We start from the raw sequence: 132,331 nt of genomic DNA, 5'->3' as shown, positions 1-132,331 counted from the left end.
ACAGCAGAATGATGATTTATGGTCCGTGAAGCCTCCGGACAAAACGCCAAACACAGCTGATGAAAATGTGACATGTGGGAGTTCCGGCTCCAGCCCCCCACAATGCTGGACTTCACATTCTGCTTATTTCCCAAGATGGCCGCTCGGTTTATCGACAAAAGTGGAGCTAAAGCTTCTTAGCATGGCGATGTCACATTTACAGATGGACGGATAATGCGAGAGGGACAACAGAGATAACAATCAGGACATTTGAGCTGTTCTCCTAACCACTGCTGCCCACCACCACACCAGTCCTACACCAGTCCTCCCATTACATCACTTTCATGGTCTCTTTATGGCTCCTGGAGGCCACGGTGTTCAGTTTCAAAGCCTGTTAGCGGCTAAACGCCCCTCTGCAGGCCCACCTTCGAGACACAGATCAAAGTTAACCCAGGAAAAGAAGAGTCAAGAGGAAGAGGAAAGTCTGCATTACTCCTCTGTCTAAGCATCGCTTAAATGAGGCAGCTAGAGGAACAGGAAGTTGAAAAAAATATGGTCATAGTCTTTGTTACATCAGCCATTAGTCTCTAAAGCTCCCTGATGGTGGCTGCCATGATAGGAAAACCATCTCTACCTGACTTTAGACCAATCCAGGCAAAGAGGCGGAGCTTAGATGGAGCTTTTTCCTCTTGACAAACAGCAAACAAAAACATGTGAACCTTTTTCTCTCTGGCTTCTTCTCATGTGCCGCTCAAACAGGAAGTCAGAGAGTCCTGACTGGTTAACGTGCTGAAAATGGAAATCAAGCTGTGACACAGGCATCACTCAGCCGCCATAAACCAACGCTGAAATGGCCAGTATGGCCGGCCCTCCACTCTACCTCTGCCTGTTTCTAGGTTGATCTAAAGCTGATTAGAGGCGGTACGTTAATACGTGGCTGCCACCGATAGAGGGTAAACATGTGACCTTACAGACGGCGCCAGTCTCTGCTGGTCCAGCTGGACTACAGTACATCAATCAGTTAGTGATGGACAGAGTCTAAACTCAATTCTACTTCCTGTTACCTTAAAGACATGTCAAAGTTTTCAAACCCTGAGGTGGGCCTCCTCTGGGGGGTGCCACAGGACTTCGGGGCGAAGAACCATAAACCAGTAAAGGTGATTGGCTTTGCTAACTTCTGCTGTGCACGGGGAAGACTGGACAGATTTCTAGTTACTATAGAGAATAGAGACCACTACAGTTAGGACTGTCCTGATGATGCTCGGTGTTTAATTAGCAATCATGTACACGCTGATGACAGAGTAAGGCTGAGTAAACCCTGGGGTCATTCTGAGACAAAGCACTAAATCCAGGGACCAATCCAGGGTGATTTTTCAACAGGAAGTAAAAGGAATATCTGTCACTGAAGCTAACTGAGATATTTAGCACTGCTAACACTGGGATCCATGAGAGTGAGTCCGCAGTGGAGCTGTGGGAAGTTCAATTCTTCAGCTCTGATAAAATCTTTGTGACTTGTTGAAATGTAATGAAACTAAATATCTAGTTCCCTATCTCTCTCTAGAAAAATCCTGCTGTCTCTATCATGCAGCTGCTGCCTGCTGTGCTCTCTGCGCTCTGAAGCGAGTCCTCTTGTTGTTACTTCACGTTACGTCACACACCCGTGCTTGTGCTCCTTCATTTGCATCCGTGCTGTGCCTAGGCCCACCTCGTCCCTCTGTGAAGCGCCCAAGCACAGGACGCCACACTGGTCAAACATACCAGACTTTAGGCTGAAATGGGTCCAGGCACGGATGGCCTGCTGTGAGTGCCCCAAGACAGGTTTTTAGCACCGCCAGCGATCAAAACTGAGAACCGGGTAAGACTGAAGGTGGAGGATGACCTGCTGCTATGCAATCCTGCATCGACTGATGCAAACTCATGGATCCCACTAAATTAGAGTGTAGAGCAGTGATTCCAAACCTTTTTACCTCCGCCAAGGAGGTCATGTGATCGGATGGGTTTGTTCCTTGGTTAGTTTGTTGGCAACATAACTCAAAAAGTCATGGACGGATTTTCATGAAATTTATATGAAATGTCTGAAATGGCACAAGGAAGAACTGATTAAATTTTGGGAGTGATCCGGATCACCGTCTGGATCCAGGAATTTTTTAAGGATTCTGTACTATTGGGAGACAGGGCTGATGGTGGAGGTCTGCGCCCTCCGAGTGCTTTTCTACTTTCCCAATGGACTCTCTATTTGACCTAAGAAAAGCTAAGCCCCCCAGGACCCGCTTGGAAAAAGTACAAATAGATTTATATTGTTTTCATCGGCATAATCCAAAGATAACAGATCTACAGACACTTGAAAAAAAGATATATGTATAAACTTTTATTACAATGATGTGATAGAAAAACTCTAGAAAGTAAAGTTCTGAATTTAAAAGAAAACCTCAAAATTTTTTTTGTTTAACAGTTCATTAATATACAAGAAAAAAAAACAGAAATTTTAGACTTAAAAAGTCATAAATTTACGTCAACCAAAATTTTACATTTATTAGATTAAAAATTCAAATATCCAACCGCTGTCTGAGTTTGGTTTCTTGTAAGTTTTTTACTTTAAAATGTTGTGAATTTATGATTTTACAACCCTGAATTTTTTTTTATTATTTTATGTCACTATGTGATACTGTTTAGACTCTGATATTTCAATATTTTTACATGAATTAACAGCTTTTTAAACTCTGAAATTCTGAGTTTGTTTTCTGATAAACACAGACTTTATAATCTTGTATAAAATTGTATTTTTTAACCCAAAAGTTTGACTTTTTGTCCAAAATTAAATGAATCCTCTCACTTTTTCATCTTTCAGGGTGGTCTTGACACTGTTGTACATTATGTTTTTATCATGATTAGAAATATATATTAACATCTAATTTTGACAACCTCTAGACATGGATGTGAAAACCAAATGTGTAGGGCTAAAGAGTGTTTCAGCCTGAGCCTCAGACATCATCCAGGTCTTTATGATCCTAAATCACACAGAGAGCTACGCTGGTCCCATCCATTAAGATACAGAGTTCCTATCTTTAATATGAAACACTGGGAATGGTTTAAAGGCAGGAGAAGGAAACAGTTATGAGGAAACTTCTAAGATGTGCAAAAAAGCTTTAAAACTTCAAACCATGCAAAACTGTTGAGTCTCAATAAAGTCTTAAAAGTGTAGACTCTCCAGAGTGCATGGTGTCTGAGTTTCTCCATGTTTGCGTCTATAAAGGTCTTTAAAAGTTTAGTTTTTGGCTACTGAATTGTGCAGAAACCCTAAAAGCATAACTCAAATTTTCCCAGTGAAAATGAGAAATGTTTAAGAGTCATGCATCCCGTCAGAGACACAAAGACCCCGTCCCTCCACAGCAAGGTAGAGGTCCCGGCCTGAGGACATCCCTCTCCAGTTACACCTCCTCCTCCTCCGTGGTTCTTTGTGATCTCCGGATCTTTCTGAGTGACTGTGGTAACTCCTCTGAGTCACTCCGTACGCCGCTGCAAAACAAAGCCTGGACCTCTCCTCACCTGTGGGAGGAAGCGTCATGTGGGCTGTGATTAGCGGTCAGACGGGGGAAATGCAGCGAGCGGAGAGGAGCGTGGGTGGCGTGTTTAGTGGTGCAAGAATCGGATAATCCCACAAACAAGGAGGAAGCTTCTAGAGTGTGGTGACACAAGAAGAGAGGGAGTGTTTCACTACTTCATTACCGGCTCTGCAGGGCAGTGACACCCAGGCCCCCCCCTCCTCTACCCCCCCGGCTGTGACGGAGCTGACGGAGGATCATTTGGAGGTCAGAGGACACAAAGATGGAGGTCAGGGTGATCAATCGATCGACTGGTTCTGCGTCCCCTCAGGGCTCGGAGGATGTGGCTGTTGGTTCAAACTTGACGGAGAGAAAAACAAATATGAGCCATGTGTGCCCAGCTCTGAGTTTACTGATCACTGACTGTGACTGATCGTTACATTTCCGTCCTGGATGTGCTGGTCGATGGTTCTGTTGTCATGAAAGAGTAAACTACTAATGTAAAGATCAATGCAGCAGCACTGAAGCATGAACTATACAGCTATTTAGTGTAAACTCAACACGCTGCGTTTTACAGTGCAGGAGAGGTTGACTCATACTTCTCGCTCCATAATGATTCACAGATTTCTGACTTGCATGATTAATGCCTCTGCTCCATGCTTTTGGCAAATTTTCACCACAGACTCAGAGCTTAGAGCTGTTTTTAGTTCTCACACCGTTTTAGCTGCTGTGTGTGTGTAAGAGCTGTGTGTGTGACCTTTGGCAGAACTTTAGGAACTAAAGGATGGGCAGAACTTTTCCTTTTGCTGTTATTAAACATGTCCATGTCTGACTGTACGTCTGTCAGGCTGCACACCTCTCCAAGTCCGTCAAAGATGACGTCTCTCAGCTCAAAGGCCAGATAAACCTGCTTTTAACTCTGAGTGTGTCTCACGGCTTCTGCTGTTAGCATGCTTTACTGTCAGAGTGGCACACAGCACTGATCCCCACAGAGCAGCAGCGCACTGACAACAATTAAACTGCCTCTGTTTGCTTCTTCTCCTTCTGTTTAAAGGAACCCTGCGTGATAGGACATGTTCTCCTCATTGGACTGACGTCTGTAGCTTTTATATCTATACTCAGTAAAAACAGACCCTGCATGTCTGCGTTTTGGTGAAACTCACCAGGAGGCCAACCCTCACACTCTCTATCAAACCTTTACCGTATGAAGCTGAGTGCGCTGTTTGTGTAGAGAAGTTCCCAACCTGGGGTCTGTGCACTCCTAAGGGGGGGCACCAAAGATTTTGGGGGGGGGCGGGACCTTGTCTGCTATGATGTTCTCAAAATAAGATGAAAATAAATACTTTTTTTTCGTCCTGGCTGTGGAACAGTGGACCAGCTCTACAGTCTCAGTAGGGTCCTGGAGGGTCTATGGGAGTTTGCCCAACCAGTCTACATGTGTTTTGTGGATCTGGAGAAGGCATTCGACCGTGTCCCGCGAGGAATCCTGTGGAGGGTGCTCTGGGAGTATGGGGTACCAGACCCCCTGATAAGGGCTGTTCAGTCCCTGTACGACTGGTGTCAGAGCTTGGTCCGCATTGCTGGAAGTAAGTCGGACTCGTTTCCGGTGTGGGTTGGACTCGGCTGCCCTTTATCAATGGTTCTGTTCATAACTTTCATGGACAGAATTTCTAGGTACAGCCAGGCGTTGAGGGCATCCGGTTTGGTGGCCTCAGGATCAGGTCTCTGATTTTTGCGGATGACGTGGTTCTGTTGGCTTCATCAGGCCGTGACCTCCAGCTCTCACTGGAACGGTTTGCGACCGAGTATGAAGGAGCTGGGATGAGAATCATCACCTCCAAATCTGAGGCCATGGACGAAGTGGCCGGGGAGAGGGAAGTCTGGACTCCCTGCTTAGGCTGCTGCCCCCGCGACCCGATTTTGGATAAGCAGAAGAAGCAGGATGGATGGATAAATACATATTTTAAAAATTATGGTGAGAAACATTGTGTTCAACAGTGTATTAAGGCCACCCTGAAAAATAAAAAAATAAGAGGATTCATTCAATTTTGGGCAAAAAAAGAAACATTTTGGATTAAAAAATAGATTTTTTTGAGATATTTAGTCGATGTGTGAAAGAAGACGAACTCAGATCTTCAAAGTTCTATAAGTCGTAAATTTACCTTAAAAAATCTAAAACATCAGAGTCTAAAAAGTTATAAATTTTGACATAAATATAAAAAATTTCAGGCTTTTAAAATCATAAATACACAACATTTTAAAGCAAAATTTTTTACAAGAAACCAAACTGAAACAGCAGTTGGATATTCACCTTTTAACTTTCTAATTTCAAGAATGTAAAGTTTTGGCTGGCGAACATTTATGACTTTTACAGTTCAAAATTTCTGTTTTTTCTTGTATATTAATGAACCTTTAAACTTAAGGATTTTGAGTTTTTATTGAAAATTAACAGTCAGTTTTTTTCTAGTGTTCTCCTATAACATTGTTGTAATAATGGATAGTTTATACATGTATTTATTTTTTTTAAGAACAAGTGTCTGTACACCCATTATGTTTGGATTTTGTCAAGAAAACAATAAAAATGTACGTGTATTTTTTTCCAAGTGGGTCCTGGGGGGCTTTTCCTAGGGGGTCCCCTAGGAAAAGAACAATGATGAGGAGATGAAGGAAAGTTGTTGTACTCTTTTATAGATTTTATAAATCACTAACAGCCAATATAATTTAGCTTGACAAAAACATTGCAAAAAATCCTCTTTAAGGTCAAAGTGAAAACAGATTTATATGTAAATATTCCCCCTTTAATGTGACCGTTAACAGAGGTCCAGACCGTTGGTGCTAGTAGTCTCACGGTTAGTGAAATGGGGATCAGCTGAGTGATTGTAGTATAAAGACACCTGTGTCGGGAAGGTCTAGTCACTGGTTAATCAGTATTCCTGGCTACCATTACACCATGAACACAAAAGAACACTCAGAGAAAAGTCATGTCACATGTGTAAATCTGCCTAGATCAGACCGTCCTCACAAACTGAGTGGGCGTGCAAGAAGGAGACTAGTGAGAGAGGACACCAAGACACCTATGACTACTCTGAAGGAGCTCCAAGCTTCAGCAGCTGAGATGGAGAGACTCTGCAGACAACAACTGTTGGCCGGGTTCTTCACCAGTCAGAGCTTTATGGGAGAGTGGCAAAGAGAAAGACACTGTTGAAGAAAACTCAGATTCAATCTGGACTAGAGTTCACCAGAAGGACTGTGGGAGACTCCATGGTCAAGAGGAAGAAAGGTCTTTGGTCTGATGAGACCAGAATGGAGCTTTGAGACCATCAGACAAGACGCCAAACACTGACATCACCACAAACACACCATCCCCACTGTGGAGCACGGGGGTGGAATCATCATGCCATGGGGATGCTTCTCAGCAGCATCGCGCTGTGGGGATGCTTCTCAGCAGCATCATGCTGTGGGGATGCTTCTCAGCAGCATTGCGCTGTGGGGATGCTTCTCAGCAGCATCATGCTGTGGGGATGCTTCTCAGCAGCATCATGCTGTGGGGATGCTTCTCAGCAGCATTGCGCTGTGGGGATGCTTCTCAGCAGCATCATGCCATGGGGATGCTTCTCAGCAGCATTGCGCTGTGGGGATGCTTCTCAGCAGCATCATGCTGTGGGGATGCTTCTCAGCAGCATCATGCTGTGGGGATGCTTCTCAGCAGCATCATGATGTGGGGATGCCTCTCAGCAGCATCATGATGTGGGGATGCTTCTCAGCAGCATCATGATGTGGGGATGCTTCTAAACAGCATCATCCTGTGAAAATGCTTCTCAGCAGCATCATGCTGTGGGGATGCTTCTAAACAGCATCATCCTGTGAAAATGCTTCTCAGCAGCATCATGCTGTGGGGATGCTTCTCAGCAGCATCATGCTGTGGGGATGCTTCTCAGACAGTCTCCTTCAGTCTGACAGAGAACTAAGGCTTAGAGTAGATTTATTTTCCAGTCAGACGATGAGCTGAAGCATCCAGAGAAAGCTACACAGAAATGGTTTAAAGACGACAAGGAGAATGTTCTGGAGTGGCCAAGTCAAAGCTCAGACCTCAGTCTAATAGAGGATTAGTGTCTGGACTTGAAAAGGACCATTCACACCTGATCCCTGATCAACCTGACAGAGCTTGAGCAGATTATCAAGGAAGAATGGAGTAAAATTCCAGAGTCCAGGTGTTTGATCCTGACTGAGACCTATCCACACAGACTCAGAGCTGAGACTGCAGACTCTACTAAATACTGAATAGAAGGAGGAATATTTATGAAGCCACTTATTTTAAATTACAGATTTTTATTAAATTGGCATTACTTTGTAGAAATTTGTTTTCACTTTGACATTAAAGAGGGATCTTTTTCTTTTTGTTTGTCAAAAAGCAAAATTATATTGACCATGATTTACAAAAACAGTGAAAGGGTCAAACTTGAAGGTGGTGAATACTTCTTTACTGTACTTGGATCAATACCTCATACCAGCTTTTTACCCAGACACTCAAACGTCTTTTGTAGACGTTTCAGACATTTAACCTTTGTAGTTTCCCAGCTGCAGATTTCAGATCTTCCTCTGAGAGTTTGTCTTTGTGGCCATGTTTACTAAATGTTCTAAGTTGTAAATTTGTCCCGTACTGCTCCCTGCTGTCACTAATCGCTGCCTCAGACATCCTGTAGGGAATCACTGAATATTTTGTAATGCTAAACAGCAGAAAAGACTTTATTCATATGATTTATTATGCAGACATCATAAAGGTCCACAGAGAAAGCCTGCGTCTGCAGCATAAATATCATGTTGATTATGGATTTGTTTGAGTCCTGTCTTTGGATGTTTGAAGGTTTTAAATATTAAAAAATGAGGCTAATGATGTGAAGATGTTCTGGTCCAGCCTTTAATCTCTCTCTATTCATCTAATCCTTTTTTCTCTTCAAAGCCTCCTGAGGATCTGAATATCACAGCGTTTGAACCATGACTGGATGAAGAATAAATATCTCCATCCATTAATCACAGGCCAAAGAAATCTGTTTTTTAAAAATGATTTATTATGAATATTTTTCTTACATTTAGTATTTAAAAAGGGTGAATACCAAACAAGCTGGAGCAGTATCAAACTGCAGATTTGATTCTGATACTTGGTCACTACTGAGTTAAGACAAATGATGGGTTTGTTCCCTAAACTGAGGCTGTGTCTGAAACCATGTAGAACATGCGGGTGCATACTCAGAGATAGATGGTGTGTTCTCTATACTGGGTAATTCTGAGCTCTGCTGTTGGATAGTCCGAGAGCCACGGTGCATTTCAGAGCGATTATAAAACCAGTGTGCTCTGGTTCCATACTTTTAAATTTAGTCTACATCTGTGTTACTCAACCCTGCTCAACCAAAGAGCCAAACTGTTGAAAAATACCTTTGCGAGAGCCAAAATCTAAGTGGTGAAAAGTGGCAAAAACTGCTTGAAATAGCGACAAAAATAAGTTAAAGGTGGCAACAATGGGTGAAAAGGTGCAAAAAGTGGAAAAATGGTCAGAAAGTGGCAATAATTGGTGAGAAGTGACATAAAAAATGAGTTACAGGTGGAAAAAAAATGGTCCAAAAGTGGTGAGAATGCAGCAAAAATGAGTGAAAAGTGACTAAAAAGCAGCCAGGAGTGACAAAAATGGCCAAAAAAAATCAGAAACAAGTGGTATGTAAAAAGGTAAATTTTGAAAAAGGGCAAAAGGGGGGAAAAAAAAGCAAAAACAAGAGGCAAAAATTTGTAAAAAAAAAAGGACACAAATGGTATTTAACGGCAAAAGGTAGCTTATTTGGATAAAAAGTGGAAAAAATGGTAAGAAAGGACACTAATGGGATAAAAGTGGCAAAAATGGGAAAAGGGTCAAAAAGAAGTTGCAAAAATTGGCAAAAATTTAGTATTTAATGGCAAAAGGTAGCTTTAATAGGCAAAAAGTGGCAAAAAAATGTGAAAAAGGGCAAAAATATGCTAAAGTGGAAATAATGGGAAATAAGTGTCAAATAGAAGTTGCAAAATGGCCCAAAAAAAAAGGAAAAAATGGGATATTTAATGAAAAAATGTAGCTTAAATGGGTGAAAAGTGGCGAAAATGGTTAAAATGGCAAAGAAGTTTCCCCTTTTTTTAAGGTTTTCTGGAGGAATAATATTTAAAATGAAGACATGAAAGAGCCACAAATAATCACTAAAGAGCCACATGAGGCTCCAGAGCCACGCTTTGAGTATCACTTTTGAGAATCACTTACTTCAAATTTAGATTTTACTACAAACTAAATGTGATGTCAGGTTTAGTACTAGCAGTAGAAGATGTACGGGTTCAGACACAGCCTCATGAGCGGGAAGGAAAATTTATACAGAGACGGTGAATCCCAGAACACAACAAACCAAAAAACCCCCCAAAAAAACAGAAATATGAAAAAGGACAGTAGAAAAATGAGTTATTCCATCATTTTAGATGATTTAAATCTACATCTACACAGTGAGCACACTCACACAGAAAATAATCAAGAATAGAGAACTACATAAACATCATAAATGACTTTTAGGACCATGAAGACAAAAATAAACAGGCGTCAGCTCTCTGGATCATAAATACAGTCAGTAGTAACGTTTCCTCTTTACACGTGCACTGCACATTAGAAACTATTCCTTAACAACAAAGACTGTAAACAAAGATGGACGACATCATCACTCCGCTAAAGTGAAGCCAAACATGTGGAGCTCCCCCCACTGGCTGGCTGTAGTATAGATCATGGCAGAACGTTAGCTTTTTCTGGAGCATGCTGGGCTTTCTCCAACGGCTGTGAGATAATGATGGCATCTATTCAAACTTTGGTCATAAGCTCCGCCTCCTCCATGTTCACAGATAGATATGATTGGAGCTATAAAGTCACAACGCACGCCAGTGAATTATTCCTCTAACATGGTTTGGAAATACTTGATAACAACTCTTTGGAATGAGTCAACAGAGGGAACAGAGGAAAGTTAGTACTTCAACCCCTTAACACCTGTTGTCACATATTTGATACATACTTTTATGATACCTCTATCTAATCAATATGCTCAATAAATTACTCAAAATAAAACTTCTGAATACAATCTGATAAATGATAAAAATGCCCTCAAGTGGGTTATCAGTTACCAAAAACACCTAATGAATAAATCAGATACTAAAATATAATTGTTAAATTTTATGGAAATTTGGATTTTTTTAAATTTCAGTAGAAAGTTAAATGAACATTTTAGTTCCAAAAAGTTAGAATTTTCTGGCTATTATATGTGTTTTCAGGCGTTAAGGGGTTGAAGCTCTAAATGGAGCTATACTGTTATTATGATCAACATACTTGTTTTCATACTTTAGGAGCTTGAGCCGAGCCTTTGTGGTACAACAGAAGGAAACAACCAGCTAGTCCTCGATGAGGAGTGTTTTCACATCACTTTTGTACAAAGGAAGAGGAGATGTCGTTCATTCTTATATACAGTCAATAGTTAAAACCCTCAGACGTCCCTTTTTCCAAAGAACTTCTTAAAGACAGACTTGTTTCGTGGACGTGGCAGGCTGGTGTAGCTCCTCAGAGTCTGACAGTCGTCCTGCTGCCATCCAGCTGAGGCCAGCAGGGGGCGCTCTGTGTTTCTGCTTCTGTCTGAGGATTTGTCTCCTACGACCAGGGTCACACAGTAGTTGGAGCCTCTGTCGGGGCCGCGGCCTCCGGGAGCGTGCCACATGGGTTTGATCTTCTGAAAAGTAGCTGAAAGAGGAGACGGCAGAGATCGTCAGGACATTAAAATCAGCTGTTTATGATCCGCAGACTGATGACATCATCCAGGTTTATAACTCTGAGCTCACCTGAGGTGAAGGAGTGGGAGCGGCGCTTGTTGCTCAGCCAGTCCTGATCGCTGCAGACCGGGGAGCGAGGAGAGACGGAGGTGTTTTCTCTGGATGATCCAGACAGACGATGAGTCATTGCCTGCTTTAGGCAGCCTTCATCATCATCATCGCCGTCTACAGAGGGATAAGCAGCCATTAAAGCACAAATTTAACCATGTACACTTTCAACTGCTACAGGACCTTAATGAAAAATAATTTTCTTAAACCACGGCTGAGAATGTAAACTCTTCGAAGGAGAAACAAAGATCCCAGCATTAAAAACGTAAATATGGATCACCTGGCTCCTCTCTTTCTGATTCAGGAAATGAATCACAAATGTGTGTTTGTAAGCTCTGATGAAGACTACAACGGTTTAACCCAGCTCAAGCCTGAGAACGGCCTCCCCAGCTGGGATTACTGATGGTAGAGCAGGGTGTTGGATCAGTAGCATTGGTGCTAGCGTCCTGGCTATCAGCCTCATTCTGGAGCTGAATGGTGTGTTTAGCTGTTTTTGGTGGAATTATTTATTCATGCTACTCTTTAACCTGTTTTACCACATTGTTCCAATTATTATTGCCTCTTCTGTTTTTCAGCAGTTTTTTTGCCACTTTTGTTTCACCTCTTTGGATTTTTTTTGCCAATATTTGTAATTTTTGCCCATTTTGCAGCATCTTTTTGCAACAGTTTGCCTGTGGTTTCATTTATCTAGTGTATTAGGCCTTAGCCTTTAATATACGTATGTGAACATTTTCTTACCTTTGCTATAATTTTATTTATTTTTTTACCTTTACATAATTTGTACATAGTAGGGCGTATTTATTGTTCTCTATAATGATCACTAGTGAGTTTCTTGTACTTTGTCTTGCCAGCTGTGGTCTCGTCAGGGGTCAGGTGTCTGCACTTGTTTTTGGGACTTTTATGTTTGTTTTGTGTCAATTTTATGGAAACAGATGGAAATTAGTGACTCACTAATGGCTGTTTTCATTTACTTTGTATGAGTGTTCAATGTCATTGCACACTGTCCCTTGATAAATAAATAACCTAAACTATTATAGCCACCTTTGACCATTTTTGCCCCTTTTCACCAATCTCCACTTTTTTTTGCTGCTTTCTGCCCATCTTTCCAATTTTTAATGTTTAATTTCGCCATTTATTTCCCATTTCTGCGTGTTTTTCAACCATATTTCCCATTTTTTCTCCCTTTTTACCCCCTTCCCCCATTTTTTGGTATTTCATGCCTATTTTTCTACTTGTAACCCATTTTTGCTATTTTTTTACTTCTTTTTGCACATTAATGCTACTTTCTTACTATAATAATTAATTATTGCCATTTTGGGTCTCTTGTCATAATCATTCTACTCTTTTCACAAATGTCTCAGTTTCTTCTACTATGGCCCTTTCTAAAAGCCTGACCTTACTTTCCTGATCATTCAGTTCAGTGTGGCTGTCCTCATTGTTAACGTCACTGATAAAAAGGTTATTCTGTTTTAAGAAAAGGGGTTTACATTATAAAAATTCTATTACAACATTAATAAATTAAATTTGTGTTGATTTGATTATAGTGGTTATTATTCAGGTTAAAAATGAAATATTAATAATCTTCACTTTACAATGGACCATCATTTTTCTGACCTCCATGGCCCCCAGTTTGGTGGGGCCACAGAAAGCTCTCCCTTTTACCCCCCTAATTGGCAGTCATGAGCATATCTATGAACTTTGTTTGGGTCAAATGTATTCACTCAGGTTAATTTCACATTAACTGATTAAAAATAGCAAAGGTTACTACCACTGCTGTTGGGCTGGCCACATATGAAATGACTTTGTCCTCATTTGTCTCCCCCAGCTACCTGGACAGTGAAGCCCATTTCAAGGCTTGTCATAGTTAAAATTTGTTCTGTTACATTTCCCCCAAAGAAAACACAAATTTTATAACCAAGGTCGCAAATGGGGAAACTAACAAAAACTGCATGAACAAAACTAAATGGGTCTCCACACTGCCACCCACTAAATCTATCAAACTGATAGATGAACTGAAAATCTGACCCACAAACAAAAATAGGGGGGAGTCATTGCAGAAAGGAGAAGGTGAATCAACAATATTTGGGATTTTCTCCCTCACACACGCACACAAAGGCACTCAAAACAAAGTTTCTTTTTGGATCATACACAGACAGCGCCAACTGATGATGTTGACCCTAACACACCAGTAACCCACCAGAACTGAGCAGCAGCCTGCTCCCTATATAGCCTCCCAGCCCTGCTGATCACCAACAGCTCTCAGCTGGGACCAGCCACCTCAGGTGCACCAAGCTTCCCTAAACGAGCAGGGTGAATTTCCACTGGGTTTTTGTGGGGAAAAAAAGTCATCCAGTTTCTTAAAAATCTAAGAATTCATAACAGTTCAAATAAAGTTGAGTAAAAAAATAGATTTCAGAATTCTAATAACCCACAGATACATGACTTATCTCTGCTAATCCTATGACCAGGGAAACTCACCAACTTGAACAAATCTATGCACTCATAACATCTCCCCCCTAAAATACAAGATAAAAAAAAAAAATACAAAATAAACTCCCACTCTGATATAAAAACCATAAATACATGCTTGAACGGGCCACAAAACCAGATAATCCAAAATAGCACGCTCTCATTACAGAGCTCTTACTGAAATTTTCTATTTTTTCATTAGTCATTATTTTATTCTGTCCTCTTGTACTGAATTTTACAAAAAAAAAAAAAAAAAATCATTCAATGAGAATGATTCAATATTCACAAATACATCTAGCATTGCATGTAATCACTGAATAAAAAAATTTACAGTTTCAAACATTTCTAGACTTCTAAAATAAACCATTGTTAAACTGGTATTAAATCTCTCCTGACTGAACTAACAGCAGGTGTGGTCTCACGGTCTGGATCAATCTTCTAGTGCACATGTTCACAGGATAATAATGGTGAAAATGTCCCTTAGAATACGTCTACCACCAAATCTGAAAAGCCTCTGAGATTTAAAAATTGTCTGGTGTGGTCAGAAAATACATAAACGTATTAATACAGTAAACCGTAACCATAGTGTCCAACAGTATGTTGATGATTTATCAGCAGGGGTCCATGTGTTGTGTTGTATTTTGAAGTTAACCAAATACTTTCCATGTTTTTCTGGCTTTTTGGATTGATCTGCTCTGAGGATCGATCTGCTGTTGTACGTGGAAACCTGAGGTAATGTTTAAGGGCTCAATTATTAATGTCACCATCTACAACATCTACTAATAATACAGTTATCATGATTCCTCTTTAATGTTTCCTAATTCATTTATGTAAAGTTACATGGTTTCCTACAGACAGTTTTATGGTGTAATGCCGTGGTTCTCAGTTGGTGAGTCAGGAGGCAAAAGTAAAGCCAGTTTAAATTATTCCTGGATGTGAAAAAGTCAATGTTGTGCTTTTATTTTGAAGACAATGCCTCCATCTCTTTGTGTCATCTCATCTGGTCTATCCAGTCCAAACTGTACCAGTTTTTGGTTGTTTTTTTGACCGCCAGGGTCAGCCCTACACATGGGTCTGTACGTGACGGACTGACTGTACTTTCAGAGCCGTACAGAGTTCCATCAGTGGAGGAGTAGTGACATCTGACGGCGGTTCATGGAGCATACAGGGCTCTAGAATTTCTGCGTTCACAAAATTGCTTACAGAATTGTGGAACCGTAAAAAATGGAATCTAACAGGGCTCTAAAGGATTTGATCAGCTGGCTGAGCTCTTTCATTTGGAGCGAGCGTAGACCAACAATCAAATTGGCTGTTTTGTAACTGCCAAGTTCAATGGGCGGTTTGGATTTGCCAACATTAAAATCTACCAGTTGTGTGCTCACTTGAAGTTTATATCTGAATGGATAAAGAACAAGTCTTCTCCTTTCTGGCTGGATATTGAATCATCCTTATCGAAATGTAAACTGCCAAACATGCTATTCTTTAAGAGTTTTAAGAATATTACAGATAACTGTTCTAATCCAATAATACTTAATGCTTTAAAGGCATGGAGGTTAGTGCGACATCTGGAGGGAAGGTCTAAATCAACACCAGTGTTTACTCCTATGATTAATAATCCAGACTTTTAGCCAGCCATACTGGATTCTGGTTTTCAGCATTGGTGTGACAAAAATTTAAGTATACTAGGGCAGTGGTTCTCAAACTTTTCAGCCCAGGGACCCCCAAAATAAAGGTGCCAGAGACCAGGGACCCCCCCGTACCTGAAGATGGTTGAACACAGCCATGCAAAATCAAGAATAATGTGCAGACGGCCGTCCATGAGGGGGATAAAGGGGAGAGCTTTCTGGGGTCAAGCCATAAAGTCAGCAAAATTATGGTCTATTGTTATCAAATTTGTGATAACCACATTTCATTTGTTTACTTACATAATAGCCAGTGTTATCAAAGCAAAAATTGTGTTTTTTAATTCATTTGTGCCATAGTATATAGTCATCTTAAAAATGTAAATCCCTTTTTTTAAAAATCAGAAATAAATGGCAAAAAAATGGTGGCAAAGGTGGTGAAATGGGATTTCAAAAGTAGCAGAAATCGGTTAAAAGTTGCAAAAATTAAAAAAAAAGTGTGGTAGAAAGTGGTGAAAAGGGTTATAGAGGCAAAAACTGGCATAAAAAGTAGTAAAAATGGTTACGGTGTCAATTTTGGCTTAAAAGTGGCAGGAATGGGGGGAAAAGGTGGTGAAATTAAAAAATGGGAAAACTGGTTAAAAATTGGCAAAAGGGCATGACAAATGCGGTTAAACTAGCAAAATGGGCATAAAATTAAGTGACAAGGGGTTAAACTTGACAATAATCGGTCAACAAAAGCAACATAAGGTGGCAAAAGTAATGGAAAGGGTTTACAAGTGATGAAAATGTCTTAAAGTGGAAAAAATGTGCAGAAAAGGCATTAAAATTTCATTAAGAAGTAGCAGAAATAGGAGTAATGTGGCACAAAATGTATTTAAAGGGGCAAAAATTGGCAAGAACAAGTGATGAAAACAGGTTTAAATTCAGCAAATTTGGTGTAAAGTGGCAAAAAAGAAGAAGCAAAATGGGCTGTAGTTGTGCAAAAAATATTCTTAGTTTCTTAAAGGCATCTGGCGACCCCTTCCCAGTGTCAGGGGTCCCGACCCCAACGTTGAGAACCACTGTACTAGGGGACTTATTTCAGAATAATGGTCTGATTTCATTTGAACAATTAATAAATGCACTTCAACTCTCAAAACAGGATTTTTTTCCGTTTCTTACAGCTAAGGTATTATATTACTCAGAGTACTATGCTTATAGAACACCCTGAAGTATCTGTAATTGAGAAAACTTTACTACAGCATCCAGAGAAAGTGTCTTTGAGCTCTCTCTACAAGGTAATGTGTGATATTTCACCTGCTAACACACAGAAGGTCAAGGGTGTATGGGAGAGCGAATTATCAGTGGCCATTGATGATGAGGCGTGGGAAAGTATTTGGAAATATGCCAGAAAGATTTCAACATGCTCACAAACAAAATCAATCCAGTTCAGAATTATACATCGAACTCTCATATCTCCCACTCCTTTAATCCATCACTTTCTCCTCTGTGTTTTAAACGGCAAACAGAAACTGGCACTCTAACTCACTGTTTATGGTCATGTGGTATTGTGCAGAAGCACTGGCCAGAAATACTTTTTTAAATGGGGAAAATATTTCATAAAAACTTTGAGATGGATGCCATGTCTCTGATTTTGGGTCATCCAAGTCAGATAATCAGCACTGACGCAAATAAAAGACTTTATAGCATTCTCACTTTTGCTGCAAGAAAAAATATATTGTTAGAATGGATTAGTGATGAGAGCCCTTCTGTTAAAGGATGGAGTAGACTTGTGTTTGAACTGGTTCCCCTTGAATATCTTACAAGCATGTTACATGCAAAGAAAAATCAGTTTCACAAAGTCTGGCAGCCTTATTAGAATTATGTTGGACCTGATCTCTCTGCCATTGTTGTAAAGGGAGTGTCTTGAGCCTGGATTGTGACCTGTTATGGATAATTTCCTGTATCTTTGTGTATAACTGGAACCACCTGAGCTGTTTGTTTGGTTTTGTTTTGATTTGTTGGTTATGGTGTGTATTTGTTGACTTATTGGGTCAGTTCCAATATGTGTGATATTTTATTTACTGTATAAACTAAGAAAATTAAATAAACATAATGGGAAAAATGGAGTCTAACAACCGCAGAATATCACAGATATAAATTTAATTGACAAAAAACATTTTTCCTGAGAAAGACGATCATATATTTGGGGAGAATATTCGCGGGGGGGGGGGGTCATTGATGCGTGGCACAACCCACGCCATTTCACAAACACTCCCACCTCCTTCTAAACAATAAAAGCCTGTCAAAGAGTCCACCTGAAACACCAGCTAAAAAGGCATGTATCTCAGCACAGGGCTGTACCCGCAGTGTAATGTTGCACGTGCTTCAGGACAGTCGGTCCACGCTACAAGTTTATTTACCTCATCGCACCAGAGAGACAGAACGAGGCTGAGGCGTGTCTGTGCCAGGTACACCGCTGTGGCTTCACACTTAGCTAGCACCTGCCCTTTAAGGCTTCAGACTGGAGTGTTTTTATGAAGGCCTGTAGGCTATAGGATGTTAATATTAGTATCAGTCATAATCCCCCTCCTTGCTTGCTTATGCCCCTGTTTTTATCACTAATTAAGCACTGACCTCCACCGTCAGTGCACAGTTGGTGAAATGACAGCTCGTTCAGCCTCTACTGTAACTTCTGCTGAAAATTTCACTCATAAAAGCAGATTTCCCTTCATTGATACTGTAGGTATTGTTTGAGCCAATATGTGTCTGCATTTAAAGGTCACATATTTGACCCTTTTAAGACGAGTTTATATCGGTCTCAGAGGTCCCCAAAACATGTCTGTGAGGTTTGTTTCTTAAAAAACACATTACAGTATTGGATTTCTGCATGTCTAAAAAACACCTCTGTTTCAGTCCTGCTCAGAACCAGCTGTTTCTGTGTCTGTGGCTTTAAATGTTACTGAGCTGTCTGACTCCGCCCCTAGAAGGAAATGGATGTGGCTCCCCTGATCCACCTCTCAGCTGGCAACTGAGGGTACGTTCGAAAAGTCCATTTTGCCTAGGAAGGTTCCTAACTGAGTGAAACGACCCGGAAGTATTTAAGTGTCGGCCATGATAAGGACTGTTGGAATTCTCCAAATGGTAAGGAAAGGAGCTTCATTATTTCCTTTATTATCTCCTTTAGCCTAGGAAACACTGGATCATCCTTTACCGAAGGAGAGATGAAAAGACGACCCACAATGCTTTGTGTAAACTTCATTTAAAGTGACGCACCTGTTGACCGCTCATCAAAACAAGTGAATAACTTGAATAACTAGAATAACTTTACTAACCCTGATTTAAACCGTAAAATTCAGTCAAACGTATAATACACGTGATAAACGGAAGGCAGTAGGGATGAACAGAGAAATATTACAGACATGAAAACTTTGTCATTCAACTTATGATCACGATTTCATTTCTTCTCATTTCCATTTTATCTAAATAGTTAATCGATCAGTCAGTATTTTAAACTGTATTTGTCTTGCTATTTTGAAATATTAAAGTAAACGTTTTAAGTTTGTAAATCACAACCAACTAAAGTGATGAAGTCGGCATGTTGCTATATTGTGATTATTATATTTATCATCATAATTACGCAGGGAAGACGCAGTTTATAGAGCTTTTCACAGAACGAGCTGAAAGGAAGATGAAACCAGAGTAGACTCTGTAATAAATTTAACAGAGACAAGAGAATTAAAGAAAAAAATGATTAGGTAGGGAATAAAGCAAAAGTATTTAATATCGTTATGAAACAAAAGGACTTGAACATTATTCATCTCGTTGTATTGACTTAGTAGAAAGTTCAGATTAAGAGAAAGCTTTCTGCTGTTCACAGTTCCTCTTCCTGAAGAGACTTTAGGATATAAAAATCTTAATGAGCTCACATCTCTGACATTTTAGCGTTCACAGCAACTTTCTTCCAAGCGGGGAGGGCCAACCGACCCTGGGGGCGGGGCTAACTCCCCACATGACTTCATGAGTGGAAAATCTCAGAACAGCTTTTTTCAGCACACATTTTCTTAAAGGTGGAGAAAGTGGGGGGGGGGGGGGGGGGGGGTGGAATGGCCAGGGGAACATATTTTGGTAGAAAAGCCTGAAAAAGTGATTTTTGCATAATATGTCCCCTTTAACATGCAGGTCCAAGATGAGACAGACAAAGCTGTGGTCAACCTTGTACTAGGTTTGAGCCTAGTCTTGTGAGTTAAAAACATTGGACTATGATTGAAAAATGTCAGAAATCTGGGCCAAGATTTGTCAGTAAGGAGGTGGTGGGTCCTGACTCTAGAAAAAGTTTTATCTGATATATTTTAATCTTATGGTAAGCACATTTACAGATTATTTTTTTATTAGAATGTTTATTTAATAAAGAATGTAAAAAAAGAGCATAAAAAGTGAAAACTCCATTGTTGTGATGGATGTATGCAGTGCAGCTTTGTGGCCCATCTTTTCATAATGTACTACAATAACACCACAGCTCCCCCTAGTGGTTCATAGTCCACTCACAGCAGCCATTCATGTTTTTCTTCAGTGGTTGGAGCACTTATAAAGCACGTTGAAACACTACAAAGCTAAATAAAACCCTGAATTCAATTTGTAACTCGACAGCTCCCTCGGGGTAAAACAGAAGCTGCACTGATGAAGTCATGGAGGAGAAAATGAATAAAACTCTTGTTGGATCAATAACCACCAAAGAGGAGTGGATCCTCTAACCACAGTCTCAGAGGAGCGATACGGGAACCATCAGAGGAGGGCGGGGCTGTTAGTGTGAATGTGGAGCAGATAAACATTGAAATTTAAGTATAGTTTCTGTCTACTCAGCAGAATTCTCACCGCAGCAGTCACTCTGTGAGGACGTCCACGGCTCCCCCACACTCCTCACTCCACTCTGCTGAATGTGACTGAACTCTCGGGTTAGGACAATGATCTCTTTGGTTTGGGCGGCGCCCGGCGGTTTACGCCTTGGGAACGTGGAGGTGACGTCATGCTGGGAGGGGCAGTAGCATTTGGCAAGACCGTGACAGGTGGAGCAAGGGGGCGGCTTTCTGAAAGACAGGAGGGAAACAAAATATCACTACTACTCATTTATTCACTAATAAGAGTGGAGAGTTTGATTTTACAAACGAAGAACGCTAAACCATCAGATCTTACGAGGAAACAGAGAAGTCCTGCTCCACTGTGATGCTTGATAATGAAGAGATGGACTCAGTCTGACCTTTAGAGAAAATACAAACATTTTAGGAAGCACATCAGGATCATTCTGGATCTGCTTAAACATTTATAACTTTAGTTTGACTCAGTAAAAGGAGTTTAGTGCAAATATCTGATTCTGACTTCTACACTGGTCAGTAACTTAACATTGGGCTGAAATATGTGATAGAAAGATCAGGAACAATGCTTGAGTTGCTGATCTGATCATCTGGTTTATAGTGGGGTTTCTGCAGCTGAGAGAAGCACTGTATACGTGCTGTTTTTCTGTTATAAAGGATTATTAATTGCCAGCCATGTTTCGAGTCCTTTCAGTTAAAAATTGTAAATTCAATGTTTAAACAACGTAAGGGTGCATTTCTGCCACCTACGGAGTTGTAGAGGGATTTAAAATATTTAACACCGCCAATTTATTGGAAATAAAGATCTGAAATTATATACTTTAATTCAACGTTTTTCCCAGGTACTAAAATAAAACCCTCTAGCACATAGTTTAAAGTTCTTTGTAGTTCTTTGCCATGAAGTATGACCATGTGACATGCGGCTGGTGAAGCTACCCGGGCTGCTCGCTCTCATTGGTTGTTGTGGGTGTTACTTCAGAGGCATCACGATCTACAATCATAAAAATCAAACACAACTGAAATTTCTGATTTGAGGTCTGGGAGGCTTTGTCGGCAGTAAAATAATTGTGTTGATGCCACACTCTTGAGGATTATTCAGACAAATAATCATTTGTAATGAGCCTGAACTTGGTAAACACCCCTAGGGTTGTTGGGGTGGTAAATCTGGCCTCAATTTGGGTTTAAAATTTTGTAGTGAGTGGCCAACTTAAGCCGACAAAATAGTCAGTATACAGGAAAAACGATTCCTCCATGAAAACATTCTAACACAGCAAGTGTAGCTCATTTAGATCCATTAATCTGGCTACATTGCTATCGTAGCTATGTAGCTAAACCTAAGTTCACAAATCAGCTATGTAAACTATGCAGGTATGCTCTCTATGTACCTATGTTAGCTTTAGCTAGAGCTAACAAAGCTAAACTGAACCACTGTTCATGTAGCTACTTCTAATACAGGTTTATACATCATTTAATCCAGGATTACACCTCTGACTTTTTTCAGTTTTATTTACGTAATGTTGCTTTGCCTACTGTTGTCAATGTTGTTCATGAATGTAACTGCCAGACTTTGTTTATGTATGAAAAAAAAACAAAAAAATCTAAATCAACAGCATCTCAGATGAACGGTCTGCAGCCAGACTGGTTTGACATTGTCCCAGATATACTTTGCAAAAGCTACAATCCAAAATAGTGGGGGTGGTGATTTATAACACTAATGTAGTAAGGTAGAACAAACTGAAACAAAGAGTTGGTGGATTATTGAATGTCTTTAATAGTGAGCAGATATTTTATATTCCACCTGGCCTAAATACTTGCTAAAATATTAGTACGTACCTGTGTTTGCTTGTATCCTCATCATCCATTTCTTCATCATGAAACGAGAGGAGGCGTTCAGCAGATATTCAGATCCATCACGGAGCCTGAGGATGAGAAACGTCAACAGTTAAAACCTCCAAAATAACATGCATCAGAGCTTTAAATCTGCAAACACATCCATGTGGTTCAGTCTTACTGCAGCCGCAGACAGTTGGGTTTTTTGGTGTATTCAGGTGCAGGTGTGCACTCAGCTCCCAGTAGGTTCAGTGGCAGACCACAGGCAGAACTCTGCAGAAAATCATCATAATGATCTGAACTCAATCCATTTGAATAATAAAATAATGAATAATGTCTGTTTCTCTTCGATGCTCACCCTCAGGGTGTCCTTCCTGTCCTGGTAGAAACATAAGGTGTGTCTGTGCAGGACGGCGTGGTACGAGTTCCAGCCTCTGGAGGCCGCCTGACAAAATAAGATAAGAGATGATGCTGCTGACTTTGGGTTTTACATCTGCTGACTTAAACGGTGAACGGAGGCGTTCTTACTTTCTTTCCTCCAAACTGAAGCTTGTGTTTCCTCTCCAGCGTTCCCTCCATCGACTGCAGCTCAGCCTTTCCACTCTGAGGGGGTTAAATTAAAGTTAAAAAGGGAAAAAAATACTCCTTCTCATGAACCATGTTTCTAACTAGCTGCTGAAATTCTTACCAAGGCAAGACAGCGCCCTCTGGTGGACACAGCTTCACCCTGCGCCTCTGAGACGCCCTGGCTCTGAGAGAATTTCCTTTGCTGACAGACGCCATCCTCTCCCATGTGAACGGACAGCAGACTCATCGACTGGTCCTGATCAGAGAGACAATATCAGAGAGTATTAGCTGCTCAAAAACACAGTTTTCCTCTACAGCTTCAAATCTCTGCCAAACATTTGGTTAAAGTCGCTGCCCTTTTTCCCTTTATAAAGATAACAGCAGCTTTAGATTAATCAGGGCTGCACTGGTACCAACTAAAAACATCATTAGAGCTCAGACCCTCTCACTAAACTTTACTGATGCTATACTAGCATGATGCTAGCCTCTTATTATTAAACAGGTGAAGCTGGAGCCTCATCTGCAGCATCCTGACATTTTGACAGAAATAAAAGCAGCAAAAGTGTAGTTGATAGAGAACTATGAGCTGTTAGGTTATAAAAAGGAACTTCTGATGCAAACTAAACAAACTTTTCAGATATTTTTAACAAATTTTATGCAGTTATTAGTCTTTGATATCATGGAGATCCCAAATGTAAGTTCCATAAAACTGCGGTACAAAAAGCATGTTTAATTAACATATTTTCTTTTAATTTTTAAAGTTGGCTGCGTCTTATAAACAGATATGACAAATATACCAACATGAAGTGAAATAAAATAAAACAAAAGTTATTATGGAGTGGTGACACAGACGCTCTCTTTGAATATTTATTTTGTTCTATTTTGGTGACTGAAATATAAATAAAATGTTCACAGACTAACGTTTCCATGACAGAGACTACACTAAGACTAAGAAATAATAGAGCTCTGATGTTTAGGGATGAGCATTGATCAGATATTATTGATAAAGAAGCCATTATTGATTATCAGTTTAATTCTTTATCTTAGGTTTTCACTGTTGAAAACTAAAATTTTATTGAATCTGTTTCTCTCTGAACACTGAACAAGCTGTCTGCCAGCTTCTGTGAGAGCCATTGACAAGCACACTTCAACTACTGGCTATAATAAACAGTTTAGAGAGCTAAAAATGTGAAATATCAAGTGTTTGGGAGGAGAACAGGCTAAAATATACTAAATATTCTCTTTTTTTTGGGAATGTCTGAGTTAAAACAAACTGCTCTCTGGATCTACAATCTCTGAACTTGAATTAGAATAAAATACTGCTGCTCATTTACTTTAACAGATAAAACCTTTAAATAAATATAAAATTAGTCTCTCAATCTCTGGATTTAGAAAAACACATCGGACTTCTTGTGCATAAAGATGCATGCCTTGCATACACGTCCCTGTTCCACAGACGTTGCACGTCTGCATGTTCGCTGTATTTTTGAGAGATGAAGCCACGCTTTCAACCACTCTAGCCTGTTTTCTTGACTGTCCGCCATGTTTACTTCCTCCACTTTTCTGTTCTTGCTCGATCACTGACTGCCTTTCACAAGATCGTGTTTTTAAGGCATGTGGAAGTACGTCATGGATGAGTGAATCGTTAAGATTAAATGTAAAGGATGTCGATTGGCTGAACCAACTGGAAACGACTCTTGATTCCCATCCCTATTGATGAGTAAGTTTAGTTTCATTGAGGAAATTTAAACAAGACTAAAATGTTAGGACTGGACAGTTAAACATCCAAAATCCATGATATTTTTCCACTGCGTGAATACTTGGTTAACACAAGTAGGGATTGGGTAGAGGTTTTCAGTAATTCTTCCATATATCAAAAATCAGTTAAAAATACTGATAGGGCATTATAATGAGTGTTTCACTTGGAAAAAAAATTACAATCTGGATAATAAAATTAGTTCCAATAAAATAAATGTTTTTGCATAAGTAAACCATAAAATGTAAGGATAGCTGTGTGTTCCTAACGTATCGGCTTAAATGAGTTTGGAAACCCATCTGACATCCCTAGCTTAATCCTTCTTTTTATTTTTTTACTTTGGGAGATTTTAAAAAATATACTGTGGCTTATACACCAGAGAAACGTATATTTGGTATTTTACAGTTCTTAGCTATGTAGTTGGGCTGAAAAAAAGCGGTATTGTTTATCCTCAGAGATAATTAGCTCTTACTTCTTTATCGAGAATTCTGATCTGTGATACTAGGGGTGTTAAAGTTTCAGTTCACTCAAATTACAAAAAACACCATTTTACTCACTCAGCTGCCCTCGTTAGACCAGAAAAAAGCCACAATCTCACAGCCATATCCAAATAAGTCTCTTTAAAACACGTTTCAGCATCTTCAGTTGTTGTTTAGTTGTAGTCATAATGTTTGACTGAATTTTCCCACACCAAAGCCTAAGGCCCCGTCCACAGGGAGGTGAAAACAAATTATTTCATTTTGAAAAAGTTTTCTGTAAACACAGGATCGTTTCAGGAAACTTCTGCATAAGCATGAGCCACTGAAAACAACTGAAAACGCTGCTATGGAAATGCACCAAAAGACAGAAGAAGATCACAGAAAACTGCCCTAAACTTTCTCCTGGTTCTTCTGGTTGTTCTCCACTGTGGATCTAAGAACATCTGGTGTCTGCTGTTCTCTGTGGTGGATGTAAGAAAGCACACTATGTAAGATCCACTGGTCTAATATTCATTCAGAAGTTTACAGTGTTAAAAGTCAGATGAAACCGTCTGCGTCTGTGATTTCCAACATTTTTAAAACCACTTTGAACTCATCTCCTGTGCAGCCTTTCAGCGTTCACATGAAGAAGGGGAAAGTGGAGTCTGTAGCTTGTATGCCACCCTGCTGACAGACGTCTGTGGTGTTCAACTATCAGTTCCATTTTCCATGGTAACAACGGCTGAAGCCAAGCTTGAACTGGTCCTTATGTTGATCACTGGAATTTGACAAACAACTCTCCCTCTAGGGTAATAAACAGAAACCACTGATTGGACTACAGAGGTCATTCTAAAGACAAACCAAGCCCAAGTCCAGCAGTGTGGAAGAGACCTGATTCAGGTCAATGGGACAACTTTGAAAATGAACAGTGAGGGAATTTTTAAATAAAGGACAATGTTCCTGTATCTGAATAAGCTGCTCCCCCTGAACAGTAAAGGACAGACAGCTGCTAACACGGTGTGTTCTTTACAGCACGTATCAGAGAAATTTTGCATTTTCATGTGGATAAAGATGTTTTTGAAACGTGGATGGACAAGGAAACCCCCTCTTTCTAAAAATATCTGCATGTGGACCAGCATAACTTTTGTCAGCTAGTTTTAGTCGAAGACTTAATTTTTAAAGCCTGAAACCTCAAATAATAGCCTGAAAATTCTAAAGAAAAAAAAGGAAAATTGCCATAAAAAGTCACTTTTCCGTATCAAATTTAATGCATTAAACATTTCTGGCTGATAATCCACAGGAAGGTATATTTTTAAATAATGTAACAGGTTGTATACAAAAGCTTTTAAGGAAGTTATTGATCATGTCGACCATCCAGAGATCTCAAAACGCTGTGTATCAAATCTAATGCAATCAGATTTAAAGGGTTAAGGATACAATGTTATAAGTTTTATTCACATTTAGGTAACCTCCCTTCATGGTTTATGTCTTGTATTAGTTGATAAAAACTTTAAAAAATTAAATCCCAGTTTTAGTCGATTGCATTTTAGTCCAAACTTTTATTCTTCTTGCCTACATCTGGTAAAATTCATGCTTGTGTGCTCGATGCACTCTGCACTCTGATCTCTGCTTCCTGCAGATATTGTAAAAAAGATCTTGATTTCAGTGGGTTACTGATTACTGTTACTGGTTAAATAAAGGTTAAATAAAAAAAATTAAATTTGTTGTTACAATGGATTTACGCAGAGGGGAGAAACATCATGGATTTTGAAAGTCAGATGAAAAATTAAATCCTAGATATAGATCTGTTTTAGCTAGTCTGAGTCTAGTCTTCCTCATGGAAAAATGTGGTTAATGACCATTTTTTGGTTCAAGTTTTAGTGGACAAAATTACCAACAGTGTGGATTAGGCATCAGTGTGAATTTTCTGACCTATTTCTACCTCTGCTGGTTGGTTTCATTTTATTGCTTTTGGCATCACATAGAGAAATTAATTTAAGATATTTTTGGTGAACTGATTCAGTCTCACTTTTTCAAACGCTGACCTCACCTTCACACAGCCCGTGTGCTCATCTGCCTCCTCCCCCACCTTCGCCTCCTCCTCCTCTTCCTCCTCGTCCTCTCTGTATTGATAAATGTATCTCTGATTGTCCCCGACGTCAGGCAGCTTCACTGGATCCGACGCCGTCTCATTTACTGTCACTAAGTTCTTATTGGCTGGTTCTCTGTTTGAAAACGCCGCCCAGGATCTTCTGTCTCCTGGGGCCAGCGGGGGTAGCTGACCTTTAGGCTCTTTGTCGTATCCCAGCAGGCTCTGAATGTGGGGGGGCAGTCTGAACTCGGCCACCAGGAGGTTTGGTGCTGAGGCTGTGGCCAGGTTCCTGTAGAGCACCGCGGGGGCTTTAGGAGAAGGAGAGCGTGAGGGGGGGTCTGAGGGTTGGAGTGAGGGTTCAGACTCGTCATGGCTTGGCTGGTACATGATGTCTGAGCAGATGCTCTGTCTGTAGTTACTCCTCTGGTTCCAGATGTCCTCTAGCTCCTCCTCCTCTTCTTCAAACTGCTGGCGGTCTAGATGGACGGGGTCTGTTTCTGGCTCTGGAGGTGTCACAGCGTCCTCAGGTTTCTTAGTGTGCTCTACCGCCCCCACCTCTAACGACAGAAGCTTCCCCACCACTCCTCGAGGCTGCTCCTGGCACGGCACGTCGCTGCAGAGCTTGATGCCGCTTGATGTGGAAATCCCAGAGTCGACAGAGTCCTGACGAACGCTCACGCTCACTGTTGACTTCAGATTGACGATCATGTGAGACGCCTGGCTCTGACACTGAAGTCTGGGACTGTCTTCATGCAAACTGTGGGGTCTTGAACATTTATGGTACATGTGCCCATTCAGGTCTTTAATGAGTGTGTGCACACTCAGACAGCCGTGTCTGTGTTCAGCTGGAGGCTGATTCACATAAATGGGGAGATGAGTAGAGTGAATCATCTCATCTCTTCCAGGTGAGGACATTTTTTCCCACTCCTGCGCTGCATCCTCATGCAGACTGTATTCAGACTTTATGAGGTGGTTACACGGCACAGTCTGATCCTCATCTTCTTCCACAGGTGGAGTTTGGAGGTTCGTGTCCACATCAGGAAGATCTTTTACCACAATAGCTGTCGACGGGGCTTCAGAGGAGCTAAGGTCTGCTGAGCTGCGTGTGACGGCAGGAGCAGCTCGAGTCTGTTTAAAGGAGCTCAGGTTTGAGTGTCTCTGTGAGAGCGGGTCTGGATCAGTCCCTGTGGTTGTTTTAGACTCTGGTGGAGCGATGGTGATGATGTCCTGGATGCTGGGGATGAGCGTCATGTCTTTAGGCAGGTCGAAGCTCAGCACAGAGCCCAGAGAGAGGAATCTGCAGTGACTTCTGACAGGGTTAGCAGACAACAGAGAGTTTGTCCCTTCTGAAACAGCGTAGGGGGTGATGCTATACTCTCCTGAACACTCAGTCTCAATGTCCTTCAGCAGAGGATTCTTCATGTAAGCTGTGGCCTCTGCTCCGCTCCTGCACTTTGGTGCACTCTTCTTCCTCCTAGCCTCCTTCAGAGGCCATGTGTGAGTGTCATATGTGATGGTTTCACAATCATACTGATGCCTCCCTTCTGTTTGCTCCTCCACGCCCATGATTTTCTGGATGGTGTGCCTGCGAGCGTCCCTCTTCCTCTTCCTCTTCTTGCCCATCCTCTTCAGGCTGCTGAAGATGGAGCTGCTGCTGCTCCCGATCACAGGATGGAAGGTCACGTTAGCCGTCTGAGGTGCAGCCGCTGAGGAAAGCGGTGAGGAGGAGGTCGATGATGATGATGGCGAGAGAGTAGGGGAGGCTGAGGCTGCAGAGCGGCTCTTTTGGCGGGGCAGGGTGATACTCTCATACACAGGGGCCACAGCCAAGTTGTTATCCTTCACATGCAGGTAGGTACTTACCTGCAAAAAGAAAACATGTTAGGCATTTGTGTGCACATGATTCAGTCTGTTAAAGCTTCATCATTAGACACCACAAAGACTCATGCATGCTGCAGGCTAAAAACAGAAAGTTAAACATTTATATGACACTCATGTCACTTTTGTTCTGTCTTGGTTCCTACAAAAGAAGATTATACGTGCCCTGTCATGGACTGGAAGTAGAGCTCCCACTGCCCCTCTCTTTCGCAGATATGGTCTACCGAGGCTCAGTGTTGTGCCTGAACAAGTTCAAATGAGTGGGTTCCATGACTGCGCTCATGTGTTTGGTGAACGATGAACTCCACTGTTGTGTTCAAATGCGTTAAAATGACTGCATCCAATGAACTCCTTCGTTTCCTTGTTGAACAGTAAGCTGTGCCGTTTAATTATCAATTCATGAACTAAAAACGTGAGCAAAGCGACCGCTCATATTCCGAAGGGTACCGAGAATTGCAGAGGTCTTTGTTTTACAAAGACTTAAGTGTGATTTCCGGTAGCTGAAGTTATTTACAGCAGCCGAGTCAGATTTACGGCATTCACCCTGCGCCAGATATGGCTAATGTGGCTAACAGAGTAGCTTGTGACATCGGCAGTAGATCATCCAGTGCGACAGAAGGCAGAAATTATGGACATTTAAAAGACATCTACGCACAAACCACGAGAGATCCTGACGGAAAAGACCTTACATTCTTTTGCAAATTATGCCCGCTGGCTATGAAGAAACAAGTCAGAACCACTAAATGTTAATGATGTGCAATTTCTTGTGCTTTTTACTTCAAAATTGGCATTTTAAGGGAGCAAAGCTAGGGCTTCAAAGTTTTGCACCTTTTGTTTCCAAAATACAAAGGGAAGTATATATTTTTTAGAATGCTGTAAATTAATTATATATTCTTAAAATCTTGAGAGATGGCAGCTTAAGATTATCATGAGTAATTTAAAAATGTCATGTATCTTTAGTTATACTAAAGACTACCACTTAGTTTCAAGCGTTGTGGGTTTTTTTGTTAGGAAAAGACAAAGTTGAACTTCATGGTAATAATTTACCTTATGTAATGCGCACTTGAACGTTGAGCATAGAATTTCAGAGAGGTTCTGCTAAAGCTTCAGACTGCATTTTTTCAATTCAAAAAATATAAACAGAAAGTTTGATATTTCTAAGGCATTATGTCTGGTGATTGTTTTATCATTTAAGTATTCAAGATACTTCTTTACCTTTTGGCAATTAAAGTAAGCAATGCAGAGCCAAACTTAGTGAGATATTTACTGAGGATCATATGTTTGTTTTCACTGAAGCTGTTAAACTATGCAGTCTTTTCATATGTTACATTTTATAGTAAATATTTTATAATAAATATTTACAATAAATATTCAGTTTTTTTTAATCTATTCTGAGTTGGCCTGCTTTATGATTGTACATTAAGTTGCTAGTGTTTTAGGGTTTTTTATCTTTAAGTGTAACATGTAGGGCTGCAGTAATCGATTCTTTTTGTGATCGAGTAATCTATCAATTCTTCTATTGATTAATCAAGTAGATACAGAGTAGATAGGCTAGTAGATACAGACTACTGTATAAGACTATCATATTGCAGCCAGAAAACAAAAGAAAATGGTAAATGAACGAGTTCAATTTCAGTCGTGAACTGAACTTTGAACTAGTTCATTTTAATTGTGAACTTGCACATCGAGGGGGTGGGGTTCTTCAGAGGACTGTCAGAGGTTGGGCATAGGGCTGGTCAATTCATCGGAAATAAGATTAAATCGCAATATAGCCTGCTGCAATTTTCAAATCGCAGAAGGTGCAATATTCTTTAACTAGAAATTTGTGTCACAATATCAGTTTTAAACATTTTTGCAGCAGAGATGTTATGCATCACATATCATGCAATCATTCCTTTTTATAAATAGTCTACAAAAATCAAATTTCTTCATTCTTGTACATGTTTTTATACTAAATATGAAAATGACATTAAAATTATTACTTCTTTCAGAACAACAATTCAAATGCAATTTGCAAGATGAGTCAAAATCATCACAATTATATATTTTTTTAAAATTGTTCAGCCCTAGTTAGATCTGATATTGTGTTGGTTGTAATATAGAATGATTTATTGCTTGTGTTTGTTGGGAAATACATAAGATGAGAAGCATGTCAAATTGCAATATTGGGGGAAAAAACCCCAATCAGATTATTTCTAAGTCATTCATCCCTGGTTGAGTGTAATGTTTGAATGCCCCTCAAATCCAGCACCTGTTTAAGTCCACCTGTCCTGTAAAAATACGTACATGAGCTGAGACGTGGCGTTGGATTTGAGCGTATCCTCCACTGCAGACAGCAGTATTTCTTTTAAAGCAACAACAACTTTTGATATGATCAAACATGAGAGATTTGTTAGTTAAAATCTCGCTGTATCAAAAACTAGCAAAGTATTGAAAATGTTGACAACCTTACAGGAGTCCTACAGTCCTTAACAAGCACATGAGTTATTTGTGTTATAAATGACATGAGAGACAAACTGATTTATGTCAGCTGCTATTCAAACATCACAGACTTAGAAGTATACAAACCTGCAGCAGCATCACAGATGTAAAAACAACACAAAGACAAAAATGTTAGCATGAAAGGACAAAGGAACAAGGACATGATGCATTTACACGCCTGCAGATCTTAACCAGAATCACATGTGGGTGTACATGCCGTCATGTGCAGCTGTAATGGTTTGACCTTCCAACTCTGTGACTAATCTCTTGTTTCTGTGGAAGCCCCAGACTATAAATCACCGTGTGCAGTCTGGGGCCTTCCTACAAAGTTCAGCCCCGGTTCTTTGTCCAATGACTGAGCCTGTGCTGGTGTAAAACACTCACTCCTGCTGGGAGCCGTGTTGGAGCACGAGTTTCACAGGAAGTAAAGATGAGGTCACCTCTTGTACACGGCCGTGGCACCGCCTCAGAGGGCTGAACCAGCAGGTTTACATCGGGCTCGTGGTGAAAAAACAGGAGGAGAGAGAGCATCTGTCAACATTCACAGCAGGAGGACAAGTGTGAGCGTTTCCTACTCATCACCCTCATTCAGCCTCTGTCATCAGAGCTTCCAGGCACTAATCCAGACTCTCTGAACACGAGGAGGTCCAAAGAAAAGTTTCATCAGAGGAAAGTTGGACTGTAAACGCTCTGATTAATTGTCTGAGTGTCTGCTGAGAATATATCCATTCATCTGAGTTTACACAAGAAAAGCTTCAAGGGAGAACGACTGCTGACAGATTGTTGCACAGAGTCCTTCAGTATATTTCAGAGGTCCACCTTTGTTTGCATTGCCTCTAGCTTACTCAGATAATCCTTGTTTAAAAGGGTTACGTAACGCCTGTCAATATCAAAAATGTGAGAGTAATTCAAAATGTATTTATGTTAAAAACACAGTTTTAGTGCTGCTTGTTGCACAGTTTCAGGAGCAGGACCACATCGTTAAATCTAACATAACACTCTGATTTCACTCTGGGATTCTCTCTCCCTCCATCCCTCCCCTCTCTCTCTTTTTTTAGATCTTATCTGTAGAGCCCTGAGAGAGTTCATCATGCCTGGGCATTACGACACACCCCAAAAAGCAGTGGTTCTCAATCCTGGGGTCAGGACCCCATTGGGGGTCGTGAGACACTGAGAGGGGTTCTCCAGATGCTTAAAAAACAAACCCATAATATTTTTAATACTACAAATTTGCCACTTGACATCAATTTAGCCAAATTTTCACCTGTTTTAATCATTTTTCCCCCACCAATTTTAACCCATTTTTGCCAATTGAAACCCATTTTTGTCAATTTTAAACCCTTTCCACCATTTTTTTTCTGCCTGTTTTTGCCACTTTTAAACCAAATGTTGCAACTTCTCACCACTTTATCCTGCCATTTCAGAAGCATTTCTGCCCACCTTTTGCCACTTTTTAACCTCTTTCACCACTTTTCCTGCCATTTTTGTTCCTTTGTGCCACTCTACAACCAATTTTGACATGTATCACCCTTTTTTTTGCCTCATTCTAACCCCTTTTCACCACTTTATTAGACCATTTTGCAACATTTCTGCCAGTATTAATCCATTTTTATATTTTTATTTACTAACAATGGCTGGCAAGTGGATTTCAGATCAAACAGATCAAATGTTAAGTCATTCTAGGTAAAAATGTTTCAATATCTGTCGTTTTTGGGAATGGACTTCACATCTGCAGATATTTAAAGCCCAAAGATACCCTTAAAAACACAACATCTTCTTTTCCTACTCACATTTTCTGAATTTAATGATCTTCTGGGGGCCGGATAGGAAGCTTTGGGGGGCCTGACATAACCCTCGGGCCGCCAGCTGATGATCACTGGTCTAAGTGCTCAAATGATAGCACTCTAGCATGGCTGCTCTTTAACTCTTCTAACCTGCTTATAGACAGGTCACTGGCTCTCTGGAAGCTGCAGTCTTACTGTTCCTCTCCACAGGAGTTAGTAGAGCATGCTGCCCCCAGAAAAACAACCTTACACAGCATGCAGTCCCAGCACACTTTGAGACGCAGCATGCAGCGCCACTTCACAACGCGCAATTTACCTCGTTTGCACTCTGCCGATAAATCTTTTTCTTTCGCTTTAAACTACCAAAAGTATTTTCCAAAAGCCCCTGGCAGCGCCTCCAAAAGTTTTTACAGGCAGAAGGTTGAGGCACAGCAGGCTGAGGAAGAAAAAGGAGGATGTGAAGGTGAAGAGGGGGAGGAATGAACAGCAGGAGATCACATGCAGTGTCTCTACAGAGAATGGATGATGCTGGACTGGAATTTAGAGGCCTGTTAAACCAGCTCTGCATATGTTCTGTTCACACTAAAGCTGTGTCATTGTTTAGTTACTGCTGAGAGGAGAGGTTCATAACATTCAAACTAACCAAAATATAGTTGCAGAAATAACATTTTTACTTGGGTCATGTAAACATACTGTATGCAGAGCTGGTGCGGCCCAGCAGGAGTAAACAGCAGTAATCACTGGTGTCCTAAAAATTGTGATTCCTAACTTTGTAAGAGTGTTTTCTCACCCTGTGCATGGGCTCACAGCTCTCCTCCACTACCTCCACAGTCCCAGCAGGTGGCTCCAGCACCTGAACCTGGCTCTCCCCTGGGTTAGCAAAGCTGAGGATGAGGTTCACTGTTCCCCCTAGAGCAGGACTGCTGTGGTCCTTGAGGACCATGATAGAGGGTTTGGGAGACTCTGAGGAGGGGGCCTCGCTGACTGGTGGGCTGATGCTTTTCATGACTTCATACCCGTCGTCTAACTGCTTCTCCTCTGAAAGCTCAGCCTGCAAGGAGGAAGGCTGACTGTCTCCTGCTGCATCTACTCTGTCTTCATCAGAGATGGGGACTGGGGGCTGATGGGAATTGTAGTCGTCTAAAACAGGAGCCAGAGTCTGTGAATGGAGCTATAGTGAGGAAAAATAATTACTCACACATGAAGATAAGACCTTCCAAGAGAGTTATTCATCCTACGTTTAATGCCTTTCTGTTACAATGTTACAATGTTCTGTTCATTTACCTCTGTTACTGTGGCCTCAGAATAAATGTTATCCTGTGAAGACTCCTGTTTGCTCTTCTTATATAGCCACTGCTGTTTCTGAGCTCTCCAGTGAACCAAAATCCATCCAAGCATGCTCCTGAGCTCCTCCATGCGCTCTTTCACCTGCAAGGCATCACTCAGGGTTTATAAAACCAGGTTAAAATTGAACTTACGCTTTAATAAAAGCCTTGTTATCCTCACCATCTGTGTGAGGTGGTGATCTTTGTCTAAAATGCTCCTCCCCCTGGTCGCCAGCTCATCAAATTCCTCAAACTTCTGCTCGATCTGCAGATCCAGCTCTGCAGCCAGCGGCTTTCGACCATCTTTCCCAGGATGCAGAGCAGCATCAGAGAAAATGCACGACCTGGTGTCCTCCGTCCATGAGCTGTACAGAGGAGGGCGGGGGGGATGACAGAGACAAGGAACAGAGCTGTGAGGGAAGCCATACATGCACAAACACCATGAAAGTAAGCAGACTCCCTGATAGCACAGACATTCATCGCCCTGTCACACTCAGCCCAGGAAACTCCAGCTGACCTCCTCAGCGCATCTTAAATTATACATTTCACCAGGGACCTGTGCTTAACATCCAGAACATCCTGTTCTTCCCTTTAGAAGACATCGTAATGAGCAGATGTTCTCATTAAGGATTACAAAAGAAAATCAGGCCAACGAGGGGGTCACAACATCCTCACGCCCCGCTTTAATGGATAAAAGGTCAATACAGGGAGGTGTCGCTATAATCTGCAGGGAGAATCTGTACTAATACACAGTTACCCATCTTTAAGGTTTATAGAAATACAAATAAAACTCCTCATTTCCTCTGCAATATACTACATATTTTTCCTGAGGTAAGAGATGGTCATAAGTTTCAAAGATAAAGTCCTTGTTTTTGTTTGCAATTAGTCAGTAAAGCTGGGTTTTTTTTTTGCCTCTCACATAAAGAAGTTACACCTGTTTGCTTTTCTGTTGTATTCTATTGCACTATATAGCACTGTTAAAAAGGACCAGTGAAATCCATATTTTATATTTGACCTGAATAATAACAACTCTTATCAAAGAAACAAATATCTTGATTTATTCATCTGTGTAGTAAATAGCCTTCTTTAAATGAAATGAATGCATGAATGTAACTTATGTTAAAATTGCTAAAGTTGGTTAATAATGGCAAAAATTATGGAAAGGGTGATCAAATTGGATTTTTAAAGAACATAAATGCATTAAAAGTGGCAAAAATTGGATAAAAATGGCAGAAATGGGCACAAAAAGTGGTAAAAGGGGAATAAAAGTGGCTGAAATGGCTTTTAAGTGCAAAAAATTGGTGGAAATGAAGTGGACTGGGATGAAAATTGATATGAACTGGGAAAGATGGGTTAATTGTGGTTAAAATGGGCAAAAAGGGGTAAAAAAAAGTGGTTGATATTCTTAGTTTTTTATTGCATCTGGAGACCCCCTCTCAGTGTCTCGCAAGCCCAAGGTTGAGAACCACTGCTTTATAGAACCAGAGCCACAAGGAAGGCCAAAACAGCAGCAGCCTTTGTTGTGAATACAGGCTGCTGCCGTCAGGTTGCAGGTACATGGAACAAGAAGATATAAAAGTTCATTTATTTGGTTTTTACAGGCCTTATTAATAACTCGATCTAATCTGTCCCTGTAACATGTAGAAGCCTACATCTGCATGTTTGGTTACCTGTGTATGTAGTAGAGCTGTATGTAGTGTATCCTGTGTATTCAGTGAACTGCTTTGTTTTTTAAATTCATTCTCTGCTGGCTGTAAAGAAAATTGCCCCCAGGGAATGATACAGTTTACTTAACCCTAACCTTCACTGACATACTGGCACGTAAACATCACTAAAGCTAAGTGAAGACTTGTCTAAATTTGGTGATCAAAACAGTGTCCCTGCGGTGTGTTTAAGGGTCCAGCGCAGTGATACTCAACACATGGCTCTTTTGAGATTATTTGTGGCTCTTTTATGTCTTAACTTGAAATATTATTACCCCAGAAAACCTTATATAAAGGAAACTTTGACCTCAGAAATTATCCATTGCGAATCACATTAATCAGTTTGTTTCCCACACTTATACAGCTGGCTTAAATTGTCAACTTTTAAATATTTCTGTATATTTTCATTGCCCTTATCCGCAATTTTATGCCATTTTTAGTCCATTTTACTGCTTTTAGCCCACTTTTATCACTGCTTTTTGCCACCTTTTGCCCAGTTTTTGACTGTTTTATCCTGCTTTTTACTATTTGCATTTTTTTTGCCCATTGCTGCCACTTTTCACCCATTTAACCTCCCTTTTGCCATTCAATGTCACTGTTTCCCAAAATTTTGCCACTCGTTGCTTCCTTTTGCCCATTTTAGTAACTTTCCACTCATTTTTTGACATGTTTTTACCACTTTTGCCACCTGTAACTAATTTTTCATCACTTCTCACCCGTTTTTGCCACTCTCTGCTATCATATGCCACTTTTTCTCCCCATTTTTGCTACTTTTTACCTAATTTTTGCCATTTTATTCCTTTTTTGCTCATTTTTTTGCCAACCTTATTTCATTTTATCTACACTTTAACCCTTTTTGCTGCGTTTCACCACTTAAACTGTGGCGTTTGCAAAGGTACTTCTTAACAATTTGACTCTTTGGTTGAGATGGGCTGAGTAACACTGGTCCAAAGTCAGAGAAAACCTACAGTTTGAATATCTCTGTTTTTCTGTGGTGGTCATACTGATTTAAAAATGCATGTTTTTAAAGACATGGAGAATAAAATGTCCAGGGCTGCAGCCCCACAGAGCTCAATGGTAGCTGCTACTGTCTCAAGCTTTTACTGCCTTCCAGGTCTCCATGTTGGTCATGTAACTGAGAGTTGTGAATAAACTTTGCTGAGAAACACTCTGACAGGTAAAGAGCAATGCCAACAAAATAAAATAAAATAAAGGTGCTACTGGACAAAGTTTTCCTTTGGAGAGATAATTTGCAGCAAGAAAAAGTGAAGTTGCAATGCCTGAAATCTAAACACTCAGCAGAAAGTTTAAAGTTAGAATTACACCATGTCCGGTGTCACTGATGGTGATGACTTTACTTTGCAGACCCCTGGTGACCCCTCCTATCTGCTTACATCATAGCGAGGTAGCTCCTGAAGAAGTCCTGGAGCTGTATGAACTCCTGCAGACGTGACTTGTTCTCGGTCACACTCCTCCCCAGCTCCGTCCAGCCCTGCAGCATTGCCCGGATCTTTACCCCGAGCACTTGCACTCTCTCTGGGCACAGCTCCTCCAGGCGAGAGGCCTGCTCCTCCACCTCCTTCACCTCCTCCCTGATGACTTCATAGTCGACCTGTGGAGAATCACAATCAAATCCATCATCTCCCATCATGCACTGTACGTCTCAGACAGCCTGTACCAATTGTATCTCAGAATGACCTCATCTCATGGCTTTATGAATATCATTCAGTGGGGCTCATATGGGCTACACATGGGCTGAAGCAACGGAGCAACCTTCACCACATTTTTACTTCTTTGATGAGCAGTAATTAATAGCGTTGAATGCTGTCTGGGAAAAATACTTGGTAATGTTTCTCAGCTACAGTAAGCTTTAAGTACACGGAGCTGGATGCCTGTCTGCTGACGACACCCTGATTTTAGTTTGGGAGATTAGCTCATTTCTGCTCTTCAGTCATATCAAGTCCAGACAGCTGCTAAACACACCGCAGCCAGAAACTGACTCACACACAACTTTAACATCAACCAAAGTCACACCTCCAACCGTGACCCCCCGGACACTAACACACCCCAGCAGATACTCTGGAAACACACAGACTGAGCAGAGGAATGACTCACAGGCATAAATAAATATCCTGTGTGAATAATAAACCTTTGCACGCTCTATGTGTGTATCGCTGGGATTGTTTACGGTGCTGTTTATACAATAAATCAGAGCTGAGTGGGCTGGCTCTTTTTAGATGTGAGAAAATCTGGCACAACAGGAAACAGGCGGTGGAACAATGTGTTAGTGGGCAGAGGGGGGCTTCCCCTTTTTAATTATACCGAGCTACAGGTCTGCGATCCAGGGTCAAAGGAAAGAATTAAGTAACAACCTCCAAAACAAAGCAATAAAACCAATACAGAAATGCTAATGCTGCAGGTACTTGTGCACACACAACACAATATGATACTCTTAATCATCCACAAGAGGGAATTTACCTTGAATGCTGTGCTATACAATTTTCTTCTGCCTCAACGAAAGAATCAATGAGTGGAAACAAACATGATCTACATGTAAACGGAAAAGCATGGCAAACCAAAGAAACACAACGTCATATACTGAACTTTTAGGCGCTGGTAAGTTCAGCTGGTAGAGAAGGCGTCCATGTTTGAGGCAACAGTCCTAAACACACTAGACATGGGACTGAGTCCTGAACCTGGCATTGCTGGGTCCACGTCTGCCCCTACTCTAACACCATCTTTCCTGTCGCTCTTTGACTATCCTTTTCTGTCTAATGATGGCAAAAAAGCTCCCAAAAATAATCATGCATGAATCTGCATAAAACACAACACAGTAAGAGAAAAGATATAACAAAACATAAGAACACCATGGAGCTTTACAGTCTGCTGGAGCTTTAGAGATCCTTTCATCTATCTAGCCAACAAATAATCTGTCTCAGTGTCCAGCAAGTCTGAGTTCCAGTTTTTACAACCCGCCACACTACTTTATCTATATGTTAGTAGAAAATTAGCAGCAATCTTTAAACCTGACCCCCCCCCCCCAACCCATGCTAAATCCACACTCTTTAAACAGTACTGGTGGCTAAAGCCTGTTTCAGACTGGACGTGTGAGATGCCACCTTGGCTGCAACACAGCTGGATTTCCAGTTTGTTTGCATGTCAACAAGTCAGGACTTTCAGACTGCCTGCGTGTGCGTGGCTTAGGCATGGAGAATTTAGAGAATGGAGGTATTGCCTTTTTTTGTTCGCACACTGTGTGCTGTTATATGCCAGAGAAAGTACAGAAATATGGACAAAATGAACCCTTTAGAACAGACGTAAGGCTCTTTCAGTGTCTACATGAATACTGAATGTAGCACATAAATGAACTTTAATACTTCACTCCACCCTCCTGTCCAAATATGGTCACTCCTGCATCTAGAAAATCAACATGGTAGTGGCCAAAAATGCCAAACTTGACTTTAAAAAAGCAGATGACAAACAAAGGTGGAGACAACAAGAGAGGGACCTGGATGCAGCCGAGGACCACTTCATACCGGAAGACGGATGACATGTCTCGTCTTCTAATACCGGAAGTCACTCAAATTGAACTTTTTCTTTGCTGTTTTCTTCGTATATGAATGTTCTACATGTATACATGTGTATCTGTATCAGAGTATGTAAGCGGAGCGGAACGGGAGTGAGCGGGGAGCGCGAGTGGAAGGATTTTGATCAGAGCGCGGAGCGGTTTTTTCAAAAAAGCTGGACTGGCATCTTATCTTGCGCTCCATCCCGCTCCAATTTTGCTCTGGTACCGCTCACACCATGCGTTTGAAGCATGTCTCACCCAGAATGCATCTGCAAGAATTTGTATCCGTGAAGCATCCCGTGTTGGTTTCACTGCTCCTGCAGAGAGACAGCGACATCCAGCACGTCAGACTGGGCTTTCCGCCGGAATAATCCGAGAGACTTGAGATGCCTGCACAGTGTTGATATACTAATATTAACACCATCGTCATTTTTTAAAAACTGAGAAGATGGTAATGCGCCTCCGTGTTTTCGTTGAGTGAGCGGTGAGTGATTGAGTGGAGCAGGTAGAAACTTGAGTGAGCGGTGGAGTGATAATGAGCAGAGCGGCGTGAATCCCCTCTGAGCGGACGAGCGGACGCAAGGAACAGCTCTGTGAGCGAGGAGCGGGAAATCTCATTGCTCCACTCCGCTCACATGCTCTGATCTGTATATATGTACACAGTGCTTAACAAATTTATTAGACCACCTGTCACATCTGTCTCAAAGACCATCCAGCATCATGAAGTGCTTTAATGTGGACTCTTTCATTTTCAGTCAGCTCTCCACGTTTTACCATTTTGAACAGGAATGAGGAATTTCAAACTGAATTCACCTTTTTATACCCAATCTTGAGCCAGCTCACTGGGCTTCTCTGAGAAGTCAGAAATGAATCAAGCATAACATTCAACCACTAATAATCATTTTTCTGTTCAGGAATGTCAGTAAATAACTATAATTTGACATATTAATCAAGAAATAATAATGTGCTTTACTATTTTTACAGTTTTTTGTAAATCAGTAAATTTGAAAATTCATGGATAATAATAATAATTCTATTTTAGCATTAAAAATATCATTTGGGTTAAAGAGCTTCTACATATTGGTGTATTAACCATTGCAGAAACATAAAAATGATTTTGGTAATTACCAATGCTGTTAATTTAGGGCAGCTGTGGCATAAACCTGACTTTGGTTAGGGTTAGGGTGGTCTAATACATTTGTTAAGCACTGTATATGAAACTATATTGTATATAAAATTATTTTATTTTAAATCATGTAGTACATCTTCTCATTTAACTGAGAAAATACAAGAAACCAGATTCTGCTTTTATATTTCACTATCAATTCTTATTTTAATATGGATCATGATTATAAATGGTTCATTAAAATCAATTTAATCCCGTGGTTTGAGCTTTTTATTCCAAAAACTTGCATATTCCTTGTCCGCTTGTATTGCATTACCTAACAGACCTTCCTCTGGCAACATGACGGCGACGGTGACGTCTGGCCGGCCAGCCAATATTCCGTTGCATATTATGTCTCTGCTCAGTGATATGTGAATTGGGATCATAAATCGATATTTTGTTTCCTTGTATTTCCTTCTGTGGCTGACTTGCCTCTATTAATATGGTAGCGACGCACACAGAAAACAACGAAAAAGACCTTCAGTTCAAGTCACTTCCGGTATTAGAAGACGAGATATGGCGGTGGTAGGCCGACTCCCGGTGTGAAGTTGAGGTCCTCAGCTGCATCCAGGTGCTCTTGAACAACAAGGTTCCATTACCCGCCCCCTCTCTACTGAATATAGTACTGTGTTGCACCAATAAACCATGTGTTAGCACCGGGATCATTTGATGCCCCTCATCTCTCACCTCCAGGCGGTCCTGTTTGGCCTGCAGAGCTTCGAGGCCGCAGCGCTCTGGCTCACACTGCACAGCCATGTCTGTCTCCCTCTCCAGGACATCCAGACTCAGCTCTTTGCAGCAGGACAGACTCTCCTCCACTCGAACAGCCAGGCTGGCATGCTGGAGAGGCACAAAGTCATCATGAGCCCACGCAGGCTGTCATTAAGTCATTATGCTTCACTGTGTATTATTTGTTTTCCAATGAGAGCCACATTGCAAATTAGTGTTTAGAATGGTGTCATGGAGTCCCCGGCGGGCGAGTGTGCATGTGCTTTTTTGACATGTGTGCAGGAATAAAACGAATTAGCGCAAAAACACTCATGCGAGGAGGAGTGTGGCTCATTTGGGGCTTATTAAAGTACATAACCACAGACAAAAGCAAACCAGATGTGATTCTATTGGTTTGTGCAGCTGTTTGTGCCAAAAGCAGGGAGACTTAAAAACCATTCAGCATCATCCAGCATGGCAAACAAACATTAAAAACAGCAAAACGTAATAAACTACAACTAGAGATCACATTAGAGTTCATTTTCAACTGCGTCTCCTCTCCTGACCTTGCTCAGCAGCTCCTGGATGGCCTGATCATGGCTCTGAGAGCGGCCTCTCTCCCTCACAGTGTCGTTCAGCATCTCTACGGCCTCTCTGAGTTCCTCCACAGGGTCTCCCATGCTTTCTATCAGGGGCTCGCCACCACCACTGCTCTGGAGACCCAGCAATGAAGGAGTAGAGGAGATCTCACGATGGAGAACCTGTTAGACAGGTGCATTTTTAAATATTGACATTTTTAATGTGCTTTAAATGATACTATGCCTGCAGAAAAGTAGTTTTTATACAGGTGATATTATGGTTTTAAAAATGTTTGGTAATTCCAAACTATTATTTGTGTAAATGATGCTCTTTTCTCACCTTTCCAAGGCTGTACGTACTCCCGCTGAGCTCCTGACTCTCCTCCAGCTCCACACGCTCCAGGAACTCGGTCAGCATCCGGGTGTCCTGCAGCTCTGAGCTCTGCTGGGTCAGGGCACTTTGGACACGATGGTATCTTTAAAACAAACCAACGGGTGTGTTTCAGGGACCAGTTACACCTTCACAGTAATCCACATACGTATAAACACGTCTGCATCCCTCAGCAGAACCACATTAGAGACCACATGCAGCTTGTCATAGTGCTAATGTAATCATTCATCATGTGTCATATAAACACGGCCTGTACTGCAGGGCACGGAGGTGCTCACTCCGTGCAGAGTTTATATTTGGGATGGAAGAATTTCAAAGGGTATTTTCTGCAGAAGAAATGAGCCTTAAGTTGCTTATATGTTGTATTAAATAATGACATCAGCACAGGTGTTGAACAGCTGCTGAGAGTGAGCTTCTACCTGAGTGTCCATCTTTGCCCCAGCTAATCCTCCCAACCATGGAAACACCCTAACGGAGGGCTTTCCTTTGTTTTTTACTGGTCTTTTTCAGAATGAGAGTCTATTTTTACACACCAGCGTTAATTCTGGCATCTATTTTTGAAATAATTTTAGTCTTTAGATGAAAAGTTCACTAGTTTTAGATGTTTTTACCTTTCAAAGATTTAGCAGATGGAAACTTGAGAACATTTTAGTCTACTTTATTCTCTTTAAACCTACTTAAATGACTACCTGACACACCAGACTGTTTCACATACCCATGGCATCATAGGATATACATCACATTTCTGTGGGCAAGGGTTTGGGAAGGACAGAAGTTTTCAGAAACAAAACTCAGAGGGACGAATGTTGTTTTTCATACTCACTACAGACCAATTGGAGCAGCAAAGCATGACGTAGTGGGCTTCAGTGTAAAATGGGGCAAAAAGAAGAGACAAAAGTATACTAAAAGCAGTATAAATGGATTAAAGTGACAAAAATTGCAAATAAGGGTTGACTTGCCTAACCTGCTACCACCGGGACCTGGCCCCGGATCAGTGGAAGAAGATGGAGGGGTTATTATCAATCTATGTTTAGCTTGTTAAAGTTTTTTCTTCTTCATGGCAAAAGTTGGTAATGAAAATTTTTCATCTGTTACACACAGGAGTATCAAGTGATCCAGCTGGAGCCATCAGGTGACGTCTGTGGAGAGCTAGCTAAAAAAGGGCGTCATATTGAAAAGACGGACTTGCAAAGGACTTTCAAAACTGCAGAATGGAAGTTGTTTAAATAAAGTTTTGCACTGAATGTGAACATGGAGGGATTTTTGCCAATTTGGAGAGCTAAAAATAAAATTTATGGTTGTGTATTTTGTGGTTTGTTAAAATAAATTTGCTAAACTTTGGTAAAAATGTAGGACTTAATGAATAAACTCTTCCGTGATGGGCAGCAGACACGACAGATCCTGTGACCTCTTGGAAACACTGACATGTTTTATTTCCTGACCACAGCGATGAGTGAAACCTCCGGGGTCTAAATGTCGAGATCATAACATGAGCTCCTCCGATGACTGACGTCCTGGGAATGCCCGGACCTCTCCCTCTGCTCCTCTTATAGACTCACTTTGTCTCCACCTCCTCCATGCGAGCTGGCAGGCCTCTGGTGTGTGGGTGACTGTGCCCCTGGAGACGGTCCACCTCTTGCCTCAGAGCGCTGAGCTCCAGGCTGCGTGCTGCCACCTCCTTCTCCAGCAGACAGCTTTCTCTCTCTGCCACGCTCATGGTTTCGGGGTCCCCGGCCAGAGCCGACTCCTTCATGGAGAGCTCCACAGACTCCAGCCAGGCCTCCAGGCTGCCCAGGGCCTGCAGCACTTTTACAACCTACAAAATGTATTTAAAAAACAGGATTAATCACAGTTATCATGTTATTTCTGTGGCATTTCCCTTTATTTATCATAATCCTACATTTTATATTCTATTTTCAATGCATTTTTTCTCTCTTTAATGTTTCTAACTTTATAAATGTTCTGTTTTTTACTATGTAAAGCACTCTGGATTGCTTTGCGTTTGAATTTTGCTCTTTAAATAAACCTGTCTTATTCAGGGACTAATTATGTTGAGGGTTTGCATGTAATGAAGTGAACCGTAAAAACAAACAGAGTTTATGTTTTATACAAAGGAAACAGCAATAGGTTTACCTTATGGAAGTAGACCATGCTGTGACTTACATTTTTGGTAATAAAAGACTCACGCTTTCCAACTCAGTCATCAATTGGGGTGGATTTGCTGCTTCTTTCCATCCCATAATTGAATTATATGGCCGCACAGTTTATATGCCTTGGATAAGCCTTATAAATAACATATAAATACCATACTGCCCGCTAATTAAGGTGGTAAAGATGAACATGCTCTAAACCCTGAGTGCATGAGTCTCTCACAATGGGAGAACTGATCCAGAATCATCCGTCATAACCATAAATTTCTCCGGTAACTCGTGAGCTAACTCCCTTCCCTCAGTATGACTCAGGATCGCCTGTTGTGAGGAGTTTTATGAACCTTACCCTGAAACCGAGCTCCTCTGAGGCCCTAAGAAACACGGCGTTCCTCTGGTGCCTCCTCCTAAGCTCCTCCCACAGGACCTCCAGCTGTCCCAAGAACTCCTCAATCCTGGTGCCGCCTGGGTGCTGAGCTCGGACCAGTTCCCGGCCCTCCTGAGGAAGTAGCATTAAACTGATTAGATAAACTGACTTTTTTTAAACAGAGTTGCTCAAACACCTTGATTACGTTTGGAAAAGTGAGCAGTGATGACATGGAGTAAGGTAAAACCCTCCCTCTCTGCCAGTTTCCCATGTTCTTCCCATGTTTAGGGAATCTGCAGGAGCTTGCCTGCAACTTTTGACTATTCAAAACAATTAACTGCCCAATCCTGTCTTATTTGAAAATACATCCAAATATCATAACGTTCCTCAGCTCTAGCTGCAATTCCTGCTGAAAAGTTTCGATCTAATCTGAAGTCTGTGGTGAGTTAAGCCATCTCAGATGAAACCTTCCCTCATTATCTGATTAATACACGAGCCAGGGCTGTGGAGATGCCCGGCCTGCAGCATGTGCGGGATGTTTTCACTCAGGGCTTCCGTCCAGCACTCAAGTTTTCAGACAAACCATGAATTCAACAGTTTGCTTTGGCTTACCCTTTTGACCACCTCGATCCTGGCCCTGTTGGTGAGGATTTCTTGTTCCAGAGTGTGCTGACACCTCCGGGCCGCCTCCAGACCCTCGAAGCTGGCTATTGAACACACCTGTGTGGCCATGGACACATTGTCCTTCAGCCAGGACAACGTCTGAGAGAAAGCAGGAGAGGTAAGGGGTCAGAGGCAAGACAAATGTATTTAGCACACAAACAGCACAAAGAAGGTTAAAGTGTTTTACTTGGCATGATGTGGAGTAAGGAAAGCCTCACATATTTGAAAAATAAGGAATAAAAGCAATCAGAAAACACAAGAGCACAATGAGGGAAACAAAACTAAAGAAGACAAATGGAAAAACACAAAATACAGCAGAAGAACATACTGCACGTGCTGCATCTAAAGAGACCAGGAAGTGCTTTTTTCAGTGCATTTCTCCCTCATTATAAGAAATTTATGAATGAAAACAGAATGTCATCTTTCTGTGGAGTAAAAACACTCTATTAGGTGCCGTTTTTATTGCACAGAGTCCTCAGTTCAAAACAAGCTGGTCTGACTCGTCATGTCCTGGTATTGTGTTGGTTGAGAGCCCCCTGGTGGTGGAATTTTACAAACTGTGTGTTTAATTTCTGTAGTTGTTACAGGAAGTGTCAGATGAAACACGATCACCGTATACATGGTAACACTTGATGTTAAGTTGTTCTGAGGTACAGCCGTTCTGTTGCTGTACCTCGTTCATGTTTCCTCTAAAGTCAGCTGCAAGTTCTGTCACCCCTGATAAGTACAGGTGAACCCACTCCCATGATTCCCCACAGCCATTCATCTGTTTTGATCATTTTCAAAGAGACTGACATTAAAAATGGTGAGGAAAGATGACAGTTATAATAAAAATCAATGAATTCAAATGTAGGTAATGGGTCTGATCCTGTAAGCCAGAGGTGTCAAACTCAAGGCCCGGGTGCCAAATCTGGCCCGGGGTACAGTTACACCGGGCCCACCAGATCCTTTAATATTTTTATTATAACTGGTCCACTGGTTTGAGGTCTGCAAATTTCCTCCAGTTTAAAAATGTAAATGTAACCTTGGTGATCTAAAATATCCTTCTTAAGTCAGAAAAATTAGATTAAAGTTAAATTAGATCAAAAGTCAGGAATGTGGTAAAGACATTTATATTTTCATTTCATATTCTTAATTTTGCATCTCACAGTTATGATTTTGACTTTTTTTCATATATTTACCTTTTCAATTCACAATTTTGACTTTTTATCTTATTTTTTGACCTTTTAGATCCTCAATTTTAAATTTCAAGTAATATTTTGACCTTTTAAACTTATGCTTATGAATTTTTTTCTAACATTTTGACCTTTTAAGCTCCTTACTTTGACTTTTGTCTCATAATTTGACCTTTTAGATCCTCAATTTTAAATTCTTGGTAGTATTTTGACCTTTAAAACTCAAAATTTAAATGTTTTTCTCACGCTATGACGTTTTAAGGTGATAATTTTGAATTTATTTCATATTTTGACTCTTCAGAATCATTATTTTAACTTTTTATCTCATATATTTGCCTTTTAAAAACATTCTTTTGACTTTAAATGCCATGTTTTGAACCTTTTGAGCTAATAAGTTAAAAATTTTATCTCCGATTTTGAGCCTTTAAACTTAACATTGTCACCTTTTTCAATCTCAAAACCCTTAATAATCAGTGCTAAGGTTTTTTCCCCCCATAATTCATTGCTGGTGAAAATTAGTTTGGAGGTTTCTGGTTAAATGTGGACCCTGCTCGGCCCTCAGGTTGGACCCAGATTCAGGATTCGGCCCCTGCTGTGATTGAGTCTGACATCCCTGCTGTACACCAATAACACATTTGTATATTTGTTTTAAAATCACCATATATGAGAAAATGGTAGCCAACTAAGCAGGAATTAACTTAAAAAACACTCAAAAATGTGAAATGCTCACAGCTGCTTGCAAATTAAGAGTATAATCACTGAATACGACGGCAGTGCTGCCTCAGTTTAGAGTTGTTAAGACTTTTTCTCAGCATTCTCGACACTTCAGAATCAACATTTGCTCTGTTTAATGATAAATTTTTAATGTAATGGGGAATAAAAGTGCGCCCTGCAGGGTCAGGTCACCTTGTCTGCAGACACGGTGAACTTCTGGAGCTGTGCATGGAGCTGTGTGTGGCCCCGTGGGGTGGTGCCAGGCCTCGGCTCTGCTCCGGGCTTCCTGCTGCAAAGCAAACACAGACATGTGACTCCAATTATGACTTACATAAAGACCTCTCATTATGTAAGTCACAGAGAGAGAGAGAGAGAGAGAGAGGGAGGGAGGAGCCAGGCTGAAATGTCACCTTTCTCCCTTTGATGGATGTCTGACGATGACATCATCAGCACAGGCCGGTTCGTCTCCCGTGGGCGACGAGGTGTGGTTCGCTGATTCCTGCTCCGCGCCTTGGCTGCTCTGGGATCTCCGACTGATCCCACATTCAGCTGAGCTCTGTGGACAGAAGAGAGAAAGACTGTTTCAGAAACACCTACATGAGCTTTGAAGAGCCTGACAACACAGATGTTTTTAGCTCTAATGCCAGGTGGGCTCTTTTATATGATGGAGGATTAGGATCACATTTAAGAAATACAAACTGAGATATTCAAGGAAAGAGTCAGGATGTTAAAAATACTCAATTTGTAGGAGAAAGAAGTCAATATATTTTGAGAATATGAGTTGATAGTCGTAAGAGACAAAAGTCAGAGAATAAGGTGAACAAAGCCACATAATATCACAAGAATGAAGTTGCCAATATATCAGGTCATAATCTGAAGAGGGGAGTCTTTAGATTTTGAGATAAAATAAAATAAAAAAACGAAAGTCTTAAAAATTAGAGTGCTTGTTCTTTGGGAGAAGGGCTGCAATCACACTCTGCAAACCAATCCGTGCCTGAGCATGTCTGACTCCCAAAGTCCAGTTTGTTTGAATAAGCAAGAGCACCATACGGTGACTTGAATAGCCCTGTCATAGTTGGAGGAGGCGGACTTCAGCACGGTACAGCTGCACAAGCACAAGCACAAGCATGGAAAAGCAATGTAGGTACAAAGTAAAACTGATGTGGCTGTTCCTCTAAAGAGCTGGGATAGGCTCCCCCTCCCTACGACCTCTAACAGAATAGTGTAGAGCAGGGGTCATCAAGAACATCTGCACAAGGGCCAGATTTAGTCTCCACAGAAACTCTGGGGGCCAGGACTTTCAAATACACAAAAATTAAATAAATATTTTGGTCTGGTTAACATATTATTGTAGTAGTATTTGTATTTTCTTTCAAAACACAGGACATTTTTAGGCATTACCAGAGAGATCTATCCCCATTATCTGTCATGCAGCAGACCACAAGGAGACAGGCCTGAAACAGAACTGGCCGGGCCCCTGAAAATCCCAGAGAATGAGCCCTCCACGATTGTGATTTAACACGAGTATTAACTAATTTTAACCCCTTTTTGACCCAATTCTTGCTATTCTTTAACTCCTTTAAACCACTTTTCCTTCATGTCTTATCTCCTTTATGCCACTCTTATCCATTTTTGCCACATTTCTTCAATTCTGCCTTTTTTTGGCCTTTTTTTCATTACATTTTTACAACTTTTAACCAATTTTTGCCACTTCTCACCCATTTTTCCCACTCTTCAACCCTTTTGCAACTTTCCTGCCAATTATTTCCCTTGTGTGCCACTCTTGAACACCTTTTCACTAATTTGTCTGGCTATTTATGATGTATTTTTGCCACTTTAACCAAATTTTAATACTTCTTGCCCCTTTTTGCTTCCTTAACCAAATTGTTGCCATTCTTTAACCCCTTTAAACCATTTCCCACATGTTTTATCCTCTTAGTGCCACTCTTTTATCTATTTTTGCCATTTTTCTTCTATTTTTGCCTATTTTTAACCTATTTTTTTTTAAACTTTTGAACTATTTTTGTCATTTGCAACCAATTTATGATACTTTTTAACCCGTTTTCCCTCTTTAACCAATTTTTGCAACATTTTAACCTCTTTTCACCACTTTATTTGGTCATATTTGCAGCACTTCTGCCAACCTTAACCCTTAAATATCTACTAATTATGACAGTAAATTTCTGTAAAAACAGATCAAATGGTAAAAAATTCTCAAACTATTTCAATGTTCATTGTTTGTGGGATGGATTTAACAGCTGCATACATTTAAAGCCAAAGGATATTCTTAAAACCACAACATCAGAAAGCCGGACAGAAAGCTTTGGGGAGCCTGATGTGGCCCCCGGGCCGTCAGTTGATGATCAGTGGTGTAGAGTGTAAAGATAATGGAAGGATGCATGGATCATGTTCTCTAGGTAAACAAAGCCATAAGGGAATACTGCACCCTGAAGACAGGGCAAGCCCAAACCCAGCTGTGTGTTTCTAATTTTTCTATTTTGATAGGATGCATGGTTTAGATTTTAAATGCATATATCATGTATTAGTTAAACACTGCACAAAGGTGCTGCTTCAATATGCAAGCTGTCAGAAAGTATTCAGACCCCCCCACAATTTTTCACTGTTGCAGCCTGATGTTACAGTAAGAAAAAAATAATTTCTATTCTCAATAATCTACACACTGTACCCCATCATAACGGAGTGAAAACATTTTTTTTTATTCTTTTATTTAAGCAAATTTATTAATCTAACCCATTTAAGCCTGCAAACACAAATTACAGCCAGAAAATTCTAATTTTTTGGAACTGAAATGTTTATTTCACTTTCTACTGAAATCCCAAAAATCCAAATTTCCATAAAATTTAATATATATATTTCTTGTATCTCATTTGGTACTTTAGGTGTTTTTAGAAACTGATAATCCACTTGAGGGCATTTTTATCATTTATCAGATTGTATTCAGATGTTTGTTTTAGTAATTTATGATCATATTGATTAGACAGAGGTATCATAAAAGTATGAATCAGATATGATACAACACACTTAAGGGGCTAAAACAAAAACTTAAAATATCACACTGGCATAAGTATTCAGTCTGTTTGCAAAAACACTTGAAATTTCACTCAGGTTCCCCCTATTTATCTTGATCGATTGATTGATTGTTCGATTGTAAGGGAACAGGGCACATGACTGAGCATGGGCATGAAAATGTGCCAGATTTAGCCATAGCCTAATTTCCATTCGGAGTCCTCGGCAGATTTATGATATCTTTGCTCAGATGTTTCTCCACCTTGACTGGAATCCACCTGTGGTAACTTAACCTGATTGGACATGATTCTAAAGCCACGCCCCTCTCTATAGAAGGCCTCACAGCTGACAATGATACCAGAGCAGAAACCAACAGTCAAAGGAGCTGCAGAGCTCAGAGACAGGATTATTTACAGGCGCAGATCTGGGGAAGGCTACAGAAACCTTAGGACCTTAGTAAGAGAGGAGACCAAGAACCTGACGGTCCCTCTGACTGAGCTCCAGAGATCCTGGAGGAGAGGGGACAAAGTTCCAGAAGGTCAAGCATCACTGCAGTCCTCCGCTGATCTGAGCTGATGCCAGAGTGGCTTGATGGAAACTTATTCTCAGTGCAAAACGCATGAAAGCCCTCTAGGAATTTACAAAAAACTCTATGATGAAATGAAAGCCAAGTGGGCTTTGCACTGAGACAAAGTCTCTGTTCAGCCACAGGGGGACCATGAAGGGGGGACAGTCATGCCTTGGCATGGCACAGGGTGACTGGGCCAAGTGTTAGTGTGCCCTGAGAACAGGATACAGGATAAATGTTCACAGGATGCACAGACATCTTAAATGGAGGATTTTATTCACAGAGCAGTCCAACAATGAGGCGTTGCTGTACCTCGGTGTTAATGTGAATGTTACAAAGAAGCTGGAAGCTGGACAACATGGACAGGTGCCCGGACTGAAGTCCTGTAAATGACACAAAGCGGACTTTCTTATAAAGGTTGGCTATTCTCTGTGAAATAAGCCAGACCAGACGGAAGGTAAAACTATTTCTGCTTCACAGTTTGTAGTCAAAACGCTAAAGACAGCAGGAAAGACTCTAAATAAATTAAATAGCTTTATGAACGGATGCGTTAAGAATAAACGGTTGGAAATACGGCTCTCTGAAATCCCCTTCTCCATCCTTTATTAAATCTCAGACGTGTTTTTTCAGCCTTGGATTCTGATTTCCAGCCCGACTGCTCCGGCTCGGGGTTGGAAGTCTGCAGTAGTTTTTAGCGAGGTCAAAGCCAGGGCTGTAGACCCCATGTATGTGCAGAAATACATCAAGGACGTCAACAGCCACTAAGCCTCTTTAACAACCATCGGGGTGCTTTAAAGGTTGGCCAAAGGACTCTGTGGTGGGGTTTCAACTGTGAGCTCCACGTGTCTGGACTGGGATAGAGAACACAGTGGGATTTCCTGATTTCTGGTCCTGTTACTGGCTGTAGTTCACTGTCTGAATCATTGCAATACAAAAGTAGAAACAGAAGCTTCCTTTATAAGATTTTCTCAAACAAAGTCATGTTAATGTCAACATTAGTACATCCAGGTACCATGTGCATCATGATCTATCTATATTTATGTGTGTTCAGTTTATTAGTCAGTACATTTCAGCTCTTTTAGTAACCTTTCCTTGCTTTTTCTTGGTCTTGGGCCTTTATTTTGTATATACTTTTTTATTCATTTAATGTTTGCTAGCAATTATGAATTAAGTAAACTAATGCCACACACTTTAAGCTATAACCTGTTTGCTTTTGCCTAAATGAGCCTTTACATATGCTAACAACAAATACGGACGCGGTAGAAACAAACGCAAAAGTCAGAACATGATACATTTAAATGTCAAAGTTTGTGCTTAGAGATGAACCCTGAGTCAACGTCTACACCTGACAGCTGAGTGTGACAGCAGTAAGGGAAGCTGGATTAAAAACAGATGTTCAAAAAACCCCGAAGAGCCCACACTCAGGTAAATCCTTCAGGGTAATTCTATTGCTGGGCTCAGCACAGACCACAATGTACACTTTTAATTTGTGGTCTTCCTTAGCGATGTAGACAAAAAGTGAAAGATCACCTTATCCACAGGAAGCCCGATGGGTATTGGGAAACAACCTTCACAAGAAAACTTTAACCCTTTACCTACTGAGCCAGCGCCAGCGCTGTGTCTTATATGTCCAGAGTATTATTACCGTAACTCTGTCAAAGTTTGTCCGATCAGAAAAATTCCAACAACACTGGAAAGCTGAGAATTGTGGGCATGCACACATACATGGTTCATTACGGTACTCGCAACCATATGACATGAGCATTCATACCAAAACACCAGAAGTATTGCAAGACCGCTACACAGATTCCCAACACTGTAACTCCACGAAAGTTTGCCCAATCTAAAAAAAATCCAGCGCTGACAGAGAGCTGAGAATCTGTGCTTTCCGGCAATATATGATATGTGGTATATATATTACGCTAATGTCGAACAGCACCGTGAAAACGGCAGCTTTGGCAGAAGACGAGTGAGAAAGGAGAGTGAAGAAAGAGAGTAAAAGGAGAGCGAGTGAGAGTGGTGTTTTGCTTTCAAAAAATAGTGTTAGATAGTGGCATGTGTGCGTGTCTGTCATGTGCAATAACAATATGTTACTGAGAATGTTGAGAATGAATTTTTCCACCATTATTTGCACCAATTGTGGCCTATGTATATAGTTATCTTTTGCACTGTGTTTTGCACACCCAGAGTCCTAGACTCTAAAAATGACTGCTGATTGTTCTGAACATGTATAGGTTCACATTTCAAATGTCAAATCAAAACTTCATGAGCAATAACAACATTTCTACTCATAGAAGCCATGAAAAACAAATCCGTTTTTGTGTTTTTCTTCTTTTAAACTGCTGACAATTCCATATAATGTGCAATAATCATTAACCAGATGTTGAAAAGTCAAGTTCAAGTACTCCTGGGAAAAGGGACCAAAGCTCTCAGACATAGGGCATTTCCTGACTATTTTACAGCCAGAATAACAAAATATGTCCAAATCGCCGTTTTTAGATTTAGGAGGTAAAGGGTTAAAGGCTTTCAGAAAACAAACTGCTCAAAAATATGATTTACATATCTGAATAAACTATCAATAGACCCTAAGAATGACATGACACTTCTAGAAAAGCATTTAAGTTTAAGTGTATTTACATGTAAGTGAATCTAAAAGGTTAAAAACACAGAAGTACACATTGATCTGATCATTATTAAGGACCAGGATATGTAAAGTTAGTATGTAGAAAAAGTACTGTTAGATTTAAGTGCTCAAATATTTCAGAGAAAATTCACTAGCAAATTAACCTGACACACCAGATGGATTTGTTGTTTCAAAAAACTTGGAGGGTGATTGGATGAACGTTCTGTCTGTCACATCTTTACGGGCCAATCAGAGCAACAAAACGTGATGTAGGCGCTATCTAGGAGTAAACTCCATAGACAACTGCGTAACGTGATTCATGGCGACTGTAGACATGTCAGTACACGACTTTTGTGAATTTTGAAAAGAAAACAACCCACTGCTGTTCTTTGTTTTTCAAGTTTTTCAAGTAAAGACATTTCAAGTTCTGATAAAACTTACACAAGCCTCTTGTTGCTGCCTGCTTACGTCACGACTACGCCACGTCTGAAAGTACTGCCCCTTGTCGCTCATTGGTCCTGTCACTTTCTAGCCAGGCCCAAACGGTTCAGACAGGAGCTTTGCAAGATTGATTAACAAGTGAGAAACACGGAAACAGGTGAATCCATCTGCTCTGCAAGGTTAATAGCAAGTAGCACAAGCCAGTAATACCTGTTCAAGATATAAAGACACCCATCTAGTGGCTAAAAAGTTGAGTACACAATGAAATTACAACACAAAATTCAAACATAAGCAAAGGACAATCGTACAGTTTCTCTAGGAAATACAGACAATGGTCTGGTCTCTCTGGATTAGGAGGGCTTTGCGTGTGAAAGCCTGTTTCCACAAGAGGTTAAGGATAAAACATTGAACACTAACACTCAAAAATCTCAGTAAACCGGTGCTTCCTGATGAATATTCTTATTTGGCCAATTTCCAGGCCTGTGTCCAATCTCTCCAGGTATCCTCCAATCTTTTCGCTTCATGACACATGAGGCCTCCCTTGAGGTCTGGTCTGACCTTAAGGTCTAAGCTGGATCAGGCCTGGGAAAGCACACTAGGTGTCCCCGTTCTCCTGAGCACGTCAGCATCAGACACACGTTTTTGTCAATGATACTGAAAAATGTGCTGACAGAAGATAGTAAGACTGGGAGGAGCAAGGACTGAGAGACTTCTGTCCCATACTCAGATACCATAAGCACCACACATGAGGCCCAGTCTGTGGCTGATCTCAGCCTCACAGCTACCAGATTGGTGGACAAAAACTGCAGAGGAAGGTGAACTGCTTCACAGCTTACATGCTCTCAGACTAGGGCTGGGCAATTAATCGCGAATTAGATTAAATCGCAACATGGCCTGCTGCCTGCTGCCTGCTTCTAATCACAGACAGTGCAATATTTCTTTAACCTGAAATGTGTCAGAATACCAGATACGGTTTTTACAGCAGTGTTACTCAACCAAAGAGCCACATTGTTGAAAAATACCTTTGCAAGAGCCACAATCTAAGTGGGGAAAAGTGACAAAAACAGCATGAAGTACAATCAAAATAAGTTAAAGGTGGCAAAAATGGTCAAAAAGCAGCAAAAATGGATGAAAAGGGGCGAAAATTGGGAGAATAAGTGGGAAATGGTTGAAAAGTAGCAAAAAATGGTCCAAAAGTGGTAAAAAAAATGAGTGAAAAGTGACTAAAACGGGCAAAAAACAGTCACGAGTAGCAAAAACGGGCAAAAAAAAAAAAAGGCCCAAAAAAAGGAAAAAAAGGGGTATTTAATGGCAAAAGATAGCTGAAATGGATGAAAGTGGCAAAAATGGTGAAAATGTCAAAAGTTTTTTTTAAAGAGCGGCAAGTGGCTCAAGAGCGACGCATCGAGTATCTTTGCTCTATGCAGAGTTTCTTTTGTGGATTTTTTTTTTTTTTTTACAAAAATCCTACTTTTCTCCCCCATTTATGTGTTTTTCTTATTCAAAACAAGAATAACAAAAAAAGGTCATCCCCTTCAATATAGCAATTGATATCAAATTTGCCATATGAATCAAAATGGCTTTTCTTTTTTCAAGTCATTTATTTCTACGTTTGTTTATCTAATATGGTGCCCTTTTTAATAAAGAGTGATTTATTGCTTGTGTTTTTTTTAACAACGCAAAAGATGGGGAACCTAAAAATAATCGCACATTAAATCGCAATCGCAATATTGGGAAAAATATTAGCAATTAGATTATTTTTGCAAATTGTTCGGCCCTATCTCAGACACAGATTCGATGGCATTGACGTGCACTCCCATATCTCAGCCCTCTCACTCAGCAAGTAAAGACTCCTCACAATGACATGTACAGTCTCCACAAGGATCACAGCATCACCAGCAAAGTCCAGATTAAGGATATGGACATCATCAGATGACATACCACAATTTACCCACCCCATTATCCAGTCCACACAGGGACTGAGGAGCGTAGGAGCTAAGACGCACCCCTGCCTCACCCCAGAATCAACTGGGAGGAAACTTAGTTTCTCTGAAAACCTTAAAGACTTTGTAAACCATATCAGACTCACAGTGCTCAAGTAAATTAGGGAGCACTAGCATGCTTGTACACGCTACAGGCTAAGAGATACACACATTTTAGAAACACACTAAAGGTGCATCTGATATGCCGTTACATGCATCCCTACTTGTTTTTAACTTGCTATAATTTGAGAATGTGACTAAAAAGAGAGAAAGCTGTGGTTATAAAGGCTTTTGGCATAAATGTAAACTTATCAATTTAACTGACATTCCTTTGTGCTGACATTTCTCAGTCCTGATGTATGAATCATGCAGGCTGCGCTGGATTTACCGTTCTGTATAACATAATGTCTTTAACATATGCCAGTAAAAACAGGGCTGACATAAGAACAGGCTCGGCAACAATCAACAAGAATAATATAAATGCTGAATGTCCATGACAGCCAAAAAAGCACAAAACAGTCATTAATAACAGTGTTTTATGGAGTAGCTTTAATTTAACCACATTATTTACTGAGAGCGCTTATAGAAGGAGTGAGTCAGAGACTTGGTCGCCTCCAAAATTATGCCAGAGATGCAGTAAAACGGAGGAGTCTAGCATCATTTATTAACACGCCAGTCATTTTATAGAGCCGTCTTAGTTTCACAGAGGAACATTATCAGCCCATTTATGTGCTAAAGCTGCAGAAGGAACAAACTCGTCTGATTCATTTGACAGAGCTGATAACCATCGCTGACGTCTCCTCTGCAGATATTTGCTTCTGTCCTTCATCTTTCATGGTCTCTTCCACTAAAAACACGTCCTGCGGTGCACTCAACATCCCATTCAGCCAGATGAGGAAAAAATCATGTTGGCCGCAGCAAAAAATAGCTGCTTAATGATTTGTTATGTCATATTCAGTGGTATGCTGTGTTTTTAGGCTTCATCCCGTCGTCTCCTGTTCCAGCATACCTCTCCCTGTCTGTTGGTTCTTATCGGTTTTCTCCTGATCTCCTCTTCACCGTGTGTCTCTCTGCAACGTGCTAGAAGGTGATGTCAGCCAAGAACTATCACCTAGCACCAAGCCCATCTGGTCTGCAGCCCCAGCATCTGGCTGCAATTAGCCAGAGAAACAGACGATCGCCATGTTTACCTCCAGAAACAAGAGGTTGAACTACTGCTAAGGCTGGCTACCCATTATGCAACTTTCAAATTCAACCAGAGTAAAACCTGGGAAACCACAGATATGAAGACAGATCCAATTATTTTTTAAATAAAAAACATCATTAAAACATCATATTTACTTTCAATCATAGCTAAGATTGTGGGTTGCTGGTTTAGCTCAGGTAGAGCAGACACTCTTAAACAGCAGCTGCAGACCTCAACACACAATCACAGATTCAAATCTTAACCCTGGTCCTATATGGTGCATGTCTGCCCTGTAATCTGCCTCTATATTCCCTCTCTCTCTTTAGCTTTGCTATCTAAGAAAGCCCCGAAAATAATTTTTGAAAGAGTTAAAGAATTCAGACTGTTAGAGTGTCAGTGCAATTTTGCAACAGCACCGTGATGAAGCTTTGTTGTCAAAATCATCCTGATATTGAAATGGAATATTACATGCCACCCCATCCATCAATTCACAGCATGTTTGGACATTGCAAAAATGTAAGAAAGCTCTGCAGAGCTGCAGCTCCATAAACATGCAATCTGCTCTGCTGATCCTGCCACTGTAACTACCCACGAAGATACCTGGGAGCTCCTTTAAGCCGGCCCAACATTCATGGGGAACACTGGTAAACTGGGCTTAAGAGAAAATGTGGGCAGCCTGCAGACCTGTGCAGCTGCATCTCACACATTTATAAGCCATGTTAAAAAGGCAGGAGCTGAAGAGAGAATATGTGAAAATCCCTTTAACTGTTCAAACCTTGTTGGAGTCTGGTGTTGAGTTAAGCCTTTGGGCTGCAGGGTTTTTGTTTGGGTGTCTTATAAATCCCTCCATAAAGAGTAACTCCAGGTAACTAACAGCTACCAGAGCAATAAAGGAAACCTCCGCAGTGAAAGGACGGCCGTGCCAACAAGCCCAGCTTAGTGAGTAAACAATAACACTGCTTTCTGGCCTGATGAGCTCCAGCCACAGGTGTTAAGGATGCACAACCAATGACAGGCTGGAAAAACATCCAGGCTGCTTTTTAAGACCGAGGACTTTTTCATCTTCTATTTTCGAAATGTTCTAAAATTTCCGATAACTTTGCTAAGCTCAGTGGGAAGAATATGTCATCTCTCTACATATTTTGAGTTGCAAAATAAAAACCCTAAACCAGTGTTACTCAACCCTGCTCAAACAAAGAGCCAAATTGTTAAAAAAATACCTTTGCAAGAGCCACAATCTAAGTGGTGTGAAGTGGCAAAAATGGGTGGCAAGTGGCAATAAAATAAGTAAAGGTAGCAAAAATAGGTAAATAGGCAAAAATTTTCGAAAAATTATCAATATAGGCAAAAAACAGCAAAAAGGTGGGAAAATGGTTAAACATGAGAAAAAAATGGCATTTACTGACAAAAGGCAGCTTGAATGGGTGACAAAAGTGGAAAAAGTAGCAAAAAGGGGGTGAATTTGCATATTGCAAAAAGCAGAAAAAAGTGGCCAAAACTGGATACAAATGTCCAAAAAGGGCAAAAAAATGGCAAAAATGGATTAAAGGTGGCATTAAAATTAATTTAGGGTGTAAAAAAATGGGTGAATGGGGCAAAAAAGTCATAAAATGGCAAAAGCTGGGTTAAAAGTGTCAAAAACTGGTTTAAAAAGAGGCAAAAACAGGATAAAAGTGACCAAAAAACTGCAAAAAGACAACGGAAATATACAGACAAAAAAAAGTTGACAATTAAGTTTGCCAAGTTAAGCCGACCGCTTAAGTGTGGGAAACAAAAGGATTTTTGTGACATACGATAGACAATTTCTGAGGTCAAAGTTTTCTTTTTTTTTAAGTTTTCTGGGGGCATAAAGAGCCACAAATCATCGCAGAAGAGCCACAAATCATCGCAGAAGAGCCACAAATCATCGCAGAAGAGCCACATGTGGCTCAAGAGCCACAGGTTGAGTATCACTGCTCTAACTCAACCAACTTTAGATTTGGTCAGGAAACAGAGGAGACCTCATCTGGGGTATTTTGTGGCATTTCTCACTAACAGCGCAAGAGGCTCAGTAGCAACTCAATGAGAGTTCAGGATGTTAGACCCATTGCATCTTGGGATACCTTTAGGCCCAGCATAAACAGCCAATGTGCATTTACTTACAGGATGTGAGGAGATTTAATAAGCTGACTGAAAAGACTAAATATACACATAATTACTGGTTTTGTACACACTAAAGTTTCTGGATTCCTCCTCTTCAAAAACACTAACAGGATTAGTGAGGGGATAACTACAGCAGCACCCACATGTTCAATAAAGGCCTGTTGGTCTTAAAATTGAGGAATGTCATATTTGAGGACTCCACATGCTCTGCAGATTATCCTCTCACCTTGTCCTGACCCACACATCATTCTCTTTAATCCAAAGACTGAACCTTTGTTCCAAGCCAAGATGTCATTAAACCATAGAGTGAAATTTTCGGTTGGAGGGAAGGATTTATTTGCTCTGGCCCACAGTTCGACCATGTTGTACAGTCATGGCTTGACATTTTTCATGGAAACTTCTGGAATTCTGGTGCCAGGTTAAATAACACCTCGAAAAGCACGCTGCGACTCTACAGGGCAGAATCAGAGCTTTCACAGGCTGAAGTTCTCATAAGAGACGGACAAGACCGACAGAGAGCAAAGCCACATGACATCTTATTCTCACAGGAGCCGTCCATCCTCTCTCCTCTTTACACTTCAAACCTGACTGTGTCATGTCACTGCAGCAGCATTTAAGGGTTTGTAAAATAAACCTGCAAACTTTAAAAATAAACTAAAACCAATGACAGATTCTATATCAGCTGGTTTAAACGTTTCAGCCAGGAAACTAACTATTTCATTTTTTCTGAAGTGTTTAAACTATAGAGGTGAAATCTACATCACTGTACTCTATGAAGTAGGCTCATTGCTTCTGTAAGATTGCGTGGAGCACAGTGCACTTCTAGGCATCATTCTCATCACTGTACACTTCATAAACGGGTATTCTGTCCATCAACAAGTCTTTAGCTCACAGGTGCAAAACTCAAGGCCCAGGGCCAAATCCGGCCCGTGGAACAGTCAAATCCGGCCCGCAAGATGATCTCATATTTCTGTTCTAACCGTCCCGTCAGTCTGAGGTCTGCAGATTTCCTCAGGTATAAAAATGTGAACTTATCCTGATGGTTTAAGATATCCTTGTTAAGTCACAAAATCTGAAAAAGTAAGGAGTAAAAATATTTAGATAAGAAGTCAGGGATGTGGGAAAAGTAATTAATTTTTTTTGTTTTAATTTCATATTTTCAATTTAGAATCTCACAGTTAGGACTCAAACTTAGGATTTTGACTTTTAATTTCATACTTTGAGCATTTCAACTCATAATTTTGACTTCTCATAGAATATTTTAAGCGTTAAGATTCATAGTTCTAATTTTTAAGTCATATTTTGACCTTTTTAACCAGTTATTTTGTATTTTACCTCATATTTTTAACTCCAAACTTTGACTTCATAATCCTATAGTTTGACCTCACAATTTAAAATTTTGAATCATATTTTGACCTTTTAAACTCATGAGTTTGACTTTCTTTCTGATATATTTGCCTTTAAAAAACATAGTTTTTCAATTTCCATTTCATGTTTTGACCTTTTTGAAATAGTAAATTCACTTTTCTCAGATTGTGAACCTTTAAACTTTTTTTTTTTTTTTACTTTTTAAATATCAAAACCATTTATCATCAGTGCTACTTTTCTTCATATTTTATTTCTGGTGAAACAAGGTTGGTTTTATTTCATTTTATTTATTGTTCATATCTTAATTTTAATCTTAATTCTAATCTTTTTTAAATTATTTTTTTAATTTATTTATTTTTACTGCCTAATCTCTTGTCCCACACTCCAGTCCAGTTGCCAACCGCCAATAAACCCCAAAAAAGAAGAAGAAGCAATGTGGCTGACAGTTTCTGGGTAAAAAGGTGATCCTGATAGGCCCTCGGGTTAGTCCTGAATCCAGAGTCCGGCCCCTGCTGTGATTGAGTTTGACGCCCCTGCTTTAGCTGCTCTATTTCTACATTTCTGTGTCTACCAGCTGAGTAAAGTCCATTCGTACAGATGCAATCCTCTGTCAAAGAGCTCTAGCTTTTTTCAGCTAAGCAAAGGTTTGAGACGTAAGTAGATGACATGGCAACTCTCCTAAAGTGAACCCAAAATATTAAAGCTCCCCCCTACTGTCACTAGTAATAAGCTTTCTCTCCTCCATGCTCACAGAGAGGACACGGGTCAAATTAAAAAAAACATAAACGCAATTTTTTTCTCTAACATGATCTCAATCAAGAACATTCCTGATTCAAATCATCAGACAGGAACTTTCTGTCAGGAGTTTGCATGTTCTTCCTTGTGCATGCCTGGGCTCTCTCCAGGTACCATAATTGTCTGCGGGGGAGGAATGTGATTGGTTGTTTCTCTCTGCATGTCAGCCCTATGATAGACAGTCCAGGTGTGCCCTGCCTCATGCCAAATGGCATCGATCATTTTGCAAGCTGCTGCTTTCTATCTGTACTCCAACACAGACTGAAGCAAGACTAACAGAAGGTGCAGAATGTTGCAGCCTGACGCTACAGCTGAAAATATGGATTTTTATTCTCATAAATCTACACTCACTATCCCATCATGACAAAGTGAAAACAGAATTTTAGATGCAAAATTGTAAAAAATTATAAAAAACCTGAAATATCACATTTGCATACATATTCAGACACTGTAAAAATTCTGTAAATGTAGCTCAGGTTCTTCCATGTCTCTGCTCTTTGCTGAGATGTTTCTCTACCTTTACTGGAGTCCATTAACCTGATGGGACATGATTGTAGAGGCTCACACCTCTCACAGCTGACAATTATATCAGAGCAGAAAGCAAAGGTCAAAGGTCAGGGGAGCTGCAGAGGTGAAGAGCTCAGAGACAGGATTGTTAATAAGCACGGATCTGGGGAAGACTACAGAAACATTTCTGCTGCTCTGAAGGTTCCCAAGAGGACAGTGGCCTCCAGAATTCTCACATGAAGAAGTTTAGATCAACCAGTGTGAGAAAAACATGAAGGGGTCTGAATACTTACTGAATGCACTGTATCATTACAGTGAGAGTTTATCATGCTGATTTTGTTCAGAAGTTTACATGTGTGAGAAGTTCAGTTTAAAATGTAAAATAGGGCTTCCTAAAACTGGGGCAGTGGATGATCTTCTTAAGTCAAACTAACTAGGTGGTAGGATGGAAAACCAGCAGTATGGTGAGCCCAGAGGCCACCGCTCTGCAGTTTTGAAACATGCTGTTATTTAGGAAAAACCCTCTTAAGCTGTAAATCAGGCTTTTTCCAACCCAAAGAACAAAGTGCGTCACTTTGTGCAGCCACAGAAGACGTAGGACTCAAAGAGGCTGAGCTCATCTTCTGTCAGCGCTGATGCTGTTGTTTTCTCCGCTCCAGATCCAGGCTGTGGTTTCTCCAGTAAAAGAAAAAATGACCAAAGCTACTCACCACACAGCCTTTCAGACGATTCTGCTCCTCCTTCACCTCCTTTCCCATGATCCTTTGAGTCTCCGTTCCCACGTTGCACGGGGGTTCTCTGGCTGGAGTCAGAGGGTCATCATCTTCCCTGGTGAAAGCAGCGGCAGTGGGAGAGAGGACGATCCTGTCACTCCTGCAGAGCGAGCAGAGCGGAGGTTACTGTGGGCTGACAGCAGAGAAACATCAACTCCAAGTATGGCTCTGAACGTTTCCTCCAGTGTTTGTGTTATTTGGTTTAAATAGCACTAAACACAGCTGATAAGACGGGCCGGGTGATGTAATATCTGAATCTAAAGATAGCTCGTCCACATTAGAGGCTCTGAGAAATATTTGGAAGGAAGGAGATGTTGGAGATAGAAGTCAGAGCTGGACTTTAGTAACTCCTGACTGTATTTATCATCATGAAATGGAAAGTATTCTGTCTGTTTTTCCAGGTAGAGATAAAACATTTCAGTACTACCCAAGGGCCTGTCCAGTACTTTGATCCAAAATGAGATAACATGAAAACTAAAGGTCAGAACGGACTAAAAATGGCAAAATAATTCATGATCCCTGAAAGGTGGATGCTAATAGTTCCAGAAAAATTAAAACAAGTTTTACAAAGGATTCTGTAGAAACTCTTTAAACTTGTAAACAACAAGTTTAAAGAGTTTCTACAGAATCTCATGCATGATTGAAACAAAACATAAAAAACAAATTCAGAAAAACCTGAGGCTACAATCGATATGAAAAATAAAAACAACCCATAACATTTAAGACCTTTTATTTTGTATATAAGATTTTTATATTGTTTTTGTAGCCTTTCTGTTTCACTAAATTGATTGATCAACTTTAAATACTTTCAAAGACCCTGCAGACAACCTGTAAAAGTACTGACATAGGATTTAGGTCCAGATCACCCAGCCTAAACCACAACCTCGAAGTTTAAACATTATAAAACAAATGTTAACGAACACCAAATGCATACTTTTGTGCTGTAACAAAGATTATAATTACAATGGATCACATTCCACAAACAGTATATCATTTCTTAAAATTTGGTTTCTATTACATAACAGCATTTAAATACTCATTAAGCAGATCATCTAAAAATAATCTGATGATGTCAAAGTCTGGATCCTTACTGTAGAGCATTATAACCGCAATAAACATGTCATAAAAATAAGAAAACATTCCAGTAAACATGTTTTATCTTCGATTCAGCAGAATTCCTGGGTTTTTGCAGAGAAAGGCGAACCATGAACGTTGCCAGCCCGGATAACTGAGCCAAAAGATTACTCAACACGTACAGTAATCAAACAGACCAAGCTCAAACTCCAACATGGTACAGGAAAGTTAACTTTATAAACCTTAAAGTGGATGGTGAGCGATGCTTTTGGTGGTAAATTTAGCTTAAAATTTAATTCTGATTCATCAGGAATAATCAACAGGGAGTAAATCTTCGCAGAGAACAATTTTCTTCTTCTTGGTTGTGTCAGAGCAGAAATATGCAGTTGTGTATCTGAGAAGTAAGACGAGAAATCAGCACCTTAAACAGTTTCTGCATGGTGGAAATCCATGTTTGATGAATGAACTGTTGAAATGGTGCATGTGACAGCCTCTGGCCTGTTTGGTTTTATCTTATTTGTTCTTGTGTTGCAGGTAAATGTTACCGGCCGGCGTGGCCGTCAGAGCCAGGTTGTCAGGGGTTCCTTGGCGGGCGGTCTTACCTGAGAACCTTCTGAAGAAGCGCCCAGCAGTCCTTTACCTCGCTCTGCTTTTGTGTGACGCTGGCAGCCAGCGCAGGATGCAGATTGGATAGCTGAGACACGCTTACATCCAGCATCTGGTGCACAAGCACAAGCCTGCAGGTTAGGTGCAGAAAGCTGCAACACACTCACAAGATCTGACCAAGCAGTAGCACTGTGTAATAAAATCACTCTTTTATTGTTATCATGATAAACACACTGCAGAAATCTGAATTTAATGCAATAAATCATCATCATAATGCTTTCTATTTATCTATTATTTTTTATTTAACCTTTATTTAACCAGATAATTCCCATTGAGATCGAGATCTCTTTTACATCTCTTTTTCTAATTCAGTATGTGTACATTTTACTAGTTGAATGGAAGCATACTAATGCTTGCAACCATTTTTATGAATAACGATGAAGTAAATCTTGCTATTAGACAATCTTTATTTGCATAGAGCAAATTCATTACCAAAGTTATCTCAAGACATTTCACAGAGAGGGCAGATTTAGACTATAATCTGTTATAAGATTGGTTGCATCTCTACCTCTTATGTTATTGGAGGGAGATGCATTCAAGAAAAGAAGCAGATGCAAAAAGACAGAAAGAAGGGAAATGTAGAAATGTAAAGAGAGGGAATAAAAATAAGAAGAGGGAGATGCAGAAGAAGTGAGAAAAGCCAGAGTGGAGGAAGATGCAAATAAGAAAAGTAAGACGTGGAAAGCGAGGAGAGGAAAAGGCAGAAAAAGACAATAAAGACATGCAAAAAGGGTTAAGAGGAAGATGGACAAAAAGGAAAATAGGAGATGTGGAGAATGTGTCGAGAGAAATGCAGAAAGAGAGAAAAGGCAGATGTAGAAAAACATAAGTGGGAGAGGCAGAGAGAGAAGAAAGAGTGTAGAAATAGTTCAATGCAAGATGGAGAAAAACCAAGAGGGAGATAAAGACAAAAAAGGAAGAAGGAAATGCAAAATACAGAAAAAGAGGGAGATGTGTAAAGAAGCAGAAAAAAAGAGATTGAGAAGCAGAAAGGGGAAGAAGTAAGACGCAGAAACGGGCAGAGAATACAGAAAAAGAGAGGTGATTGATGCAGAACAAGAGAAAAGAGAGATGCAGAAAGACTGAAGAGGAAAATGCAGAAAAAAAAAACAGAAAAGAGGGAGATGTGGACAAAGACAAGAGGGGATACAGAAAAAAAGAAGATTGAGAAGCAGAAAGGGAAGGGGAAAGCAGCAAGGTGCAGAAAGGGCAATAAGATGCAGAAAAAGGAAGATTCATGCAGAAAGAGAGAAAAGGGAGATGCAGAAGAGTGAGGAAGAAAATGCAGGAAGGGAGAAAAGATGTAGAACAAGCATAAGTGGGAGATGCAGAAAAAGACACGAAAGAGTATAGAAATAGTTACAGTGCTTAACAAATGTAGTAGACCACCTGTCATATTTGTCTCAGAGACCATCCAGCATCATGAAGCGCTTTAATGTGGACTCTTTCATTTTCGGTCAGCTCTCCACGTTTTACTATTTTGAACAGGAATAAGGAATTTCAAACTGAATTCACCTTTTTATACCCAAACTTGAGCCGGCTCACTGGGCTTCTCTGAGAAGTCAGAAATGAATCAAGCATAACATTCATCCACTAAAACTCCCTTTTCTGTTCAGGAAAGCAAGTAAATAACTATAATTTGACATATTATCAAATTTGGGTGAATTCAGTTTGAAATCCCTCATTCCTGTTCAAAATGGTAAAACATGGAGAGCTCACTGAAAATGAAAGAGTCCACATTAAAGCACTTCATGATGCAGCTGTGGCATAAACCTTACCTTGGGTGGTGGTCTAATAAATTTGTTAAGCACTGTAGCTGCCAAAGAAGACATGTTTCTTACCATGATCTGACTGGCAATGTCTCGTATTTCTCTGTCTCCAAAGCTGTCCAGCTCTTTAGATGCAGAAATGCTTTTCTTCTGAAGGAGCAGACAAATACTATTTAAAGGGAGAAAACTTCAAATGTGGATTACAGATTACAGTGGAATATAAATAAATATTCATACCATGTTGTTAATAGCAAACAGCGTATTATCAGCCTGATGGTAGAACGAGGACACCTCCAGGGCCAGCTGAAGATTTTCATGGTAGCTCTTCAGGTGAGACTGCACCTTTAACCACCTGCATAACAGATGGAAGGACAAATAAGGTCAGTTCTTGAGGCTCTCCTTAAACCGTCAATGCTTCATGCAGTTCATCTTAAGGGACGATGTGTACATTTTATTGATGTGCTTCCTCCTGCTGGAGATGTTTTTGCCATCTGTCTTCCCTTGTTTCTCCAGTTTCAGGGCCAAGTGGTTGATCTCCTCGTGAAGGTTTCTGTAGAGCTGCTCGTCCTGCAGAGAAACAGAGGAACACAATCCAAGTATGACTTCAGCTGTCTTTACCGTACACCCTGGGAGATAAATTACACGCAGCCATAAATAAAAGGCTGGAAAACCTCTGCACACATGTAACCATTAACATATGGAGATGTGTGTTTTCTTACCTCATGTTGAGAATGTGTAATGCTAATCATTAATAGTTGCTCCTCTCCAGTACTCACCTGTTTCAGATCTAAAATCCTCCTGGTCAGCTGCATTTTGTCCACGTTCTCCCCGAGGACGCTCACCAGACACTGCTCCTCTTCCTGCCGACACACAGAAAGTCAGTGTTTAGAGCCTCCTCTTGATAGAAACTAGAGCTGAACGATTTGCAAAAATAATCTAATTGCGATTATTTTTCCCAATATTGCAATTTAATGTGTGATTATTTTTAGGTTCCCCATCTTATGTGTTGTTTAACAAACAAGCAATAAATCACTCTTTATTAAAAAGAGCACCATATTAGATAAATAAAACTAGAAATAAATAACTTCAAAAAAAGAAAAGGCATTTTGATTCATATCTTTTCTTGTTATTCTTTTTTTGAAAAAGAAAAACACACACGATGGAGAAAAGTAGGATTTTTGTAAAAAAAAAAATATATATATATACACAAAAGAAACTGTTTACTGTGGTGTTTATTTTGTATTGAATATTTTACTTTGTGGTACTTCCGGTTTCCGGAGCTGGTTGCTGGCTGCTAACTTGACTCTGTTTCTCCTGAGGCGTTCACCCTGCCCCCCTGGTGCTGTGGAGAGGCACACCTGCAGCGAATCCTCTAATTACACCTGCTATTTAAGACTGGCTGCAGCTCTCTACAGCGCCTGAGTCTTGTCTACATTACCTCACGGTAAACGTCGTCTCCGGGCTCCTTCTCGTGATCCTTCAGAGAAGTTCTTTGTGCTTTGGATGATTCCAGTGATCTCTAGTGTTTGCATTTTGTGTACATTGTCGCTAACGTGCCTCTCCTCCTTTTTTCCAGTGCCTCCTGCTCAATTCACCACAGCCAGCTCCAGCACTCCCTCACTCCCTCCTGGACTCTTGGAATCCCCTTCCCTGGTGCACTTATCCTCACAATAAAACTGTTAAAACTGCTTCCGTCTCCGCACCTGAGTTCAACCCTTACACAAAACATCACAGTTTACATATAGTGTGGGGCAGTGATACTCAACATGTAGCTCTTTTATGTTTTAATCTGAAATATTATTCCCTAGAAAACCTTAAAAAAAACTTTTTTTTGCCATTTTCACCATTTTTTGCCACTTTTCACCCATGTCAGCTATCTTTTGCCATTAAATATCCCTGTTTCTTTTTTGGGGGGGCCATTTTGCAACTTCTTTTGCCACTTTTCCCCATTAATTCCACTGTTATCCAATTGTTAGCACTTTTTCACCATTTTTTGCCACTTTTTGCCCATTTAAGCAACCTTTTGCGAATAAATACCACTTGTCTAATTTTTTCCCAAATTTTTGCCTGTTCTTTTTGCCGCTCTTTCACCATTTTTTGCCCTTTTTCACCATTATTTTGTCACTTTTTGCCCATTTAAGCTAACTTTTGCCATTACATATCACTTGTTTCCTATGTTTTTGCTACTCGTGACTGCTTTTTGCCCGTTTTAGTCACTTTTCACTCATTTTTTTTAACCACTTTTAGACCATTTTTGATACTTTCTATTTTCCGTGTTTTCTCCCAATTTTCGCCACTTTTCATCCATTTTTGCTGCTTTTTGACCATTTTTGCCACCTTTAACTTATTTTGATTGTACTTCATGCTGTTTTTGTCACTTTTCCCCACTTAGATTGTGGCTCTTGCAAAGGTATTTTTCAACAATGTGACTCTTTGGTTGAGTAACACTGCTGTAGAGCATAAAACATCTACTGCAAAAAACCGTATCTGGTATTCTGACACATTTCAGGTTAAAGAAATATTGCACTGTCTGCGATTAGAATATTGCAGCAGGCCATACTGCGATTTAATCTAATTTGTGATTAATTGCCCAGCCCTAATAGAAACCCATCAGTTATTCCTGTTAGACAGCCCAGCATTAAACTGCTTTATTCTGCTACTGATGTAGATGCTTGGAAATATTCTGTAGCATCTGGAGTGAAACTTTAAACAAGGAAAACCTGAGCACAACAAAAGCAAGGCAGGATGACATGAGGCAAAAATCATATCTCAATGGCAATGCATGATATCCATCTGGGTACTTGTCAGTAAAGAAATGACAAAAGGTTGTCACAATACCAGAACTAAAACCATAATCTAGTAAAAATCAAACATTTTAAAACCTGGTCCAAAAAAAAAAAAAACAGCAGTCCTCCTTTATTTTCATTGTAATGATCAAAAATGGCAGACATACTCCCACGCACTGTCTAAACCGTACAAGTCAAGCTTTGTTTATACTGCACATTTCCCTGAATATAACTGAACCATCTCCTGCACTATTAGATGTTTAGTAGACTTCATAACTAGCTTCGTCTATCCCACAGCTCCAGTATCAATCATCAGCTCCTCTGTGCCAGACACAGACATGAGCTGAGATAAACACAAGCCTGAAATGAACCTGATTGCTTTCTGATAATGACAGGCAGATGTTTTACAGCCGTAAAAATATACAAACAACAAAAGTCTTCAGGACACGGAGCTAATTCCCTCCATTAACAAGTCCTGTTGTCGTGCCAATTAGCTGGACAGCCATTGATGAGAGCAGTCTGTCAAATTAAATGTGCCTCTGGGCAAACTGATCCAGTGTTATTTGTAACGGCTGGAGGGCTAGACGTCCTTTCAGTTTGGATAAAAATCGAAAAGAAGGAGAAGAACTTGTACGAGATTAGAAACAGGATGTACTGTGAGGATCTCTTTCCTCTAAACATCGAAGCAGCAGATGTGGAAAGGGTTTTTAGCGTTAATTTTCTAGAAACCACATCACAGAGGACCTCACATGGACCATCAACTCCACCGCTGTGGAAAAAGCCTCAACAGCAGCTCCAGTTTAGGACATTCAGGAACCCAACTTACCCAGCTGCTAGTGTCGTTTTCCTGCTGCCCAGTGGAGATCATATTAGTTTACTGATAACTCTGTGATGTACCAAATAGGGCTGGGCAATTAGTAAAAAATTAGATTTAATCACAAAATGGCCAATATGAAGCTGCAATATTTCTCTAACTTGAAATGCGTCAAAATACCAGCTTGATGGATTCATTTGCTGCAGCAGCAGAGATTTTATGCACATTATGCAAACATTCAAGTGTCAACACAGTGGCCCATTTAAATCTGACGTACTTCTCACTAATTTCTGCTTGCATCAATGCTGATGTACCACGCTGCTGCTGCAAAGCTTCACTTCCTCCACCCCAGCCTCCTCTTTCTCTCTCAAACATGAAAAAAATTCAAACTATGAACTTTCCTAATAAATGATCCCTTAAATCTCCAGAGAAATAAGAACCAGAAATGTGTCTAAACAGATAAATCTGAAAAAAAAAAAAAAAAAATCTACACAATGCAAATGAAGATTAAAGAAGGTAAAGTTTGGTTTACATGCAACACAAACTTCTATAATACACATCTTTCTACAGCTTTAATGAGCTTGTTTTTTCATCATTTTCCCCATGTGGGATTGTTGTGAAGGGGGAAATTGTGTATTGTCAAATATGTCTCACATCAATAAACATACTTTTCTGTTTTAAAGGTAATTCAAGATAGAATATGTGAGATAGGTTGGGATCAGGGATGCAGATAGGACGATCTCGTGAAGAAACAGAATGTATGAGTGATCTGCTAAAGCTGAGAGATCATGAGAATCTCATTCTACGTGTCTAGATCTAGGTTCACTCACTCCCTCCCCTTGTGCTTCAGCACAGCAGAGATTCATGGCTGAAAATGAAACTGAAACTTCAAATTTAATCCTTCAAAAGAACTCTAACTGGCCCACACAGAACTGCTTCAGGTTTTTCTAAACCATCAGGGTGCAAGAAACAGTTATTTGGACAGTCAGCATCCTAAGAGTCAACCAGAGACACCACAGTCTTCTTTACATGAGCATGTATCAGAGAGAGAGTGGCAGAAGCAGCTCTAGTCATTGTAACAGGTAGTATTTTTCTACTCTCTCAGTGTTTTAAGTTATTAACAAGTCCCTCCACCTCTCCACGCTAGGATGAACTGAATCATGAGTGAGCTTTTCAAAACCAGAGTCTTTTTTTACAGAAGGATGCACTGATGTCTGTGAGGTCCGGACCTCAGTCTTTATTAAAAAATGTTTTAGACAACATTATCATTGATTTAAATGCATGATTTATATAAAACATACATGCAGCTCAGAGAGGCAGCTCTCTCCTTTAGTGTGCAGCAGGCAGATGTGACACCAACGTCATCACTGTGTCTGTAAATAAACGATTTACAGACCTCTTTATGAATTTAAATCAAGATTATATGTATATATAAGATAGTCACTTCTTCAGTGCATGACCATGATTCACATAAATTAATCCCAATTTGATTTATATTAAAAATAGTTTGTCATTCTTTTCGGTCTATACACAAAAAAAACTCTACATAAAATATTACACATGCACAGGCCACTAGTATAAAGCTGCAGCTGTTGTGCCAGCTTTTTCCAGACAACTCCTTATCTGAAGACAAGTGCACCCCAGGATGCTAACAGTAGCACAAACTCATTAGCTACTTCATCAACATGAGTGCACAGCTGAAACATGACAACTGTGTCAGGTGGAAAATGGCAAAGACCCCTGCATGGCGTACCAGAGGCTTCCACCAGGTGTAAACAGGGCCCGGCTTTATGTCTGAGCAGGAAAAAAAGGAACGCTCTCTTACCCTTTCTTTAATCCATGCCTCCAGCTTGTCCACCTTTCTGTTGAACTCCTGCAGGTTTTTGGCTCCTCCCAGTGCTCTCGTCTGATTGGCCGCCATCTGTTTCAGGGTCTGCCATTGGTCTCTCAGCTGACTGAGCTGCTTCTTCACCAGGTCAGACGAGGGGTTCAGCTTACAGATCAGCTGCGCACCCATCTTTGTAACACAAAGAAACATATAAATCATTGCAATCGTTGGATTTGGATCAGACTGAGTGAGTAGATCAACACACAGCGGTGGCTGAGCAGAGCTGACATCCAGAGGAATCATGGCTCCTGGTTGCATAAACGCTGGGAAACCGACTCTGATTTCTTGGATAAAACAGTGAAAAATCTCTGTTTCCCTAGCTGTCTGAGTGTCAGAGGAGGTTAATTATCAGCAATGTACCATTTCCAAACATTTTCCCCACAGGGGTGAAGTATAAACCGAGCTGTCAGAGCCGTCTGGAACACTGAGGGTCTGCTTTTCTCTCCGGTCGACTGAAAATACCAACAACAGCGCTCTGTTATGTGTTACATGATCTGACGGACTCTTTCAGCAGCAAAGACAGAGATTAATGCAACATTCAGATCTCCATTACCTGTGAATAAGCTCAAACATTTCATACGAGATGTGGGCCACTCATGTTCCTGATTTAGTCATATGGTAAAAGTCCATTTATTTTGGTCACCTGGTTGAGCTGAATCAAGGTGTTCTCAAAGTCTTTGAGGTCCCTGAGGAGCGTCTGCGAGGCCTCCTCCCAGTCCTGCAGGGGGCAGCGCTGAATATTACAGCCATCCTTCAAGTCCTGCAGCTTGCCTTTGATCCAGGCCTCAGCCTGCATCACAAACAGAGGAAAACTGTCAAAAACATTCTCTTGACATGTTCTTTTCCAGTGTTTCCCCACCATTTTTCCTTGGAGCCGCCCTACATATACCTAAGAAAAGCAGCCCCCCCCGAACCCAAGAAGGAAAGAAAAAGTGACACTGTCATCAAAAATCAACATAGATTTAATTGTTTCACCGTTAAAAACCCTAAAAAAGGCCTATGCATGCTTTTTCCTATCAAAAGACCTTTTCATAAGCAACTTAATAACTGTTTTATCACGATTTTAGTAGATATTTTTAAATCTAATTTTAACAGCCTCAGAGCAGACAAAGCCTCGCACCCCCCCTGAGGTCGCTGGCGCAACCCCTGGGGGGTCCCAGACCCCAGGTTGGAACCACTGTCCCATTCAATAACTTCTCCTGGATTTAAAACAAAGTGGAGTGCCAATGAGCCAAACATTAACATTTCTATTGAAGCTAGAGATTTTATCTGACATCTACGCGTTTTTTTTTTATACTAAAAGAGACTTAATATGTTTGTAATTCTCAATACAGTGCATTAAAATCTTTATTTCAGCTGATGCACAAGTTTTACTCTACTTCTATAATAATGTTTTTGCACCAAACACCAGGATAAAATTTATTTCTGAACTTTAATAAAGAAGAACTCACAAGAAGTTTAGCGCACCGTCATATCTGGGATGAATAACAGACAATACACGTCAATGCAGAGAATTAGGGCTCAACGGTTTGCAAAAACAATCTAATTATGTTTTTTTCCCAAATACTGCGATTTAATATGAGATTATTCTGGGGTTAATCTTATTTATTTTTTGACAAATTCAAGCAATAAATAATTCCATAAATAAGACCATGTGTACTGAAAAAAAAAACAAGTTTTAAGCTATAAAGAAGGCGGCTGGTGTGGAGGAGATGAGGCTGGCTACCAGCTGATCACAGCTGGGGTATGACTTTTGTGAAGTAACAAAAGGCTTTATCAGTTTTTGATAGAATGAACTATTTAGCTAATGTGATGTCATTTGCTTTATGACCTACCATCGAAGGCAAAAACAAAGAAAAAATGAAACTGCTCGATTTGCAAAAAGACAGCATGTTTCTAAAAAATAAACTATGTACAGTGATGCAATCAAATCTCGGAGTGTGCCAGATACTTTGAGCATACACATGTTTGAAGATAACCATGCTGAAACAAAAATAAGTGCGACTCGTGACCTGCAAGACAACGCCATAGGTTCATTTGTTACAATAAATTTTTTTTTTGATGTGCACTTTTTACTACATGTCTACAAAACAAGGGAGGATATTTCTGGAAGGCAATAGAACTCTGGAACACACTGAATATAAGATGTATTAGTGTTACTCCTCCAGTTTTATATGCAAAAATAATTTTTGCGCTTTCTCATTTGGTTGCAATTTTTCCCACCATGCATTTGGAGCACCGGCGATCCTGCAGGTCTTAAAAGGCTACAGGTATTATCATTTTTATGTCACTCACTTTGATTAAGGAAAAATACATAAAACACAAAAAAGGAAAGGAGTATTTTTGTGTAAACCATTCCAAAAAAAATAATACTTGAATGTTTGCATGATGTGCATAAAATTACTGCTGCTGCAAAAAACTGCCTTATTATACTGGTATTTTGTCACATTTCAAGTTAAAGAAATATTGCAATTTCTGTGATCGGTAAACTGCAGCAGGCCATATTGTGATTTAATCTGATTTGTGACTAATTGCCCAGCCCTAGAGAAAATGTCTTAAGACAACTTTCTGTGCTTCTCAGATTATTGAACAGTCATTCAGCAGCTTTAGAGTAAACAGCACACACATTTAATTTATGATTTACAGAGAAGGACTCATCAATTATCAGATCTCCAAAAACATGAGCGTGCACATTCAGGCACAACACTGTGCTACACAATCAATATGCACTGAAATGCATTTTGATTTTTCAAAATACAATTTGAGTCATGACCAGAAATCACACAAACAAAATGTGAGCAGTCATTTTCATTACAAAATTATTACTAATAGGAAATATTTCAATGTGGACCTGTATTGGTTTGCATTTTTTTGAGCCTTTAAATCAATTATTATTATTTTAGTCGTATAATTATGAATTATCCTCATGTTTCATTGTCAGTTTTCTTGTGTTGTGCAAAATCAGCCCTCCTCTTGTCACGTTAAACTCCTCCTTTACAGACCTTATTCATCAGATTTTCCGCCTGTGTTGAAAGTGAAATTTAAGAATGTTTAAGCTTACAAATCCCAACTGATTACACATTGAAATAAATACGAGTCTTTATTCACCACTATCTATAAAGAAACCAGCAGCCAACGGATTATTTGCATGGATCACTATTACACAATGAAGCATAATAAAATAGCTTTCAGATTTATTCAGCAGTGATTTTTCTATGACGTTAGGATTTAAAACTCTTGCCTGGTGAAGAGCAGGTGGTGAGAAATTTTTTGGCATGACAGAACAACCAACAAAAGCGTTGGTCACGCTCTCATTTCTGCTGATCTGGAGAGCAAACAGAGAAGGTTTTCTCGCCTGACTCTGAGTAATTCAGAGCCTCAGCCCTTTGTTCTCTGATGTCATGTTACGAGCAGCACAAGTTTCTCTTGGCATGTGTCTGCACTCAAGTTGCATAAGTCTTTGTGTTGCAGAGTTGCCTTTTCTGGCAACATTTGTATGGAGAGAGAGGAGCTGCAGACCAGGTGGTCAGAGTCAGAGAGAACGTGTTTGTTTTCTACTAAGAATCCCGTGTGGAAGTCAGACCCACCCCAGTCACAATAAACCAATGGATTAATAATCAGTGGAGGTTCTTCCACTCCTCAGAGCAGACTCACTGAGTCATTCTTTGATAAATAACAGAACGTTGTGCTTTCTGCAGAACATCAAATAACAGTTATGCACGCATCAAGTCATTACAACATTACATCAAAGCATTATCTCTAATTTAGGAGGACCGACGGTAAATGTCAGACTCTACTTTAGATGATTAAAACATCAAGTCAGCACATGTCACAGCCTCCAAAGAACCCTGTGAGATTAAAATATGAAGTCACTTCTCCTCTGAGAGGCAGGTCATTAACTTTACAACCCCCCCGGAGCAGCAGAGGTATTTCTGGTTCCAACAGAAGGAAAAGAGCTTGACGAAACAGGCCTGCCCCTATCTTCTCACTCTGGCTCCATGGCATTATAATGACCTCATGCAGGAAGTCTATGATCCCCTTGTTTCTTCCTGTCTGCACTCCACAACAATTGTCTGTTTATCAACATGTACAGTAAGGCTTTATTCTGGGTACAAAGAAAAGGCTTTAATGAATGCAGCTCAGATTTTATCACTGCTTCCTATTTTAGGACAAAATATGCTGTTACACCCTGAACGTTTACATGCAAAGTGGAGTCGAGCTACAGGACTGAGGTCTTCAACTGGACTACTGTCCTTGTCCCAACATGGAAGCACAGAGAATCTTAAAATGACTTAAGTATGTTCCTCTCTGCTACGTTGGTGGTGATATGCTTACTTTCAGCTAATTTTATGGATATTCTTCCCCTGGAAAATGGCTGTGCATAGAGATGAAACAGTTACTGGTATTAATGATATCCATGATAAAATTTCCCCACAGTAATCTCAGCAGTCACATGTAAATTAGCTCATAATACATCAGTGTAATGAATCAAATTAAACCAAAATGTAGGACTGTTGGAGCAGTGTCCATTCACTGACTTTGTCAGTGCCTTTGTTTGGGTGGGTTTTTGCTTTTGTGGGTTTTTTTTTGCTGCTTAAGCCAGAATTGAAGATTGAAAATATGCACTGACATAAGTCATATCAGAGATAGGTTAAGAATGTAAAGTCCACCATGGTCTGTGGCTAAACTTCTGTTCCTAACATCGATCAGACTGAATGAAACCACGTCAAACAGAGCAGGCAGGTATACGTCTATGAAAGTAGCGATGGATTAGGAGACTGTCAGACTGATTTTGTCATTATAACGCTGCGCCTTTTGGCTCTGGCAAACTTTCTGAAGTTTTCAATGCCTGCTAACGATCAGCACTCTGCCTGGTATTAGCCGTTGACTCTGTCCTAATGCCCGCGGCTGAGGCTTCGTTTTAACGTCGTTAGGATGATGACTCTTAAGTGACTTATAAGATCCGTCGAAGACTTCTTTCTACTCTTTGTGACCTTTGCAGGGCAAATTCTACACACACGGTCATGTTATCCTCCCCGTAAATACTGAATAGCACCACCGTGTTGTTAGCATTTTAGCACAGGGGCTGCTTCCTCTTCTTCTCTGGTGCTTAACAGCGGGTCGTGTGCTGTGGCGCCACCTGCTGTTTCAGAATGTGTAGTCTCGTGAAAAAAAACAAACGCCAGCACTGCCGTGCTGACAAAAATATATATGTTATCGGGGCTCGTCATAATGATATTATTCAGGTTAAAAATATGGATATCACAGTTTAACTTTACAATGAACCATGACTTGCTGACCTCCCTAGTCTCCCAGTTTGTCTGGGCCCCAGTAAGCTCTCCTCTCTATCCCCCTTATAGACAGCCTTGTCTGCACATGACTGTTCTTGAATGGGCATGGCTGTGTTTAATCATCTCCAGATACAGTGGGGGTCCCCGGTCTCGAGGACCTTTATTTTGGGGGTCGAGAACCACTGCTTTAAAAGATAAAAAATTAAAAATATTAATCAGTCTTTGTTTGTACAGAGCCAATTCATAACCAGTTATCTTAAGACCCTTTACAAAGATGGAATTATTTGAAAAGATGAATCAGTACCTTTTTAGATTTTTTGGCAAATTATAACTATCATTTTTTTATAAAAGACTGATAACTGATTTTTCAGGTCATAATTATTGTGATATAAAATTTTAATACCGTTACATCTCTATTTGTAAGTCAAAAAAATAAAAACAACACAACTTTCTCGCTCTGTACATTCTGTAAATACACATTTACTTCCAGTACAAGTACGAAACATGTTATCCCTCTAGCTTACAGTAATATAGGACATTTTTTCTTTTAAATCACTGCTCTGCCCTGGTCCAAACCCAGTGCAATGTTTAGGTAGGGCAGAAGGATTTGGGAAAATAATCTAATTGGGTTTTTTTTTTTCCCCCAATATTCCGATTTGATATGCAATTATTTCTGAAGTTCCTCATCTTATGTTACTTCCAAAAAAATATAAATCATTCTATACTACAACAAACAATATAAGATTATACAAGGGTTAGAAAATAAAAAAACACTTATTGTGCTTATTTTAACTCATATTGTAAATCAGATATGAATTTTTAAAGGGAGTGGGAATCTTTATATCATTGCCATATTTGATTGGAAAAATGTACAAGAAAGGAAGAAAATAGGATGTTTTTAGACCAGGGGTTTTCAAAGTGTGTGAGAGTGAGCCTCCCCTAAGAAGAAATTATTCATTCGGTGGACCCCCACCCACAAAAAGGATTCAAATGGAAAAAAAATTAAACAACATTTCAAACATTTATCTTTCAACATTTTTAACATTAACATATTTTGGATATTTTGGTTTCCAAATGTCCCTAAACATCTGCCTTTCCCTCTTATTCAGTTATAATGCCATTAAATACCCCTTTTCATATTTTTGGCCATTATACAATTTCTTTTTGCCACTTTCCCCATTTTTCCCACTTTTATCCCATTGTTGCCTTTTTTCACCTTTTTGCCCATTTAAGCTACCTTTCATTATAAAATATCCCTCTTTTTCCCTTTTTTTTGCTTATTTTTGCGCCATCTTTTAGCCACTTTTATCCCATTTTTGCCCTTTTTTTAAACATTTTTTAGACTTTTGTCAATTTAAGCTACCTTTTGCCATTAAATACCACTTTTTCCCCCCAATTTTTGCCTCTTCTTTTTGCCATTTTTTCCCATTTTTGCCCTCTTTCACATTTTTGCCACTTTTTGCCCATTTAAACAACGTTTTGCCATTACATACCACTGGTTTCCTCTTTTTTGCCCATTTTTTGCCACTCTTGACTGCTTTTTGCCCATTTAAGCCACTTTCCACTCATTTTTTTTTGTCACTTCTCACCCATTTCTGCTACTTTCTGACCATTTTTTCCTGTTTTTCCTCCCCATTAATGCCCCTTTCCTCCCATTGTTTACTGCTTTTTGACCATTTTGCCACCTTTAACCTGTATTTATTGCTACTTCAAGCTGTTTTTGCCACTTTTCACCTCTTAGATTGTGGCTCTTGCGAAGGTATTTTTCAACAGTGTGGCTCTTTGGTTGAGTAACGCTGCTCTATAGCATAGTCCCTATAGTAACTATAAGTCTATCCATTTTGCTTCATGCACAGCAGAGGTTAGCAAAGCAAATCACCTTTTTTTTAGGTTTATGGTTCCGCGCCTCCCCCTGAAGCCCTGTGGCGCCCCCCTCAGTGGGAGGCCTGCCTCACACTTTGAAAACCACTGTTTTAGACTATTCTAAAAACCGTTAACTTGAATGGTTGCATGATATGTAATGTATAGCATCTCTGCTGCAAAAAAAAGGTGTAAACTGGTGTTTTGGCAAAAATTTCAGGTTAAAGAAATATTGCACCTTCTGCGATTTGAAAAATTGCAGCAGGCAATATCGCCATTTAATCCAATTTGCGGTTAATTGCCCAGCCCTATTTTGGAGCACCTCAGCTTCTTGCTGTGGTGTAATGCACGTTTAAACATATTTTTAAAAGTCCAGTTTTAGTTGAACTAACAGAATAAATCCACTTTTTTCCACCTGTGTGTACACTTCCTGACAAGAACACAGCCCTGCAGTCTAAACAAAGCAAGCTTTAAATAAACTCACTTTGTGCTTTTAATCTTTCCACATAAAAATATTTTCAAGCTGACATAAATCTACAAGCTTCAAAGACCCAGTTAAAAATGAAAAACAAAGTTTGCACATGTAGAAACTTGATCAAATATTTACCAAAAAGCCAGATTTTTATCCTGTATAGTAATGCAATTTGGCTCTAAAAGGCCGTGGGAGTGGAAGTTTCTCCATCATGGAAATGAGATGGTGAAAGGAGAGATGTTTTGCAGAGCAGCCTCGCAGACAGATGGCCGTCGATGCAGCCGTGCTTCTCCATGTGGTGACCTGCTTTGCTCTCTAACATCAGGGGCCTTTAAAAGTCTCTCCCTGGAACGCTCACTTCCACTTCCACAGCGATGTAATACTGAAATAACACATTTTCATCAGCGATAGCAGTCAACCAAATCCCTGTAAAACAAGCAGGTCCCCAGGTACTCAAACCTCGGGCTATTTAAAGTAAAACTCAAGTACTGAGAGCTGTTTCCTCCAAAAGCTACAGATACCCAAGCTCCACTTAAGAGCAGAGGGGCTGCTAAGCTTGTTAACATTAACGATGTGCCACAGGCCTGTTCTCAACACATGCATACATCAGCTGACACATTCAAAATTAATTTCTTGTAACTGGAAGCAAACAGTTTATCCTCTGGAGATCTGGAGAGAGAGCCAACAGCAGGACAAAGTGTCCCTCAGTCGAACTTGCTGAAAAACGTCGTCGTACATTGGGGGCGTGATGAGATAACACAGCCAGTTGTGCTGCTTGGCTGAGCCTCTCCGGGCCATAGGCGTGAAGACATGGAGCCAAACAATGATCTCATCCCTAAATAATTGCTTCACTTGTGGCGGTTTCCCCTCCCTCTCCTCTCAGCAGAACACAGCTCTCACAGTTCTCAGGACAAAATAAGAACCAGTTCATATTTTGTTCTGCTCACAGGTCATGCGACAGGCAGCTTCCTCTCTGATCTCATCTCTGCAGCCAAACTCACTGCGTTTCAGATAAACTGGCTCCAGCTTCTTGTCGTTCAGCATTATTTGCATGAGAGGAGATGAGAGGAACTGATAGGTCACAAACTGTGGATTAATTTTACAATGATTTAAAACATCTCCTGCATGTTCTGGAAGACCAGGGAGGAAAAAGTTCACCCTCATCAAACTTTTGATGAGTTTCCAAATTATATGAAGACACAAAAAAGGGGAAAAAGTGAAGCTTTGGATGAGGAAGACTTTGAGCACATGCAGGGTTTATTAAACCTCCTGACTATTTTACTGTGAATTCAACCTGTGCCTGTAGGAAGTCCAGTACATAAACGTCATCACTGCACCTTGGTTTCCATTTTTCAGGTACTTGTATTTACCTGATTATTTTCTGAGAATGTTTTACGACTCTCCTACATTTTAACACAAGCATCTGGAACTGCTACTCTGTTAATTTACAGAACAGGCTAGTGACCTTAACATAAATATATATATCATTAAACAAAATTTTGGGGACAATAATGCACAGAAAAAAAAACCCTTAGCCTGTATGATGTATGGACATCACTGTTTTTAGCAGGGCAGCTAAGGTAGCTGCCTTTCAATATGCGACCTTTGCTTGAACCACTGTTTAAGAAATAAAAAACAAAAGAATAAATGAATAAATAAAACTGACCCTTGTGCATCTCTGTGTGAGATCAAACATATGGTGGTTTACCACTCTCTGTCTGTGAAGCTTCACTGATTGACATACGTTCATCTCCAGGTTGCAAGTCTCTTTATCCTTGCTATTATTGGACATTCTCACAGTTCACCTTGCATCAAGTTTGCATGCCAGTGATAGCCTCAAGTCTTTGATAAATGAAGCCGATGCAGAAGTGGAGAAGGCTGCCAGTCCTGCAGTGTCCACTAGAGGCTGTCTGCAGAAGCAGCAAAAGTCCCATGCACACCCACGTTAAAATGTCCATCTTTAACCCTTTAAAAAACCTATGGGATCGCCAGCACTCCTATTTGCATATCTATGTATTTTCAAGTAGAACTGTAACCAAATGAGATAGAGCAATATTTTTTTGCATCTAAAACCAGAGGAGTAACACTAACATAATCCCAGTCAGCCAGTGTGTTCCAGAGTTCTGTTTCCTTCTAGAAAGATCCTTCCTTCTTTTGCAGTAACGTAGTATAAAGCGCACACATCAAAAACAATAGAATATAATTTAATCCTGGCTATAAACGTGTCGTTTTCTTGCAGGTCAGAGTCGCACTTATTATTGTTTCAACATGCTCTACTGCAAACACATGTATGCTCTAAAGTATCTGGCACACTGATTTCACTACTGTAAAAAGTTTATTTCTTCTAAAGATGCTGTCTTTTCACAAATTGAGCACAATTTCATTTAATTTTCCTTTTTTTCCCACAGTTCATAAAGATGAGTGTATTTAAAAATGAAGTTATGAATATACTCTAAATAATGTTTTTGTGGTTTGAAATGATCTTGTGCAACTTTTTTACAATCACACTTTTGAGGAATACAGGTGTGACATCTTTGTATTCAGGAAAATATGGAGGAAAAAATGCTTTTCATTTTTCTTGTTTTTTTATTTCTTTTTTTTTTTGCACTTTTGAGCGATTTAATTTCGTACTATGGACTTATCACAGACATATCATCAAAATTTGGGTTCTAAGGGTTGTATTGATTGATTGATTGATTGTTAAGTCAAATACTCCAAAAATGGCCCTACAGCATGTAAAAATGTAAAGATATGCTCTGGCAGACTTGTTCTATGGAAGGTCATAAAGGGTTAAAGCAAAAATACACGTTCACAGCCTGGTTCAATAAAGGATTTTGGTCAGAATCAGGGATGCAGGAAATTATCGGCCTGGTATCAACATTTCTGCCTATATTTACATCCGATATTTTGCCTGTCTATTTCAGCACACACCAACTGTAAATTTTGTCCATACATACTAATAATTTATATTAATGGAGTTTTAGGCTGAACCAACAGACCCATGTCAGTTGAGGTCTTTTTCTTTATTTATCCTTATTCTTTAAACTTTAAAGTGTTTTTTAAGGACTAAATTGTGAGAATAGTTCACATCTTTATGGACACATACATGTGCACATTTCTCATGTGTCTTACAGTCTGCTTTAGCTACAAATGCTACATACACTACCCCTAACTTTTGGTGATATCTGAAGGCAACCTCTGCTTTGCTTTGCATTTATGCTGTTCTACTTCCAGCTCAAAGCCCAGTGCAGATACTAGCGCCTAGTCTAGTTTGGGTCCAACTGAGGTGTAACCATACAAGATTCAAGAGTCATTTTACTGGTATTGCATACAAAAAGAGAAAAAAAAATACTGTTGTTTACTGGCTCCCTTGCAGCCCAATTAAAAGACAGGAAAAAATACCTAAATTAGAAATAAGACTAACAACAAACAATAAAGTCTCCAACTTGGTGTGTTGGGCAAACAATGAGAAATTCAGGTTAGAATGATATAGCAGAACAAACATGTTGACATGTGTTTAACAGACCAGTTTTAAAAATACAGAACCAGTCAAAGAACAACAAAGAACCAGTCACACTTGCACTCAAACCTACAGACAATGTAGAGTTAACCTAACAAGTGTGTTCTGATCAGGACATTCATGCTGTAAGGCAAGGCAAGGCAAGTTTATTTGTATAGCACATTTCAGCAACAAGGCAATTCAAAGTGCTTCACACAGGTCATTAAAATAGTAGAGCAACAGCTCTAACCCTGGGCCACCGTACAGCCCAATTATTTATCTATAGTGTAATATTTATTATGTCTCAAAGCTTATCGCAAAGTCCTTTCAATTTTGTCATAGGCGTCGATGTGCATGTGGTTTGTTTTTGCCCTGTGCCATTAATTATGTTAACTGTTTACACACTGATGCTTCAACACAATGCAGTTCAAAAGGAATAAATAAAATCATTTTGAAGCTGAAGTTAAGTTAGAAGGTGATTTTCCCTTCACTTGTACAGGCATTGAAATGTCCCTCAGAGACAGGACACATGAGCATCTTCACACAGATATCTCTACTTCTCCTGGAATAAACCAGGTGTTTGGTTTTGTATCCCTCTTACCTGCAGCACTTCCTTGTTGAAGAGCGAGTTTCGTTGAATGAAGAAGTCACTCTGAGAGGTAACAGCAGCTGAAGCTTCGTTCTTTAAGTGCAGATGACTTTCTCTCCTCTGAGGCTCTTTCCTCTGGGATTCGGGGGCTGAAATCTGTTTGAACACAAGATGCAGACAAGAAAGTGTTAAAACTTGTCAGCATTTACAACATTAGCCAATTTGTTAGGACAAAACTCCAACACGAGATGCTGCACGCCTCTGGTGAAAACAATAAGAAGCAGCTATTATCACCTCACAATGAGGGGATGTTTCAGTGTCGACCTGTGGTAACAACACTGTTTTGAACCTTGCAGAGTCATTAAAACAAAAGTCAGACCGGCCCTTAGGTCCCTCAGAACAAAAACAATAACTACATGAGGTGAAATGAAGAGGACTGGCACGGCTTCACTAATGGACGAGCATTCCTACTGCTCTACACTCAGGAAACATCTGGGCTCATGAAGGAAGCAGGAGCGGACAGATCCTCGGACGTCTGACGTTTTTCACTGTCAGACTCACTGAAAACACATCACCTTTAAAGGATCCAGTTCACTCTGTCATAACGGGACAGGTAAAGAAATCCTCATAACAATCTCTGAAAGGGCTGGACGATCCGGGCCAAAAATGGTCATACACAATACATATCTCACTATTTCTTTCTGAAAAGAAACAACCAATGGATGCCACAGTAACAGAAATATCTATGATTATTTGTCTAAAAAGGGAAACAAGATAAGTGGCATGCTTGTTAGGGTAACTGCTGACTCTAAATTGTCCTTAGGTATGAGTGTGACTGTTTGAATCTCTCTGCCCTGTCATTGACTGACCACCAGTCCAGGGTGTGACACCACCTCTCGCCCAATCACAGCTGGGATAGGCACCAGCTCAGCTAGAAGGGCAGAAAGGTAATGATATACAGTTTTATTTTAAACAAAACACATGCAGCACTGCCTAATCTGTACAAATACAATGGCAACGCTTGGAAAAGTTGTCGAAAGTGGCAAAGAGCCAAGGCTGTTGATGTATTTGTGCAATTCAGACAGTGTGGATGAGTTTGCCTGCAATTTTTGATCATTAAAAGCAATAAGTAGCAATTAAATTATTTAAAATTGCAAATAATCTCAGGATTTCTGTTGCTAATCCAAATTAATCTCCTTTTTGACGCATTTTTATAATGCCAGTTGCATTCAAAAACATTTTTGTTTTCATTTTTTTTTGCAGTCATAAATTAAGAGTAAATGACTTCCTGCTTTAATAGAGACCTGCTTTTTATTTGAAAGAAAATAAGGAATCAAGATATAAACACAAACTTAGCTACAGAAAAAGGAACGTGTTATGGACTGAAAACAAAATGAGGGAACAGCAGGGAGGGTTCTGATGACTTCTGACTTGTCCACCGAGCTGTCTGTGAGTTCTTTAAAGTGAAATGAGACATTCAGGACTTAGATCGTTTTCACACCTTATAGTCCGGGGGACTCGGTCCGTTTTGGAATGAAAACTAAAACTTTGTTGCTCTTTCCTTTGGTTTGGTTCGCATTCACACTGCTCTTGGTCAAACAGACCAAACCGTCTGAACACCTACAACCTCTGCCTGCTAGGGGCGCTGTCATCACAAACAAACGGCGACCAAGACGAAAAGAAGGCGCAGAAGAAGACGAAACCGGAAATCAACTTCCTTCTGCCTGTCTTTTTTTTCCCACATAAACAATGAAAAAACTCAGAATTTATGCTGTCTTGGGGTTTCTGCTTTTGCATTGGGGCGTTAGGAGCAGCCAGCGAGGCGGTGATCTGTCCAGCATGTCGTTCTTTACATGATAGGAATAAATCAGCTACACAGATGCCAAGCGAGGTACCGACATGTATCTGAGTGTATTAAATCACATATAAATCCGTAAATCATTAAGCTTTATGCCACTTCCTGTCTTTGGTTCACAAGTTGGTCTGTTTGTGTTCACACCTCAAAAAAACTGCACCAGGGTTCGTTTGGAAGCAGACAGAGACCCCCTGTTTTCAAGCAGACCAGAGTCCGCTTGTTTGGTCCACACCAGAGTTTGTGTGAGTTTTCACACCACTCCAAATTAGCCGGACTAGCCGGGAAAATGGACCAGAGTTTGGTTAAAGCGGATCAAACAGTTCTGGTGTGAATGCACCTTTATTTTACCTCACTGTAACTGCAGGGAGACTCTGCAGAGGCTCCACCAAAGTGTGGTGAAAGGGACAATTAAGAAAAAAATTCAGACATTACAAAACTTACTTCAATCTGATTAATGCATTAATACATAAATAATCTAAATTACAGATTCATTAACTGTGAAAACTATTGGTATATTACCAATACCAAACAACAAGTTTAGCTGATTGCCAATGCTGATTTTTCCATTTGTTCTATTCCTGTAAAACTCCCATTATACCCACGTTTTTCTCATATTTCACTATGAAACAGAGCAGAGTTTCTGTTTGATTCTGCAGTTAGATATATGCTGGCATAAAACTGTCCAAACTGACTGCCTCATTGAATGCCAATGACCACTGTTTGTCCACGGGACCAATACCAACCAAATTTAATATTATTACCTCTGCCAAGGAGGTTATGTGATCAGGTGGGTTTGTTTGTTTGTTTGTTTGTTTGTTTGTTAGCAACATAACTCAAAAAGTCATGGACAGATTTTCATGAAATTTTCAGGAAATGTCAGAAATGGCATAAGAAGGAATTGATTAGATTCTGGGACTGATCCAGATCACCGTCTGGATTCAGGAATTTTTAAAGGATTCTGTACTATTGGGAGATAGGGCTAATGGTGGAGGTCTGCGCTGTTACCACTTTATACCAGGAGATGGCGGACATGAGTAACTTCAATCCCAGCAGCATTTTTGGGTGTGTTTCTATTCAAAGTTTTGGAGTTCACAGACTTTGAAGGACACACGCCCATTCGAGGAGACGAGTCGGAGCGTAACAGGGAGAAAGACGTATTGTAGCGTGAATACTCACAATGCTGGGAGGAATAGAGGAATATTCACCCTCTGCCATGACTTCCAGTCGTCTGGTGAGACCATGGGTGCTTCCATCATGACAGTCCACACATAGTGAAGCCAATGCTTTGCCTCACCGTGTCTCCACCTCACAGGGGAGGGAGTTATGGGCGACATCCAGGGATGTGTTTTAAAGGATTCTTCACTATTGGAAGATAGGGCTGATGGTGGAGGTCTGCGCTCTCTGAGTGCTTTTCTAATTATTATTAGTATTGTTGTTGTTGTTATTATTATTATTATTATTATTATTAATTATTATAATAATGATTGTAAATAATATTTGTAATCTCAATGAGGCTTTCCTGGTCAAATAATTCTAAATATAATAATAATAATAATAATAATAATAATAATAATAATAATAATAATAATAACCTTTACTTAACCTTCATGTATTTAGGAAAAAATCTCTTTTTTAGGGGTCTCCTGGCCAAGACAGGCAGCAGCACATGTAACAATGTTTCAGACAAACAAAGAGCAGTCAAACACAGAAAACAAGATCAGTAACTGCAAACAAACTTAACCTGGGAACTCTGAGAAGTGGAGATAGAAGGCAGGTTTGGCCTCAGACAGCTTTTAACAGCAGCATGACCTTTGTAGTTAAACTGGCGTATCAGTACATCCCTACAATAAATGCACCTACATTTAGAGTAAAAATAAAAGTATAAAAGTATTCAAATGAAAATCTAACTAAGTCTTAACATTTCAAATACATTATTTCTGATCAATAAGAATATAACTCTTAGTGGTTCTTACTGTAAACAGTCTCTTTTACTAATCATTTGGCCTGACATTCATCATTTATGCCAAAATAATTTAATACTTCACTTACCAACAGCCAGATAAAATCAGAAAACACGATTCAGGACCACACAAATAATAGTACAAACAATACTGTCCTCTAAAAATATAGAGATATATGGTACAAATTTTGTCAACTAACCAACCAACTCTTCAAACGGGGGGACTCAGACGTCCCTCTTTCCTGCGACATTTTCCTGCTCCTCCTGGGGGATCCCAAAGTGTTCCCAGTCCAGGTGGGCTTTATAACCCTTCAGTGAGTTCTGGGTCCGTCCCAAAGTCTCCTCCCAGCTGGGGAAGCCTGGAGGACCTCCACAGGGAGGCGACTAGTAGGCAAACTACCTAAATTGACTCCTTTCAATGTGAAGGAGCAGTGGTTCTACTCAGATGTCTCAGCTCCTCATCTCTAAGACTGAGTCCAGACAGTCACTAGCCAAAGTTCATGACCACAGGTGAGGGTTAGAGAGAAGATCAACTGGTTAATAGAAAGCTTCGCCTTCTCTAACCACATAAATGAATAATATATGAGAGACGGAAAGTCAAAGTCTTGTTGTGGTTGGAGAATAAGAGCTGCTGTCAAAGAGGAGTGCCGTTTATTTTTCTAAAAGGGGAAATGAGGCCGTTGCTGTGTCAGTGTTATTACTGTGAAAGCCTCCATGAGGAATTCAGCGAGCCTTTTCTTTTGTTAACATCTTCCCTGACCTCATGTTTTCCAGTGAGCCCAGCCTCTCTGCAGACTCCACTCCAACACAGCCCTTCATCCTCGACACACACTCCTCACTTCAACCAGGAATAGGCCAAATCCAACAGCCCATCGACCTCAACAATATCATACAGCATGCTTTCTCATCTGGAGGCTGTTTCTTAGTCAATTACAGCAGAACAGGAGGGAACAACAGGCTGTTTGTGAGGCATTCAAAGACACGCTGCTCCTATAAACGGTTTTCCACCTCTGCCTAACTTTGCTCCAAACGTATAATATAATAAACAGTTCAAGTTTGGCGAACACAGAGCATGACTTCACTTCCTAAACTCGGGGAGATTCATGACTCCATACCTGGCTGTAGCAACCCCCTGCTTACCGACTACTGCTTTATTATATCTTACAATTAATTTACCTCAAGGTAAAAAACAGGTTTCTCAGAGACTTTAAGACTGAAAGATTCAGGAACTGAATTAAAAAGAACAAGTATTTTGGTTCCTCATTAAACATTTGATCAGGAGGCTGGCAGACATCCTACCTGGACAGGTTTCTCTCCATTCACTCTGGTTTGTCCCAGTAAAGGATGGAAGTCGTCCCTGTTGTCTTTTCTGAGTAAAACCTAAAACAGGAAGTAGAATAAGCAGCCATGAGTGATGGAAAGACATCACTAAATGAGCTTTTGTTTCTTAAAATTGGAAGGACGACGTGTACTGGAAAAGGCAAGAGAGGCAAATTTCAGACATTTCAACATTTAGACTATGAATCCCTTGATTATTTTTGATAAAACTCTACCGTTCTATAGATTTATATTTCCCAAAATAATTTCTGGACTGGTATAAAGTAGCTTAACATCTAATCAGCATGCTACAACATGCTATCTACATTTTTAAATTATTTTAATTCTTATAATTACAGCTTAATCCATATGCATTGACAGCAAAATTAAACAAAACCCAGGTCGCTGTTTGTTTGAGTATACCTTGCCAAAAAAGCTGGTTCTGATTCTGATTAAGAGTTTGTTTCACATCACAGAAAAATCCCAAATAATCTTATTTTACAGACAAAAAGAGATGTACGTAGATATGCGCCACAGTCTATTCCTGCTTGATAATTTCACGTCAGCCTTTGAAGACTGTTGAAAAAAACCTGTTACTGCTATCAGATTTATTTTTTCCACTTGTGTTTCATGCAGAGGCTTCCAAAAAACCATAGAAATATAAAGTATTTAAATTTATGTGGCCAAAATTCCAAAATTCCTGTGCAACATTACCAACATTTTATCGGTATTAGCAGACAACAGCTCAAAAGATCAGACATGTACATTTCTGCCAATATAATGATTCAGATTCTGAGAGAACGTTCCTGATCCCAGGAGGGGAATTCATTTGCAGCATTCATAAAACCAACATTAGTCAGATGCCAACACTGACGATCAATGACATTGGTGAAGGACCACAGGATAAGCTGCACAAGAAAAATACATAAATAACAAATAACAATAGACAGATCAAATATTAATAGTCCCAATGGTTAAAAATGTCAATTACCATCTGAGCTCATCAACCTGACAGAATAAAAGATGTGGAGTGATGGTCAGTTTTACTCAGAGGTAACAGCGGTCTGCAGCCACAGCCTCTACTCACTCACTAGACGAAATATGGCTGATAATGCTCTTTGCCTTCTTTTCCATCTGAATCTCCCAGAGGGAATACAAGTCCCTAACTTCAGTGATTTAGGAGCAGACCTCAACCATGCTATTCAGTCTGGTTTTTGTCTTTAATGGATTAACAGGGATGTATGATACTAGAGTATGCTGATATGCAATATATTAATACTGCAAAACCTCCTTTAGCTGATACAGACATCAATATGTAGTTCAGTCTTAACCCTTAAAACACTTTAAAATTCAAGAAACAAGAATGAGCAACAACTAGGGATGAGCAATTTTGGAAAATAAATCTAACTGCGATTTTTTTCACCAATATTGCAATTGCGATTTGATTAGGGATGCACGATATTATAGGTCTGGTATCAGTATCGGCAGATATCAGAATTTCTGCCAATATTTAAATCTGATATTTTGCCTGTTTATTTCAGCATATATCGCCTGTAAATTTTGTCCATATATGGTAATAAATTAGTGGAGTTTTAGTCTGAACCAATAGACCTGTGTCAGGTGAGGTCTTTTTCTTTATTTATCCTCATCCTTTAAATTTGAAAGTGTTTTTTTAAGGGCTTAAGTTTGTTTTCTTGGTCATCCTTAAACCTTAAAGTGTCCAAAAGGACTGACATTTTTAGTCCAAAAAAATATTTAGATATCGGCATTAATATCGGTATCGGCTAAAATGAATCTGTAAATATCGGCATATCGGCAAAAATGCAATATCGTGCATCCCTAGATTTGATATGCAATTATTCCTTAACTTTCTAACTTCTAACTTCTCTAAACAAGGGCTGATCAATTCTTTAATAGTGTCCAATTCTGATGATTTTGACCCGTATTGCCAATTGGATATGAATGATTGCATTGAAGGGTTTTTGTCATTCTTATATTCAATAAAAAAAAGACACAAAAATGAAGAAGGTAGGATTTTTTTGTAGACTATTTAAAAAAATGGCACCTAAATGATTAATATGCATAACATCTGCTGCAAAAAAAGTTTAAAACTGGTATTCTGAAACAACTTTCAGGTGAAGAACTATTGCACCTCTGTGATTTGAAAATCACAGAGGTGCAATAATGCGATTGAATCTAATTTTCAATTAATTGCCCGGCCCTATCAAAGGCACATGTAGGTCATTAACTTTCATCTAGATTACAAACTTTTATGTGCATACGTCCAGTAATTACAGCTGATTTAATGATTGTAAATATCAGCAGAAAGTTAATCTGCCAATACCAATATTCACTTTTTAAGCTAAAATCTGCCAACACAGATATCACACCAGCAATACTGTGCTGCCCTATGGATAAACCGTAAAACACAGAAACAAAATAAAACAGCAATAAATCGGCATTAAAATTTATTAAAGCTATTTTTCTATTATTAAAGAGTTTCCTTATCAAATGTATGCTTTTAGCTCTGGCATACAGGCAGTTTCCTGTTCTAAGGATTTTTTTTCTTATCTTAACTTAAGCATTTACTCAAGATTTACTGACTGACATGAACAAAGTGAATTCAGTACCTTAAATTGAGAGCTGGGTTTATTCTCACAGCTCACACCCACGATCCTGGGTAGATGTGGATCTGCGGAGCTGCTGACATTGTTGTTGTTATTGTTGTTTTCAGACGTTGACCCCACTATAAACCTCTGGGCAGATCCCACTGACGCCTTGCTCTCTGATCCGTCTTTACTTCCAGAGATGGTGATCTTCTTGATGGACCTGGAGACGGCAGAGGGAGAGGAGACGTTCTGGTTCAGGTGGTCCTCCGCTGCCAGGTCCTCCTGGTTCTGTTTGATAGGGGAGACCTGCTTAACGATGGGTGAGACGAGACATGGCCCACGTGCGCACACCTGGGATCGGCTGAGGTAGAGTGAGTTCAGGTTGTGCTGTAGCGTGCAGTTATCCAGGCTCTGGCTCTGAAGGTAACTCTGTGTAAAGTCCTGACATTTCGGCACAGCGGGGACAGACAGCCGCGTCCCGATGGTGAAGGGCTGGACCTTCCTGACGATGCTCTCAGACATTTCCAGAGTCCAGTTCAGACAAAAACACAAACTGAAGTCCAAATAGGCTTTAAAAAGTCTCTCACATCCCTCAGTACGCCCTCTTCAACAGGCAAGTGGAGGGTTGAACACAGAGGAGGCAGAGCTCAGTTCTCCACCTTCTTATGCATGTTGAGAATGCACAGCACACAGCCCAGGATGGCTTCCTTGGACTCCTGGGATCGAACACGGTCCCAGACGTGGCGCAGTGCCGTGCCAAGGTGGGCTGCTCCCGTTGAGAGGATTCTCCTGAGGAACTGTGCCACTGAGCCTGCCAGTCTGCTACTGAGGAGCCTGATAAGCAGGGAGCGCAGCACGAGGAAAACTGCTGGCATGCTGCCTGACTGTGCAGGGAAAAAAACAGAAAAGCCGAAAAAAAGAAAAAGCTCAAAAAAGGAGGGGGTAGAGAGGAGGGTTGGTTAGGAGAGGGGATGAAGTCACCACCTCTCAACTTTCTCTCCCTCTGTCTCTCTCGCTGTAAAGCCTGGCTGTCAAAACTTCCCCTCTGCAGCTGAACAGAAAAGCTGCCCAGATAAGAAGACAGAAGTAATGGAGTCAGAGGGAGAGACCTCTTGAATCACAGCTTATCCCCTATGAGGTAATATCCTCTACTTTACCTCCACCCTGAAGTGCAGAGGAACTGAATCAGCCCTGAAGTGTTCTGCTCTGTCCAGACAAAAAAGTTCTGCACTGGCTGAAAACTCCTGGATAAGATGTCTGAGCTTCTGAGGCTTGTGTGCACGCCGAGTGAGCAGGAGTCAGAGTGTCCTCCTCCGCTCTGATCCTCCTCTTTCCCCATCAGAGAGGAGCAGTTGTCGCACAGGTTCCAGCTGAATGAAGGCCTGTCGCTGCCATGACATGTGTGCGGAGCAGATGATGACCCCCACCACTCCCTGATGGTGGCTGGGGTTCAGCAGAGCACATGTCGGGCTGACTGATTGGAATGGCAGGGGTGGCGTGTGGATGTCAGGGGAGCAGGGATTACGGAGGAGGGCAGACAGCAGAGAAAATATTTGCAGGGTGCAGAGAGAAGAATCTGCTTCCTCCAGTGAAAGCTTTTTCCTAAAAAGGAACTCTCACTCCTCACTCTGCTGCCCTCTGACTTGACCCAGCACCTGGTCCCACGACTCCCCGAGTCCTGCCTCTGACAACAAGACCCTGTCAGTTGGAGAGAAACCGGGTTATTACATGCTAAATTTAACAGCTTACTTTTAAAATGTGTTAAAAAGTTCTGAACATTCAGATATGCATCCTTAAGCCACATAATACCCTTACAATTGTTCATTTCTTTTGTAGCTTTAATTCTTTTTCATTGATTCCTAATGCATTTATTTTAAGACATATTTAACCACTAATTTATCATGATAACAGGTGCCTGGTATCGGGTAATATCCTGCTTTTAATTACGAAACAGTGCAAGAAAATTTGCTGCATGCAGTCTTAATTATCCAAATATATAAGTTCACACTGCCAGGATTTCTTTTATGTAGAGCTGGGCAATTAATCAAAAATAATAGAAACTGGCATTCAGAGCCTCTAACCGATGTAAACCCGTCGTGTCAATTATTTTAATTTTAACCCCATGTAATTCTCTACTGATGTATCACCCCCTTAAAAACAAACTACTGGCTGTGCAGTCACATGATAGGAAGCTAGGGGTCGCAAGGCATGTAGCCTGCTGGAAACCCAAGAGAAGAAGAAGTACTAGTCGTGTGACACCGTCCCATCCAGTACGGTAAACTCAAACACGGAGCTGACCATGCAGCGTGAGCAGCAAAGTTATTTTCTACTTTTTATACAACAGTATAAAAATAATTCATTTCTTTGGCAAGAAATAAAAGTTGTTTATTTTCTACTTTTCTTGGAAAACTTGACTTTTCAGGCAAAAAATATTCATTTCAGCTGATGTTTGTTTTAAATAACCATAAATTGTTCATCAGTGCCTGTTCCTTTCAATTATAGTGATTTTGATTTTTGCCATGAGTTTGAAAGCCGCAAGCCCAGTCGAGGAAATGAGTCGGAGCGTAACAGAGAGAAAGACGGCGAATTGTAGCGAGAATGCTCACAATGCTGGGAGGAATAGAGGAATATTCAACCTCTGCCATGACTTTCACATGTAGTGAAGCCAATGCTTTGCCTCACCATGTCTCCAACCCCGGTCTGGATCCAGGAATTTTTTAAAGGATTCTTCACTATTGGGAGACAGGGCTAATGGCGGAGGTCTGAGCTCTCTGTGTGCTTCTCTAGTTTTGTTCTGTTTTCATTTCATTTTATTTTATTATTTCTTACATTTCATTTTATGTTACTTTGTTTTTATATCTTAACCTAACCTTCAGTGTTTTTTTTCTCATTTTGAATTTTTAAAAAGGCGTTTCCTCAGTGTGCACTTTCCTGCTTTTACTGAATCCATTGCTCATGAAATAAAATGGACTTGGTAAATGGATTTGAGCTTGTATAGCTCTTTTCTAGTTGTCTGACTACTCAATGTGCTTTATGATATACTCGTCAATACTGTGTTTAGATTATGGGGTGGGGATGAGGGGTCAGGGATGGGGTGGGGTAGAGTCACGTATTCTTTCTTATTCTCTTTGTGTGTAAAGCATTTGGTGCTTCAATATTTGTATGAAAAGTGCTATACAAATAAAGACTGATTGATTAATTGTCCTTGTACTCATCAAACACTGCAGATACTGTACTCCATATCAATCTAAAGCATGATGTTAGCCTCTCACACTGTGAGTGCATAGTCGACACTGGAGCCATGTCTGAGGTTTGATGATAGTTGACATAAATGGGGATTAAAAAAAGGTAGTGGGGAATGAAAACTACGCACTGATAAATTGTCATGAGAGGGGATAAAGAATATCTGATGAAAATAGAAAAAAATTTCAAAATAATTAAATAATGATTATTCAAGACTTTTTAAAGTCTGTTTTTAAACTAGAATGACTGACCTTTAGATAGAAACATAAAGGAAGTGTATCATCATGTCCTCCAGTGTGCTGTTTTAGTTAAAACAGACGTCAGTGTAAAAACGGCCTCTCAGCAGGGCTCCTGTCACAGATGAGGCCCTGGAGTCGACACGGTTAATGACGCTTTTAAAAGAGCTCTGGTTTCATGATGAAGTCATCTGAGGAAGACTTTTAATGTGTTGCAGCTTGAAATCACAGATAAGTTCAGCACAGGCTGGGTGGTGCTCACAGACGGGTGGATGGGTGGAGTTCAGGGGTTTGGCGAACTTTTAAATGCCATTTCCTCACAGAGCTGGTGAGTGGCTTTAAAAGTGTGTGATTTATGGGTGTATGGGAACACTGTGACACCAACATGTGCCAGAATGTTGGCTGAGTTCAACTGGAGGATGTAAAAAAGGGCTACTTGTTATTTAAAAGCATTATTTGTCAGGACAAAAACATATATGCACTTATTTTTCTGCACGTCACATTCGACAAAGACAAACGAGTCCAGGTGGCCCAACCTCGCTCATAAAATACCGATAAATTATAAACATGACCCTGACAAAATCTGCCACAAAAACATGCAAATGAAAACATTTCTAATCATTACTAACCCTTGATTAGTGTTTTATGTTTAGTTCTTACATTCTTATAAATATACTTGGCTGTAATGTTTCTGTAAAACCTTTTGATATGCATCACTCGATGCACTCATGAACTGTCTTAAAAAATAAATATGCAAATACAACATATCAAAATAACATGCAACCATCATGTTCACTGCATTGAAAAGAAGTCTGACATTGATTTAATTCTGTGTTTAAGATGAGCAATTTCTACTGGCTCTTAAGTTAAAAAACATGAATGTTGTTATTATTAATGATCAGAAAAGCAACACATTCTTCCGTTCATTTAATGACTAGTAATCACTGTAGTTAAACTGAGCATATGTGTCACTTCAGCATCGACAATAAAATGAATGCGGCTGTCTTGGTAACCAAAGTTGCCCTTCTTTGTCGAAGATGTAAATGAAGGCGCATGTAAAGTGCAATTAAAGGCAGAGCCTTGAGCAGAGGTATTTTTGTTGAATACCCTGCAGACTCATTAAAATTAACTGACTTTACTATTATAACACAAAAAGATAAAAGTCAAAGACAGAATAAAAACATGGTAGAAAGGAGGGTTTGTATGCTTTGCAGCCATGTTGAATAAACTGATCAGTTTTGCAGTTTGGGATCAAATCTACCTAGTCATGCTTTCAAAGGGGATCAGGTTTACCATTTTTATGAGATGATATCACATAAAACCCCCCTTTTTATGGGATTTACAGTTGTATAAGTCAATTTGTTATAACAGGTTAAACTGTTATATATTTGATTTAAAATGTTTGCATTTACAGTTTTAACCCTTGTTGGCCTGTCAAGAAAAATGTGAAATAGACTGCCTTCTGCTGACTCCTTATCAACAGTCATGTTTCCTTAAAAACATAAGAATATATTTTATTCTGTTTAGCATTTCTGGCATTTCAACTATAATGGGGAAGATTGTGCAAACTGAAAAAGGCCTTTTGGAGGACAGGCAAAATATCTTCAAGAACTTCAATCAAGTCCTGTTGCCCCCTTAATGAAGATTAATGCAGCACTCATTTAACCAGAGCATGAGGAGGTTTTCAGACTGTAACATTAAAATTACTAATCAGACTCAGTGTTTGTACATTTGATCCACTGCTGTTGTTCTTTAGAAGTTTCTGAATTTTAATTGTAGAAACACAGGAGTATGCAGTATTTCTAGTTTACAGTATTAAAATTGTTAATTACATTGCCAGAATTTCCCTCTGGGGATCAATAAAGTCTTATCTTATCTTATCACTGGCATCTCTGCTGCCAGCTTCTGGCAGTGCCAGTTATTTAAACTTGCTAAACATACTCATTGTTGTCATAATGTACAAAACTCCGACATTGTTCTATCTTTTGTATGAGGAAGCCTCTACTATTTTCATGAACCGTGTTCTTATATAATCCTGCAAATGAGATGGATTTGCCTGTGTCCGTGTTTCTCACTGGTGAATCCATCTTGCAAAGCTCCCATCTGAACCGTTTGGGCCCGCTTAGAAAGCGACGGGACCAATCAGCGACGAGGGGCGGTACTTTCAGGCACAGCAGAGTTGTGACATTAGCAAGCAGCAACAAGAGACTGGTGCAATTATGGCAGAAGAGCTTAGCGTGGATGCTGCTAAAGCGCCAGTTTATCAGAACCTGATGACATTTCTTCGTTAAAAGAACAAAGAACAGCAGTGAGTTGTTTTCTTTTCAAAAATATCAAAAGTCGTGTACTGACATGTCAACAGTCGCCATGTTTTGCGTTATTCCCCTGTAGCTGCGTTCGCCCACTTCTGTATCGGCTGTGTCATGTGTTTTTGTTTGTTTCCCAAACACCGTCTATGGGAGGTTTACTAGATGGATGTGTGAAACACATCCATCTGGCGTGTCAGGTTAGCTCTTATACTAGCTGGCAAAAATTTAAGTTTTGCTATGCAGAGCTTAGAATTTATAAACGGCTGCTATTTAAGAACTATTGTGACGCCTTTACTGAACTATGTCAATCTAAACTCTACCTCCAAGCAATACGTGTTTGCATTCTAATACCTGCTGCAGTAAACCCAGTGATCACAGATATGCAGTGTCATTCTTATATTTATTATTCTTTATTCACCTATCTGACGCTTATTTTATATACTGCTTGTAAATATGTTTATACCTCTTATCTACTTAATTTGTAATTTAAGGCCATTTTTAATGTTTATTTACTGTATCTACCTACCTACCTACCTACCTACCTATCTATCTACCTACCTACCTACCTACCTACCTACCTATCTATCTATCTTAAACAAAAAACCCACAAAACTGTACTGAAATAGTTCAAGTTATCAAAGAATCAGCTTTAGTAGCCAGTTTTACAGTTTCTGGACGCTGTCTTGAATCTAGATTTGTATTTTAAGGGATGAGTAGTTATCTAAACCTGGTACTGGTACAAACATATCCAGTGTACTAGGGCCCAATTACAACACAGTTATCCATACTTCATGATGATACCCTGTCTATTACAACACAGTTATCCATACTTCATGATGATACCCTGTCTATTACAACACAGTTATCCATACTTCATGATGATACCCTGTCTATTACAACACAGTTATCCATACTTCATGATGATACCCTGTCTATTACAACACAGTTATCCATACTTCATGATGATACCCTGTCTATTACAACACAGTTATCCATACTTCATGATGATACCCTGTCTATTACAACACAGTTATCCATACTTCATGATGATACCCTGTCTATTACAACACAGTTATCCATACTTCATGATGATACCCTGTCTATTACAACACAGTTATCCATACTTCGTGATGATACCCTGTCTATTACAACACAGTTATCCATACTTCGTGATGATACCCCGTCTATTACAACACAGTTATCCATACTTCATGATGATACCCTGTCTATTACAACACAGTTATCCATACTTCATGATGATACCCTGTCTATTACAACACAGTTATCCATACTTCATGATGATACCCTGTCTATTACAACACAGTTATCCATACTTCATGATGATACCCTGTCTATTACAACACAGTTATCCATACTTCATGATGATACCCTGTCTATTACAACACAGTTATCCATACTTCATGATGATACCCTGTCTATTACAACACAGTTATCCATACTTCATGATGATACCCTGTCTATTACAACACAGTTATCCATACTTCATGATGATACCCTGTCTATTACAACACAGTTATCCATACTTCATGATGATACCCTGTCTATTACAACACAGTTATCCATACTTCATGATGATACCCTGTCTATTACAACACAGTTATCCATACTTCATGATGATACCCTGTCTATTACAACACAGTTATCCATACTTCATGATGATACCCTGTCTATTACAACACAGTTATCCATACTTCATGATGATACCCTGTCTATTACAACACAGTTATCCATACTTCATGATGATACCCTGTCTATTACAACACAGTTATCCATACTTCGTGATGATACCCTGTCTATTACAACACAGTTATCCATACTTCATGATGATACCCCGTCTATTACAACACAGTTATCCATACTTCATGATGATACCCTGTCTATTACAACACAGTTATCCATACTTCATGATGATACCCTGTCTATTACAACACAGTTATCCATACTTCATGATGATACCCTGTCTATTACAACACAGTTATCCATACTTCATGATGATACCCTGTCTATTACAACACAGTTATCCATACTTCATGATGATACCCTGTCTATTACAACACAGTTATCCATACTTCATGATGATACCCTGTCTATTACAACACAGTTATCCATACTTCATGATGATACCCTGTCTATTACAACACAGTTATCCATACTTCATGATGATACCCTGTCTATTACAACACAGTTATCCATACTTCATGATGATACCTCGTCTATTACAACACAGTTATCCATACTTCATGATGATACCCTGTCTATTACAACACAGTTATCCATACTTCATGATGATACCCCGTCTATTACAACACAGTTATCCATACTTCATGATGATACCCCGTCTATTACAACACAGTTATCCATACTTCATGATGATACCCTGTCTATTACAACACAGTTATCCATACTTCATGATGATACCCTGTCTATTACAACACAGTTATCCATACTTCATGATGATACCCTGTCTATTACAACACAGTTATCCATACTTCATGATGATACCTCGTCTATTACAACACAGTTATCCATACTTCATGATGATACCCTGTCTATTACAACACAGTTATCCATACTTCATGATGATACCCTGTCACCCCAGTATGGCTCCTGACCACCCTTAAAAAAGGCAGTGGGTACTTCATGAAATATGTGTGATTTATGTGTTAAGTTGCACAGATTTCTTTTTCTTATACCATGTTTTTTCTGGCATCTTACAAAGATATTTCTGCAAATCATTTACAATACAGAGACAGGTTTTGTTCTCCTGCTGACTTACACCAACTTATTCTCTCTTAAGTATTGATTAAGGCAACAAACCCTGATAAAAAAACGCCTTAGCAGAAATTCTATCAGAGAAAACCCCATCGGTGCAACTCTATGAGGCTCTGTTTTCTTAGTAATTTAACTCAGTACACCAGAAACAAAGGCATGGTTATTTCTATAGACAAAGGACATACAAAATAATAGAATAACAACCATAAAACAATCCCATTTTGATTTAAAAACAGCCACAAAAATCCGTGGCTTTACACCTACATCAGCTTTAGCATGTCAATGCTGAGTCATCCTCTTTTGCTAGTAAGCTAGCTGTCCATTAGCTTTATCTTACATTAGCAATTGTAAAAGTAACACTAAAATAGCTCACTTTCAGCAAATGACGCTACTTACAATACAATGCAGCTCATTCAGACAGTCATCCTCCTCTTAGTCCTCATCTTCATCATTATCCACCCTGTTCCTCATCACAGTGTACCACAAATGTTAGCATTAGCATGCCAACGGCTGAAAATAGCCTTAGTGGTGCTGTCAGGAATTCAAGCGCGCTTTCTGTAGACACTAAAGTGATCCATAATCCACCAGTTAGATTAAAAATACATTCGCAAACGAAATGATTCGGTTCCTTAGAACTTAACTGACTCCTAGTATGAAAATACCCCTTAGTAATTTAATGAGAGATTGCTAATATTAACTTACACAACATAAAAAAGACCTCAACATAGACAAAATACAGAGTAGACGCCGCAACGGCCGCTACTACCTATTGGCGCTGACGAGCCGTGGGGCCGCCATCTTGGTCCGGTCACCCGCTCCACTTGGTGTAATGTGTTTGGCGGCGCAATGAAGTGTCAGCGCATTTAATCAATCATAACTCTCTGAATACTAATCTGATTTTCACACGGCTTTTTTCTGCAAACGTCATACACGTAGGTATGATACAGAACACATGGTTCGGCGTATTTTAATATTCATAGTGGGCTTAACAGTTATAGAATATTCTGAAATGTGATATATGTGATGTATGATGGGTATTTTGCAAAACACATATAGCCTACAGTGCTTAACAAATGTATTAGACCACTCTAACCCTAACCAAAGTAAGGTTTATGCCACAGCTGCCCTAAATTAACAGCATTGGTAATTACCAAAATCATTTTTGATCTTTCTGCAATGGTTAATACACCAATATGTAGAAGCTCTTTAACCCAAATGATGTTTTAAATGCTAAAATATAATTATTATTGTTATCCATGAATTTTACAATTTACTGATTTACAAAAAAACTGAAAAAAAAATAAAGCACATTTATATTTCTTGATTAATATGTCAAATTACAGTTATTTACCGTCATTCCTGAACAGAAAAATGAGTTTTAGTGGTTGAATGTTATGCTTGATTCATTTCTGACTTCTCAGAGAAGCCCAGTGAGCCGGCTCAGATTTGGGTGAATTCAGTTTGAAATTCCTTATTCCTGTTCAAAATGGTAAAACGTGGAGTCCACATTAAAGAACTTCATGATGCTGGATGGTCTCTGAGACAAATATGACAGGTGGTCTAATACATTTGTTAAGCACTGTATGTATGAGAAAAAAATGAAAATCTATATATATCAGAAAAAACGAAGCTAGCTAGATAGATAGATAGATAGATAGATAGATAGATTGATTGATTGATTAATTTAGAGAAATCCTAAAGATGTAAATTTTCAAGTTAAACACAAGAACACACCACCATGCCCCAAACCATATTTACACATATTTACCCAAAGTTGCTCATGAAAGTTTAAAAGTTTAAATCAGCTAAAAGCAATATGAAAAGTAATCCCCTAAGCCCTGTTCTCAATAGTCCACAGGAATACGCCGCGCAGTGCTCTGGCATCTTGAATTCTCTGCTACTTCAGTTTCTGTTTACAGGTAGGATGACTGGACCAAGATAGCGACCGTATTTCTTCAGAGCATCTTTATGAACATGAATGATATGAGTCTCTTAGCTTACATTTAGGTTATTTTTATTTAGGCTAACCAATGACATGCAAGAAATAGATATTTTTTATTTATCATGAATCATATCATCTCTACAAGAGTGCCTTTTCTGCGTATAGATATAAAGTGAATCCACAATAAACTACACAGTTATGTTTGAATTATGAGGATAAACATATGACAAAATTAAAATCTCTGATTTTCCAATCAAGTCATCTGTATCAAATTAACAAGAAAGTTAAGTCTACATTCATAAATACAGAGAAGAAAATTAAAAATTTCTTGTCGTTCTGAAATGACTGTCTTTTAATTCAGATGAGACATTAAGGAGCAGTGGTGGACTTATGTATAAGCAGATTGAGCCTTGAATTAAAGTAAAAAAAAAAAAACTATTGAAAAAGTGCTTTTAGTGCAGTCTACATTCTATTGTAAAGCAATGACCATATATTATTGATTCACTCTATAATGTATGATAAAATTATTAAATTATTAGGAGAAAAATATTTGACTGCTTCATAAAGTAAAAAAAAGACAAAATGTAACGGCAGCATTTTGTTACACTGTCAACCAGTTGTTACATTACTAGTTTATATAATTATTGTTGTTTAATTATGCGTCATCGTTACATTATCAGCTCTTAAAAGCCCTGATAAATAAAACTTAACAAAAGAAATGGCAGATTGTGAAATTGTTAAACTTTGATGCTTAACTCTTATTTTTGTGACAAAAATGTACACAAATTTTTAAAAAATGCTGCATTTTGAATTTCAAGTCTAGGGGCAAGGCATGAATGATCAAACACTGCCAGTGTATTTGTGAAATCAAGACGGCAAACTGAAATGGCAGAGAATTTTTTTATATTTATTATTGTAACAGGACAGGTCTTGTTAAGATAGACGTCATGACTGAGTCAGCATAACAGACACCACCTCTTTATTGTTGCCATGGAAACGGATGTTACACAAAAGAGTGCTGCAATTGTAAGTTTCCATGCTGTTGCTGTATGTCATTCATGTTTTGTGCTGCTTAATGGACCAGGACCAGGACCAGAATCCCCACAACCACCCCAAACCACTGTAACCTTGTGACCCCACAAGGTATTTCCAGGATGAGTTGAGACTGGGCCAGCTGCTCTGCACGGTGACCTCTGAATCTTGGGGCTAGTAAATAGTGATAGCAGCCTTCTCCATCAGCGTCTGAATGGGTAAGTGTCACCTTTGGTGTAAAAAGGCTTTAAAGGCAATACAAACTCAAGACCATTACCACCCATTTGAAACCATTTCCATGGAAGATTAAAATTCTTTAATACATTTAGTAGTAACATTCAGAAAATCTGAGTTAAGAAATAATATCTTAAGCTACTGATGTGACTTAGAATGAGTAAATTTGATCAAAATGTGCCAAACCTCAGTGTTTAGTCTTTGAACTAAACCTGTGCATGTGCAGCTGCTGTTTCTCATCTGTCCTGTAAACATTTAGAGAGGATGGAGAGTTGTTTGCTCCTACAGTCGCCGTCAGGTTAGATGTGAACCAGGTGTCCCACCTCTGCCTACTGAGGCAATTAGGCTACTGTAACACCTTCCTTATGCTGTTTACCCTGGAAATCCTCTGTACACTTTCTCACCACAGCTCCCATTCACATCCAGCATGCAAAGATACAACACACTGTACATACTGTACCTCAAATATATCCAACAGTTTCTAAAGCCAGATGAAAATTTTAACTTTAATGCTTGACTCATGCACCATGACGGACACAACATGTTTGTTGTTGCAGTGGAAACCCTGGATACTAGGAAGCTTGGACATGTAGAGGAAGCGGCCGTTCTGTTGCTGTACCTCATCCATGACTTATGCTGCTTATTATCTTGACTATGGTCTATTTTAGTTTATTTTCACCATTTTCATGTGTGTTAAATTCACATTTGCTGTGCATAACTCAAACCTCTTGTGCTTCCTCTTTGTGCATCTTTAGGAGTGTCAGAAACGATGGCTGGTATCAGCACCTCCCAAGATGATAATAAAGTCCTGATGCCTCCTCACCACAGGCTCTGGTTTGTGCTCAGCCTTGTTAGATATCTCATGTTTTATTGGAGTCATTAAACTACAACTGAAGACGAGTCGAGGGGGTGATGTCAGCCAGGCTGCCCGCATTAAAGCAGAGCGATAGCTGCGGCGGAGGAGAGAATATGCATGGGAGCTGGAGGGGGTCTGTACTTTTCCACTCTGAGTATGTCATCACAAAGGAACGATCGGCCTGCTGGTCAAGTTTCAGAGCAGATAAGATTCAGTTTTGTCTCTGGATGAGGATCAAAAAGAGAAGATTTGGACGGTTTTAAAAATGGTTGATATGAGAGGAATGGAAAATGAAAATACTCCCACTAAATATTTATGTCAGGTATGTTTGAGCTAAACCAGGAGGAATCTAACAAGAACAATTAACCTTTCTACAGCTTTGAAATACCAGAGAAAGAGTCTTTGATTACCAGTGTTTAAAATGTGTGATCTAGCTAAAATCAGCGAAAACAGTGGATCATGGAATCCACTTTGTTGGATGACATTATTCCTATTGTCTCTATTTTATAAACCAAACGGCACTGGACTAACTTCATGCAGACTTTAAAAGATAAATAAATAAAGTGCCTTAAGTAGGACTGCAATCTACAATCCCAATTCCACAAATTTGTAAATAAATCAGACAGCAATGAGTGTCAAATCTCATGAACCAATACTTTATTCACAGTAGAACATAAACAGCATATCAGATGTTAACTGGCACATTTTACCAATTCAGGAAATATTAGCTCATTCTTAATTTGATAGCAGCAACACATCTGAAAAAAGCTGGGGCAGGGACACACGAGGCCGGAAAAGAAAGTGGTAGTAATGAAAAACAACTGGAGGAGCATTCTGAATCTGGAGAAATCTCTGTGATGCTGGCGATTTTGGGGCCCTCAGGGGCCACTGCATTAAAAACAGGCATGATCTTGTACTGGAAATCACTGCATGGGCTCAGGAAAGGAACTACAGTTCATCCGGAAAGTATTCACAGTGCTTCGCTTTTTCCTCATTTTTATGTTACAGCCTCATTCCAAAATGGAATAAATTCATTTTTTTCCCTCAAGATTCTACACACAACACCCCATAATGACAATGTGAAAAAAGTTTGTTTGAAATTTTTGCAGATTTATTAAAAATAAAAAACTAAGACATCACATGTACATAAGTATTCACAGCCTTTGCCACGAAGCTAAAAATTGAGCTCAGGTGCGTCCTGTTTCCACTGATCCTCCTTGAGACGTTCCTACAGCTTCACTGGAGTCCACCTGTGGTAAACTCAGTTAATTGGACATGATTTGGAGGGGCACACATCTGTCTATATAAGGTCCCACAGGTGACAGAGGTCCCACAGGTGACAGAGCATGTCACCCACTATGTCAATCTAAACTCTACCTCCATGATCTTGTACATGATCTTGTACTTCATGCACAAACCAAGCATGAAGTCAAAGGAACTGTCTGTAGACCGCCGAGACAGGATTGTCTCAAGGCACAAATCTGGGGAAGGGTACAGAAAAAATTCTGCTGCTTTGAAGGTCCCAGTGAGCCCAGTGGCCTCCATCATCTGTAAATGGAAGAAGTTCAGAACCACCAGGACTCTTCCTAGAGCTGGCTGCCCATCTAAACTGAGTGATCAGGGGAGGAGGGCCTTAGTCAGGGAGGTGATCAAGAACCCGATGGTCACTCTGTCAGAGCTCCAGCAGTTCTATGTGGAGAGAGGAGAACCTTCCAGAAGGTCAACCATCTCTGCAGCAATCTACCAATCAGGCCTGTATGGTAGAGTGGCCAGACAGAAGCCACTCCTTAGTAAAAGGCACATGGCAGCCCACCTGGAGTTTGCCAAAAGGACCTGAAGGACTCTCAGACCATGAGGAGCAAAATTCTCTGGTCTGATGAGACAAAGATTGAACTCTTTGGTGTGAATGCCAGGCGTCATGTTTGGAGGAAACCAGCCACCTCTCATCACCTGGCCAATACCATCCCTACAGTGAAGCATGGTGGTGGCAGCATCATGCTGTGGGGATGTTTTTCAGCGGCAGGAACTGGGAGACTAGTCAGGATTGAGGGAAAGATGAATGCAGGAATGTACAGAGACATCCTGGATGAAAACCTGCTCCAGAGCGCTTTTGACCTCAGACTGGGGCGATGGTTCATCTTTCAGCAGGACAACGACCCTAAGCACACAGCCAAGGTATCAAAGGAGTGGCTTCAGGACAACTCTGTGAATGTCCTTGAGGGGCCCAGCCAGAGCCCAGACTTGAATCTGCTCGAACATCTCTGGAAAGATCTGAAAATGGCTGTGCACCGACGCTCCCCATCCAACCTGATGGAGCTTGAGAGGTGCTGCAAAGAGGAATGGGCGAAACTGCCCAAAGAGAGGTGTGCCAAGCTTGTGGTGTCATACTCAAAAAGACTGGAGGCTGTTATTGCTGCCAAAGGTGCATCAACAAAGTACTGAGCAAAGGCTGTGAATAGTTGTGTACATGTGATGTCTTAGTTTTTAATTTTTTTATAAATTTGCAAAAATTTCAAAAAAGACTTTTTTATGTTGTCATTATGGGGTGTTGTGTGTAGAAATTTTAGGAAAAATGAATTTATTCCATTTTGGAATGAGGCTGTAACATAAAATATGGAAAAAGTGAAGGGCTGTGAATACTTTCCGGATGCACTGTATCAATGCTGAAAAGTAGAGAGAGGTTTTAGAGCAACATACGCTCCCATCCAGACAACGTCTCTGTCAGCACGATGATGCTAAACCACATACCACATCCATCACAACAGCATGGCTTCACAGGAGAAGAGTCCAGGTCCTGAACTGGTCTGACTGCAGTCCAGACCTTTCACCGATAGAAAAGATTTGGAGCATCAGAGACAGAAAAGTTATTTTCTGTCTCTTTAAGCATTTTTAAGTTTGTATCTTGTATTAATTTTTGTTTTCCATGAACGGCTGCTTGTTGTCGGTCCACATCTGCGTTTACTGCCGTTGACAGTCTTGGACAAGAGTTTCTAATCCCAACAAGGTCTCCTGGTAAATTCAGTTTAAAAAGTTTGAGTTCAATAGTTCTCTGCTTTAAAAGAAGGATGTAGTCTAAATAAATGAAAACTTTGAAAACCTGGGCCCTGAACTGAACCAAAACCAGCATCTTCAGCTGCTTACATAAAGTTTTGAAACAGTGACTAAAATTGTTGTTTGTTGTTGGAGTCCAGGCCTGGATCCGGACCAACATGAAATCATTGCCCTCGGTGCCAAAACCCTATTTTGAGTTTTTACAAGCAGGACAAACATCACATAACCAAACTAGCTTTCAACTTAAAACTCAGGGAAGATTTAAAGCCACAGGAGCTCAGTTCACCCTGCTCAGCTCCCTTTCTTTGGTTTTAACACAAAGACTAGAGGGTTGCAGCAGTGAATAACAAAGACAATCATACAGAGAGCCGATGAAACACAATAAGGTCATACGTCTGCATCAATGCCTATCTGTTGATCCGGATTCTTCTGTTCTGAGCTCACATGTCTGAACTCACATCTTGACAGTGACCGAGCTCTCAGACGGCTCGCCTCGGGTCTAACACGCAGCATTAATGATGAGATGGGCTTAAATAGAACAACATGACAGCTGAAGTTAGACAAAAGGGGTTGTACAAACACTTTATGAAAGCCACATTTTACAGCTTTTATTTCATAATGTCCACATGGGATTAGTAAGGAATCACAGACCCTGAAATCTATTTAGTCATAACAAAGAGCGTGTTAAAGAACCAGTGTAGGGACGGGTACATTCTCTGATACTTAACCCTCAGGCCCTCCTGGAGCCATTTTAGGGCTTTTTAATTGTATTTTTTGCTCTTACTTTGGCAGTTTCTTGCAACGTTTCATGCCGCTAGGCTTGAGAGAATGACCGGACCAATCACTGACAGAGAAAGGGGCGGTAGCTACAGGTGTGGTTTAGGTAAAGTGACTGCAAGCCTGTCATGCAGAATGCTTCCATAGAGGCAGTTTGATTTTCATGAGAAATCCTTTTTTTAAATAACAAAATAGAGCAAAGAATCTATCTGAGAATGGGGGACTTTTAGCACACATTCAGCCATGGATGAGGGAGTTTATGTCTGATTTTTCTGGATGTTAGAGGATTTGATGTGGTTGGTTTGGCTGTCTACAGTCATTTAGCTCGGTGGTTCTCAACCTTTTCAACCCGCAACCCCAAAATAAAGGTTTCAGAGACCAGGGACCCCCACTGTACCAACGCCGTTCATAAAGGGGGATATATGGGAGAGCTTTCTGGGGCCCAGCTGAACTGGGGGCCAGCCAAAGCATGGCCCATTGTGAAGTTAAGTTGTGGTGTATGCTTATCAGAGAAACAATTATCTTTTTAATTCATTTGTGTAACAAGTAACCCTCTTAAAAATGTAAATCCTTTTGATAAAAATGGAATTAAAATAAAAAAGGAAAAAAATGGGTTAATAATGGAAAAATATAGTGGAAAAGGTGATGAAATTGGATTTTAAATGTAGCAGAAATGGGTTAGAAGTGATAAAAAATAACCAAAAAATTGCAAAAATGGGTTAAAGTGGCAAAAACGAGCATATCAAGTCATATAAGGGGATTATAAAGTGGCTGAAATGGCATTAAAGTGGAAATTTGGTGAAAGGGGATGAAAAGTTGATATAAAATGGCAAAAATGGGTTAGCTGAGGCAGAAATTGGAAGAAATGGGTGAAACTGGCAAAAATGATTTGGTTTAGAAGTAGCAAAAACAGGCAGAAAAAAGTGGAAAGGGTTGAAAATTTGAGAAAAACTGGGCTTTAAGTGGCAAAAATGTGTAAAAATTTTGTAAAGTTGGTGTAAAGTGGCAACAGTATAATTAAAAAAAACTATTCCTAGTTTTTTAAGGCACCTGGAGACCCCATCTCAGTGTCTCGCGACCCCCAATGGGGTCCCGACCACAACGTTGAGAACCCCTGATTTAGCTCATACAGTACACACAGTAGACCCTAAAGGGATATTTCAGTGTTTTTAAAGTTGAGTGATATGAGGTACGTAGCATTAGCAGTGGCATTAGCCTCCAGTGATTTTAGTGAGCATTGCTCCTTTAAGAGGCACTCGCTGCTTGTAAGCTAGCTCGCCAGGAAGTTCGGCTATACAGTGTAACAGATGGGTACGGTTCCCAGACGTCTATTTCCCCATGAGCTAAACGTTCATTTACACTGCGTTAACCAACTAGTCTAAAGCAGTCTACACACCCCTATGTTTACATTTACTACTTTAAAACCTGTCGTACTGCGCTGTTCCTACTTAACGCTAACTGCTAAGCTTCTCATATCTAAGTCTGGTGAAGTGTGGGGACGGCAGCAGCCATGAAGCTACAGCAGCCTCTAGTGGCAGGAGGTTTATTACAGTTTAAAAGAGCATTACCTCCAATTTCCATGTACAGCGTGCACGCCGCGGAACGCCGGCGAATCGAACTGCAGAGCACATCCCTCCCTCTCTAGTGTAACAGAGCATTTCCATAGCCGGCGCTCTAGAATGGCAGCGGCACGTGGCTGGAGCGCCACTCCACTCCGCTTCGTTTCAGAGACACTGCAGGTCTATTTTCAGTGTCGGCCGCTGCCAAACCTCGTAAATTCACTGTCGTTCTGAAAGCACCAACCATGGAAGTCACAAGCGTAGAACATCCGGTTCTTTCAACATTATGTCTCATCCTGCAGTGAGAGCTAAGGGTCACCGAGAGGTCAGTGGGTCACAGAGCTACAACGGCACCATTGATGAGGAAAAGTTAACTTTTGAGGATATTTAGCTGAAGAATTTTACATAAAACCACAGATCCTTTAAGCAAACATTAAACTTTTAACTTCATAATGTACTCACTCAATGGAGGAAGCAATAATATCCTGGACTTATACTGGAAAGGATGATAAATTAACCCCTAAAAGGTAAAATAGTCCGCTGCTGCGTAAACCCGTGATCTCTTCCTGCTGATCAGGGCTGCACGCTGTGGTGCTGTGCTCTAGACTCGCTTCCAGTGGGCGAGGTCGCTCGCCTTAGGTCGGTTACCAAACCCGCGGCGCTTTGGTGAGCGGCACACTCAACCTATGTGGAAGTTGTGTGTTAAAGACAGGGATTTCAAGTCTGTGTTTAAAAAAAAGAGGTAGGTAATTAGTAATCGACACTTAAATCTCCCATAACCTTGCAAAGCAGATGGATTTGCCCGTTTGCGTGTTTCTCACTGGTGAATCCATCTTACAAAGCTCCCATCCGAACCGTTTGGACCCGCTTAGAAAGTGACAGGACCAATCAGTGACGAGGGACAGTACTTTTGGGCGTGGTGGAGTCATGACATAAGCAAGCAGCAACAAGAGGAAGGTGCAATTATGGCAGAAGAGCTTAGCGTGGATGCTGCTAAAGCGCCAGTTTATCAGAACCTGATGACATTTCTTCATTAAAAGAAGAACAGCAGTGAGTTGTTTTCTTTTCAAAAACAACAAAAGTCGTGTACTGACGTGTGTACAGTCGCCATGGTTACCGTTATGCAGCTCTCTATGGAGTTTACTCCTTGGTCGCTGCTACGTCTCGTGTTTTGTTGCTCTGATTGGCCCATAAAGATGTGACAGACAGAAAGTTCATCCAATCACCCTCCGAGTTTTTCCCTTTAAGAAGGACTGAGCCTTTGCAGTGGCTTTTAGACTGAAATCCTTACTGAAGACCATCAGCTTTGAATACAAGTTGAGCTTGACATTCTGGCTTTTAGTGCGCTTGTTTTTAACTGTGTTTTTATTGTATTATTTTGCTTCATTTATCTTTGTTCTTTTATATAAAGTTGTAAGCCTGTGCAGCACGTTAGTCAACCACTTCCATCTTGAATGTTTTATAAAAATCCACTTTGACCTGATTTGATATAAAACTTTAATCAAATCCTCCTGAACATAAAAACTTCAACCTTCACGCTGTCAGATAAAGCCCCAGCCCCTCTGATCACAGATGTAATCATGGGATAATTGTGACTCCTCGCCCTGACGCTCACCTGAGGCGATATTCGATCTCATGAGACTGCGTTCTTATCAGCTGACGTCCTCACACACCTGCGTCTCCCCATCCTGGAAGTCTTGTTTCACACATTTCTCTCGAACATGTCGGCTCTTATCTCATCCGTAAAGAGCCCGAGCAGGCTCCAGTGTCGATGACATCACTCGCCATAAAATTCCTTCTCAGTCAGTCATTGTTTGGAGAGACGCAGCGCCAAGTCTGTCACAGCCAGAGAGGCAAGCAGAGACAATGAAACCCAACCGTCTGCCATGACACATGTATTTTTAATCTTCCATACTATAGAGGCATTGTTCCAAAAAAACAGCACCTCTGTGTCTGATATTTTCTCTGAAAGGTAGCCGCTGCTCTGACATCAATAATACACGCTGATCCCTGGCCTCATTCGCAGCATTCCTCCATGAAAACATGTAATATTTGCTTTCTTCAGCCTCCAGCTTTGGCAGAAGAGTCCCAGCATGAGTAGAAACAGAGTGTCAGAAAGTATGAAGAAATGTTGAACAGGAGTCAGACCGGGCTTTTTGTTTTGACTTCTACACGGATCTCTTGTCCTGCCATGACATTATGAAGCAGCCATTCTTAAGATTATTAGGAGGCTGGTCATGCAAAGTCAACATTCAGGCTTGTTAAACGTGTCATTTAACGAGGTGGTGAGGAAATATCTGGATGATGAGACTGATCCAGTTCACTTAAACTTTGTGTTTGTACTTCTGGTAGATGACAGCTGGTGACAGATGGGTTTATGTGGGATTACTGGAGCCTTACAAGCATAAAGGTCTGTGAGAAAACAACGATAATCACCGGCTGTTCTAGAGAAGTCCTGGAGCTGGAAAATATTCAAGCAATATGAGCAAAATGCTTCTGGGAATCTGTCAGAGTGTTTAACAGATTTACCGACACTGAAAGGCAGTCGACCACTGACACAGACAGGACATTAAAGCATCCTGGTACAGATACACATGGACCCAAGCTTTAAGATGCTGCTAAGTGTTTTTACATCGTACCGTACCTGGGTGCAGTTGCTCTGCAACACCGCTCTCTACCCTTGCACAAAGCTTGCACACAGTCCAAGACAGTAGCTGGTCATATGTGGGCAGTTGGTTTGCAAGAAGAAGGAAGCAGAGGCAATCATGGCAACCACCTGAGTAGACACTGGTTACTGCTCCATGCTACTGAGGATCTTTCACATGTACTGTGCAGCTCAGAGAGTGATATGTACCCGTGCTGTGAGGAGATAGGAGATGTTCTGAACTGGCTTTGAAACTCCTGCAGATGAGATCTCAGGAGCTGGGACAACTGTGTTCACATCTCTCATGCTCCATACTCCAAGTCTGGTATTCTGGTGTTCATGCTGATCAGCTGGGTCAGACTTTGTTTTCTCAATCACTGACATTACCTCGGGTATTTTCACTAAGTGAAATATCTCACTTTTTGGAGGGATGCACTGCGAGAAACTTCTTGGTTTGTCTCTCAGTTAAAGTCCCAACACTTTGGTCCAGGTGGAAATATCCGTCATGCAGTTTTTAGTCCATTCAGAGGTGGACTTGCTGGTGTGTTTGGGATCATGGTCCTGCTCCATAACCCAAGCGTGCTTGACCTTGAGGTCATGAACTGATGGCCGGACATTCTCCCTCAGGATTTTCTGCTACAGAACAGAATTCATGGTTCTAGTGGTCCAGGTCCTGGTCCAGACCATCACACTACCACCACCATGTCTGACTGCTGGTCTGATGATCTTTTAGTGAAATGTTGCTTTTTTACTCAGATGGAAGAGCTTTTCTCCCTCATTGTCCCTCGAAGATGATGTCATCCTGTGAAGATGATGTCATCTTTTGAAGATGATGTCATCCTGTAAAAATATTAATGGTTTTAAAGGATGCTACCGTCAAAGGCACAGGACATAATGTTCAATGTTGAAGCTTTTTTCCCTCCATTTTTACCATAGTTGGAAGCTTCTGGGAATGTTTGTGGAACTGTCATGGAGTGAATGTTAGGGCTCCAAAAAGTTCAACTTTTAGAATATTTTCCCAGAAGTCTTGGGGATCATCAGGATGTTTTTAGTCAACTGTGAGACGAGCCTTTGTGTTCTTTTTGGTCAGCAGTGGTTTTGGTCTTGGAACTCTCCCATAATGCCATTGCTGCCTAGTCTCTTTCTGTTTGTTGAGTCATGAACTCTGACCTTAGGTCAGTGAGGCCTGCAGGTCTTTAGATGTTGTTTTGGGTTATTCTGGGACCTCCTGGATGAGTCATCCATGTTCTCTTGCTGTCATGGTGGTAGGCCGGTCACTCCTGGGAAGGTTCACCACTGTTCACAGTTTTCTCCATTTGTGGGTAATGGCTCTCAGGGTGGGTGGCTGGAGTCCCAAAGCCTTGGAAATGTCATTAACCTTCCAGACTGATAGATGTCAGTGACTTTGTTTCTCACTTGCTCTTGAATTTCTTTAGATGGCTCTTTAGATGATCTTTCAGCCTCCTCCACTTTGTCAGACGGTTCTATTTAAGAAGTTTCTGGATTCACCAGGTCTGGCAGGAATCGGGTCTGGGTGTGGATAGTCAAACTGAACTAGCTTATCAAAAATGTGGTTAATCATGGTTTGTTCATGATTTAATAAGGGGGAGCAGTGACATTTCCACACAGGGCCAGGTAGAACCAAACTCAGGTAAAGATTTAAATAACACAGGAGAGGTTATTTGTTATGTCGGCTGATGTAGACAGACTGCAGAGATTAAACCCCCACATATGTATTTATAAAAATGAGTGAAATGAAAAAGCTAAACAGAAACCTTCAGCAGGTTTGAGTCTGAGAAACAGAAGAACCTCTTTTGGCCTTTCTTCTGAATCTAATTTAAAGACACCCTCAGGTGGCGGTCACGCTGAATGGCGTGATTAGGTCATTCCACATATGACATCATCGTTTCTCATAGCAACCGTGCACAGGCAGCAGGAAGCAATTTTCCCATATCAAAGGTTGTATAACAGAAAAAAATCTGCAGCTTATTTTGCCCTCTGCAGAAATATCAATCACCATGAGAGGGAGGCTTAACCTATGACCTCTGATGTCATCACAGCAGCAGGTTGGGTGCTTTTGAGCTTTTATTTGGACGCCATGTTGACCCGGCGGTGTGATTTATTAATCACATACAGAGGCTTTAATCATGACGTGGAGTCGGACCGGGGCACGCTGAGGTGGGTGGAGAGGTTTGTTAAACACTCTGGAGGCAGAAAAAAGTGGGTTTTACATTTTTATATTTAAATATTTACATGTGCAGACGTTTGATGGATCAGCTCTGTAATCATGGTGTAGAAGAGAAACAGCAGAAGGAAAAAGGACGTGGTGCAGCTTTGGGCCGGCTGAAACACTGGACAGGTCTCTGACTTTCATCAATTCTACAAAAAAAAAAAAAAAAAAAAAAACCCAGATATTTTTTTTTGCGATCAAATTTTTCTCAACATTTTCAAAGATATGCAGTTCACTGTAGAAACAATTATATATTACAAGTCAAGGCATATCAAATTAAAATAAAACAAAACAGGACAAAAAAAACACAAAAGCAACCAAACAAACAAAAAAACAAACAAAAACCACACACACACACACACACACACACACACCCACACACACACAAAAAGAGATTACAAATGACGACGTCCCCCCTCCCCCCTCCCCAGATAGATCTCCATGAGATATAATAAAACATAATATGATTACAATGATAAATAGCGATGATAAATGCTAAAATAATAATAACAGTAATAATAGTAATTATTAATAATACCAGGTTCCAGGCAGTTTTCTGTTCTGAACAAAACAACAAACAAACAAACAAACAAAAAAAACAGATGAGGAAGTTTGAACCAAGTTCTAACATCAAAATCCTCTAAATGTACAAGACCTGCTTTTACTGGTCAAAGCTGGACACACTGGGGGAAAATGGGATGAATAAAAATAATCTCATGACCTTTTTTTGTGTCAGCAGCAGAGAATAAATTAATGACTTAATGAATGAATGAATAAATAAAAAATGAATGAATTAAAAAATAAATGAATGAATGAAGAAAAAAATAAATGACTAAATAAATCAATGAATGATTGGATGATTAAATAAACAAATGAATAAATGAATGAGTAAATAAATAAATAAATTATTGAATAAATAAATAAATAAATAAATGAGTAAATAAATAAATCAATGAATGATTGGATGATTAAATAAACAAATGAATAAATGAATGAGTAAATAAATAAATAAATTATTGAATAAATAAATAAATAAATAAATGAGTAAATAAATAAATCAATGAATGATTGAATGAATAAATAACTCAATGAATGATTAAATACATAGATAAATAAATAAATAAATAAATAAATAAAAGTAAATACATCAGTGATTGAATATATAAATAAATAAGTATATAAACAACTCAATGAATGTTTGAATTAATAAATGAATGAATGAATGAATGAATAAATAAATAAATACACAAATGAATGAATGAATAATTAAATAAAAATAAATGAATAAATGAATAAACAAAAAAATGAATGAATAAATAAATAAATGGATAAATAAATAAATACACAATTGAATGAATGAATAATTGAATAAAAAATATATGGATAAACAAATAAAAAAATGATAAATGAATAAATAAATAAATAAATGGATGAATGAATAAATAAATAAAAATGAATGAAGGAATGAATAAATGAATAAATAGATGAAAATAAATAAATAGATGAAAATAAATAAATAAAGAGATAAATAAATAAATGTTTGCAAAATTTTAACCCCTCTTAACCCCTTTTCCTGCATGTTTTACCCACTTTCATCCATTTTTGACACTTTTTAGCCCCTTTTCATTACACGTTTTTCAACATTTAAATCAATGTTTGCCACTTTTCACCCATTTTGCCACTCTTTAATCCCTTTTTCCAACTTTGCCAGGCTATTTGTGCTGTTTTTACCACGTTTAACCCATCTTTGATACTTTTTGCCTCTGTAACCCATTTTTTCCCATTCTTAATTCCTTTTAAACCACTTTTCCAGCAGGTTTTATCCTCTTGGTTCCACTTTTCTTATATTCTGACACTTTTCAACCCCTTTTCATTACTTTTTTTGCACTATTTTTTGACACTTTTAACCCATTTTTAATACTTTTGACCCTTTTTTTCCTGTTTTCACCACTTTTTCACCAATGTTTGTCCCTTTGTGCCACTCCACAACCCATTTTACCATTTATCACCCATTAGTTTTCTTTAAGTGTGACTGAAAGTAAATTTCTGTGAAAACAGATGAATGTTGAGTCATTCTAAAACTATTTCATATTAGTTGTTTGTGGGATGATTTAACAGCTGCAGACATTTAAAGCCAGAGGATACTCTTTAAACCACAACATCTTCTTTTCCTCCTTTTCTGAATTTAATGATCTTTCGGGGGCCGGACAGGGAGTTTTGGGGGGCCTGATATGGCCCCTGGGCCACCAGTTGATGATCAGTGCTCTATGGTAACACAAATATAAGAGGGTATACTACATAAAAACTGTTTTGGCTACACAGATGCAACACAGTACATAAGTGTATGATGAAAATTCAGTGAAAGTTCTATATTGAAAATTAGAATACAGTAACAAAATTGCTTTTTAATTTCTCAGTAATGGGTGTTATTGTCACAAATAAAAAAAAAAATCAAAATTCAGTGCAACATGCAAATGTCTTAACATAATTAAATTGAAAAAGAAAAGTAGTTATATGTATATGTGTAGTTATAAAATGGTGAAATGAGGTCAAATGTGACAAAAAATGGTAAAAGAGGAAAAAAGACACAAAAGGTATCAAAAATTGGTTACAAATGACAAAAAGTAGTGCAAGAAAGTAATGAAAAGGGTTAAAAAGTGGAAAAATTGATAAAAGAGTGGCACAAAGGGGATAAAGCATGCAGGAAAAGTGGTTTAAATTGGCTTCAAATCTTTCAAAAATTGTGTTAATGAGACAACAGTGAGCAAAAAGTACCAACAATGGGTTAAAAGGGGAAAAACTGGTTTAAAAGTTGCAAAAAATGTTTCAAAATTAATTTACTGGTGAGACTCAGGAACCTCTTCGTACAACAATTTGTACAACAAAAGGGTGTACAACATGGCTGAGCCTATCTGTCAGATAGCTCACATCCATTACATCTACAATTTGAGCCTCTCCCATCAGGTTCCCTTCTCAGACTTCCACCAATCAAAACCAACAGATACAAACTCTCCTTTATTCCTACTGCCATCTCCCCTCTTAACTCCAGTAGGAGGAGGTGGTCTTTGCACTTTTGCACCTTGTGACATCCAGTGTGATGAATTAATTGATTAATTTCCTTGTTGGATTTTAAATTTGTTACTTGTTTTATGTTACTTTGTGCTAAGCTATCTGTGCTTTAATGGGTCAATTGTGCTGTTACATGTTTTTAAGTGTTCTTACGTGTTTTATGTGGCTTTTGTGTTTCTGATGCTCCCCATATTTTTGCACACTGAATTGCCCTTACTGGGGACAAATAAAGTTCTTGGTTGATAAAAAGTAATGAAAGGGGCTAAAAAGTGGAAAAAAATAAAAGTGGCAAAACTTGGATAAAGAGCGGGGGTAAAACATGCAGGAAAAGTGGTTTAGATTGGGGTGAAATCTTTCAAAAATTGTTTAAAAGAGGCAACAAGAGACAAAAGTGTCAACAATGGGTTAAAAGTGGCAAAAAATGTTGAAAAAAGTAATAAAAGGGGTTAAAAAGTGGAAAAATTAGAAAAGTGGCAAAAAATGATGAGTGTCACAAAGGGGATAAAACATGCATGAAAAGTGGTTAAAATGGGGTTAAAATCTTTCAGAAATTGTGTTTAAGAGGCAAAAGGGGGCAAAAAGTATCAAAAAGGGTTAAAAGTGTCAAACATTGGTTATCATTGGTGCTAAATGACCTCTGGGGTGGGCCGTTCTCTGGGATTTTCAGGGGTCCGGCCTATTCTGTTGACAGGCCTTTCTCCTTGTGGCCAGCTGCGTCGTAGATAATAGGGATAGATCTCACTGCTAATGCCTAAAATAATATAAAACATTTCTTTAATTTTTGTGGATTTGAAAGTCTGCCCCCCAGAGTTTCTGGTGAGACTAAATCCGGCCCTTGTGCAGATGGACTCGATGACCCCCGCTTTAGAACTTTTTAAAACGGGTGTGCACTTTTTGACTCATAAATAAAATTATAGAACAATTTTATCATTTGTATTTTCATCACATTTTCTTATCACAGCCCAAAATAAAAGCTCTCAAAAGTGACCTAAGGGGCAGCAGAGTGACGTCACAGCCAGCTCGGCTGTGCTTCACGTAGAGAACGGTAGGGGGCGGTGTGTGGCCGTCTGTTTGAGGCATCCATGGCGGATCCACCTGTGTGAGAGTGCTAATGAGGAGCTAAGAACACAAACTAGAAAGCGGCTAAGCTGCTTTTCACCGTCTTGTGGCGCACGAGGAGCCGCTTTGGATGAAGAGCAGTCTGGATTTTGGGAGCCTTTGGCAGGAGAAAGACCCAAACTGGGCTGTTTTCTGTTGGACAGGTGGGTGCTAAATACTGGCGGTTAGCTTGTGCTAGCTCGCTATGCTGTCGGCTTTTCAAGTTAAACCATGCTGTGTTCTCATTTAACTTCTAGTGCAGGAATCAAGCATCTCTGAGCTCGCTCAGCCTGTTGTCCACTAGTACTGAAATATCTACGCTGGCATTCCTGATAGCTCCATAGTTAACCTGGGCCTGCTAGGACTGTAGTTAGCCTGCTTTCAAGCATGAAGGCCTAGTTCAAGTCTGGCCCTTGGATCTTTATCCACAGGCTTTTCCTCATTCTGTCTCCCCGTTTTACCTGTATGTCCAGTGTTTTATGGGCAAAATGCCCTGAAGTAAAACAAAGGTTAATCAGTTAATCTGTTAAAAAGCTGACCTTCATATTAGGCTGGGTTTGAGCTCTGAAAAGGGTCAGTGACTGAGAATGACATCTGGCTCTAGAAGCTGATTGAACCTTTACAGCAGTGATGCTCAACATGTGGCTCTTTTATGTCTTAATTTCAAACATTATTCCCTCAGAAAACTTTAAAAAAGGGAAACTTTTTGCCCCTTTTCACCATTTTTTGCCATTAAAAAAAAAAAAAAAATCAATTTAAGCTACCTGTTGCTATTTAATACCACTTTTCCCTCCTGTTTGGGCCCATTTTTGACACTCTTATCCAATTTTTTGCCCATTTTTTGCCATGAAAAACCACTTTTTTCCTACTTTTTGGCCCATTTTTGCCACTTTCTCTTCAATTCTCGCTACCTTTTTCTCATGTTTTCCATTAAGCTAGCTGCTGCTATTAAATAACACTTTTTTTCCTACTTTTTTGCCCATTTTTGCTACTTTTTCTTCAATTCTGGCCACTTTTACCCAATTTTTTTCCCATTAAGCTAGATTCTGCCATTAAATTCCACTTTTTTCCTACTTTTTTGCCCGTTTTTGCCACTTATTCAATTCTTGCCACTTTAGTCCCATTTTTTCCCCACTAATCTAGCTTTTGCCATTAAAAAACACTTTTTCCTACTTTTTCCCATTTTTGACATTTTTTTCCCATTTTTAGTGGCAGTTTTAGCCCATTTTAGCCACTTCTTTTTGCCACTTATATTGCATTTTTGCACTTTTTCACCACTTTCACACAATTTCTACCCATTTCAGCTACCTTTTGCCATTAAATATCACTTGTTTCCTCTTTTTTGGCCCATTTTTTGCCACTCTTGATTGATTTTTGTCCATTTTGGTCACTTTTCATTCTTTTTTTTTGGCCATGTTTTTGCCCCTTTTGGACCATTTTTTGCTCCATGTAACTTGATTTTTGTGACTTCTCACCCATTTTTGCTACTTTCTGACCCTTTTCCTCCCCATTTTCACCCATTTTTATTGCTTTTTGACCATTTTTGCCACCTTTAACTTGTTTTTATTGGTACTATTATTAGGGTTGAGTAACACAGCTTTAGAGGCTGTTGTAGATGTGTTTGCATGTTTCTTTTACTGAAGGTCTTGAACATGAAAACTAGGGATGCGTGGTGAAACATTTAGTCGGTTGAACAAAGTGGCTAACATTGTTTATGAACACAGGCTTGAAATTTGTGTCTGATATTTTAAACTGTAATGAACCTCCCGCCACTAGAGGGCGTGGTAGCTTCTGTAAATGGCCGCTGGCTTTCATAGAGCCTATCTGCAGGCTTACAGGCAGCCGTTTCAGAGCCGCAGATTCAGGACTGTAGAAATAGGAGATTTTTCGCGACATTGCCACCCAGCAAAGTAGATGGGCAATTGCAATTAAACAAGTTACGGCAGTTTGAAAGCACAGTATTAATCTGCAAAGAGGAAGGCTGGTGGAGCTAGCTGCTAATGTTAGCCGTGCTCTACAGAGTATGGCTGAATCTTAAACTCCTCCCTGACACCTGAGCCCTCATTGACTTAACTGACAGCACCTGGAAAGTGATTGAGTGAGTGAGGTTGTAAGGGTTTGAAGGGTAGAAACAGGAATGAGACAGCTCTTTGTTTTTTGTTGACAGTCGGCATCTTGTGGAGCTTAAAACAAAGATAAAAACAAGCGTGCCTCACCTACAGACCTGTTTTCTCAGTGGATGAAGGCTGTTTTATTTAATACACTTACAGGAAAAATACTTATTTTTTGCAACATCCACCCCCTTTTTGCAGTTTCCATGTTTTTTGTTTACAATTTCGCGCTTTTCACTTCTTTTGTAGTGTTTACCAGCGAACATCCCCTGAGAGTCCCTGTCATACGTCACAATGCACTGAACTATGGGTAATTCCCTCACGCTAAGTCTGCAGAAGTGCCCACTAAAGGAAAGGGTGCATGAAGGGCTCAGAAAGTCAGCGAGAGACCCCTCAGGCACATTAAGATTTGACAGTGGGACGGCATTGTCTGCCGTGCCCAGGCTAGTATTATTATTATTATTATTATTATTATTAGTATTATTGCTAGTATTAGTGCATACTATTGAAATATTGATAGAGAATCGCATACAAGACCCAAATGACATGTTAAATAATACTGATAGCAAATTACAAAACTTAAAAGCAATCTTTATTTGGTTGGCTAGTAAAATATCTGCCTGGCTGGTAAAAAATTTCACTTAAAAAGTTAGTTTTGGAACCTGGATGCGACACTAGATTTCAGATTGTATATTGATGTTGCTCAAGGCTGATCCATACAGTAGTCTTGTGCAAAAGGAAGTCTGCTGATTTTCTGGTTAACAGCACTGTAACCTCTTGTTGCTTCTGCAGGATGGACATCACCATGGCATGTCAACGACATAGTGAACCACTTTTGTCTTGTTGCAGAGAAGTGATGACCTATCTGCATTTCAAGGTAAGAACAGAATAAATGGCTATTTTCTATTACACCAAAAAGTTATGCAGATTTTTTTTATTAATATTTTTATTTTGTGTGTTTGGGACTGATTTATAAAAATGAGCAACTGAATATGAGAAATGTACCTTTTCTTTATACTCTGAGGAAACAAAATAAAGGGTCCGTGTGCATCAGCAATCCTTTACTCTGTTACAGTAAGAGATTAATGATTAAGTTATGTTGTGTTTTGCAAAGTTAAGACCACTGACACAGAGAAGGAGAATGCCCTTTAAAACCTGTAAACACAGGAATGAGGAAAAGCAACAACCTTGATAAGAAGTGACTTCCAAGACGACCTTGACATGCATTCATGCTGTCCGGAGTTCCCTGCAGCACTGCATTCCTTCTCATCAGTTACACATTTTGGGAGTTATCCCTAAATGTTTCCTGGAGTTCCACTGGAGCCCTGAACTTCCCATTTTAACGGGTCCTTCAACTCAGAGGAGGAAGGGACACCAAGGATGGTGAAGAGGCCTTTGTTCAAGCTGAGGTCTGGAAAACATTCCCCTCCTCGCCCACATACAGGCACTGGACGACAGAACGAATGATGGTAAGTGCTGGGACTGACTTTCGCACTGTATATGTGCTCTGTTAGCGCACTAAGCTTTGACATTGTTTCCTTGATAAATAAATAGTGTAATCCTTGATGTGCCCCCACTCCCTTAAACTAAATGTTAATTATGCCCAATGTAAGCATGTTATCTCTTTTAAAGAGCGGCGATATCTAACACCACAGGTGCATCTCAAAAAATTAGAATATTATGAAAAAGTTCAATATTTGTTGTCCCTCATTTCAGAAAGTGAAACCCATATATTATATAGGCTCATTACACATAGAGTGAAATGTTTCAAGCCTCTATTTCTTGAAATATCGATGATTATGGCTTACAGAAAATGAAAACCCCAAATCAGTGTCTCAGAAAATCAGAGTATTGTAAAAAAAAAAATTCAATATTGGAAAGTCACACCCTAATCAGCTAATGAACTCCAAACCCCTGCAAAGGTTTCCTGAGCCTTTAAATGGTCTCTCAGTCTGGGTCAGTAGGCTACACAATCATGGGGAAGACTGCAGACTTGACAGATGTCCAGAAGACAGTCATTGACTCCCTCCACAAAGAGGTCATTGCTAAAGAAGCTGCTTGTTTACAGAGTGCGGTATCCAAGCATATTCAGAGAAAGTTGAGTGGAAGGAAAAAGTGTGGTAGGAGAAGGTGCACCAGCATAAGGGAGAACCGCAGCCTTGAGAGGATTGTCAAGAAAAATCCATTCAAGAATTTGGGGGAGCTTCACAAGGAGTGGACTGAGGCTGGAGTCAGCGCATCAAGAGCCACTACGCACGGACCAATCCTAGACATGGGCTACAAATGTGGCATTCCTCGGACCATAAGGGGCAGTTAGCATCTTCTTTGAAGGTTTTAAACATCATGTGTACAAACTAGGGCTGTGCAATTAATCCCAATGAGATTAAATGGCAATATGGCCTGCTGCAACTTTTCAATTTTACTTGAAATTTGTGTCAAAATACCTGTTTAAACTTTTTTTTGCATCAGAAACGTTATGCATTACATATCATGCAATCATTCTAGTGCCATATTTTTAGAATAGTGTACAAAAAACCCTTTTATCTTCATTTTTTTATGTTTTTCTTGTTAAATATGAGAATTATATAAAAATCCTCATTCCCTTTAGTACAACAGTTCGTATCCAATTTGCAAAATGAGTCAAAATCATCGCAATTAAATATTTTTTCAAATTGTTCAGCCCTACTTTAATCTAACATTGTCTTGGTTATAGTATAGAATGAATTATTGTTTCTTTGTTGGGAAAATACATAAGATGAGGAACGTAGGAGATAATCACGTATTAAATTGCAATCGCAATATTCGGTAAAAAAATCGCAATTAGATTATTTTCCCAAATCATTCAGCCCTAATACAAACAAAGTTAGCCAGGCATGGGCTCTCATTACTGCTGACAACTAGGACTTTAACACACCATTGTCTCTTTTTCATGATTGTGCAAAGCTAAAATCATTAATGAAACTTGATTAATGTTGGTGTATGACCGATGGCATTGAGAAGAGGCTTAACCTGCAGCAGCAGCCCTCAACGTGAAAAGTTGTCCCTGCAAAAAACAGAATTGCTTGCAATAAGCTGTGCAATTTCTTATTTTTAGCAAAGAAGGTGAAGTTGGAAACTGTAAAACTATCATTAAAACTTACTTAAATATATGAAATTAAATGCTAAACATCTGCAGGTGTATTTGAGATCTTCTGATCCTATTTTTTCTTTTTTAGCACTCTGCTGATGTGTGATGGACTTCATGTGACAATGAAGGACCTTGATGAAATACCAGGTTAGTAGTTACACTGAACTTCAAGATATTGGTAATAGAAGTGAAATGTTTTCTTTATTCTAAAATGATTTATTTATTTTCCCTATTAGATTCTCTTGAAGAGGATGGAGTGGTGATCTACAATGTTGACACACTCAGATCAGTAAGCATCCTCTGGATGTGTTGTCCTTCTTTGATAACACTTCACTCAAAAAAAACAAGACCAAAAGGAAACCACTCTGGCCCTGCCTCCTGCATGAATATCCATGGGATGACTGCCTGGACAAGGAGGGCATGGTTCCCTCTTTTTAAAAAGGCCAGATGTCCACTCTGGTTGCCCAGCAGACTGTTGCAGGAACTGTGTGCACTTAGAAAAAGTAGCATCAAAAATGGCAGCATAAACTGGGCATGCAATCTTACTAAGCCCTTTAAATTCCAAGAGTTAAGAAAAGAAGTGTTAAAGTAATGTCACACGAATAAAGCATCTGGGGGATATTAGAGGTCAGTAAGTGGGTAAGAATTGGTAGCAGAGACAGAACAAGGCTTCATTCAAACATTCCCCCATGTAGGCCACCCAAATAAGAAAACTCTAGACACTCATACAGTCCACATGGTTCATTGGTTCACAAAAGGCTCTCAGTCTTGACAAGGCAAATTTTAATAACTAATATTACAAAGTATATGAAATTAAGTCCTGTCTAATAACCTGAAAAATGTATTACCTTACTCAATTTGATAATAAAAATTGCAGAAGCTGTTGGTGAGGTTAAAGTTGAAATTTGGGTGGTGTGGCACCATCAGTAGGGCCCGTCCGGACTGCCACAGGACGGCTGGGACTAAAAATTAGTGCTGCCTGTTGTGCCTTCGACCATATTCAGCTTGGAGGCCAGGGCTACGCCTGTACCTCGCGCCTCTGTGTGACCGCAGCGATCACAGGAGGCAGCGCACTGCCGAGGCTTCATCAGCTGCTTCCTGTCTGTGTCCTCAGTCTGTTTCACAGCCTGGGCAGCTGCAACTGTAGACTCTGAGGTGGTCTGAGCCAGGACGTAGCGTTCCTGGCATCATTTTTGTCCTGATTTGACCTGTGGCATGGTTATCCACAGCACGGTCACAACCACAAGACACAAACGTGTTGGATGATGTGATGTTTGATTTCTGTGCTGGTCATTGAGCGGCCACAGTTAGGTGGTTTATAAAGGTGGCTGGTAGATCAGCTGAGTGAAAGGTTAACTTAGTGGTTGTGTAGTCAGGTGTTTAGGTGTCCACCTGTGGAAGGCTGACTTCCTGTTCACAGTGAAAGAAACATCTCAGACAGACTTGTGATCATCTGCTTCCTGGTTGGTCTTCATTTACATTCAGGGTTGGGGTGAGAGAAGCATCTGCACTGATGGTTAGCTGTCTGTGGGTTATCCTGGAGGGTCTTGTCGCCTCCATTGTCCCTGTGCATGGTGCTTTACAGGACCAGTGAGGCTTGAGGTGTAGAGTCTTGAGTCTCGGTTTATTGTGACTGCAGAAAATGCCTTGGTGTCCGGACAGCTCAGAATCCCGAAACCATATCAGTGTGTACCTTTTACACAAACCCCTGAGCTCTCAGTGCATCATGGTTCTGTGGTTGCTGTATGTTGAGACTCAGGACTCTCCCTGAAGCCTCGCAGGCCTTGTGGACACCAGGCATGGGGATTTGGGTTTGAGAAGACTCCTCAGGACAACCTGTAGACAGATGGCTGACTGATTAGTGTGCATGGTTCTCTGATTCTGACCCTTGAATGTCAATGAGACTACCAGGCTGTGGTTGATCACATCTTTGCCAGAGATGAATCTTTTCACCGAGCACAGGAACTTTCACAGGTGTAAAGTTTGTTTGTTAGTACCTTCTGTGATCCAGTGGGACAGGTCTAGTCAGCTGTTTCAGTCATGTCACAGGTAAGGTGATAGGGTCTTTACTAAGGGTAGGTTGTCTTTTCCCAGGGGAAGGAGCTCAGGGTGTAGTGTTGGGACGTAAGTGCTGGACTATTAGGGCAGCATCTTGTGCCCTTTGCATGCAGCATCTGTGGGTAGTGTCTGGTGTTGCTGCCGGCTCAGGGGTTTGTTATGGTACACTTGTATATGGTTCCGGGATTCTGAGCCTGTGGGATGACCAGATGCCACCTGCACTTGCCGTATTCAAAGCAGCAAGCTGGTTAGATAAAGGCTTTACGGGCCTTGCGAGACCGTGTTGGTGTAGATTAAAACTTGTTTGACTTTAAGGTTTTGCAAGCATTATTGGATTTGAGTGAGGAATTTTAGTTTAAGCTGCAGCCCCACAATGCCTTTGTGTTTTGTGTGTCTGACAAGTCCACCGGTGATCATATGACAGGCCTGGACTTGGCAAATCTGAGGCTGGTAACTATGTGTCATGGTGAAGACCTCCTAGGGGTCTATGATCTGCACTGTTCAGGTTGTGTGATGGTCTGACAGCATTCCATTACAGACATCCCATTTCCAACATTCCATTTCTGTTTGATTCCATCTCTGGCTGTTTCCTGGAATCTGGAAGCCACATTGTTGCTGATATTGACCTCAGGCCTGTGTTGCCTCCAGTGATCGTTAAAGCGCTCCTCAGCGGGACGACATACAGGTGTGGCCCTGACCTCTCTGCTGAATGTGGACAAAAGCTCTACAGGCAGCGTCAATGGGGTCTTGGTCCTCCTGTTGCAGCCTGGACTGGATGACACTGGGTGCCGCATTCACAACCTCACCAGCAGCTTCTGCTGAGGTAGCTGGGGCCTTCTATTAAAATGGCCCCCAGCTACCTGGGGGGGGGGAGGCTTTTTTGGCCCTCCCCTTTGGAAGAGCTCTTAGGAAGCTCTTATACAAGTATACAAGGAATGAGTGAATTCCTCCACATGGGTTCACTTTCAGTGTGCACACAGTGAAACGCAGCATGTCAGGTTTGCTTGGCCTTGCGTAGCGGTGTCATCTCACTGAATCGTACTTTCACAATGAAACCTCATGAGTGCTAGCTCGCCAGTGTGCTGGATCTCTGCTACTACTATATCTCTACATGAAAAAGTCTCACACTCGTACAGTTTAGACTCGTGTCTTTAACAGTTTAGAATATTATCCCTGAAGTAGGGGCAAGACAACAGGATCTAATGAATAATTTTGTTAAAACTGTTCGGCCCATTTTGTTCGGATTTATCCTTATTTTCATTAACTCTTTGTTTGTTTGTTTTTTTACTGGGTTTTTAGTTGGTTGTAGGGCAAAATTTAGATAAAATCAGTCTGGCCCACTGCAGTCCCCAAATTGCAACAAGTGCAGTTTTTATTTAATCTGAATGTGTCAAAATACCGTTTTAATACACAACATCATGCAAGCATTTAAGTTTCAGTCGTTCCATACAATTTGTCTGTACTTCTTTTTATATACAGTGCTTAACCAATGTATTAGACCACTTTTCATATTTGTCTCAGAGACCATCCAGCATCATGAAGTGCTTTAATGCGGACTCTTTCATTTTCAGTCAGCTCTCCATGTTTTACCATTTTGAACAGGAAAGAGGGATTTCAAACTGAATTCACCCAAATATGAGCCGGCTCACTGGGCTTCTCTGAGAAGTCAGAAATGAATCAAGCATAACATTCAACCATTAAAAATCATTTTTCTGTTCAGGAATGTCAGTAAATAACTATAATTTGACATATTAATCAAGAAATAATAATGTGCTTTACTATTTTCAGTTTTTTTGTAAATCAGTCAATTGTAAAATTCATGGATAATAATAATTATATCTTAGAATTAAAAATATCATTTGGGTTAAAGAGCTTCTACATATTGGTGTATTAACCATTGCAGAAACATAAAAATGATTTTGGTAATTACCAATGCTGTTAATTTAGGGCAGCTGTGGCAGAAACCTTACTTTGGTTAGGGTTAGGGTGGTCTAAGACATTTGTTAAGCTCTGTATATTTTGACATAGAAATGATCGTTCCCTTCAGTCCAAAAAAATCATATCAAATTTGCAGTACAAGTTGAAATAGATATTTTAAGTTGGTTATTTTTTAAGAATTTTCCAGCCCTCATTTAACTTTCTCTTTTAATCTCTGATTTACTCTTTTGTTGTTGTTGAAGTTTTGAATTTGTCATAAAGTTTTATCACAATGAACTTTAACTGACAACTGGAGACTCTCTAGTCTGTGGATTATTTCTCAGTCTGTCTTGTAAATTCTGGTATTGACCAATAATCCTGAGTAGTTAATAACTGTAGTGCAGGATTTACACTGTAGTGTCTCCTGTTGCCTGCTGACTGTGACAGCAGCAGAGATTGGATTAAAAATGTTGGCTGTAATTTGATAAATCTAACTTTAGTTAAAAAAATGATCTGATTCTGGTAGCTTTACCAGCAGCTAACAATTTTAATCCAACCATCTATTGGTACATGCAGTTTAAACTTAACTATGCTTGCAAAAACACTACTAGATATGAGATTATTAGGAAACATCTTGGGATGCATGATAGGGGATTTTTGCTATCTGTTATGCTGATGTTTACATATTGATTCTAGCTGATAGAAGTATGGATACCAATATTTAAATGTTTTACATACATAAAACTCTACTAATTTATTAGTTTATATGGCCAACAGAATTTCTATCTGCTGATACTGATATCAGACTGATATTATCATGCATCCAAAGAAAACCCCTACAGATCACTCAGAACCATTTGAAATATTTGTGCCTATTTATCCTTTTAAAGAATGTAACCATGGTCTGAAAAGGTTTTGTGCTTTCACTTCATGACTCCTAGAGCAGCTCAGAAGTCGACAGATTCTTTTATATCCTGTAACTGATTACAAACATGCTCCAGTCAAACCTGCTTATATATTAGGATGGGCTACCTCCACAATAACGGCCGCTCATCTACTTCCTCGTCTTTCTCTTGTTCTGTGTTGAAGATTTCAGCACTACTTATTGGCCTGTTTAAGATCACATTATATCTTAACCTTGAGAATCAATATACTATTGTATAAAATAACTTAAAAAGTAGTTTCCATGTCTGTCAAAAGTCTTGCATGTTGTGTGTTCCCTATGCCTCGTGTGTTTTGTTTTAGTTTAATAAATGTTTCAGATGTTGCTGAGAACATATGGCTTCTGTTGTGATTGTTTGATTATGTTGGTTAATTAAAGGTTTTTCTGGTTTTATTATTGACAGGTAGCCTTTACAGAAGCTTCTCCAGCGAGCCTAGGGTTGGGTGACTTTTTGAGGTCTTTAAAATGAAATCCACATCAGTAAAACTGCTGTTGAATGTATTTATAACCCATTTTTGATCCATTTTCCATCTTACCTTTTAATTTTAAAAGGAGCTGTTCCATTTAAATAATCGAGTTAACAGATAATTTTCTGGAAATTAAATGTCTTTCATGATGGAATAAAAAATGCTAATTTAATCATTTTGAGTCCAAAAATACACATTTTTCCTTTTTGTAAGGGGCCTGTATGTTTTACTCATAAAATCTTGCCAGTTAATGAGGCGTCTACGTGTATTATGTCAATGGACACGCCCACACCATCCTGGAGCAGATCTTACTGCCTCATTTTTTGTGATTTTGTAGCTTAGTTTTATAAACTTAGAGATGTTTTATCTGACTGACAACAAACCTAAATACAGATTTATTTTTACTTTACAGCAGGGCTCATCAAGTCCATCTGCACAAGGGCCAGATCTATTCTCCACAGAGACCCTGGGGGCCGGACTTTTAAAAATTCAAGAAATATTTTGGTCTGATTGAAATATTACTGTAGTAGTATTTGTATTTTCTTTCAAAACTCAGGACATTTTTAGTCATTACCAGTGAGATCTATCCCTATGTATCCCCCATTTTAGACACTTTTAACCCTTTTTGATACTTTTTGCGTCTTTTTTCCTCTTTTACCAACTTTTGCAAGATTTTAACCCCTCTTAAACCACTTTTCCTGCATGTTTTACCCCCTTCACTCTTTTATCCATTTTTGACACTTTTTCAACTGTTTTCGTTACATTTTTTTTGTTGCAACTTTTTTTTTTTTTTTTGGTTTTATAACTTTTATTTAGAACAGAGGGGTATGACATCCAGAAATACACAACAACAGTGATCAACAACATCCTTGTACAAATATAAATAAAAGTAATTTGGTACAATTGTAGAGAAAAAAATAAATGAATAAATAAAATAATAATATATACATACACAAATGCACATTAAATAACCACCCATTATCACCATTTATCACCCATTATTTTTCTAACTCTTGCCAACCTTACCCCTTTAAGTGTGACTGAAAGTAAATTTCTGTAAAAACAGATGAATGTTGAGTCATTCTAAAACTATTTCATATTAGTTGTCTGTGGGATGGATTTAACAGCTGCAGACATTTAAAGCCAAAGGATACTCTTTAAACCACAACATCTTCTTTTCCTCCTTTTCTGAATTTGATAATCTTTCGGGGGCCGGACAGGAAGCTTTGGGGGGCCTGATATGGCCCCCGGGCCGCCAGTTGATGATCAGTGCTTTACAGGGTCTTTAAAAACCATTGCAACCATGGGGCACAGCTGATTTCATCCTCTGAGCTGCATAGAAGATGTGGAAGTAGGAGTAGGTCACTGTTTCTGTCTCAGAAATAATAAAACCATTCATAGAAGTATGAGGGACACTTCTTGGCAGAATTTCAAACCAACTGTAATCGTACTGTAATTGTACCCAGAGGGAGGAAATACGTAAGTTTAGGATTTTTATTCACTCAAAGACAGCACATGACCAGAGAAGGCCTTGCACAGGTCATGTTAAAGATATTAACGTGGGTGGAAACAAGTGCACAGAGCAACAGCTCCTCTCCAGGCTTCGTACAGGATGACTGAAGCAGGTGTGAGCCATCGGATGGGTGTGGGATAACAATTGGGTTTAAAACAGGTGCTGTGAAATCTGTGAAACAACTGTACCAACTGTGAAGAGGGAGGAGGGGGAGGGTTGGCTCTCTGGGGGCAAAAATAGAAAGTGAGCCACATAATTAAAGTGGTTTGGATGGAAATAATTCCTGCAGCTGGTCTTCTTCTGTTGCAGTCAATCTGGAAGGCCCTGAGGAATTTTAATTATTTTATCCCCCTAAATGAGACGCTCATAAACATCAGTGTCACTGTCATAGAAACTCAAAAGAAAGTTTAAAAGAAGATTAGAAATAACAGAGAATCAAACCTGCAGATGGAGAAAGCATCTGCAGCCTCAGACTGGGTTTACAGAAGTTTACGTGCTCTTTCACACCTTCATCTGTGTGCTGCTGCTGAGTGGATCCTGGAGCGTTTCCTGCTCTTAATCTGGTTTATTTGGAAAGGTGAGAGAGCCACAAATAAACAAACACCATGAAAACAGCCTCCAAAGAGGAGAATGAGCTGCAGGACTGCAGTTTAAATAGAAAACAACCAGAGAGGTTAGAATGTGTGGACATGCTCAGAGGATTATTGGGGTCTAAATGTTGCTGCTAATTGTCGCTCTGCTTTAAAGACAGAATCCTGTCAGTTTGTGTGATTTTCTAAAAGTTGATGACTTGTGTAGACGTTTGTCCGTGTGTTTAAGTCCACACGACCTTCAGCTATGAGCTCATCCTCTCCACGAACACGAGGCGACACCAGAGCAGCAAACAATTACCAGAGCTCTCAGGTAGGTCTGCTCTGTGATGTAAAGCCCTGGAGACCACCGGGACTGTCAAAGTAGGAAAAAATGACATCCCCTGTGCCCTGTGTCGAGTCCAGGCTCTCTGAGGTGAGGAGTGATGATGATGATGATGATGATGATGTCTTTAGTGAGATAAAATGACCCCAAACAGGTTTAAAAACATCTGGGAAGGTTTAGGAGGTTGTCTGTGTACTTAGTGGTCATTTTCTGTTTACTGACAACTTAAAAATGAAAGAGACTGACTCAGAAGAAGCACTGAACTGATCTGTGATTAAATGCTTCTGTTTGATTTGTCTCATTGTTCCTTAGCTTTAGGCCGGCCACACATCAGAGCAGTGATACTCTTTAGTGATAATGAGGGCTTTTTTTTAACCAGTTTTTGCCACTTTTGTCCTATTTATGCACCCCTCCCCCTTTTTTTAAATCAATTTTTGCCTCTTTTATCCTATTTTTGGCCTTTTTTAAAACTAGTTTTGCCTCTTATCCTATTTTTGCTATTTGCAATTTTTTGCCACTTCTCGCCCATTTAAGCTGACTTTTGCCACTAAATGCCACTTTTTTGCCCCCCCTCATGTTTGCCACTCTTGTTGTTCTGCCAATTTAACTCA

General features: G+C 39.9%; 1 protein-coding gene across 1 annotated transcript; it reads right to left on the bottom strand.

Annotated features, from left to right (window-relative positions):
* Positions 1 to 10,706: 10,706 nt before the first annotated feature.
* LOC121511110 lies at positions 10,707 to 92,253 on the bottom strand. The gene is made up of 33 exons (XM_041789665.1): positions 91,618 to 92,253; positions 88,970 to 89,050; positions 83,868 to 84,011; positions 72,788 to 72,934; positions 72,082 to 72,273; positions 67,433 to 67,516; positions 67,105 to 67,223; positions 66,894 to 67,008; positions 66,729 to 66,806; positions 64,824 to 64,939; positions 63,085 to 63,247; positions 48,146 to 48,291; positions 47,928 to 48,024; positions 45,796 to 45,945; positions 45,166 to 45,315; positions 44,229 to 44,485; positions 42,619 to 42,754; positions 42,267 to 42,461; positions 41,680 to 41,832; positions 37,654 to 37,871; positions 34,738 to 34,921; positions 34,516 to 34,659; positions 34,022 to 34,402; positions 27,047 to 28,951; positions 22,904 to 23,038; positions 22,744 to 22,818; positions 22,574 to 22,660; positions 22,397 to 22,488; positions 22,219 to 22,304; positions 20,708 to 20,771; positions 20,390 to 20,601; positions 11,403 to 11,558; positions 10,707 to 11,304 (listed from the first exon to the last, which is right to left on the bottom strand). Exons 1-33 carry the CDS (start codon positions 92,116 to 92,118, stop codon positions 11,054 to 11,056), a joined length of 7,014 nt encoding a protein of 2,337 aa, XP_041645599.1. The 5' UTR covers positions 92,119 to 92,253; the 3' UTR covers positions 10,707 to 11,053.
* Between the last annotated feature and the right edge of the window lie 40,078 nt (positions 92,254 to 132,331).

The sequence above is a fragment of the Cheilinus undulatus genome, linkage group 6 (genome assembly GCF_018320785.1).
Source record: "Cheilinus undulatus linkage group 6, ASM1832078v1, whole genome shotgun sequence".
Classification (NCBI taxonomy): Eukaryota; Metazoa; Chordata; class Actinopteri; order Labriformes; family Labridae; genus Cheilinus; species Cheilinus undulatus.
Note: the sequence above shows the minus strand (reverse complement) of the source record. Positions and strands in the feature narration are given on the sequence as shown.

Coding starts and splice junctions, on each gene's coding strand:
- LOC121511110 (XM_041789665.1), bottom strand. CDS start 92,118: ATGTCTGAGAGCATCGTCAGGAAGGTCCAGCCCTTCACCATCGGGACG. Junction 64,940..66,728: donor ACATTGCCAGTCAGATCATG/GTAAGAAACATG, acceptor CTTGTGCACCAG/ATGCTGGATGTAAGCGTGTC. Junction 23,039..27,046: donor AGCACACGGGCTGTGTGAAG/GTGAGGTCAGCG, acceptor CTCTCTGATCAG/GACCAGTCGATGAGTCTGCT.